General features: G+C 43.1%; 15 protein-coding genes across 36 annotated transcripts in view; 9 read left to right on the plus strand and 6 right to left on the minus strand.

Moving 5' to 3' along the window:
- LOC311025913 (dual specificity protein kinase CLK4-like) overlaps nt 1-6,861 on the plus strand; it is an 11,004-nt gene extending 4,143 nt beyond the window's left edge. For 2 of the 3 annotated variants that reach the window (XM_084029069.1, XM_084029068.1), the window contains exons 2-12: nt 2,426-2,537; nt 2,869-3,039; nt 3,545-3,611; nt 4,280-4,393; nt 4,495-4,661; nt 4,737-4,831; nt 4,996-5,125; nt 5,198-5,280; nt 5,899-5,978; nt 6,187-6,277; nt 6,562-6,861. In XM_084029069.1, coding sequence (XP_083885195.1) covers nt 2,456-2,537; nt 2,869-3,039; nt 3,545-3,611; nt 4,280-4,393; nt 4,495-4,661; nt 4,737-4,831; nt 4,996-5,125; nt 5,198-5,280; nt 5,899-5,978; nt 6,187-6,277; nt 6,562-6,714 — 1,233 coding nt within the window. In that variant the 5' untranslated portion in view covers nt 2,426-2,455 and the 3' untranslated portion in view covers nt 6,715-6,861. The remainder of the gene's footprint in view (nt 1-2,425; nt 2,538-2,868; nt 3,040-3,544; nt 3,612-4,279; nt 4,394-4,494; nt 4,662-4,736; nt 4,832-4,995; nt 5,126-5,197; nt 5,281-5,898; nt 5,979-6,186; nt 6,278-6,561) is intronic. The other variant, XM_084029070.1, reaches the window with a different exon arrangement.
- A 2,923-nt stretch (nt 6,862-9,784) lies between these two features.
- On the minus strand, nt 9,785-11,258 carry gpr119 (G protein-coupled receptor 119; the record flags this gene model as incomplete). Its single annotated transcript, XM_084028191.1, has 2 exons — nt 9,785-10,473; nt 10,817-11,258. 2 exons carry the CDS (start codon nt 11,256-11,258, stop codon nt 9,785-9,787), a joined length of 1,131 nt encoding a protein of 376 aa, XP_083884317.1.
- A 6,095-nt stretch (nt 11,259-17,353) lies between these two features.
- Nucleotides 17,354-28,698, plus strand: slc25a14 (solute carrier family 25 member 14). 3 transcript variants are annotated; one of them, XM_084029598.1, is made up of 9 exons: nt 17,354-17,491; nt 18,350-18,460; nt 19,415-19,553; nt 20,749-20,843; nt 22,021-22,106; nt 22,624-22,719; nt 23,161-23,285; nt 23,370-23,583; nt 24,419-28,698. In XM_084029598.1, the coding sequence occupies exons 2-9, from the start codon at nt 18,397-18,399 to the stop codon at nt 24,458-24,460; spliced, it is 861 nt and encodes a 286-aa protein (XP_083885724.1). In that variant the 5' UTR covers nt 17,354-17,491; nt 18,350-18,396; the 3' UTR covers nt 24,461-28,698. The 3 variants fall into 3 exon arrangements, with proteins under 3 accessions (XP_083885724.1, XP_083885725.1, XP_083885723.1); XM_084029599.1 differs by having other exon boundaries at nt 17,401-17,491; nt 18,307-18,460; XM_084029597.1 differs by lacking the exon at nt 17,354-17,491 and having other exon boundaries at nt 17,525-18,460.
- A 1,336-nt stretch (nt 28,699-30,034) lies between these two features.
- Nucleotides 30,035-32,811, plus strand: btg4 (B-cell translocation gene 4; the record flags this gene model as incomplete). Its single annotated transcript, XM_084029900.1, has 4 exons — nt 30,035-30,207; nt 31,504-31,641; nt 31,753-32,020; nt 32,602-32,811. The coding sequence occupies 4 exons, from the start codon at nt 30,035-30,037 to the stop codon at nt 32,809-32,811; spliced, it is 789 nt and encodes a 262-aa protein (XP_083886026.1).
- Nucleotides 32,812-34,411: 1,600 nt separating this feature from the next.
- LOC311026178 (heterogeneous nuclear ribonucleoprotein A/B-like) lies at nt 34,412-39,996 on the plus strand. Of its 2 annotated transcripts, none has more exons than XM_084029559.1 (9): nt 34,412-34,532; nt 35,491-35,765; nt 36,185-36,353; nt 36,587-36,745; nt 36,879-37,010; nt 37,633-37,753; nt 38,029-38,178; nt 38,738-38,830; nt 38,936-39,996. In XM_084029559.1, exons 2-8 carry the CDS (start codon nt 35,518-35,520, stop codon nt 38,806-38,808), a joined length of 1,050 nt encoding a protein of 349 aa, XP_083885685.1. In that variant the 5' UTR covers nt 34,412-34,532; nt 35,491-35,517; the 3' UTR covers nt 38,809-38,830; nt 38,936-39,996. The 2 variants fall into 2 exon arrangements, with proteins under 2 accessions (XP_083885685.1, XP_083885684.1); XM_084029558.1 differs by having other exon boundaries at nt 38,738-38,821.
- Nucleotides 39,997-44,048: 4,052 nt separating this feature from the next.
- On the minus strand, nt 44,049-47,629 carry timd4 (T cell immunoglobulin and mucin domain containing 4). The gene is made up of 8 exons (XM_084028771.1): nt 47,339-47,629; nt 46,524-46,705; nt 46,246-46,408; nt 45,973-46,053; nt 45,526-45,611; nt 45,199-45,310; nt 45,076-45,109; nt 44,049-44,725 (listed from the first exon to the last, which is right to left on the minus strand). Exons 1-8 carry the CDS (start codon nt 47,406-47,408, stop codon nt 44,641-44,643), a joined length of 813 nt encoding a protein of 270 aa, XP_083884897.1. The 5' UTR covers nt 47,409-47,629; the 3' UTR covers nt 44,049-44,640.
- A 1,148-nt stretch (nt 47,630-48,777) lies between these two features.
- Nucleotides 48,778-55,514, plus strand: pgap2 (post-GPI attachment to proteins 2). The gene is made up of 6 exons (XM_084028280.1): nt 48,778-49,210; nt 49,861-50,035; nt 50,876-51,125; nt 51,206-51,312; nt 52,849-52,957; nt 53,047-55,514. Exons 2-6 carry the CDS (start codon nt 49,862-49,864, stop codon nt 53,175-53,177), a joined length of 771 nt encoding a protein of 256 aa, XP_083884406.1. The 5' UTR covers nt 48,778-49,210; nt 49,861; the 3' UTR covers nt 53,178-55,514.
- Nucleotides 55,515-55,907: 393 nt separating this feature from the next.
- On the minus strand, nt 55,908-65,621 carry rhogb (ras homolog family member Gb). 2 transcript variants are annotated; one of them, XM_084028281.1, is made up of 5 exons: nt 65,463-65,621; nt 57,889-57,994; nt 57,626-57,785; nt 57,340-57,510; nt 55,908-57,037 (listed from the first exon to the last, which is right to left on the minus strand). In XM_084028281.1, exons 3-5 carry the CDS (start codon nt 57,752-57,754, stop codon nt 56,762-56,764), a joined length of 576 nt encoding a protein of 191 aa, XP_083884407.1. In that variant the 5' UTR covers nt 57,755-57,785; nt 57,889-57,994; nt 65,463-65,621; the 3' UTR covers nt 55,908-56,761. The 2 variants fall into 2 exon arrangements, with proteins under 2 accessions (XP_083884407.1, XP_083884408.1); XM_084028282.1 differs by having other exon boundaries at nt 65,416-65,538.
- A 2,102-nt stretch (nt 65,622-67,723) lies between these two features.
- stim1b (stromal interaction molecule 1b) lies at nt 67,724-88,344 on the plus strand. 7 transcript variants are annotated; one of them, XM_084028268.1, is made up of 14 exons: nt 67,724-67,879; nt 68,903-69,049; nt 73,133-73,263; nt 73,339-73,453; nt 74,661-74,772; nt 75,317-75,432; nt 75,515-75,692; nt 80,314-80,491; nt 80,573-80,740; nt 81,855-81,955; nt 82,037-82,272; nt 82,635-82,721; nt 84,635-84,698; nt 85,696-88,344. In XM_084028268.1, the coding sequence occupies exons 2-14, from the start codon at nt 68,905-68,907 to the stop codon at nt 86,111-86,113; spliced, it is 2,049 nt and encodes a 682-aa protein (XP_083884394.1). In that variant the 5' UTR covers nt 67,724-67,879; nt 68,903-68,904; the 3' UTR covers nt 86,114-88,344. The 7 variants fall into 7 exon arrangements, with proteins under 7 accessions (XP_083884394.1, XP_083884396.1, XP_083884398.1 ...); XM_084028270.1 differs by having other exon boundaries at nt 75,518-75,692; XM_084028272.1 differs by lacking the exon at nt 82,635-82,721.
- Nucleotides 88,345-91,904: 3,560 nt separating this feature from the next.
- dub (duboraya) lies at nt 91,905-98,030 on the plus strand. 5 transcript variants are annotated; one of them, XM_084028275.1, is made up of 7 exons: nt 91,905-92,101; nt 95,044-95,133; nt 95,941-96,009; nt 96,197-96,262; nt 96,456-96,695; nt 96,925-97,350; nt 97,443-98,030. In XM_084028275.1, exons 1-7 carry the CDS (start codon nt 92,096-92,098, stop codon nt 97,470-97,472), a joined length of 927 nt encoding a protein of 308 aa, XP_083884401.1. In that variant the 5' UTR covers nt 91,905-92,095; the 3' UTR covers nt 97,473-98,030. The 5 variants fall into 5 exon arrangements, with proteins under 5 accessions (XP_083884401.1, XP_083884404.1, XP_083884402.1 ...); XM_084028278.1 differs by having other exon boundaries at nt 91,909-92,101; nt 96,200-96,262; XM_084028276.1 differs by having other exon boundaries at nt 91,911-92,101; nt 95,944-96,009.
- A 1,440-nt stretch (nt 98,031-99,470) lies between these two features.
- guca1d (guanylate cyclase activator 1d) lies at nt 99,471-106,338 on the plus strand. Its single transcript, XM_084028283.1, has 4 exons — nt 99,471-99,906; nt 102,663-102,812; nt 104,682-104,769; nt 105,437-106,338. Exons 1-4 carry the CDS (start codon nt 99,712-99,714, stop codon nt 105,559-105,561), a joined length of 558 nt encoding a protein of 185 aa, XP_083884409.1. The 5' UTR covers nt 99,471-99,711; the 3' UTR covers nt 105,562-106,338.
- Nucleotides 106,339-109,397: 3,059 nt separating this feature from the next.
- alg8 (ALG8 alpha-1,3-glucosyltransferase) lies at nt 109,398-115,739 on the minus strand. Its single transcript, XM_084028274.1, has 13 exons — nt 115,614-115,739; nt 114,307-114,385; nt 114,004-114,197; nt 113,338-113,447; nt 112,627-112,694; nt 112,414-112,540; nt 112,208-112,311; nt 111,875-111,995; nt 111,587-111,726; nt 111,367-111,506; nt 111,165-111,262; nt 110,627-110,699; nt 109,398-110,503 (listed from the first exon to the last, which is right to left on the minus strand). Exons 1-13 carry the CDS (start codon nt 115,694-115,696, stop codon nt 110,284-110,286), a joined length of 1,557 nt encoding a protein of 518 aa, XP_083884400.1. The 5' UTR covers nt 115,697-115,739; the 3' UTR covers nt 109,398-110,283.
- Nucleotides 115,740-116,258: 519 nt separating this feature from the next.
- On the plus strand, nt 116,259-120,405 carry ccdc90b (coiled-coil domain containing 90B). Of its 3 annotated transcripts, XR_014598391.1 has the most exons (10): nt 116,259-116,453; nt 116,811-116,933; nt 117,150-117,253; nt 117,413-117,514; nt 117,604-117,645; nt 117,761-117,832; nt 118,684-118,737; nt 118,955-119,069; nt 119,576-120,026; nt 120,061-120,405. XR_014598391.1 is itself a non-coding variant. In XM_084028414.1 (9 exons), the coding sequence occupies exons 1-9, from the start codon at nt 116,417-116,419 to the stop codon at nt 119,629-119,631; spliced, it is 705 nt and encodes a 234-aa protein (XP_083884540.1). In that variant the 5' UTR covers nt 116,259-116,416; the 3' UTR covers nt 119,632-120,405. The 3 variants fall into 3 exon arrangements, 2 of the variants coding, with proteins under 2 accessions (XP_083884540.1, XP_083884541.1); XM_084028414.1 differs by having other exon boundaries at nt 119,576-120,405; XM_084028415.1 differs by having other exon boundaries at nt 116,814-116,933; nt 119,576-120,405.
- Nucleotides 120,406-121,869: 1,464 nt separating this feature from the next.
- On the minus strand, nt 121,870-134,416 carry pcf11 (PCF11 cleavage and polyadenylation factor subunit). Its single transcript, XM_084029397.1, has 17 exons — nt 134,021-134,416; nt 131,119-131,244; nt 130,622-130,804; nt 129,694-129,921; nt 128,381-129,357; nt 128,126-128,300; nt 127,179-127,590; nt 126,958-127,101; nt 125,264-126,543; nt 125,062-125,128; nt 124,295-124,414; nt 124,063-124,195; nt 123,433-123,616; nt 123,184-123,339; nt 122,625-122,717; nt 122,493-122,528; nt 121,870-122,408 (listed from the first exon to the last, which is right to left on the minus strand). The coding sequence occupies exons 1-17, from the start codon at nt 134,261-134,263 to the stop codon at nt 122,133-122,135; spliced, it is 4,833 nt and encodes a 1,610-aa protein (XP_083885523.1). The 5' UTR covers nt 134,264-134,416; the 3' UTR covers nt 121,870-122,132.
- Nucleotides 134,417-135,755: 1,339 nt separating this feature from the next.
- The window catches only part of ncbp3 (nuclear cap binding subunit 3), an 8,528-nt gene continuing 6,392 nt past the window's right edge, over nt 135,756-137,891 (minus strand). For all 4 annotated transcript variants that reach the window (XM_084029118.1, XM_084029117.1, XM_084029116.1 and 1 more), the window contains exon 13: nt 135,756-137,379. In XM_084029118.1, coding sequence (XP_083885244.1) covers nt 137,039-137,379 — 341 coding nt within the window. In that variant the 3' untranslated portion in view covers nt 135,756-137,038. The remainder of the gene's footprint in view (nt 137,380-137,891) is intronic.

The raw sequence follows: 137,891 nt of genomic DNA on the forward strand, positions 1-137,891 counted from the left end.
TCTCAAAATAATGACGTAGTGTGTCTCAAAAAACTTAACTCATAATGAGTAATTACTTGAAAATACTGTCGGTATCTTAAAATGTCTTAAAATTATGAGAATTCTCCAAGTAAGGATTTACTATCTCAAAATCATTATTTTGACAAGGCTAGGTTTTCATCGCATTTATTTTATTTTAGTGGAATAAATAAGCTTAATATCTCAAAAACAACAACAATTAACACATTTTTCAAAGCTGCTTTGGGTCAGGATGTAAAAAGCTCCATGGATTTGAAAGAGTCGTGTGTGGTCAGTAGACATAGTGCTCATTGTTAGAGCTGCGTGGCCGTTAGATTAGATTTCATCTAAGTGTATTTAAAGCTGTATCAGATGAACTGTTTACGTAAAATGATAGGAGAGAATAATCTGCTTCAATTAAAGGTTTAACTCACAGATCTTAAGCATCTGGATTCAATTAAATCATCTTCCATTCAAATTAGAAACCGAATGGTGCCAAACCTTCAAGAAATTGTAATTTCAGAAGTTCAGACCAACAGACAACCAAAGCCAAAGATGGTAACAACCAAAGACCAAGATGGTCCACAAACCAGTAGCTGACATCTACTGTTGTGTCTACATCCAGTCCTTATATCAAATCTAACTAGCATGATATGGACACATCAAGTCTTGGATGGGGCACCTGACCCCCCTGTTCTGCCTATCAAGCTGCATGCAGAGTGAAACCTTCTACACCCCCGACAGTGCTGGTGAGTAGTGAATGTTAGAGGATCTTTAAGTGAGTCACAACGGTCCTGTATGCTGTCAGCAGCAGTGAGTCGTCTTCAGCGCTGATTTACAGCCAATCAGAGACAGCTGAGATGGATCCATTCCTGCTCCGGGAGCCTCCAACACGCTGTCACGCCGGCGGCTATAAAAAGCGACGCCCCTCGGCTTTTACAAACAAGTCAACCAAGACACGTCAAAAAGTCTAAATACACCTGGTTAAAACACAAAAGTTGAACTTGTGGATTCTTCAAATCTGGCAACTTCTGCAGACTGTAGTTGGCATGTATTATCTGCTGTGAAGCAGCAATAGCAGGAAAGGAGGTTGAGGTGATGAAGATGAATCAGAACCAAGGTGGCGGGCTGAGAGAAGCCCCCCGCTGTGAACGGTATGTCTGCTATTTGTGGAGGAGGTTTTCATTACCCGGCGATGGAGTGGAAGCAAACTGTGAGCTTGTGGACGTGTTGTCAAGATGTCACTCACGTCCTCCGCGGCCACGAATGCGGTCACACTCATTTATTTTGAGCCCACGTTTGCTTCCCAGCCGGCAGAAAAAAACAGACCGGAGCTCTATTTGCTGAAAATAGTCCCCCGAAATCTGTGGCATACTCTTCTGTTTGAGTAACGTTAGTTAAACTCTACATCAGAGGTCTTCAAGGTTTTCAGGCCAAGGACCCCCAGGGCCTATAGTCCCAGACCCCAGGTTGAAGATCTCTGCTCTACATCATGATGTTTTTAAAGTGCATCTTCAGAAGGACCTGTTAATATTCTTTCTAGAGTTGTACATTAAAACCCAACACCTTTATCAAGCTCCAAACCTCTTCTGTACTCTTCTGATACCGCCGTATCCAGCGGCTGCTCTTCAAACCTCCACAGGGACCATTATGGTTTCACATTATCTCCTCGGCCCCTCTGGAAGCCGACCTGCCGGCTGTGGGGTCGTAACTAAGCCTTCTTCCAAAAGGCCGGGGAAAGATAGCGATAGAGACGCGACGGGGTTGTAGGTTGGACGGATGTATCACTATGTATAGCTTTGGAAACAGAAGAGGACTTCAGGCGGTGGAAATCTTTGTCCCTGTAGGGATCAAGGACTGTGGAGGACGGAGGGTTTGAATACCAGGCAGAGCACCGAGGATTAAAGGTTTTCCACATTTAGAGAGCAGAGAACAGAAACATACCAGAAGGAGGACACTGAAGAGGTTTTTGCACTTTTTACTCTACAGAACCAACTTCTTTCTTTCAGGTTTAGCAACACAGTGAGTTGTTTTCAGAAGCTATTTGCTTGGACCAGTCAGAGACGGCATGATGCTGATGGAGCTGCATGTTTGGATATTCATGGAAAGTGTTCAGAAAGGATCTCAATAATTATCAACCCAATCTCACAGCAGTTTGTCAAACAGTCGTAGAATGAGATCTATTAGTTTTTATGTGCAAACTGTTTCTCTGCTATAAGGATCCTTATTGGTGTTGGACACATGAAATAAACCATCCATAAATACTGAGAAAGACTACGTATGGGGGTCCAACAACACGGGACTAGCAACCATCGAACCGGTGTTAGACGCCAATCGTATTATTTGTATGTTTTCCGGAAATGTCTCTTTACTTGTGTGACTTTACTTTTGCCTCGTCCTCTTGTGTTTCTTCTTGTTGTCCATCCAGTACTCGCCAGACCTTCAGAGTCCGGTCCAGATGGGACACATCGGGGTTACAGAGCCCGGTGTGAGCAGCAGCACTATGGGCAAGAAGGACAACCAGTATGGGTCTTGGAGAGGTAATCTTATTTTCGACTTGTGTTTTTGATCCAGGTCGAAAAAATGAATGCATTTCAGGGGAATTGTTGATTTATTTTCTTATTATTAATATGACGTCGGATTCAGTTAGCCTTGTAAAAAAAAACAGCCAATAGAAATTTTCTTCATAGGAATACTTTTTTAGCCTGTACTTTTATTTTAGTAGAGAAGTTGAACCAGTAGTTTTACTTGAGTCTGTACTTTTGACACCTCTGGTAAAACCTAACGGTACATTTATGTTTTTTGTGATAATTTAACTTTCCCTTCGGTTGAACAAGTAATCTCATGTATGTCTTTCTTTAATGCTGGTAGATGAGTCCAGAAAAGACGTCCTCGCCAACAGGAAGACGGAAAGCTTCGACCAGAAGACCTTAGAAACCGCTAACTCAGTAGGAGAGAAGAGGGGTCCCATGGGAAAGAGCTGCAAGGACGACGAAGAGGGTCACCTGGTCTATCACGCCGGCCTCCTGATGAAAGACAGATGTACGCCAGCCTTTGTCTTCTTCTCTCTTCTGTCCTCGTCATAGCTTTAATGTTCTAGAAAGAGAGAATACCCCTCCCTTTCCAAGCGTATTGCAGAACTTTGTTTTGTCCGTTGTGGGCTACTGTAGAAACATGGCGGACTCCTTTAAGAGTTTTATTCTAATGAACATATTATATAATACATTAATATACTAAGCTGCAGTCACGTAGCACGTAGTGTCGATGCTTGTTAGTCACCACTCTTCTTCTTCATGCTTTTCTTTTTGGAAATAGAGTGTATTTGCAAATTAAAGTAAAATCCAAAAAGCATATTCTGAATACACTGTCATGCTCCCAAACGCCTGAATATCATCAGCATATCACACCAGCTGTTTGGAATAAGACCTAATTTGGAACATCCTGCTGTTGACCGGTTCCACATCAATGACCAACATTAGAATATGAGTGTAAATGAATAATGTGAATGAAAGAGTGGTTGTCGCTAACGGTACACTGTCCTTCCCAGACGAGGTGGTGTCCACATTGGGAGTCGGAGCCTTCGGGAAGGTGGTGGAGTGCATCGATAGAGACAAGTACGCATGCAGGTTTAACGGTGACGACATTCCCACATCGTGGTTTCCCTCCATCATGACGACATCCTGGTTTATGTTAACAAACTGCCAGAAATCGGGAATTAGCTAATTATAGGCTATAACGTGAAGCAAAGAGGAAATCCTCCGTAGACCCGACCGTCTCATTTCAGTGACCTACAAAAGGTCGTGGCCAATGCAGACCACGAAGGATGCATCCTCTACTCGACTAGCTAGCTAGCTAGCCGATTCCTCGTTGATTTCACGCTACAGTTACATAGAAAAGCACCGCATGAACTGCTGGGTTTGATCTACGTTACTTTAACGTAGATGCACTTTACTGTTTTTAATTTGCCGTCCATGATTGCCCTTTCAATAAGCAAATTACTAGCGCTAATGCTAATCGCTAATGCTAATCACTTGCACGCTGGTTGTAGTTAATGATTTGAGTTCGGATTATGGTCAAGTTAGTGCTGTAAAAAGTCAGTTGTAGCGACAGAATACAGTCTAAACCCTCAGAAACATTTTTGAATTTGAGTTTACACGCAATGTTTGTTTTATAATCCAGATTTGTGCCTGAATCAACCAACAACACTAGTCCACCTGAACAAGGTGGTTTGGGTTTTAAGCTGAATGAGTCCTGTTTACTTGTTTCCCTGATTGTTCAACAGGAAGGATCGCGTTGCCGTGAAGATCGTGAGGAACATTGAGTGTTTCCGTGAAGTTGCGAGGTCTGAGATCGCAGTGCTGCAGGAGATCAACAGCCTGGATGACGACAACACATTGTGAGTGTAAATCATCTTTTATCCTATTAGTTTTGCAATCTCTAAATGTCTCCCCGTTTCCCCTCTCCTTGCTCCCCTCCCCTGCCCCCAACTCCCCTCAGCGCCTGTGTGAGGATGCTAGACTGGTTTGAACACGAAGGTCACGTGTGCATCGTGTTCGAGCTGCTCGGCCTGAGCACCTTCGAGTTCCTCCGACAGAACGACTTCCTGCCGTTCGGCGTGGAGCAGATCAGACACATGGCCTTCCAGCTCTTCAGAGCCGTCTGCTGTGAGTTTCCCTTGTGACCTCTGACTCCCGAACCAGTTGTCATTGGGAACTGACGGGTGCGTTTGTGTTTCACAGTCCTGCATCGTAACAAGCTGACCCACACAGACCTAAAGCCTGAGAACATCCTGCTGGTCTGCTCCGACTACGATCTGGAGGTCAACCCCGACACGGTAAAGTGGCCGACAATGTCCCGCGCTCTCGCCTCGAGGTGACAGATGTTTAGCGTGATGTTTTAGTGTGTGTGTTTGTGTGTGTGTGCTTGTGTGTGTGTCTATGTATGTGTGTGTGTGTGTGTGTGTGTGTGTGTGTGCGCGCGTGTGTGTGTGTGTATTAGAAGTGCGAGCAGAAGAAACCGAGGAGTCTGGAGGTGAAGGTGGTGGATTTCGGCACCGCCACATTTGACCACGAACATCATGAATCTCTGGTGTCAACACGCCACTACCGAGCTCCAGAGGTCATACTGGGTACATGCACACACACACACACACACTTCTGTTAAGCTGCAGGTTCTAGTTCTAACGGTGTGTTTTTCACAGATCTGGGCTGGAACCAGTCTTGTGATGTTTGGAGTCTGGGCTGCGTCCTCATGGAGTTTTACCTGGGACGCACACTCTTCCCGGTACACACACACACACACACACACAGTTGTATGTTTTTCTACCCTTGGCGGCAACATCTGTTTCTGAAAAGTGAAGCTAAAGCTAAAGCTCCTCAAACTGTCATTCTCCCTGCTGGCCACCAGGGGGCGACTACTCTCTGGTTGTATAGAAGTCTATGAGAAAATAGTCCAACTTTTCTCTTGATGTATTATCTCAGTAAACATTGTAAACATGAGTTTATGGTCTCAATCTCTAGTTTCAAGTCTTCTTCAATCCAGCATGATGTTCATTTAGTACATTATGGTCCATTTAGAGTCCAACAGACCAGAAAGCAGGGGATGCTTTAGGGGCGGGGCTTACCTGCTGATTGACAGGTCTCTACCACGCTACCAATGCTAGTTAGCTGCTAAGATGATTTTAACACTTAGCTGTAAAGTTGTCCATGAATTATAGAATCTAACTTTGTTAGCAGCTTCACTCCAGAATCCAGATGGATCCAGATCCAGTAAGGGTGCCGCTTTGCTGGCTTGTGTTCATCAGATCCACCCATCACTCCTCCACAGTCCAAATATGGTCACTTCCTTCACTGGTCTCAACGACTCCTCATATTCAGTCTCCACCCTTGTCTCTCATTTCAGACCCACGACAGTAACGAACATCTTGCCATGATGGAGAAAGTCCTGGGTCCAATTCCCCCCCACCTGCTGAAACAGACCAGGTAACCACAGACCAGGTATCCACAGACCAGGTATCCACCCAGACGAGTAGCCTTAATGTATCGGCAATGCTACATTCTGGCAACTGGGCCGACACATCTGATCAGTTAACGCATCGTTCCTATTTTTCTGTCGGCGGCTGCAGGTGAGGAGGAAGTGGGCTTGTCTTACCTGCATCGTGACCGTGTCTTTGTGCTGTTTTGTGTGCAGAAAGCAGCATTTCGTGCACAACGAGCATCTGAACTGGGATGACGGGAGCTCCGGTGACGACTACGTCAGGAAACACTGCACACCTCTCAAGGTACGTACGCAAAAAGTCAGCATTCTTTCCAAATTCCTACACATTGAATCTTTGGTCTGTTAAACTGAAATTTATTCATCTCCATATTTATTTATTTTATTTTTCAATGTATTGTCAAAAGCCAATTGTATGTTGAGTACACTGATTTGCTGTATGTGAAATTGTTAAATAAAGTTAAAAAAGAAAAGAAAAAGGCACGTACGCACAAATTTCACGTCAGCCAATCAGCTGCGGCGGCAGCAGCGGCGGGAACTTGGGAGTTAACCTGTCTGTCTCTCTTGCAGCAGTTCATGCACAGGAAGAGCGAGGGCGACAGGCAGCTGCTCGACCTGCTTGGCTGCATGTTGGAGTATGACGTCATCAGACGCATCACGCTGGAGGAGGCGCTGTGGCACCCGTTCTTCAGCCCGCTGAGGACGCCGAAGCAGCGCAGCTAGCACGTTAGCACGCTATTCTACATGTAGCTCAGGCTGTTATTTAGAGTTTCTACGAGGAACATTTAATTTTGCAGTTGTGAGCTGGATGCTTTTCTACAACAGCATTTTAGAGCCAGAGAGAGCTGAGAGAGGGGGCAATATTCAGAGAAATAAGCGGCAAATTTGAGAGTTTTTACGATGCTAACAACGGCATTTATGCTGGCTAACTTTCTAATGAATCTATCCCAACGTGTAACAACGCCTCGTTAAGGTCTTTAGGGTGGTGATGTTGATGCTTATAGTTGGTTTTATTTAAATGAGGCCAAATTGTCATCTTATGGGTGTTTATTGATTGGTTGGACTAAGATGCTAGCGGTGGCTTTCACTTGTTGTCATAGCAACAATCGACTTTATAAACTTGCAACTTTTTTTTTTTTTTGCTGAATATCGCCCCCCTCTTTCGGCTACAGCGGCCTGAAATGCTGTCGTAGTTTTCCGTGTTGTTTATAGTCTCAGAGATCATTCCTGTCCAGACCCACCGGGACCGCATGTCCTTGTAAAAAGTCTAGAAGAGTATTCCCATGCTTTACTTCATGGATTTTTATTCATAAATGTTGTCTTTATTCTGTTTTACTACTTTTTACTTAAGAGTAGACGTACTTTTACTTCAATAAAAGTATTGTTGCCCTGACATGAAGTTGTTCTGTGTCAACTAATTACAATGAAGAAAATTGTACATTAGTATATGTACATAAAGTATGATTGTAGACCTTTACTGTCTTAAAGGTCTACACAGTATACATACTGTGTAGACCTTTAAGTTTAATTGGCAGCAGAATTTTAAAGACGCAGTATGATTGCCTTTGCATGCTACATATATTGCAGTATTTCTTTTAGTATAAAAGTATGTTGATTAGTTAATGCTACAATCAAAACTAGGATGCTATAAAGACAGATTTAGTAGGGACAGGGTCCCTAAACCTTTTCCAAAGTCAAATTCAAGCACTTTTCAAGCATTTCAAGGTGCATTTCCATGCTTTTCCAGCACCTTCCAGCTGTGGTAACTACATATTTGTATCATTCCAATGAAATGTTATTGTCCTATAAACAACCAACATGATGTTTGGAGACAGCTTTTTACAGAAGGACCACAAATGAAAGGAAAACTAATTCCACTAACAGATCCACAGAAATATAATCACCAACTATTTTCATCATCTGTTCATCATCAAAAGTCATTTTTCATAAAGAAATGTCAGAAAATGCTGTTTTCAGTCCCTCAAAAATGGAGATCTTCTTTTCTCTGTTATATCATATGTCATCACATAGAATAGACATTTCAAGCACTTTATTCTAAATCCAAGCACTTTTTAAACCTTGAAAACACCACACTAAAATTCAAGTGTTTTCAAGGATTTCCAGCACCCGTAACCCTGAAAGGAGTACGGAATTGGGACTTAATGCTGAGAATACTTCCATTATGTTCATGCATTATTCCAAGGTGGAAGGGTTACGTTCAAGAACACCAAACAGGCAAAGAAAGGGTTTATTTTAAGTTTGCCTAAACCTAAAGGTGTGTGTGTGTGTGTGTGTGTGTGTGTGTGTGTGTGTGTGTGTGTGTGTGTGTGTGTGTGTGTGTGTGTGTGTGTGTGTGTGTGTGCGTGCGTGCGTGCATAATGTTTGGCTTCCTGCATGCGGCCTGTCCGTCTAAAGTAAATGTTAGCTATCTGCTCATCACTGACTGGATCTGCTTTGTTGATACAGGCCGATATTTATCAAGACTCAAGCAGCCGGGAAGTTTCCATGAGCGAGTATCCAGCAGCTCTATGAAATATATCGAGCACGCTTCGACAAACAGAACCATATCTGACGACCGTTAAAGTTTTAAGCTAAATCACATGGACGTAATAAAGCCTCGTTTGCACCGAGTCACAGGTTCCAGTCTGTCTCGTGACCTTTGCTGCCTCAGTTCGAGATAACAAACGGCAAAATAAATGTATTTATTCTTCTGGTCGTTAGCGTTCTTAACTTCACCATTAGCTTTGGTATCTCTGAGGGTAAAACAATTATGTATGTTGAAGCTGGAGATTGTTCCATTTAATTAAGCATAAGTTTACAGTTTTGTTAGCAAACGCCTTTTCTTTTTGTCAAAGCTTCAAAATTCACAATTGTAATTTTAATTTTACTTAAATAAAATGATGTTGCCTTTGAAGAAAAACAAACAAAAAAAGAAGAAATAAAAAGCTAACATGAACTAGCTAGCTAGTCTAAGGTAACCGAGGCTGCAAACAAACTACACCAAGCAAAAATTCACCAGAGAGATATTTACTGCCGTATTTTTATATTGCAGGACGAAAAGTTAAATCTTTTTGTGTTAACCACAGAAATTTCCAACATTTCTGTCATCTAACCAAAAATGATTAAAAAAAAACAGTGTCCCAGTTTTAAATTTTCACTTTGGAGTCAAAACACCTTTTACCAACAAAGAACACAAGTAAAAACAAACACTGGCGTCGATTAGACACAAATTAATTTTATTTTTATAACATCACAGCCTACAGCGTCCTCGGTGAATCCCTGCAGACCAGCAGACTTGCAGTATAAAGGTTGCAAAGCGTCAGTGAGCCCCCCCCCCCACCCCCCCCCCCCCCGGTCCCGCAGCACGACTGGTCTGGATTCTTGTGGACTGATGAGGAACACACGTCAGAGTCTGTGAAACTGGACTGTTTCCTGTGACCCCTCTGGTTTCACTGGGAACGTTGGACCAAACCCTTTAGATGATACGAGTCTCCAACCAGCACACACTCTGCATTCTGTCTAATGACCATCAGGAGACCTGGATTTGCCGCCTGGCTGATTAAAACTGTTGTGGCATATTTAGGGAATCCATCCATCGATCGTCTACCGCTTATCCTGTATTCAGGATCGTGTTTGGGGCTGGAGCCGATCCCAGCTGACGTTGGGCGAAGGCAGGGTTCACCTGGACAGGTAACCAGTCTATCACAGGGCTATTTAATCCTTCTTTGCAAAATTGACAAACTCATCCAGTCCCACATCATAATATCCACAAGAACACTTTGTTCGCTGTCTTTCACACATTGGTCGTGGCGGATATCGGTGCAGCGTGAGCCTTGTGGTTGCTGGCAGTCGGCCCCAGCAGCGACGGGTCGAGGGTATCTCCGGCTCCGGACGGCCCAGGTGTCTGCGGGTCACACCTCCCCAGGACGCGTGGCGGTCCAGCCGCTGCCAGCGAGCAGCCTGTGAAGCAAGAGAACATGTCTGCCAACTGCAGCCGCACCTCCCTCTGCCAGAAGGCGTACACCAGAGGGTTGATCAGCGAGTTGGACAGTCCCAGCAGCCACAGATGATTCTCCAAGACGCCGGTGAGTTCGCAGCGTTTACACAGCAGGTGCACGATGCACACCACGAAGAAGGGGCACCAGAGGACCAGGAAGCACCCAACCAGGACCCCCACCGTCCTCAGGGCCTTGACGTTGCTCCAGTAGTGGTGGCCCCTCAGCTGCTGATGATGTGGGTGATGATGCTTGCAGCAGTGCCGGTGGTCCACCGCCAGCGTCCTGGAGCCGGCTTGCCTGTCTTGGCAGATCTGCTTCTGGTGGCTGCAGGCGATCTTCAGGATGTCCAGGTAGATGTAGACGAAGACGGAGAGCACTGGGAAGAAGCAGACACTGAACAAGATGATGATGCCCACCTGGTGGACCACGGAGAAGAAGGCACAGAAGCCAGCGTATCCCTCCGCCTGCAGCTGCCGCACCATGACTGGGGATCAGAGAACGGACGTTATTTACCATAAAACACCACTTTTAGACAAGAAAATGACATCAACCGTCTCTGTAAGTAGAGATGTCCTTCCTTCCCGTTCCAATACCTGAACTTGTTTATAATACATTTTAATAATAAATGTATTCATAAAGCGCTTTCCATCAAAGTGCAGTACAACAAGAGGAATATAAGAGTAAGTAATCAATCAGTAAGTAAGATCAATTAAAAACAATTTGAGTTATGCTTTGAGTCTCACATGTATCGGAGGCCTTTCTGATGGTCTACCTTTGAGTCTCACCTGTAACTGAGGCCTTTCTGATGGTCTACCTTTGAGTCTCACCTGGCAGGAATCCCATAGTGAGGGAGCTGATCCACAGAGCCAGCAGCGACCCGATCGCCGTCCCCTTCCCGGACCGCTGCGAGTACCGCAGGGGCATCTTGATGGCCGCATAGCGGTCCAGCGAGATCAGGAACATGGACACGATGGACGCCGTGCAGGGCGACATCACAAACGCCATTCGCATCAGGCAGCGGGCCTTGCCCTGAGCGGGACGCGTCGTGGCGTTCGCAGGAGTGTACCCGTGGCTCTGAGCGTCGCTGTCAAAGTCCTCCGCGGCGAGGCCCGTGATGGCCACGCCCACCAGGGCGTCGGCCAGCGCCAGGTTCAGGACGAAGCACCAGCTCTGGCTCCTCTTTCTGAGCAGCAGTTTGAGTAGAGTGGCGGCCACCAGCAAGTTGGTGGAGATGATGAGGCACGAGGCGATGCTCAGGATCAGGCCCATCACCCGGGGCCTCGGGTCGCTCTGGGCCATCGGCTCGCTGGAGCTCATGCTAACGGTGGGCTCGGTGCTCGCTTGCCCACTCAAATATGACATGTTGAAAACCCAACCACTTTAAGGTGAAAGCCGACTATTAGAGCCGATGATGCTCAAACACAAACTAGGTTACGATTAAGAACTTCAAGAGCTCAAACACGGGAAGAGGAAGAAGGCGAGATAACAAATCCACAATGTCCAAGTTTAGGAAAGGATCTGTCGCTGAGGCATCCATCCAATTGCGTCCTTAAAATCTCTTCAACTAATGCAGAAGCACAAAACACTTCCAGCGATATCAGCAGGCTGTCCCCTCCCCTCACACACACACACACACACACACATGCATGTCCTCCAGCTGCTCATGCATCGCCTCCCTGGGATCGACCCTTGTCCCGGTCGCCCGCCGAGCCAGAAAATCTCTCCATCATTAATTTACTGTACTTGTCATTTTTAAGCAAGAAAAATATATATTTGTCAAACTAATGCAAGAGAGTTTTTTTCTTTTGGCGCTTATTGCATAAAGTTAGCATAGCCTAGCACCCATCAACCAGACTCCATTCAGAAAACCAGCATTTTAAAAGTAGTTATCTTGTGGTCTTTCAGACGGACCTAACAAAGCATGACTCAGCACTTTTTTGCTGATCACCATCATTATGGAGTTATTTCAGCATCCTTTTCATCTGGTTATTGATCTTAAATCACAGATAAATGCTTAATTCTGGTTCCTCCAGCTGTGGTGAACCAGCCCACGTGGGTCTTGCTAGATCCAGTGAATCCAGCTTGGTGAAATCCACCGAGCACTTCTGATGATGTCATGAACCCAGTAGCAGCAAAAGTGGTTATTCCAGCCGTGATGGAGGAGACCTGGTTGGTGTCTACCTGAGTTTTTTTTCAGTTACATTAGTGGTGTTTATGATATTTTATCCTGTTATTATTTTCAATTAGATCACGTATTTGAAGCCTAACCATTTATTCCCTAAATAAGGTGTTTCATTACCTAAACCTGACTCTCAGTAACAACGTGGCTTTTAATGACTTGTTTGTGTGCAGATTCATTACAAAGAAGTAGATTGTGAACCTGGTGGTCTGCATGAACCTGGTCTCAGTTAAAGTGTAACCCTGCTGTCCTGCTGTGGCTCCCTCAGCAGAGACATCTGGTCTGACAGGACCTTTTTCCACTAAGATTCACACACAAATAGATTTGGCTAATGACGCTCCGTCATTAGCTGCAAACACTCAGAACAACACCTGGCATCCAAAAGCTTCAGTGAGCTTCAGCTGCAGTCTGTGTTTCATGATCAGCCTTAGTAGTGTGTTTTACCAACTGTTTGATGTCTGTTTATTGTTGTTAATAGTCATCTCATCAATACAACGGCGAGGGAGGATGACAATATTCTGAGAAAAACTGATATCTTAGCCATGATGTTAGCATTTAGCTTAAAGCACGGCTGTACCTGAATCCCTCACACCCACTAGCTATAGACTCTAATTCACACAAGGATTTGGTAGCCTTTTTAATCGTCTTTGTTTGTGTGACTAAACTCGCTTTTACACACCGGTGCATGTATAATAATTTCTTCCTTCCTCCCGCACTCGGCTGCAAAACCTTCCTGCCAAAAGATATTTGTGAATTTGTCACAATTCGTTCGGGCTGAAAACGTGCATTTATCGTGAAATCGAATCGGTATCTAACGAGCAGCTGCGAGTTAAACTGGATCGATCAAACTCAAACCTCAACACAACAAGCAGCAACCTGAGAGGAAACATCCTCTCTTTAATCCCCCCACCCCCCCCTCCCTCCCAACAAACCACAATATAGGAATGTTATTCACCCCTGCTAGACCTTTCAGGACCTTTCAAAACAAAAGCGTGGGTCAGCAGTTAATGTGCCCGGTGCCCAGCAGCACCCATGGGATCCTGTTTACACCTCTGCCAACGGCGTCCTCCCAGGATCTGCTCCAAAGAATCAGCGGACTGTTTCTTTTTTCTTCTTTTTTTAAAACCAAAGTGAGGATTTTTTGGAAGGAGAACGTTTCTTCTCTACGGGATTGTTGAGGTGATGATGGAGTGGGTTTGTGGCGTTCGATGGCAGTGGGGATTTAGATGATTTAGGTGCTGCTTCCCAACGCGTCAGCGTGGGTGAGGCCCCGTTTATTGACAACAACATTTACCATCTCGTACTTTAATCTGGTTCTCGTCACACGGAGGAAGGACAAATTTAGTTTATATTATATAAACGAACTGCAAATTACACTGAAATGTTTGTTCACACAAAACGCGTACATTTATTTTTGCCTCGTCTTACTCGGGATCATTTGTGTTTATTCACGGGATCGCCAAGGAAACCGAAACACCATCCCGTCTGGGTTCATGACATCATCATGACCGCATCCAGAGGTGCTCGGTTTGAATTCCACCAAGCTGGATCCACTGGACAGCAGCAGACACATCGGCTGGTTTACTAAAACCTCAGTCTGAGGTTCATTTCAAGACTTTGCTGAACCCAAACCTTTAAAAAGACAACAGAGTGTATAATATTACAAACTCATAGTCTGTCACAAAGAAAAATTTACATAATCAATTAATGTATAATTTTCAATAAGACAATATCTTCCAGTTAAGACTTCCCTTCATGATTACGCCAGTATTCACTTCCTCTTTGTGTTTCCCGTCAGACTGAAGATGTCCTTAAAGAGACGGCTGCTGTCCATGCTGTTGTGCTGTGTTTACTGCGTGGCGTCGCTCTTCTGCCTCCACCCAAACCGCAACAACTGCTTCTCCATCGGAGCTCGGTGAGTCTGCAGGTTGGTTTGTCTGTCTGTTTGTTTGTTTGTGTCGAGGAAAAGAGCTAAAGGAAAATGTGATTGGTGGTCAGTTTAGTTTGGAGCGATCGATGCTGAAATAACTCCATCATGATGGTGATCAATAAAAGGTGTGAAGTTATGCTTTGTTAGGTCTGTCTGCAAGACCACAAGATAACTACTTTTAAAACACTGGTTTTCTGAATGGAGTCTGGTTGATGGGTGCTAGGCTTTGCTAACATTGTAGCTGCTCTTTAAACACATAAGGTCGTCTAGACATAAATACGGCAGAGAGCTTGTTGTTTCTTACAAGATTTGACCAATAATGTCGTTTTGGAGCGTTTATTTTTGTTAAAAAACGTTTTAAAAGCAGACAGGTTTGTGTATTTTCTGTGTAGGTGCATAAATCTTCTCGGTTCATGTTTCACTCTCAGGAATGTGGCGTCGGTCGTCCAGCAGCTCTACCAGCGCGTCATCCGCCTGCTGCGGACCGCTCTCTGATCCACAGCGCCCCCCTGTGTTTGAACAGAGAACACACCACACAGAAGAAGAAGCGTTTGGACCGTCACCACGCCAGTTCCCTCTGGTTCTCTCTGGCTGTAGATTTCAGACGAAGAGCATCTGATTCTGAACATGTTTATTTTTTTACTGACGTAGATTTACGTCTGCTGTGTGAGGCCGAGTGAGGTAGAGGCGACGGAAATGGATTTCCAAGCCGTGTTTGCTGCATGGAGGTTAAAGTTGAAATTAAAGTATTTTACGCCCGTTTTGCACCTTTTTAACAACAATTAGTTTTCTTCCTGGAAAACGTTTACATCAGCTAGCACCGACTACTTGTCCCGCCTGCCGGTCCGGTTTTTACTCTGGAATACATCACGATACTCGGCGAGGTTGCGTTGTTGCTGGCAGCTTTATTACTTTTATGTTTATACAAACATAATATTAGATGTCTCCACGGGGTCGAAAGCGGTGAAAGCCAACGTTCACAAATTAACTCTAAAGTTAAGATGTGAAAGACAATGTAGCCTAACACGCAAAAAGTATGTTTACGTTCTGGCCGTCCGTTTCCACGACGATGGTGTTTCGGTGGGCAGCAAATGTAAACTTTTGGAAAATCGGTTCCAGAGTGGAATGTTTGGAAAATGCGGCTTTGAATCTTCGAATCTTCGAATCGACTTCGGAACTTTGAATGCGCGGCATAAACTAGCAAAACCTGGTCCCCGTGGAAACAGTGACATCACAGCTCGGTTTACGTTTGCAGTGAAACGGCCGTGAAGAAGATGATGCTAGCGACGTTTGTGTCGTTGTCTCCGATACGTTAACGATCCACTGCATCATCACTGTGATCAGCTGACGGATAATTTACCTGAACACCTGAAGGGCTCTCTGGTAGAAAGCTTCACCGCCACCTACTGGCCTGGCGTGCACACTGCAGTGTATTAGGTCCGAGATTTTTTTGCAGATCCGTGTGAATTGTTTTCAACACAATGTCGTCTAAACGCGGAACTTTTTGAAAAACGCAAAAGAAAAACGTCCATGTTTCTTACCGAGACCGTCGTCATAGAAACGTAGCCTGGAAGGGACGACAGGCAGCATGAAATCTAAAACCACTTAAACCAAACTTAAATGCAAAAAAAAAAAATTGTACTTAACTGTAATAAAAATATGTACGGGAGAGGATTAATGTCAAATGTGATTTATTAATATTTTTTAGTTCTAAATTCAAAGTCTTTAAAAGAAGTTTTATGTGACTCAAATATGCAAATAAAATAAAAATGATTAATTCATTATAAATCAGATGAAATTATAAGAAGAGCTCATTCAATCATTTTCAATATAATTTGAAAATGGAGGTATTAAGTTATATAACATATAGAACTTTGTTTTCTAAGTTCAGGCAACTAAATCTACTTTAAAAGCTTGATCCATCAAGTTTAATTGCTTGATCCATTTAACAAACAAACACGTTTCTCACTTAGTTGCTCATGCTGAGTAGACTCTTTAGTTTTGGTATCATTCATGCACTTATTTTGAGATATCTCTGAGATGTGTGCATCCACGTCGATGCGCTTTGAGGTGAATGGAATTCAGTTTGTGGTGCTGCTCACGGCAAAGAGAAATGTTTCTTTTTGTTTGTAGACTCGAAGAAGAGAAAAACAACAGCAAGGTGTCCTTATGTCGATGTTGGTTTGCATCGCACAGTAAATAAACATCACATGAGGTGACGTGATCCATGACTTCAACTCAAGCTCCTTTTTCTCACCATGAACAGTTTGTACGAATACTATCATCATTTAGATACTGTAGGCAGACCCACTGTGATATTTCCTCAAATAAAACAAAAATATTTTCTTTTTTTTAAAAGTCTGAGTGTCGTCTTTACATCATCTATCATTTCTTCTATCAATTAACTTCACTGGGACAGATGCATGAATATATTTTATTTATTTAAATATGCCTGCCCTCAAACATACGACTGGGATGGCCCAAATATTGGAAACACCTCTATTATTATCATTATTATTATTATTATTATTATTATTATTATTATTATTATTATTATTATTATTATTATTAACATAACTATGTGGTAGTTTTTATTATGCATCTTATGTTGTGCATTATGTTTTTATTGGATTTTATCAAGTGTGTTCTCTTTTCTTAATTTTAAATTAATAATGGAATTTTATCGCTGTTTTTTATTATTATTATTATTATTATTGTTATTATTATGATATTTGAATACCCCAAAAAGTGCTTTATAAGTCCAATGAATTATTTGTATTGTTATTTGTACATAAGTTATCAAATTCCCTGTTTTTATGTTCATTCTAAGTATATTTTTCTTTATTATGCTGCATTTTTTAAATGAAAGTTGCTATAGAAACTTTATTATAATTCGAATTATTTTTATTAGTCCATTTATTAGTGCGTTTTAGTGGCATTCACTGTTTTTATGTTTCTTCTATTTTCCTTTCTTATGCTGCATTTCTTTGATGAAATGTACTATATAATTGTTTAATTACTCAGTTTGTTTTATTTAGCTGTTTTTATATTCCTTTTAAGTATATTTCCCTTTATTACGAAGCACTTTGTGCTGCATTTCTTGTATGAAAAGGTATTGTTATTATTATTATGTATTGGCAGAGGCCGTTATGTCGGGGCTGAACAACAGGTAGACCAGTAGGTGGCAGTAAAGCAACACTGAAGATCGTCAGCTGCCGATAAACGTCCGAGAGAAGAAGAACGTGTTCGTTTAGCGTTTGACATTAGCTGAAATGAGAAGCTAACGGTGGCAAGCGAGAAGTTTTCCGGTGACACTTTTATTGAAGTCGGGCTAGAAGTCATGGGAAACCGAGTCAAGTAGCAGGTCGCGGATTTTATCGTTGACACCACCAGGTACGTGACACACATAGTTGCCGCATGTGACGGCAACTATAAGTTGTGATGATGGCTCGTAATCTCCACAAGTGTTAGCCGACTAGCCATTAGCCCAGCCCTTAGCCTAGCTTCGAGCTAACGTCAGAAACAGTTCAAAGCACGATTTTCAGCTTTTAAAATGTTGTCACTGTAATAAATAGAATGCTTTGTACATGTTTAATCAAGCAGCGTCTCATTTGATCATATGACTAACTATATTAATCAACTTAATGTAATTATCGTGACACTTGCTACCGCCGAACTGTCAACAGTGTGTTTCTTTGCTCTCCTGGTGCGCCAGCCAATGGAATCGCTTTAAAATGTGATTGACGGAACTCACAGCCAATAGAGCGACCCCGCAACAAATACGATATCTCTCTCGCTGCCTTCGCGTGGTATCGGAATTATGGTAAATACGTGTTGCTGACTCGGAATTTTGCACATATACATCGGAATTACGAATTACGAATGGAAACGTTATAGTTTTGATATCCGAGTTCCCGAGTCCGGGAGACCAGAACCCGTTTAAAAAGAGGACAGATTCAGTTCCCGGATGGAACGTAATCGTACGAAGTCGGAAGTAGGATGTTCCGAGTGGTGCATGAAGGCATCATCGCTCCGCGGCGTTTCGGCGTGCATTGCGCGTCTCTTTCCGGCGCATTTTTTTTCTCTCTCGCTGGGATGCTGATGCTGCGGCTGAGGCACGTCGTCGACCCGTAGCAGCAGCATCGCTTCGACTCTCCCCGATGTATCTCGCCATGTTGTCCCACTGCTGCTGTGTGCGGCTGCAGCAGACCTGCGTTGACCTCTGCCTGTTCGGCCTGCTGGTGTTTCTAGCCGGGCTGCAGCAGGCGGACGCGGCGGAGTCGGCTTCATCCGCGGAGATGGTCAGCCTCAACTGGAAGCCGTTCATCTACGGAGGGATGGCCTCGATCGTCGCAGAATTCGGTAGGATGCACCACGACACTGCATATTGGTTTTTGTGGGGGGTTATCAGTGACGTTGTTAGGCCCATTTTAGGGGTGCTGGAGCTACCCCAATATAATTTGGCTTTTTATTTATTTATTATTAGATTTTTGTTGTTGTCTTTATTTACAGAATAAGCTCATAGTGATGGGGTAAACATAGAGTTTTAGGATTATACCATAGTTTATAGAAAGAAGACACTGTATCCCCATTTAGATGTAATAAATACAGAATACATACATACACAATGTAGTTATTTTGGGTAAAGTTCATATTTATGTTTCATTTTGACCTTTAAAACCAGGCTTGGTTTATTCTACTGTATACTTTATGACAGAAACATGACTGAGCAGAATCACCCTCTGATTGAGCCAATCTACAGGACAGTAATCGGTGTAATTAAAGTACATTCTTTAGACCTGCAGCTTATCTAATGGAGAGAGGAATTAGCTACGGTATCACTTTAAGACACATTAACATAATCAGGATCTAAGCATGCAGCTTTAATGTGTCTTAAAGTCAACATGACAGTAACTCTTGTTACTAGCTGGACTTCACTGGTTGTTGTGTAGTTCTAATACAGCAGTAGTTCTAGTAGTACGGCACAGTCTGACAAATACGCTTTACAGAAATGCTTCTTTCTAAAAAGTATATCTTTCATCACTATGAGATTATTCTGAAAATAAAGACTATATATATGCACACACACACAGTGGTGTAGTGGAGGGTATACGCAGGTATACGGGGTATACCCACTTCTTTTTCTGGTGGTTTACAGTATACCCACTTATCAGCCAGAAAGCCATTGGCCGTATTAATTATACAGTTTATCAATGCATCCTCACTAACGAGTCGTTATCATCCATCAACATTTCTATGACTCCTGTCACCTTAATGTAATTTGTTCCAGTAAATTCTTATATTCTGAATCCTCAGGGACCTTCCCCATCGACCTGACGAAGACCCGGCTCCAAGTCCAGGGTCAGTCCCAGTACACGGAGGTCCGCTACCGAGGAATGTTCCACGCTCTCTTCAGGATCGGCAAGGAGGAGGGCGTCCGAGCGCTCTACTCCGGGTACGCAGCAGCTTCTTCTTCACCTCTTTAGACGCTTTACACAGAGAACCTGCAGGGACCAGGATCTAGATCAAGTCGCCATTGTACCCCCAAAACATGTCCCGGTCTCGTGTACAAACAGGAACCGGAAGATACAATCAGTTTATCGGGGTGAATTTTTATTATCGGGAAAAAATGGTCGGCTTGAAGAAGCAATCATGGAAGTACGACCGCGTATTAGGGCCACTGTAGAATGTTTACCGTTGCTATGACAACAAGTGGAGTCTCTTTTTGTTTTTTGCAAGAGCTACAAACAGCTAGCAAACCGTCTGTTTTTAATGAGTCCAGTGAGATCCTCCAGAGCTAGAGTATAGACGGGCTTCACCGCCGGGTCACAGACCGTCAAATTATGTTTGTTTGTTTTAAGAAACGTCTCATCAGACGTCAGAAGTCAAAAGAGTTTTCTTTTGTGGGGAATCAGACATTTTAGGCCGCGTCCACACGTACCAAAATTATCTTTTTCCCCCAGTTTTCCTTGGCGTCGTTTCCAAACGAATCCCCTGTAGACGAGCGCGCTGTAGTACATATCCCAGGTCTGTATGTGGCGCTGTTTCTGCTAGAAAATACACCAAAATGGAGAAGAAGAGACAGCCTGTGAATGAAGCTTGCTTGCTGTATAGAAACATAGACAGTAGAAGAAGAAACCAAATCCTTTTTAGTTCAGAGTAGCGGCAGAGGAGCAGAATATGTTGCCATAGTAACCCAAATAGGTTCAATATCTGCTGCAGCAGGATCACAAGCATGTAGGCCGCCGCCGCCGTTGTTGTTGTTATGAGACGTCCCAGGGGGCGGGGTGATGACATCATCGTATGCGTATTTGCCGTACACATGAAACGGAGGGGCGACATTTTGACCTTTCCACCCTGGACCTGGTTCCTCAAAAGTGCGTTTACACCAAGAACTCTGGATCCTTAACGATGTTGCTTCCAAACGGGTTTCCACCCGACACTATTTTGTTGCCGCACCACAGCGGCTACCGAAGCTTAGCACCGCCCACAACCGTTGTGATTGGTTGAAAGAAATACAAACCAGCCTGGGCTTCTGCGGTGCAGACGGGCCGGCAAAGCCAGACTATAGAGGCCTGATATCTCGCCGTAGAGGTGAAACGGTGACGATGAGACGACGTAGTGATCAGCATCCCTCTCTCTCTCCTCAGCATCTCTCCGGCGCTGCTGAGACAAGCCTCCTACGGGACCATCAAGATCGGGACATACAACTCTCTGAAGAGGCTGTTCGTCACGCACCCAGAAGGTGAGCGCTGAGCACTTCCTGCCTCACTTCCTGTCTCCACGGCTCCCGTGAGCTCGTTTATCATCCCAACGAGAAGAAGACTGTTATTCTTTCATTCACAGACTGGAGACTTTGAGATCAGCAGAAGGACGATCGATTAAATTACGGGATTATTCTGACTGAAGTACTGATTCTACTTCTCTACTCCAGTAAAAGTGCTGACATGTACTCAAAGTAGAAAGTAAAAGTACATTTCTAAGACTAACTGAATCTCTCGTCATATATAAAACAAAAAATCGATAATTCTCCTCAAATGCATTGAAACTGAAGTAACGAGCCTGTTTATGAAAATGTGAGGAGAAGAAAGTTCAGAGGTTTGTTTTAACTTGTCGGGAGGAAACGTACAGATACCTGATCATTGTACTTAAGTACAGTAACCAAGTATTTGTAAGGGTTGGCACGGTTGCTGGAAATCATTGAAAACGCTTGAATTTTTGTGTGGTGTTTTTAAGGTTTGAAAAGTGCTTGGATGTAGCATAAAGTTCTTGAAAGTGCTTGAAATAAGGTACTACTTTACTCAGATGAGGACCTAACACTTGTTCTATTTTTAGCTCTTACTTTATCAGCAATGATACGTTGTGGTTTCTTTGTTTCCTTCTTTTGACAAATGTACTTATTGTAAGTCTTTTTGGTCAAAAGCGTCTGCTAAATGACCTAAATGTAAATATCTGTTCTATGTAATGACATGATATATAAGAGAAAAGCAGATCTCCATATTTGAGGGACTGAAAACAGCATTTTCTGACATTTCTGCATGAAAAATGACTTTTGATGATGACTTGATGATGAAAATAGTTGGTGATTATATTTCTGTGGATCTGTTAGTGGAATTAGTTTTCCTTTCATTTGTGGTCCTTCTGTAAAAAGCTGTCTCCAAACATCATGTTGGTTGTTTAGAGGACAATAACATCTCATTTAATGTGATAATAATAAGTAGACTGTATACTGAGGATTGATACACATATGGAGTTTACCACAGCTGGAAGGTGCTGGAAGGGCATGGAAATGTACCTTGAAGTGCTTGACTTTGGAGAAGGCGGAGGAGCCTTTTATTGTACTTGTCTCGTATATAAAACAGCTGAATTATTTAATGCTATTGTTTGTGTTATTAATCAATAAATGTCGTCTCTCCTGCCAGATGAGACGATGGTCATCAACGTCTTCTGTGGCGTCGTGTCCGGCGTCCTGTCCTCGTCTCTGGCCAACCCCACCGACGTCCTCAAGGTGGCGCTCAACTTGCATATCTGTTCACCAGTAGATCAACACCCACATCAAGTTCCTGCTACCAAATACACCTTGTATTAATTTCCGTGGTTCTCATGTTCAGTGTCGCATGAAGTAAATGTGGTTTTATGACATAAAAGTCCATTGAAATGTTATTTGAAAAATATTTATTTATTTAAAAAATATTAATTATTCATATTTTTAAATATGTATTGCCTAATTTGTTTATTTCAGGATTTATTTTATAGCCGTAATTATTTATTGAACAATGTTGTTTCATTTATATATTTATATTTAAATCTATTAATATATTTATTGGCTTATGTATTTATTTCAGGATTTATATTTCATAACCTTATTTATCTATTTACTGAAAAACATTGACTCATTCATATATTTGTATTTAAATGTTAATATTTTGCCTGATTTCTTTATTTCGTTATATAAATATATATAAATGTTATTCCGATCGTTATGTGCTAACCTTGTTTGACCGTTGTTGTTGTCTGTGATCCAGATCCGGATGCAGGCTCAGGGCAGTTTGCTTCAAGGCAGCATGATGTCCAACTTCATGAACATCTACCAGACAGAAGGCACCAGAGGGCTGTGGAGAGTGAGTGCTGCACCTCTCCGGTTTGCTTTTAGTCTTTTCCTCATTTTATCTGATCTTGGTCAAAGAAAACCCAAATTATCATCGGGTGTGTTTCCGTTTTAGAAGCCTCTCGCCGTCTCCCTGCTGCAGTACCGCTCTCCACCTGAACCGGCGGAGGGGTGCTGTTTCACTGCAAATAAGTCTTATTAAAAGCTGTTTAATGTGAAATCAAATCACATAAACTAAAGTACGAGGGACATCACATTACTGCTTACCATGAGCATAATAGCAAAACTGATTTTAAGTTCCATTCCGTTACTTTTTCCAAGTCACAATGTTGTTACCGTGACAACATTAGGACAAGAGAAGCTGGAGGCGTGAGAGGAAGACGCAGCTTTCAGCAGCTCGATTATCGTTATCCTGTCACCTCGTCATGTGACGTGTTTTCCTCGCCATCCTCAGGGCGTCATCCCCACGGCACAGCGAGCGGCCATCGTCGTCGGGGTGGAGCTTCCTGTTTATGACATCACCAAGAAGCACCTCCTTCAATCTGGCGCCATGGGAGACACCATCCTGACACATTTTATGTAAGTCTCATAATTCTTGACCTCTCCGTTCGGGTGTGGTGGTCCTGCTCTCTGAGCTTCAGCCCGGTGACCCCGTGTGTTCAGTTCCAGTTTCACGTGTGGCCTGGCGGGGGCGCTGGCCTCCAACCCGGTAGACGTGGTCCGGACCCGTATGATGAACCAGCGGGTGCTGTCTGGGGCCCCCATGTATAAAGGAACCCTGGACGGACTGATGCAGACGTGGAAGAACGAGGGCTTCTTCGCTCTCTACAAGGGGTTCTGGCCCAACTGGCTGCGACTCGGTCCGTGGAACATCATCGTATCCTTTAACGCCCGCAGACCTCTGGTCGCCAAGGCAACCAGACACTCGCTCACACAGATCTGGTCTGTCCCGACTGTGAGGACCATGAAATTATTGGGTTGTACTGACTAGTCAACGCTCATATTTCTGTCTATTCTTTGTGTTTTAAACAGCGATTTCAAGATTATTATCAATGAATGTAATGATTATTTTGATCAATTATTTAATTATTTTTTAATTATTTTATATCGATTTGATTGCTTTTTATCAATTGTTCTTATCAACTTTTTTTTTTACCAATTTACCAATTTAAAATGTTTTAATCCATCTAATGATTATTTTTTCATCAATTCATCTCAAGATTATTTTTGTACTTTTTATTAATTCATTTAACAATTATTTTTAATATAAGTAATGATTGTTTTTTTTATAAATTAAATTACAATTAAAAAAATATTTTTAACAATGTATGTAAAAAAAAATTAATGCTTCCCTCAATAACCTCAAAATTACTTTTTTATCAACTAATTAAACATTATTTTTAGCAATGAAATCCAACTATCATTTATTCATAAATAATTATATATATATATAATTATTTTATCAATTAAATAAATATTTTTTGATTAACTATTCTAACAATTATTTTTTATTCCGGAGTAAATATAACAATTAAATTGTCAAAATTAAATATATAAAAATAAGGGAATATAACTTTTAAATCATTTCTAAAAGTTGCTGGTTTCTGGAGTCGTGATGCAAGCAGAGAGGTGATGTCATCTATTTTTTTTCAGTGTCCTCGTCTCATTCCGTCTCTGAAATGTCTGATTTTCTTCCTCAACACACTCTCCAGTTCTTCATCACCTTCGAGCAGCTGAAGAAGCTGCCGTTTTAACAGGAAACAGGAAGTAGCGGACTGTGTCAGCCGTTACCGGGGAAACGTTTATCACGCTCCCTTCAGATTCATACCAATGATACGATATTACGCATCCGCTCATCCAAATCGTATGTTGACTTCTCTCTGTTTTTTGGTTTTATTTATTGTCACCATGTTTGTGTTTTGGCACCGCTTTAAGGACTGTTGCTATGGTGATGGCTGTCACCGCCGACCTCCCTCGGCTCCGCCGGGCCGCTAAACGTTTGTTTGTAGCAGAAGGATTGAAAGTTTGGACATCCTCTTTTTTTTTTTTTACAGAGAAACAAAGACACTTGTGATTGTTGGGAGAAAAACACGTTTTTAATGTATAATTGTATTATTTTATGAATAAGGCTCAGACCTTGTGGCGTTAAAGAAGACAATAATGTGAAGTTTTGAAGTACTGAAATGTGAGATTTAACTGCTGAATGTGAGGAAGGAGTTCCACAGAGGTTTGACAAACTGACTGTGGCCGTTAGAGAACCGGAGAACATCTGGAGAACTGGAGAACATCTGGAGGTAGAAAGTAAACCCATGTTGGAGGCGGGGAGGGTGCAATGTATGGAGGAACAACGAATAATTCATTTCACAGCATCTTAATTTAAGACTAAACAAATCTCGCCATTATTGGCGACGCCACCAAAACAATGCTCCTTCCAAAAAAAACACAATTTATCCGAATTCTTTTCAATTTGGTAATCTCAGAGAGTATTCCAGGTTTTTCTCATAAATATGTGCATTTTTCCCCGTAGATTTAATCTCAGAATATTCAAGTTTCTTTTTTTTTTCTTGGGGAATTTGTGAAACTTCTGAGATTAAAGTCGTACATTTATGGAAAAAAAACATTCCCAAGATCATGAAATTGACGGACTGAAAGAGTTTTCTTCGTTCTGTTTTTGTGTTCTTTAATGAACATTCTGATATCTGATATCATTCAAAAATATTTAGCATTCGGTGGCTCACGTTACCACGGTGATTTACAATAATGTGGTTACTTGTTTTGTTGTTTTTTGCTTGTTTGTGTTTGTTTTGTTTTTGTTGTAAATTTATGAGTTTTTTCTCATGGATTTACCACTTTTATCTTAATTCTGGGACTAAAATCTCAGAATATGCTAATTTATGAGTTTATAATCTCATTGGATTCAAGTTTATTTAATACATTCAATATTTGTGTGTTTTACATGGAAAAAACTCATAAGTAGAATTTCGGAAAATAAACACGTTTTCTTGTACATGTACCACTTTAAATGTATTTAGAGAATATTCCAAGTTTTTTTTTTTTTTTTTAATTTGTAAATTTTTCTTTCATTTTTGTGACTAAAATCTCAGATTATCTGAGTTCTTTTCTTGCAAATGTCTTTATAATGTGAGAGGATTATATTTTTTTTACATGGAAAAAAACTTTAAGGCATGTTAGTTTCTCTCATACATGTACCATGTAAAATTGAGAGAATATTCAAGTTTTTCTGTTTGTTAACATCCAAACTTTAATCTCAGACAACATTGGGATTATAATCTGGGAGTATTTCCCCTCCGCCGGCTCCATTATTATATTTTTACCTACTTTATTGTTCGTAAGGTGCCGTTGAATGACCCTCGCTGTCAGAAGATGCTCTTTTTAGTCTTTAAATGGGTCCGATTTCTTCTGTTTATTTCCAGAACATCTTAAAGCAACCAATGACGTTTTACTTGAAACGAGCAGAAACGTGAACCAAAGCCTTTGAATGACCAAACGTTCTCTTGGACTTTTATTTTGAAGGAGACGTTCAGTTTGTGTTTCTTCCTGCTGTCGTGGCGTTCGCTGCAGCGTCCCGTTTTGTTACTAGACGAGCTGGTTTGTCCTGTCAATCTGACGTGTGACGCTTCTTCGTCATCGTCGTTGTCATGGTTACAAACGGGAAATGAGCAGCAGCCGGTTTCAAACAAACAAAAACAACTTTCGTGCCAAAAATGCGTCGGTACCACAAAGGTTATTTTCTTTTGTTTGAAGTCTTAAAGAGAGTTCTCAAGTTCTCTGACCCAAGTATGAAAAAAATTATTAATAACTTTTTTAGCTCTTTTTGCGACAAACGATAACCCTCGTATTTATCCGAACTCATGACCTCACGCTATGACCTCACGCTTTCATTCGCCAAAACGTCTCATGTTACATTTACCTCTTTTGATTTGTGGCATTTATTTTGAAATCCTCCTTCTCTTCGTCATAACGCCACAAACACGCCGGATCCTCAACGTGACGCATGTTGAACTTAAAGCTTCGCCATCACATGGCGGCGGGGTTGTTTCCTGTTTCCTGTTTCATGCTCTGAGCAGCAAACGCTCGGTCGTACTTTTGCTTTCAGGAGTTTTCTGGTGAACTAAAGTTACTTTTAATGGATTCCAGTTACAGCGCTGCGCCAAACGGCCAAAAAGCTGATTATTAAAGCCCCGCCTCCTGCTCCATCTGATTGGCTGGGCCGAGTAGGAGGAGAGGCATCGTAACATATTTAAATGAGCTAATGTTTAGATATTTGGAGCAAAGTCGTCCCGTTTCTATGCAAAACAGAAAATAACAGAATGAACTTCATCTGTCGTCAATCTTTGTGTTCATGAAAAAAAATGTGTGTGTGTGTTCACGGTGACATCATCATCTCCCTCTCGTGTGTTTGTGTTGTAAACCACATTTTGATGCTTTAAATTGAGTTTAATCTCTTTTTCTTATTGTTTTTCTGCTTCTTTGTTGTTGTTGTTGTTGATCTGTTTTGACCATTTTAAGAATGAGTTATTTATTTATTTGACCGAACTGTTTAGTCCTCTCCACTGGAAGGTTTTATTTTATTTTTCTGCTCACATATATTTTTTTTATCTGAGCGACTGCATTAAAAGGAATATTTCACCCATCAAACCATCTTGAACCTTCAAGTTTTCTTCTCAGGCAGCTAACGAAGAAACAAAAACACAGAAGTCTTGATGAATCTTACGTCATTTGGCGACCTTTTATTTTGATTGTTGAGAAGTTTTGATTGATGGATTAATTATTGGATTTCGCTGTAAAAATTATAATAAATTGACCAGATCTGAAAGGGTAAAAACATAATAATAATTCCAGTTCTGTTTTAACGGATTAAATGTTCCTCATGAGTTCAAGGTGAGGAGTTTCAATACAAATGTACATGTTGGGGGTGAAGTGTTTCTTTAACAACTCTTATGTAATTAATTCCGTGCATTTAACGGGACTAAACTGAAGGATACTGTAAAGCAGCGTTTAACTCTATTTAAAATACGTCGCTGTTACAGCTGGTTGGTCAGTGATTCGTTGCCGGGTAGGACGCCAGGATTCGCTAACGATGTGTTGTTATCACACTCCTCATTAGCATAAAGGAAACGTGTACGCTTGTTTTTTGTTTGTTTTTTTAACCGATTGTTCAGCACTTTATCCTCCCGAGACGATGGATCGATGGTTTATTCACCGTTTTCACAGCAACTTCCTCTTTTTGTGCCTCAATCAAGTCTGTTTGGGTTTTTTTTTTTTTTTTTAGCCACTAAGCAAAAACTCTGCGAAGACGTCGACATCATTCCTCCTTAATCGACTGTGCCGCATGTAGGTTTAAAAAACATCACCTCACACTTTGATCACGATGCTTCAGGCAAAATGTTTGTTTTTTTTAAGAGGCAAATCGTAATCCGACAGTCTACGACGGCATGTTAGGGTAAAAATAAGAAACCGGAGGGTAATTTTATGAGAAAAAAACTCACACATTTACGAGAAATAAACTTTGCCTGCAGTGGGCGACATAATCAAACTACACTCTGCAGTCGGATTTAGCGATCTCTATGCTGACGATGATCTGGTGATTCAGAGCTAAAACCTCCAGTATTTCCTCTTTTTCAAATATGTGAGTTTTTTCTCGGAAATAAACCCCTTAAATTTCAGAAATAAAATAACTTTACGACTTTAATCTAGAAAGTTCAGAGTTTTTTTTTTTTTTAACCTTAAATGGCCCCAACTCGCCATCATAGACGTTCTGACTGGACGATAAAAAAACAAATTGGACATTTTCTCTGATCTCTTTTGCACTTTGGTGTGTCATCGCTGTCTATAACATTTTAAGCTTCTTCACTCGATGATTTAATGGTGGTATGTTTTTCTAAGTGGGGAGTATTTTACGTCTTCGGGTTTGGCCTTTCTATCAATTCAATGTTCACTCAAATAAAATAAACTTGTGATTGTTTCTGTACCAGTTTGTGTCTTCTTGTCTCTGTCAACTTCCTGGATTTTAATTTTTAAAAACCGTAATCTTCGGTATTTTTCAACCAAGTGACTAATGTGGACACAGCGTCCGCTCTTCGGAGGCTGCGTCTGAGGACCTGAATGCATCACGGTGGGCTGAGACTCAGCCATCCAACATAAAAGATTCCTTCAAATGCAGCTCAGAAACGCGGCCTTCTTTTCTTTTTTTTTCTTTTTTTTTTATAACTCTTTTTATTGAAAAATCAGGGATCAGCATCCATAAATTGACAGTATGGTTACAAAAGATTTTTCTTTTTTAACACTTGAACACATTTAAACCCCCCCCCCCCCCCTCCAAACCCTCCCCCCACCCTGACTGGACCAAAACAATAAATAATGAAATAGATAATAAGAATAAAATGACAGAAACTGTACCAACAATGGACCTTAGCTTGTGTGTTTGGTAGACATAGTTAGATGTCAAAATAAACAAATTAAAACAGTAAATAAATTGCTCAACCTGCCTTCAGAGATCTTTATGGACAACAAAGTATACCTTTGTGTTGAGGTTATCGGCCTTCTTTTCTGAGGGATTCGCCACGGTGAAGATTGAATTTTAATAAATCTTGTGTTTATTATTACAGAATGATTGTTTTACATGAAAGTAAAGTTCGGCAGAACACGAAGTCCCCAAATGTAGTTTTCAAGCGTTCCAGTTCCGAGGATGTTGTTTTTGCATTCTGCTGAGTCAGCACTTTGAATTTATATTAAAGTGTCATATAAATACAACTTGATTGGTTGATTATTATGACAAATTCACAAACATCCAAAATGATCAAATAATAAAGTTTCTTGTTTCACCGTCCTGGTGTGAAACCGGTGGGTTCGCATAAAACTGTCATATTTCCACGTTCTGCACTTTAAAAAGTGCTTTTATTTGGTTTTCTAACTAATCAACAATTTCACACACACACACACACACACACTCATCAAGCCAACCAGCTTCAGGTGTGTAAACTCGTCAGGCAGCTGAACTTATTAAACTGCTGAGCAGCTCCGCAGGTTGTGACTCAGTGTCTGATGAATGTGAAGCTGCTGCTGCTTCACACAGACTCATGTAGATAAATATATATATATTTATGTATTTATATTAATGTTATTTTAAAAGCCTAAAGAATCAAAGCTGAGTTCTCTCGAGCTCAAACAGCAAATATGTTTGCTTGAGTCGTCTGACTTCCAGTTCGTCTCGTTGGTTTTATGTAGACTCGGCCTTCGCGTCTTTTAGTCCCTTTTCCTTCTTTTCTTTTTTTATTTCACGGCGCCGGGTTTTCAGGTCCGCAGCCATGAAGGAGGAGATTGCCGCCGCCGTTTTCTTCATGGCCCGGCTGGTGAAGAGATACGGTTGTCTGGACGCCGACGGCAGGGAGCGCTTCGCCGCCACCCTCACTGCCGTTCTGTTTGAGAGCTACAAGAACCACTGGCACCCCAACGCCCCCACCAAGGGTCAGGCCTACAGGTCGGTGAGCCGGCCCTTTGTTTGGGCCTGCTACTGGTGTCTTTAACTCCCTCAATCTGAATCCTTGTTCTGTTTCCAGACTCTTTGATCCAACAATTGAAGACCTGAATGTAGTTTTCAATTGTAACGCTACAAAAAAATCTGTTAAAACACCCTTTCTTCATGAATTAAGCAAACGTGCTTTGACTTCTAATTTGTATTGGAAGGTTCCAGTACTCAAGCTATATATTTCTTTTCTTTTTTTTTTAACTTGTCTTTTTGGTTCCGCCATTTCTCATGAACTTATAATCGGTGTCGGTTAAACAGTAGTTCATAATGTTAGTGATGCTTTTAAAACCACATAAGTAGAACAGGACATGAACCTCATGTCACTAGAAAATAAAATGGTGATTTGTTACGATAAGTGTTAATGGAGTGATGTCACAGCTCTACAGGTAGAGAGTGGATGCACCTTGGGAAATGGCTGTCTAGCTGGCTATCTAGTTGATTGGCTAGCTGGGCCTAGTTAGCTGGCTAGCTGGGCCAGTTTGCTGACTCTAGTTTGCTGGCTAGCATGGGCTTAGTTTGCTGGCTAGCATGGGCCTAGTTAGCTGGCTAGCATGGGCCTAGCTAGCTGGCTAGCATGGGCCTAGTTAGCTGGCTAGCATGGGCCAGTTTGCTGACTCTAGTTGGCTGGCTAGCATGGGCCTAGTTTGCTGGCTAGCATGGGCCTAATTTGCTGGCTAGCATGGGCCTAGTTTGCTGGCTAGCATGGGCCTAGTTTGCTGGCTAGCATGGGCCTAGTTGGCTGGCTAGCATGGGCCTAGTTAGCTGGCTAGCATGGGCCAGTTTGCTGACTCTAGTTGGCTGGCTAGCATGGGCCTAGTTGGCTGGCTAGCATGGGCCTAGTTGGCTGGCTAGCATGGGCCTAGTTGGCTGGCTAGCATGGGCCTAGTTAGCTGGCTAGCATGGGCCTAGTTAGCTGGCTAGCTGGGCCTAGTTAGCTGGCTAATAGTTAAGAAAGTTAAAGGCTTAAAGTTAATAAAGTCGCACATGGCCGTAATTCCCTTCCATATACAATTTTATAACGTAGAAGAAAATATTAAAATCTCCTTAACTTGTGTTTGAATCATTTCGGGCATCAGCTGAAAAACGCATCGACTTCTCGCAGAGGGGACAGGAAGTGACTAGTTTCTGGGTTTTTAGGACACTTTTAGTTCGTTAAAACGTCAACAGATGTTTGCCATGAGCTTCACAAACTAAATTTCATTAGAAGTCCTCGGCTCTGTTTTTCCCAAACTCTTTGTGCTCCTCCAGGTGTCTCCGTATGAACAGAGTGCGGCTGCAGGACCCGGTGCTGCAGCAGGCCTGCGAGCGGGGCTCGGTACACTACGAGGATCTGGGTCTCCCCCAGGAGCTGACGGTCTGGGTCGACCCTGGAGAGGTGTCCTGCAGGCAAGGACACCACTTCTAAATACTCGCACCACCAGAATGAGGTTTCCGAGGGTGGAACGGTGTTTTGACGCACCGCGATGCTTGATGGATTTAATGTTGTCCTCTCTGCAGATACGGTGAACAAAGCACGCCGTTCTGCGTCTTGGTGGTGGACGGTGGTCGCCGTGGAGATGGCGAATTTTCCCGCCGCATCCACGAGGCGGTGGAGCGTGCGGGCCTCGACGTCCAATCGGGGAGCTCGTCTGACGACGAGGATGACGGAGACAGCAGCGTGAGCGGTTGCAGCAGCCTATCGGCTCACTTCCCGGGTTTGGTCCAGCCAATCAGCACGGAGCCCAAAACCATCCCGACCGTCAGCAACCCCAACAGTGTCTACCGGGTAAACGTGTTGTCGTCCTTCAGAAGATATTTAGGACTGTTCCTCTGATGTTGTTGTGGAGAAGCCCGAGACCCCAGAGGTCTAGATAGTAGCTCACATTAGTCCAGAGACCAGACCAGATGATGTGGAGAAACCAGAGACTGTCTGTGGTCCAAACAACAAGGTCTCTGCTGTATTTACATCTAGAAGACCTTATTTGGAGTGTTGCTGGAGCAGCTACAATGTTAGCATAGCCTAGCACCGATCAACCAGACTCCATTCAGAAAACCAGCGTTTTAAAGTAGTTATCTTGTAGTCTTGCAGACAGACCTTACAAAGCATGATTTCACACTTTTTACTGATCACCATCATTATGACGTTATTTCAGCATCCTTTTCATCTGGTTATTGATATTAAATCACAGATAATAGCCTACTTTGTTCTGCAGTTCCTCCAGCTGTGATGAACCAATCCCACGTGGGTCTTGCTAGATCCAGTGAATCCAGCTTGGTGAAATCCACTGAGCATCTCTGATGTTATGAACATTATTATTATTATTATTTTTTTTTTAAACCTCCAGTCGTGTTTTTTTGTATTTTCAGTTCAGTGAGTTTTCTCCCGGCGCCCCCCAGATGTGGCTCAGGGAGAAGAGGAAGGCCTTCGCCCCGGACTCCTTCCCGCCTCATCCTCCCCCAGTTTTGGCTCCGCCCGCCCAGTTCTCCGGCCAGAAAGCCTTCAAGTCCCATCGAGCCACGTTCACCTTCAGTGGGCCTCGTATTGACAAGTACCACTGGGTCAGCAAGTCCCGGTAGCGCCGGCAAAGTCGTCAACCTAGAACCAGAATCGGGTTGTTCTGTTTGGGGGGGGTTCTGCATCTTTCAAGGATAAAGTTTATTATGGTTTAAAGTGTCAATGATTTAAAAGTAATGCTGTTTAAGCATGTTTTTTTAAACTTTGAAATATTCAATTTTTTAATGATTCTCTTCTAAATGTTTTTTTTAAACTAAAATAAATGTAAGTGTGAATAAAGTAACATTGAACATGTAATTGAAAAGAAATAAACACGTCCGTTTTCAGCTCTGCTGGCTGTTCAAGTGTTTCATGTTTTTAAAGTATCGGGGAGCTCGGGCACATGCACATTTATAAACGATGCAAAAGAGAACAATTCATAGTTTAATTGAGTGAAACTGGATGTGAGATAAAAGAACCTTGTTGAGGCTTCTCTCACAAAGATGCATGGTAGATCTGTCATTTTAGAGTAGCTGAATGAATAAGCTGCGTTTGTTTTTATGCATCGTGTGTGTGTGGGTGAAAAAATGGTGCAAAAATATTAAATGTTTGTGCAAAGTTCTGAAACGCAAGGTGTATTTTTACTTTGCAGTGGAGAAGTTTAAGATGGTTTTTCGTCAACTCCCGAGTTCATTCTCTCCATCCTCCACTTCTGTGATCGGATTAATAAAACATTCACACACTGAACAGTGTCTGAGGTGTGGAAGGTTGGGTGACGTCACCCTTCCTGCAGTCGCTGCTCACCACTGTTTACAAGCAACCATCTCCACACGTGTCAATAAGCTGTATACATTTATGTATATGGGTTCTTTTCATATTTCATGAATGAATACAAGGTGTTAAAATTATTTAAAATGACCCTATGAAACAAACGGCATGTCTATGGAAGCCCATTTCCACCATTACCAGAAAAAAGGGAGACATTCTCACAATATTGACTTGGTATCTCAAATAATGACTTAATGAGTTAGTAACATGTCATTATTTTGTATATATCAAGTCATTATTTTTTAGATACTTAATTTGAGAGATTTCGTCATTATTTTGAGATATTTCGTCATTATTTTGAGAAACATTAATATAGCCTACATTTGCATTTAGCAGACGCTTTTGTCCAAAGCGACTTAAAATAAGTACATTTGTCAAAATTATTTTTAGAAAGTTTCTCATCGTTTTGGGAAGTTTCTCGTGTGGCCTGACAGCGGCGGGCTTCCATACATGTGTGCGATATTTGAAATGTGACCAATAACATGCGGCCTGGTGAGCGCGTGCTGGGGTCTCTGTTATATCACCTTTGTTACTGAAACTGCGCAGACGGACGGACCCGCGCAGACGACAGCCTTTAGTCTTTCCTCTCATTCCGCGAGCAAAGAATAAACAACCGCACGCCCATGGGAAATAGATCCGCCGTTGCCATGGCATTAAAACGCCGCATAAACTTGCACATCGATTTAAATGTATTTAAATGTCAAACAACAGCGGCGCTGAGAGGAGGGGGGCGGGGGTTAAGAAATGGCTACTGTACTTCCTGTTCGTCATAGGCGCGTCCCTCCCATCAGCCAATCACATCACTCATTCATTAGTACAAGAGTGCCACGCGTCCAATCACACGCGTTCTCTTTGCGACGTCCCCCTGCGCGCCCTCACATCCGGTCGTATATATTTTGCCACGAGTTAGCGGCGAATTTGGAGAGTGTCCATTTTGAGCAGCGAGTCGGCGTCTCCGGTATTTTCACCCCTGAAAGTAAGCACCGATTGTTTCTACCTGCTTTTGATTTCCGAGTGAAATGTTAAAACACGAAGTCGACGGGTTCGCGGTTTGCAGCCGTGAGCGCGCGCGCTTGTTTTCTATTCATGGCTCGTGCGGTTGCACCGCTTTTTAATCGGCCATCTTTCTTCTTGTTGTCAGTGAAGCTAGCTAGTTAGCGCTGCGCGTTAGCCGTTAGCTGCTAAATACGTTAACGCGCTCATTGTGCCGATCGAGCGAGTTGTTCGTCGCTTCTTGTGTTAAAACGCCGCCGTGCTTAATGGTTGCCGTTGTTACGGGGGGGTGCGTTGCTCCGGGCGTTGTGCTTACCGGTGATATTCTTATTTATATATATTTTTTACCGGTGTTTTTTTGTTAAGCTGGCTGCTAGCCGGGCCTGCTCCCCGTCCCGAGCGAGCAGCCCAGCGGGCGAAGCGCGGTCCGCTTGAACCGAGCGTGGAGCTTCACGTTCCGTTGCACTCTTTCCCCTTTTGTGAGCTAACAAAGCCGTTAGTTGCTGTTAGCTGCAGCTAAACTCCCGCGTAGCGCGCAGCAACGTCACGGCGATGACGCCGAAAATGAGTTCTACGACCACAGAAACAAGAGATTAACGTTACCTTTTTACGTCAGAGGTGAACAATGCTGCCGAAACACGTCGAAGCTGCTATAGCTTTCTGTTAGCACCCGCGGCGTGAATCTGCACGTTGTATCGCATAAAGTCTCGAATACGTGAAACACTGTATTGGATTAATATTACGCTTCTCGTGTTATAGAAGGTTACAATGGCACTGAACATTTGGGAGGGAAATATCAGATTGCACAGAAGACAAAAGACGAGTTTAATTTGCTTTCACCTATTTTCCCACAACGCACTTCTTAGTCGGAGCATATATATTTGTTCATAATCCCTTTTTGTTTTAAGTGCGAGACCTGAATTGTCTTGTCCCTGTCCCAGTCTTTTTTGAAGAAGCCCACCGTCAGAATGGCAGACGCTGAGAATCTCCTCATGGAGACGTCGGACCAGAACGGCAACGAGGGAGAGGAGGACCAGAACGGAGCCGAGCAGGAACAGGAGCTGATGGCCGGAGAGGAGGAATGCCAGGACGGCCTGGACGGCCAAGAAGAACAAGAAGACCTGGACATCCAGGACGAGCAGGACATACAGGACATCCAAGACAACGGCGCAGATGGAGGCAAGATCGACGCCAGCAAAGGAGAGGAGGATGCTGGGTAAGGGTCTAGTTTCTCTCAGGCCAGGGCTGCGACCAAGATCTCATTTAATTTAAATGTAGTTGTAGAGGTCCGTTAACATGAACGGCCGGTGCTATGGTGACATTTCCGTGGAGGCATTGAGACAAACACACAGTCTGTGGACGAGGAATTACATGTAGCATTATAAAAGTGTTGGGAGGTGGGCGAACATGACCCACTCTTAATACCACAGGAGGCTTAATGACGGACAAATAAGTGCACAGGTAAAACTAGTCAGAATTTCCAGGTGATCTTGTGCAGAGACTTGTTAAGTGCAGAGTATATAAATGACCCCTATGTACCTATGAATAAATGGTGTGAGCTGTATTCTGTCTCGGTGAGGACCGTAATGGGTGGAAAGGATAAGAATTTCACCGCCGTGTCTTGTGTTTTTGCAGTAAAATGTTCGTGGGCGGCCTCAGCTGGGACACGAGTAAAAAAGACCTGAAGGATTACTTCAGTAAGTTTGGCGAGGTGTCGGACTGCACCATCAAGATGGACTCCAACACCGGCCGGTCCCGAGGGTTCGGCTTCGTTCTCTTCAAAGAGGCCGCCAGTGTGGAAAAAGTAAGTCTTTAAATGTACCGGTGCCTTTTCAATACAGTGGGTAAAGTGTAATTATGGGTGCTCCTTATCAAATATTCACTCTTTCAGTTAAGACACTCGACTACGGGCATGTCGTCGATAAGAACACACTTCGACCGGAGGCTTTGGTTCTCTGTCGTCTACACTAAAGCATTATCTATGAGGATGCATGTTAGCACTCGGTGCCATCTATTCTAACGATCGTGCATCTGCAGGTTCTGGAGCAGAAGGAACACAGACTGGACGGACGTCCGATAGACCCCAAGAAGGCGATGGCCATGAAGAAGGAGCCGGTCAAGAAGATCTTTGTTGGAGGTTTGAACCCAGAGGCGACCGAGGATGCCATCAGGGAATATTTCGGCGCCTTCGGAGAGGTCAGTTTTTTGACAGGAGACGAATAAATTATTACTACTGGTTGGTTCAGACTGGTTTTTCTCTGCCCAGAAGGAAACCAGTAAGAAACAGAGTTGCATAAATGTGTTCACCCGGAACTTCTTCTCCTTCTAGATCGAAACCATTGAGCTTCCCATCGACCCCAAATCAAAGAAGAGGAGGGGTTTCATCTTCATCACGTACAAAGATGAAGCCAGCGTCAAGAAGTGTCTGGAGAAGAAATACCACACCATCGAGGGCAGCAGGGTACGCTCACGCCTTTTTATCCCGCCAGCGTTTGCTGCGCTGGGAACGCTGTTGACCTTTAACCCCTGGGTGTCTTCAGCTGTGTCTCCACTTGTCGATTGTTAACAATCAATCGATTACATTTTTTCACAGTTTAGAAGGTTAAATTTTGCAGCGCCGTCATTGTCTTTTTCTACCACTCTGCCTTCTGAGCTCGATCTTGTGATCTGTCTTTTTAAAATAACGGGAATAACTTTGAAAACATGGGAAGCTGACGCCAATGTCCAACATGACTTTCTGATATAAATTAAACTAGAGAAACTCCACATATGAACTTATGAGTGTATTTGTCAGAACGGCATTCATTTGATCTATTTTACACCAGTTTGAGATGGCAACCTTATTTTTTAAATAAAGTCAACTAGAAGCAGCCAATGACGGCTGGATAAATGCTAAAAATACTTTCACTTCATGCGTATGATTCCTGTAGATGAACGAATATTTAATAAAAGTCTCAGCGAGGCTTTTCTGTAGAGTACGACTGCCACCTCCTACAACATTGGCACGATTAGACGTTTACGTTCTGAAGATTTTGACTGTTTCCTGGATTAGGTTTTAACGTGTGATGGTGTCTCCTCCACAGTGTGAGCTGAAGATCGCCCAGCCGAAGGAGGTGTACCAGCAGCAGCAGTACGGAGGGGGACGCGGTGGCGGTGGCGGAGGAGGTGGCGGTTATGGAGGCAGGGGAGGCAGAGGACGTGGAGGTATGGGAGTTGGCTTTTCTTGGTTGATCAGCCAGGAGTGCGTGGCTCCAGATCTGAATAACTTTCACTATTCAATTGAATCATTTTGACATATTTTCTATCAGTTCGCTGATCCCTGACTCCGGGAGCATTTGACACCCGGGGTTAAAAATAACCACTTGGCATTAAAACAGAAGCCTGACTCGTTAATGTTGACACTGACTATTTATTCATCGGAGTCCACAGTGACCTGAACGTAACGCTCAGAAACATGAAATGCTGAAACTGTGTCTCAGGTCAAGGCCAGGGCTGGAACCAGGGCTATGGAAACTACTGGAACCAGGGCTACGGTAACCAAGGCTATGGCTATGGCAGTGGATACAGCGGCTATGGCAACTACGACTACTCTTCTGGTTACTATGGATATGGTCCCGGATATGATTACAGTAAGTTAATGCACAAACCATCGCATACAGTTCAGGGATGTCCATGCTTTAAGTCCGTCTGCAAGACCACTAGATAATTACTTTTAAAACACTTTGTAAACGTATTGTAACACATTCACACGGCGGAGTCAACAACAGCTAATTGGGGTGAGGTGTCTTGCTCAGGGACACCAGGCACTCGGCTAGGAGGAGCCGGGGATCGAACTGGCAATCTTGCGGTTACCATCCAAACGCTCTACCTCCTGAGCTAAACCCCCCCCTTATTGTAGCATTGTAGCTGCTCCGTCAACACTCCAAATAAGGTCATCTAGACATAAATACAGCAGAGACCTTGTTGTTTGGACCACGGACAGTCTCTGGTTTCTCCATAGTCTGGTCTCGTCTCTGGACTAATGCTAGCTGCTACTGTAGACCTCTGGGATTCAGCAACGTCAGCAGGGCAATCTCAACTTTGGCTGTAGAAACGGTCGAGTGGAAATGCTATGACTTTACATGTAATTAGTTTGGTGTGACCACGACACGCGTTTCTAACCCGTCTCTCCTCTCAACTCCCTTACAGACCAGGGCAACGGCAGCTATGGGAAAACACCAAGACGGGGGGCACACCAGACCGGCTACAAGCCATACTGATGATCACATGGAGGTACGCAAGGTATTCCATGGCTACCCCCCCCCCCTCCATGCTGACAGTATTCCCATAAGCCCACTGAAGGTTTTGTGTGCCATGCTTGTGACACAGCTGTGTGTCTTCCTTTAGGACTCCCGTGAGACCGACGGCTGGATGGACGCACCGGCGTGACTCCACCTCTTTTATGACAGAAGACCATTTGTACAGAAAACATCTGAAATGTAACCTTTTTTTTTTTTTTTTTTTTTTTTTTAATCCTTTCATTTTTAGGTTTTACTTTTCCCTTTGGTGTTTTTTTTTTTTCCTTCCCCCTTCCACATTTCCACATCGATGGAAGTGTAATTTTTACTGTACTTTTTGGTACCTGTTTTGATTCTAATGTATTGTAAGGCTTGTATTTTACATGTTTGCTGGCTTTACAGCTTTAAAAAAATCTTGGCGCTGTAAAGGAGCTTTTTTTGACAAATAAAACAGTTTTCAGTATTTTTTTTCTTTTTCCCCTTTTTTCTTTTTCTCCTGGTTCTGATACTTCTGGGTTTTGGGGGTGGAAGATGAAGTTGTTGAATGGGTTTAGGATTTCAGATTCACTTGTCAACATTGATTTCTCTTGGTCCTTTTGAAGCCACATAATCCAATAATCTGTGTTGAAGGGATGTTGAGCGTCGCTCAGAATGGTTTCACATCCCCTCAGGTGACACATTTGGTGTTTTCCTTCCCTCTTCAGTGTATCAGCATCATTTAAACTAGTTAAAATTCCTTCATTCTGAAACTACTACCTGCACACTTTCTTCCAGGAGGTTTTTCTGAGGTGACCAGGGAATTTAACATCTGAAGCACCCAGATGTGTGGGATGAAATGGGGGGGGGGGCGCGGGGGGGGGCGCTGTAAACAATATTTGACCACACAAATGTGGCATCTCTTCCTGTTAAATCTACATACATTTTCTTTTTCTTTTTTAAAACCAAACAAGCAAATTGTTTTAAGTTTCTATGCTGGTTTAGTTTGTTTGTCAAGTGTCACTTTTTTTCTTTTTTTTGTTTCTTTTTTTTTTTTTTTTTTAGAAGTAACTGCTTTGAAGTTAAATGTCTGCTTAGTTTTCTTTTTGTTTTTCTGGTCAGACTTCAGGCTACTGGAGTCTTCTCAGCTAGTGTCTCTGGCAATTTATTAGTAATAAACATTCTCGTTTGTAACATTCTGTCTATTTCTAATGTTTAATGTTACCGTTAATTATCGTAGTCGGTGTCACTTTTTTTTTTTCCCCGTGTGCAAATGGGCCCTCAGGACTTTGACGTGTACAAGAGCGGGGGGGCAAACACACCTTAAGCCCCTGGGGGTTACGTCAGGTTTTAAAGTCAATTCTTGTGAAAGTGTAACATTTTGGGTCGCGGTCAAGGTGGTTCTGTTCCCTGGGACGACTACAGATACCGGGGAAATCGCCGAGCTACTGCTTACTGCAGCACCATTCATTCTCTGGTAGTTCTCAGCACAACCTGTCATATATTTTTGGCCACAAGCTGGATGTTGGCGGTGCTTTTTGACCTGGAACTCGGCGTTCGAGTGACATATGTCAACAAATATAACGTAACATAATTCTAGACTGCGTAGTTTTTGTATTTGTGTCGTCGGACGATGTGAAGAAGAAAATGTGTTTCCGCCCGGTTTCGAACCGGGGACCTTTCGCGTGTGAGGCGAACGTGATAACCACTACACTACGGAAACGTGAAATCTGAGGGTGCAGAATCTGTAGATATGATGTACTGTTCTCGTATAAACACTAATTTGATTATATATGCCATTGTCGGCTTCAAAGAGCTACGTAAAACCTTTCATCGGTGTCAATCAGAATCGGAATTACTTTATTGTCCCTCAACGGGGAAATTTGTTTTCCACAGCAGCCAAAGGACAGTATGTTACAAAAAACAATAGTAATAATAATAGCAAAAATTAACAATATAAATTTAAAAAATAGAATAGAAATAGAGTAGACTTGTTATATACATATAAACATGATATTATACAAAAAATTACCAGCAGTGAATTTTATTTACAATAAAGTATACAGTGCAGAATGAGGTCTATTGGGAGCATAAACATGATATTGTACAAAAAATTACCAGCAGTGAATTTAGTTTTTATTTACAATTTACAATAAAGTATAGAGTGCAGAATGAGGTCTATTGGGAGCAGTGTAAAATCGGAGACTTTGACATTTCCGCGAGAACAGTGGAGTTTAAGTTTTAGACGGTCCAAACAGCGCCACCAAAATCCCGCTTCTGGCACAAAATATATGACATCGGTAGTGTTGAGAACTACCATAGAGAATTAATGGGAAAAGTTAAGAGAGTTAAGACTCACCGTACGACAGCTCCATTCTCTACGGTAGTTCTTATCACTACGGATGTCATATATTTTTGGCCACCAGTGGGATTTTGGGGGCGCTGTTTACAATGATTGATGTTTGTCTTATCACAAGCTATCTTTTAGAAGTAAACTAAACGGATGGTTCTTAGTTGTAAGTTATGTTAATTAGTAGCTTACGTTCCTACCGAGCAATCTGATGCCTAAAATAGACGTTGGCTCTGTAGACGTCTATTTTTAAATCTCGTCTAATCACTACACACGTTTATTAGTCACTGCAACATTTAACAAACGGCGCCCCCCAAATCCCGCTGGTGGCCAAACATTTATGACAGTCGTAATGATAAGATTACCACAGAGATTGAATGGAAACTGTTTATGTGGAATATACCACAAAAGTATAGTATAATGAGTGACTATATCTAAATCTAATGAAAGTTCGTTTTACAGGCAGTTTCCGTAGTGTAGTGGTTATCACGTTCGCCTAACACGCGAAAGGTCCCCGGTTCGAGACCGGGCGGAAACATGTTTTCGTCTTTCACTGACGCTTGGTTTATGCTTAATATTATTTTATACACAACTTATTTTACACGCAGCTTACGGATGCTTTGTTTAAGATAACGGATAGTTATCTGTTATTGTGTCTTTTTGTAATATTTAGTTCATTTAAAACGGCCGAAATACAGCTGTAGAAAGACACATTTCAATGGCTCAATAACATTCACATTCCCTTATTTATTTATTTGTGAATTGTAAATTTGGCATTGAAAAATGGAAATGGAATGTGGAAAAGTTTTTGCTTTGCTGCTGAAGGTGGGCGTGACCTGATGTGTGAGACACGTTCCTATTGGCCGGTGTTGATCGGAGTGACCGCAGCTTGGCTGACATCCAGTGTTCGCAGCGTTTGAAGGCCACACGGAGACGGCGGAGCGGGAGCGGTGAGGACGCAGTAGGTTTACGCGATACAAACGGCCATCTTTGTAACAGACACAATCGTGGGTGAATGTAAATGACCATAGCTATACATTTTGTTTACCGATATATGAACGTTGTAACGTATTAAAAAGGCGTTGCTAACATTGTCAGCCTGTAGCTGCTAGCGTCACTAAATTAGCTCAAAGTATGTGTTAGCCTGCTAGCGCCGTTAGCTTCTAGTGATTCACTCGTAGCTACAAGTTAACGATATCACAGTTCGTTTATGTTGTATTTGTGATGTGCTGTGTAATGTTATTTATTATCCAGCGTATTTAAGGGGAGGCCATTTCTCGTTAGCCCGGGGCTGCTAGCTTAGCCCAATTTGCTTAGTCACCCGCTAGTGGGTGTGTTGCTACGTTACGTGCCCACAGTTAACGTTCAACGCTCCACCTAGTATTTCTCACGCAGAGAAATTACCATGATCATTTTTTTTATGCATATTCGTTGCAAAAAATTACAAAATTAAAATAAACGGAGTCATCCAGCACGGAGGGATATTCCGTGACGTCTCACTTCTTAAAAAAATAAACAGCCAACAGGTGTAATATTTTTCCGTCTTTCAATGAGACGATCAGGTGGAGTTCAGGACAGGTTTGCAGCACATCCGGGATCCCACATCTGCGCGATCCACCAGAACCTGAACAGGCTGCGGTACGTCCCCGATCCCGAACTGCTCGGCGATCGCTCGCCACAATCCGTCCTTAAATCCGCTGTTTTGTATTTACATACTGTTCATTTATCTATATGCCATCAGCGCCACCTGCTGGTCATCTCAGTGAGGCACCGCAGCTTGTGCTTGACAGTGTGTTTAAGCCTTGCTCTCTGTGTGATCATATTGCAATGTTATGTTCATTATCACATTGCGATTGTTTGCAAGTGAAGTCTGGAAGGACGATGAATGTAATACTTGTACATGTATGTTCTTGTTCATGCTGCAGTGATGCCCCTTGGGGGAGGATTAAAAAGGCCTCGACTAGCCGACCTCATGAGATCAGGTGAGTGATTTATTTTTTCATAAATGAAACTCTAAAATAAAATATAATGAAGCCTCTCGCCTGTTGGAGCTGATACTGGTCCTCTTGCCTTCCTTCTACTTAATATCAATGTTTTCTTCTGGCAGCTTCACATTTTTAGCTCCCTTTATAACGTTTGATTCTCACGGCAAATGTCTGTCTGTGCTTTTGGAGATCAAAGATAGTATAGGTAAAAGTGCGTTTGGATTTGTTTAATGTGTAATCCAGCAAAACTACAAAACGGTGTCCGTATCTCATACATAGATACATGTGTTGTGGATAAATGGTAGTACTGCACCACCAGCGCCATGCCTATCCTCGTTAGTATAGTGGTCAGTATCCCCGCCTGTCACGCGGGAGACCGGGGTTCAATTCCCCGACGGGGAGGCTGTGATTCTTTTTTTCTGAGCAATTTTACTGCAGAAGTAACAGTAGACCTTTACAGGGTTGGACTAACGTTATACATCGTTTATGTTTATTTCTGAAATGCACATATAGGCCAGTGTTTTTTGGTGTGAAGTGCCCAATCAGATGAGCTCACGTACCTCTTTATTGACACCCCCCTTCATCCAATAGTGTTCATTTTTGTTTATTTGACTTTAAAAAAAAAAAATCAGTTTTAGATCCCATCCTCGGTGATATAGTGCACTGATTTAATAATATATGGCGAAATAAATAGAAAAAAAAAATGTCTGTATATTTCTAAATCCAATTAATCCAATGAGAATATACTTAATGATAAATTCTCCTTCATGAAGGTTTTACTGTTTTCAGTTTGTGTTGTAGGAAGAAGTACTCTGATCTTTTACTTGAGTAAAAGTACTAACACCACAGTGTAGAAACACCCTGTTACAAGAAAAAGTACTGCATTCAAAATCTTACTCAAGTACAAAAGGTATTGTATTGTGTTTTAATAATTTGAATCAGCAGAGTAACTTAAGTTATCAAGTAACTCATTGACCACTGAGATGTAGTGGAGTAGAAGTACAAAGTTAATCATAGAAATGGAAATACTCAAGTTAAGTACAAGTACCTCAGTGTACTTAGATACAGCATTTGAGTAAATGTATAAAACATCCAGTTTTATAAAATAAATGCAAAAACATATCGTTAAAACCACCTAAACTCGGCAGTACGTTTTCTTCTCATTGTCACATGACCACAGATGGACGTTGTGATTGGTTTTTATTCAGCTTGTCGTCAGGCGGGTTAATAATCACAGGAAACGCTAATAAAAGACGAACTACAGCAGCAGCGTCACAGTCAGCTGACAGAGAAGCATTTCAACACAGAATTAAATCAGTGTGTGAAATGCAGGGAGGCTCAAAATGAACATCTTCAGCGTTTTTTTAATTTCACCTCTGTCGTCGTACCGTATTTCACACACTGAACGTGCTGTTAACCAGCTGCCGCTCAGCCAAACGCAGGATCGGAGCGTTGCGTTGGATTAATTTAGCTCTATTTAAGTCCAGCTGTGAAGGAGGTTCTCTAGTCCAGAGTGTAGATGTTCTCCTGGACCGGCCTCCTCATCCGGATCTCGTAGATGATGTGAGGAGGTTCTTCAGAAGAGAAACTGGAAGAGAAAGTAAAAGATCATCAGTGTTCTCTGTAACTTCGTAGTGAGCAAAGTGAAACCAGCTTCTGTTCCAGCAGGAAGGAAACCTCGTTCAAAATCACATTGATATTTTTAACAATAATTCATAACTAAATCTTTATTTAAACCTCATGCCCGTTATACTCGTCCACTACATTAATCTAATAATTTTCCAGCTGAAACGTCGATTCAACACTGTAATTCTTTAACTGTCATCTCCTCTCCGTTCAGGTCACTGTTCCCATGCTCCCCCAAATTTCCCACAATGCATCCTTCATACTTGGCTCGTCAGAATCCAAGATTCATCAAAAGGCCTTTACTGTACTCACCAGCCGGTCTTCAAGGCTCTCCTGTACATCCCACCTGGAGACGGAAATAAGATTTGAAGAAATCTTTATTTTGATAATATTACGAGTATTCTGCGTCTGTGGTGTGAAGGAGAGAAAACGTACGTTTGAATGCCAGAAAGAGAAAAACCGCCACCAAGATCAACAACAGGCTGAGGGAGAGAGAGAGGACGGGAACGTTGATCTGAAGGGAGAGAGACGACAGAGAGTCCTCCACCTAACATGAGAGAGAGAGAAAAAACGTTATGATCCATAAAATGGCCTCAACTATCAAAAAAATCACACAAACGCAAGTGTGCACCATTTATTTATCACATTTTAAAAAAATTAAGAGGGAAACAAATTTTGAGTTCCATGTTCTTACGTCGACTATTCCATTACTTTTCCTGACGTTTTTTTTGGGGGGGGGGGGGGGGCAATGCGGTTACTCACGGTGTCGGTGTCGGTGTTGGAGCGCAGCAGGGTGGAGTTCCTCCTCAGAAGGTCCAGCTGAGACGACAGCAGCGATTTCCAGTTTACTACATGGAGACAGAAAGAAAAACACGGGGAAGTAGAACAGTATTTATAGAGATCAGCTGGATTTTATACTGAGCTTCTAACCAACCGAGGGACAGTTTCTGATAAATACATCAATTATAACTGTGTTTTTTTTTTAACTGTGCAAAGGTTATTTAACTCCAGATAAGGAGTCCTGACAAGGCAAAGCACGATAATAATAATGATTCACAGTGTGTCATTGTGATAATTAAAATTAAGAATTAAAAACATCATGTTTTGCCGTCGCTATAACCAACGTTTGTTGGGCTCAGTGGCTCAGAGCCAGACTGACGTGGACTTCGGGCCCCCAACCCCGGACCAGCAGGTGGATCGGTGGCTCACCTGTAGAGGCCGACGGCTCCGTGACTTGGCTGGTCGTCGCTGCTGAGGTGGTTGTCGGAGGAGGAGAGCTGGCAAACGCCCCTGAGGAGGAACAGAGCAGATCAGAGCTGAGGTCGAGGTCTCGCCTACACGTGTTGGTACTTTCCTTTTGTAGATGATGGTTTTATGATAAGGGGACGTGAATATTAGAACATGGCGGCGACTCGCCTTCCTAATAACCTTCCACGTATGTAACGGAGGACCGAAGCCCCAGTGGGCCGCGTCTCGTCTCACCTTTGACCACTCTGAGGTTCATGATCACCTTCTTGTCGTTGAAGAGCCCGTCGACGTCGACCCTGCAGCAGTACGGCCCGCTGTCCGTCCGCCTCACATTCAGGATGTCCAGGTCCATCTGTCCGTCCAGGATGTCCCCCGTCAGCCGGTACCGGTCCTCCACCTGCAGCAGAGATCACCTTGATGACACAGCGGGTCACCGAAAACAGTCGCCAACTTGTGGGTGCGAACATGTGGGTGCGAACACTGAATCCATGAGAAGACTTCTGGAGAATCACCTTGGAGACGACGCCGTGCTCGTCGGTCTGCACCAGGATGTTGTTGCACCAGAAGGTCCCGCAGCCGCGGCCCCAGCAGACCCGGCTCAGACCGAATCGCTTCACAGAGTACTGACAGGACAGAGAGGCCACGCCCCCCTCCGCCACTTTAAAACAGGAAACGGATGAGAACTGTCCACCTGCTGCACAGACGCACACACAGAGGGTTCCATTCACTACATCTTAATTAGTACACAGCAAATATACATTAACTACATCTTTAGTACAAAGAAAATATACATTCACTACATCTGTATAAGTACACAGAAAATATACATTTACTCCATATTTATAAGTACACAGAAAATATATATTCACTACATATTTATAAGTGGACAGAAAATGTAAACTACATATTTATAAGTGCACAAAAAATGTAAACTACATATTTATAACTACACTAAAAATACAAAAATATCCAGTATAATCAATAATCAGTAAAGTATTTAACTGTGACTGTTGTAGTATATGTTCTATCATGACTCAGTATTAATGTAAAAGCAGGATTTTACTGTTGTAGTTGTTGTTTTTTTTTCAGAAAAACATACAACAGTAAAAATAGTTTGAACTGTACAAAATCCTAATTTGTAATATAATTTTACATCCTGCAGTAAAAAGTACAAAACTTCCCTGTGAAGACGTGGTGGAGTAGAAGTAGCTTGAAAAGAAAAGTACAAGTACCTCAACTGTCTAATGAAGTCCAGTACTTCAGTGAACGTACTTTGTCACATTCCAACACTGTTGCGTTGTGATGTCAGATGTCAGGTTAGTCTCACCTGACAGGACGAAGAGGAAGGTGATGAAGGTCCGAGGCGTCCGACAGCGGCGAAACGAGACAACGGCCATCCTCCGAGTGTGTGTGTGTGTGTGTGTGTGTTCATTGTCCAGTCAGACGACAACAGTGTGTCTCTGTGACGCCGCTGAGGGACGGACCAGAGACACACAGCGTGTTTGTGTGACGTCTCAATGATGAATTCCTCATCTTTCAATAACTGAGTCTTCGTCGTCTCGAAGACTCAAATGGCTGTTTGATATATCTCACATCTCTTGCAAAAGCAAATACTTCCATTTCCATTCCACTGTCCAGTTTTGGCCATCGGCATCTTGTTTTTCATCTTGGTTTTTGTCTGTTAACATCTTGTTTTCTTTCTGTTAACATCTTGGTTTTTGTCTGTTAACATCTTGTTTTCTTTCTGTTAACATCTTGTTCTTTTGGCCACCAACATCTTTGTTTTTGCCTGTAGCTATCTTGGTTTTAAGGTCAGGTCCTCATCTTGATTTGTGTCCGTTAACGTTCGGGTTGTCGCCCGTTAACATCTTTGTTTTTGTCTGTTAACGTCTTGGTTCTCACCCGTTAACATCTTAGTTTTGTAGCCATCAAATGTTTCTTAATTTGCATTTGACTACCATAAATGAAACCATTAAATGACTCTAATATTCATATGTAAAGTTGTAGGTGTTTCAATGTTTAAAATGAAGTGCTTCTGCCTCCTGATGAAGGAAAAGCAAAAACATAAATAAAACCCCTTTGAGAGAATGATCAGCTTGATGGAAGGAAACACAGAACCACAAAAGCACTTTGTCTCTGAAACGCCACACTGATGCTGCTGCGTGGAGACGTCGCAGACACACAGAGGACTCATTATTCACATCAAATATTTCTGTTTTTACTTCCCTGCGTCTCTGCTTCTTTGCAAATTGACACACTGACAGCCTTTTCATTTGGGGGAAAAAGCAAAATAATAAGTAAGTAAAAAAAAAAAAAAAAAATGTCCTGCTGTGGACGTATTTTAGACATCTAAAAAAAAATCCATATGTTAAAATGTTTCACTATATATTTAGCATATTTTCCAACAGGGAGCTGAACTGCAAATGAAAATACTCCAATAAATGTACAAATACTTCCCTGTAAAAGTACAAATACCACAGTGAACATACTCTGTTCCGATAAAAGTACAAATACCACACATTAAAAATGCTCCGTTCCAATAAGAGTACAAATAACACAGTAAAAATACTCTGTTCCAATAAGAGATATTAAAAAATTGGATATCCCTCAAGGTTAACGACATTCCATTCCATTTCTCATATTTTTTTTTATATCGACAATCGTAATTCATCTACTTATGATATTAACATAATCATCCTCATGGTTAAATATCACATTCACTATAGCAAATAGAGAAACCCTCCTTTATTTGGTTTATAAATTATTTAAAATTATTTCTTTACATCACTTAAAAAGAAAATACATTCTAGCAAAATAGCGACAAGGATGGCAGCCTTTTATTTTGAAAGTAGCCGGAAGTTGTTCGCCTCATCGTAGCTGCTTGCCTGATACCGGCGATTCGCAGCAAAGTCCACTAGGAAGTCATTAAACTTAGTGGAATAAAGACGGAAGAATAAAGTACGTCAGTGACGTGAAACTGTCCGCGGCTGCGTTTAGAAGAGTCACGCGTTTGATTAAGAAACTGTTTTAACAGATTCGAGGCCACAGAAGTAAACGGCTAACGTTAGCTAACTACTTTTCGCCCTAATAGCTAATCTGGGCTAACTAGTATCCGCTGCTCTCTGCGCGTGGGGGGCTGGAGGGTGATTAGATGGCCGTGAGGCGGAGCACCTGGGCCCGGTCCGGAGAGCTGTGAAAGGTGGGTGTTTCGTGTTTGTATCTGCTGCTCCTTTAAAGCTAACCGTTAGCCAAGAAAACTGGAGAGCGACGACAAACACGACGTGTATCTAACGTCACTCGACCGCGTCACCTGGAAAGGTGACAACGTTGGTTTACTCGAGTACTTGTACTTTACTTGTGTATTTCCACGCTGCTGGCCACTTCTCCACTACATTTCACCTGACAGCTTTAATTATTATTATTATTCTATTTTTTTTAGCTTGTCTCTTCCAGTACAGGTGAAACCTCGTATCTCCAGGTGTGTTGATGTTTGTGTTGAACTGAAGGATGACGTTTTCCTGCTTTTTCAGCTAAATAACTTATTCAAATGCTTCTGGAGCTTTAGAGATACGAGGTTCTCTAACTACTTACAGGGTCGTATTCGGGTGATGGAAATCCTTGAAAACACTTGAATATTATTGTGGTGTTTTCAAGGTTTGAAAGGTGCTTGGCTTTAGAATAAAGTGCTTGAGACACGCAATGCAAAATCCAATAAATAAAATGAATGGACAAAAAATAAACTACTCCATCTAGAAGTCTTGAGAAAAGTGTTTCCACTACCGTAAACAACCAAAAATATTGTAATATCACTTTGAAGTTGTTTCACCCGTCTCTTGTGTTTGTGTGCAGGATGCTGCAGGGGCCGTACGGCAGCCTGGACCGGGACCGGGACCGGCCCCTCATCCGCCTCCCTTTCACCAGCTTTGCCGTGGGGACGGTGCTGCTCCCTCTGACCGGCCTCATCGCCTGCCTCTTCATCTCACTCATCTACCACTTTGAGGATGCAACGTTCACACACTGCCGTGTAAGTCAACAATCTTCTGCTTCTAGTGTGAAGTTTGAAGGAGAGCAGTTGCTGTTCGTTTCAGCTTGTGAAACCCTGAAACAGGAAGCTGTTCGTTTTAAAGAAAAAAATGTTCACTTCAAGAAATTTGCATTAGGGTGCGGTGTAAAGTTATATAAAGACTTTTTTGTTTTTTATTCGTACGTATACGAAAAACAAAAAATAAAAGCAGTATTTGAGTAATGTTGTTCTCTTACATTGTATGTTTTAAATGTTCTTCTTCTTCATTCCCTGTAATAAATAGCAAGGAAACAAACTAACTGTCATTAATGGATGTCATACTCTGAAAAATACGTCTCAATACATTTATATTTTTTTATTAAATTAAATAAATATGCAGGAAACTATCATTTATATCTGATAAGAGTAAACAAGAAAAAGTTTGAGTAAAGTTTAAAAAAAAAGAGAGAGAGAGAAAGATTTTGGTTTAGTTTAAAAAAACAAATCTAATGATAAAGAATTAACCAAAAACATACAATCTATGTAAAAGAGAGGATATGAATTATGGAAGTGGTGGGATTAAATAAGTGTATACTTCTTTCCACTCCTTCACAGACATGTGAAAAAAAACTGTATTCATTTTGCCATGTTTGAAATAAAAATCTAGATCTAAAAAAAATGTTTTTAATAAAATCGTGTTTTCCACGAAGACCCCCGTCCAAGTTTTGTGGCGAGTTGGAAGGCGGGAAGGAAGCAGCGTCTTTCGTGATTCGTGTCGATTTTGTGTCGTTCAAGCTGTTAATTCTTCACCAAACTTTCATATGAGATGATTTTATTTTGTTTTGTCTTCTCGCCAACCAGGTTTCAAACTACCTCCCGTCCATCAGCGCCGCCATCAGCCGTGTGCCGGAGCGCTACATCTGGCGCTGCTGCATCGGGCTGCACTCGGCGCCGCGCTTCCTGGTGTCCATCGCCTACTTCGGCTTCTACCGCAGACGCTTCGCCAAGAGGCTGCCGGAGCTCCTGCTGAGCGGCTTGGCTCTGCTCTGCAGCCTCGCCGAGAACACCGGCCTGCTGCTGCTCACATACGTGGCGTCCACCGAGACCTACAGTGAGTAAAGCGTTCGACGTGGACGGCGGATGCGGCTCGTCTCGAATGAAGTTGTTAAAATAACCCGTCTTTGTCTGCAGGTGTTCATAAAAACGGTTTCATCGTGTTCATCGGGAGCTCGCTGCTGCACATGCTCATCACCTGCAGACTGTGGCAGGTGATCAGGAGACACTATGTGAACCCGGAGGTAAACGAAGCTTCATCCTTTCTCTAAGCCTATAATCAACCAACAGGGAGGAATCAGAACAAATATAATAATTATATATTTTTTACACTGATATTGAAGGGAATTTATCATATTTAAAATTAAATACATTATTTTTTTATTGCAAAATAACGTATGAAAATGATTAAGTTGCGAGTACAAAATGAAAAATATTTTCTTAAGTGGAATATGATTTGTTGGTCGGGGAAATTCTGCAGCAATGCAATATTTAAACACACTTCTGCAGATTTAATGAAAAAAAAAACTGATTAAATTCATGATTCTGCCCAACGATCTGATTTTATTTATTATTTTATTTATTTTTATTTTTAGTTATATCAGAGTGTTGCGTTTTCACCCTAGGTGGCGCCAAAGAGCTGAAACGAGACAGAGTGTTACTGGTACTAGAAGTTAGTGTCCTCAAGTGGACCTTCTAGTCATGAAAGATGATTGATGACTGAATGATTTATGGATCCTTGAGGAGAGTTTCTGGTATTTGAAGTGATCAATGAGGCGTTGGGATCCTCGTGGTGGTTTTGGGAAGGTTTTTACTGGTTTTATGTCTTAAGGAATGTTTAAAGATGAAGATATTAATTGAGTGTCCAAGGGGTCCTCAGGAGATTTAATGTATATTTTCGGAGGCTTCTTGTGGTCCTTAAAGAGTTTTTGTGATGCTTGGAGACATTCAACAAGGGCTTTGTGAAGACCGTGAGGTCCTTGAGGAGGTCTTTTCGGCCCCTCATACGGCCACAGACTCACGACTTCCACGAAACCGATCGGGAACCTGACGCCGTTTTCAGGATCGGATATTAAACTGCACGTTGCAGCTGGAAACGGACGAGAACGTTCCACATTTAACTTCTGTCTCAAGGTTATTTCTGTGCTTCCCTGTTCCACGCAAAGCTCGGAGATTCGCTGCACGCCGACGCCGAGCTTCCAGGAAACCTTCCACAGCTGATTCAAAGGGAACCGCCTCTTAGTTTTTAATATTTAATGCTGCACATCCTGGAAAACCTTTTGATTATTTTTCCCTGTGAGCCCTCAAAGGTTTCTTTCTGTCCAGTTAGTTAAAGGTTTCTAATCACATGTACCTTCTCACTACCCGTAGTTTATTTTTTTTATAATTAAGGACATTTAAAAGTACCCTGAATTATCTGTTAGCATTAAAGAAAAATGCTCAATCAGGCAATACTTGTTGCTACTCCGTTGTCCTCATTGCTGCTTTGTTTATTCATATTTATGTTTATAATCTTATTTATTTATATTTAAAGTTGAGTTTATTTGGGTGTTATTTGGACAAAACAAGACTTGTTTCGAGACATTAATTGAGAAAATAATCGGCATATTAATTGATCATGTAAATCCTTACTTGCAGCTCTGAAACTTGAAATCAATTGTTTATCAAAAGAATGGTTGCCATGATCACCAGAAACCAGTTTCTCACCAAACAACTGGACGTCTGCACTTCTCCTCTTCTATAAATGAAACACAGTGAGATTCTCTCTCTCTCCGTCTCAGGAAATGACATCATACCGCTGGAAGGTGCGTCTCTTCCTGTTTAACGTCAGCTGTTGTCTGGCCGCCGCCTACTTCTTCAGACGCCACAACAAGCACTGTGAGACGGGAGGTGAGCAAGCCCCGCCCCTGACCTACAAGCCCCGCCCCCCTCATTTGTCTGTTCGTCGGCTCACTGTTGTGCTCTTCTGTTCCCTCCAGTCTACACGCTGTTTGCCGCCTTCGAGTACCTGGTGGTCTTCTCCAACATGGCCTTCCACATGACGGCCTTCTGGGACTTTGGGAGCCAAGAGGTGATCGTGGCGACGACGCCCGAAGACAAGCGATACTGAGCGGCGGCCTTCGACCCCGCGGGATTTTTCTGTTTTTTTAAAAGAAAAGGTGAAAACAAACACCAGTTTAAAAACTCTGTTTGAGGTCTCTGAACACATGAAGGTTATGTGGGGACTCGAACCTGTGACGTTATCATTCCAGCAGCACCCGCGTGCTCAAAACCGCTCCAAGCAGCGTCGTCGTGTTTGTGGATATGTTTCTTTTTAAAAAAAAAAAAAACATCAGCAGCCGCGCCGACATTTTTCACCCTGTAGCTGCTGAGTACGTGTTTGTCTACGAAAATGTTTTAAAAGATTATTTTAAAAAAATCCTTCATTGTTTAATGTCGTCTGCAACATCCGCATAAAACTCACGAAATTATGCTTCAAAGAAGATTAAATGAATTGATAAGTTTGGTGCCTTTTGATTCTACACGCAAACTTCAGTCATTTCAAGTTAGCGAGCTAGCAAGAGAAGCTAACGGCGGTGTTGGTGAAGTATCTAGTGTGTGTGTTTTACGTATTATAGCTTTAAAGTTGTACTCCATAAGATTTGAGATGCGTTGCTTCTAGCGGCCTCTCTGGCAGTAGATGGAACTGCAGGCAAGCCTCTGGAACTCATCTTCACCCAACGGTGTCAGCTGTCTCTCATCTGTGTGATGCCTTCAAATGCTCCACACACGTCTTCTTTCTCTGCCTGTTGATCCTCCATTGTGAGTCAGCAGTAATGAAATGTACCTCAAACACTTTAGACTAGAGGGAGCATGACTCAGCAGTTGGAAGCTACCGATATCCGATTACAAGTAAATGCAGCATACTTCCGTGAGTAGCTCCACCTGAGAGACCAACCGCTGCTGACTGATGGAAAAAGCTAAAACTCATTTAGAATTTTTAATGTCACCACAGACGAGGAGATCCTATTTCTGAGCAAAGCAGCAAGTACAAGCACTTTCATTAGCGGGTCACATGATCAATCACCATTATTTTAACTCACTCGTTGATGGATAGGAACTTAAACGACTAAATAGATGAAAATGTTATGGACTGTAACTTCAAATCTGACAAATGAAGAGTCGGGTTTTGGAAGACACCGTCTTGCTGGAACACGTCAATCAAACGGCGGTGAAACTTTTTAATAGTGTGTGTTAATGTTTTAATAGTTTTGACCAACACGTGTTCATATGAAAACCAGGAAGTAAAGACTTTCACTTCCTCCTGGAGAGAGAGAGAGAGACTAAATGTGTTCATTTATAGAAGAGGAGGTGGCATTTTAACGTCGTTAGCGTGTTTATTTACACTAATTTAATCAACAGCCTTTTTCTCTCTCTCCATGACGTTAAGCAACAAAATAGAAAACGTAAAAAAAAAAGTAGTAAGAGTATTAGTGCCAACTAAACTTCAATCTGCAATTATTCTCTGATTTCTTCTTTCTTATTTATGGCACTAATACTGAAAGTCCGATCTTGTTCTCCACATTTTTCTTTATACTTGAATAGAAAAATAAGAAAAAATCAAACTTTTTCAAAAGTTTTACATTATTTTCAAATTTAAAAAAAAATGAAAAATGAAAACCGATTTATTATTGTCTCTTAAACGGAAAGTTTGACCTCATTCGCAAAATGCAAATGAAACAATTATCAGCGCACAACAAAAACGCGAAATCTACGTGAGAGTATTAAAGGAGTCATAACCTGGTTTTATACGTATCCAGCCCCCCTTGGATCGCTTTGGATCAATTCGTAAAACTTATTAGAAAAAAAAAAAAAAAATTTAATCAAACATTGAGCTTGTTCTGACCCTTTTTCGTACCGCGATTTTATCACGCGAGATTACGCGCGAGGTTTTGACTGGTCCGGATGTGCATTGTATAATATGTAATGAGGCGCGCGTTGATTCGCCGCAGGAAGGACAGAGCCGGGGGGGCTTGCCTGCATGCAGACTCCAAAACATAAACAGCCCCCTGTCATGGCGCACACACTAAATGACGAACCTTACGGAATTCAGGCATTTATGTACAACCACCGCGCACTTTACATGTGAACGACGTTTTGACATCTTGCTGTTCTCTAATGGCGGCGCTTCGGCGATTTCAGGTAGCGGACGGGGCGGGGTTGGGTGGTGAAAGAGGGGTGGGCTTATGCAAGTAGCCTCCACGGTGACGTCACCGTAGGCGCAGAATCAAAATCTCGTGCTTTAGGAATGCACACCCTTGTGTGCTATTCCTGTTCGGAAAAAGAGCAGAAGCGAAAAAACGGCGCCACTTTCAAACTCCAGCCTTTCAGGCAAGTTTCAACTGAGGTCAAACACAGATATGCATGTTTTAACAAGAGAAATTGCGATTTCCTGGTGATGACTCCTTTAAAGGTCGGGCATGAGGGAAAAAACGAGGAGCAAGAATGAACTTTTATTTTGCATGTCAGTAAAGTCTAAATTTAGTACCTGCACTGCTGATTGGTTGATTCATTCTCAAAAGTTCTATGTTCATCAACAATCCAACTTAATTCTCAAAATTAAATTATTAACTCTCGTTTCTTTTCTCCTCTTAATACTCTTCTGTAAAAATCAAAGGACTGAAATTTGACTGAAACGAATCTTCGTTTCCTCCAAAGATTAAAACCAAATCAACATGAACATGGAAACTAAATAAATGCTAACAAGACGCTTCCCTGCACACGTTTCATAATGAATGCATTTGAATATAAAGTACTCTTTTATTGTGAAACAACTGCAGGAAATGATAATGAATGCATCTGAATTTAAAATGGTCCTTTATTGTGAAACAACAGCAGGAAACGACAAAGAAAACATTGAAATTTAAGAATAGATTTAGACATTTTTCAACTCTTTTTGTATGGAAGACGGGTTTGAAATCAGCTCCTTGACTACCAAAATGTAAACGTAGTAGTACTAGCAGTAGTACTAGTACCTGGAAATATACCGTTTGTTGTGAGGGTGACACCAAAGGAAAGCAAGAGTTCATCTTGTACGGTGGCCTTTAGAGGACACCTCTGACTCGTCTTCACTGCGGATGCGTTTACATATTTTTACCATAATAATAAAAATGAGAACTACATTTACAATCCTTGTTGCTTTCCTGTCTTTCTCCTCTGCTAGATTTTAGTTTCTGTGGACAAAGAAGAAAATACTTTACTGGGGTAAAAGTACAAACACTTCGCTGTGAAGTACTGCAAGTAGAAGTACAGCGTGAGAAATAGTATGTGTCAGCTGATAAAATAGTCCTCGCGTCGTTTTTCAGTGCAGGGAGGATCAAAGGGGTGTTTCATGCGAAGGCATTTAAGACAACAGACGGGTGAACGGTGTTTTTATTTGATTTTAATTATTTCTCAAAGCCTATAGTTCATTACAGCATTAAAAATGCTTTAAATTAATGCCCCCCCCAACTCAAACGAAGCCCCGTAACTTCCCCGTAATGCTGAACCCCAAATCGACTTTTTCTAACCGTTCAAAGATAAAATTCTAACTAAACAATACAAAAAACACATTTGTAGCAAAGATGTTTCCAAACAGTCTCTCAGGCAGAATCTGCGACCCAGAAACTGGAGGCTCGGCGGTCCAGGTCCAGGCTAGGCGGTCCAGGCTCTGGCCTACAGCAGGACGCAGGGCCTCTTGCTGACGGTGGGCTGCGGGTTCAGGTAGGCCCTCACCCCCTCGGCGAACACGTCCTTGATGCCGTCCTGGTTGAGGGCCGAGCACTCCAGGTAACGCACGGCGTGGATCAGGCGGGCGAGGGCGGCGCCCTGCTGGTGGCTGACGGGCGCCTGGTTCTGCTCCTTCAGCTTCCTCTGAGTCTCGCCGTCGTTCCGGAGGTCGCTCTTCGTGCCGACCAGGAGGATGGGAACGCTGGGACAATGGTGAGAAACCTGACAACGATGATCAAGTTAAATACGATGCATGGAAAAAAAAGAGCTGTACCCCTTTTTTATTATTTATTTATGTATTTTTTTTCTCAGGTCCAATATTAATGGATGCCAATGCTCTGTTATAAAATAAAAACATCGTAACGCGCATCAGATTTATTTCTTTTAAAGCTGCTGTGAAATCAAGACATCCGGCTCTCGTTCTAATCGACCAACGAATATAAACCGTAAACGAGAAGTTCATTCAGACGAGCTCGTTCTGCTTCTTTTAATCAGTACGAGCTGGGTAGACTGTGACCTCTGACCTCTGGATGCCACTTGTGTTTGACGTTCTCGTAGGAGGCGGGGCTTGAGATGGAGAAGCAGATGACGAAGACGTTGGTCTGCGGGTACGACAGCGTCCTCAGCCGGTCGTACTCCTCCTGACCCGCCGTGTCCCACAGGTTCAGACTGATGATCCTGCCGTCCACGGTCACCTGAACGCACCACACACACACACACACACACACGGTCAGTTATTTGTGTAACTATGGCGGTAAAATCAACGTATTCATCAATATGATTTTATTTAACAAACACAGACACACACACCTGGCTGCTGTAGTTGTCGAACACGGTGGGGATGTACTCTTTGGGGAAAGCTCCCGTCGTGTAGGAGATGAGGAGGCAGGTCTTCCCCACGGCGCCGTCGCCCACGACAACACACTTTATATTCTGCATGATGACCTCCGACCTCCGAGCCGTCTGCAACCTGCAACACAGTTTCATTTTTTTACATGTGGCCAAGCGAACGCAACGCGGCGGGCAATGTAGGCGGTGATGCGCGTCGTCATGGCGATATGGAACCCGTTTACCTTCGGTGAGTCTGATTGGTCCACTCTTCTCGCTCCGGTTAGAGGCACTTTGGATTCCCTCGGTTAACGGTGTCTGCTCAGAAACACGTGATGTCCCATCGTCTGACTGTGGAGGGGGGGAGGAAGAGGATGAGGGGGAAGGGGAGGGGGGAGGAAGAGGAGGAGGGGAGGAAGAGGATGAGGGGGGAGGAGGGGGGAGGAAGAGGAGGAGGGGAGGAGGGGGGAGTTTGTCCTCTGTCAGTATTTGTGTTTATGGAAATGATCGCTGCAGAAGGAAACAGTCTCCAAACAAAACAGAGATGTTATCCTGCACACACACACACACACACACACACACTTACACACACACTTACACACACACACACACCGTCAGTTTATTTAAACTTTATTTACAAACAACTGACAACTTGATAGACTCTCAACGCACTGGTAGTACTAGTACTACTACTAGTAGTAGTAGTAGTAGAACTGTTAGTAATAGTACTAGTACTGTACATGAGGCCATGTTTAGGACTCCAGTTCATGTACGAGTCCGAGGCGACGTTCCAGTCACCAAGTCATGGATCTGGATCCACCAGGACCACGTCCAAGTCCCCCGGGTCAATCCCAGGTCACAAAAGGTCGAGTCTAAATCACCTACAACCTCTCCAAGTCATGCAGGTCGTCATCCGAGTCACCAAGACCGCGTCCAAGTGTTTAGACGTCATTTCAATGACGTCCCGACCCACAAAGACCGAGTCCAGGTCCGAGTCCCTGAGGAAATGATGTCACTGACTTATATCTGAGTCTTTGGAAAGCAACGACCAACTCGAGTCTTGTTGAGGGCCAACGGGTCTCTGACGGGTTCGTTTCACAGTCCTGGTCTCAGTTTCACTGTTTCAGTGTCTCTTGTGCTGCAGAAGAGGAAACTGGGACATAAAGGACAAAGAAGGATTTGAATATGAAAAGTGAGGGGATGAATGCGACCGTGTGGACTGTGCTGAACAATAACACGTGACTGTGCAGCGTCTCCAGATGTCTGGATAGAGGACGTGGATCAGCCCAGACTCTGGGGACCAGGACCCCACCCTCCCCTCCCCGTCTCTGGGCGGAGGGTGGCTGATCTCAGCCCCGCTGGAAGCTTTTTGCTCGTAGTAATACTTTGGTAGTAGTAATACTTTATAAAGAACACCCATCAAGAGAAGACCCACAGTAGTAGTTGTAGTAGAGGTAGTAGTAATACTAGTACTATTACCACCAGTACTACTACTACTGCTAACAGTACGAGTGATCTCATACTCTCTCCTCTTCTCTACTTCGTGTGGTTAAGAGGCTCGAGTGTGAGGAGGCCTGTGACCTCTGAGGAAATACTCAGATCCTAGATGACGTTGAAGTTCTAACCCCGTATCTCAGATGGATAACGTTGTTTTGTTTTAGTTAAACAAACCTCAAAGAAAGAATTACTGTTTGGGACTACTTTCAGCAGCGGATTAATACACGTTTGGTGCTCTAGAAGTAATAGTACTGGCAGTAGCTAGTAGTGGTAGTGCTAGAAGCTAGAAGTAGTAGCTAGTAGCTATTAGTAGAAGTAATATCTTATATAGTAATATTAATATAATATATAATATACTAATAATATTAATAACCACATGAAAAGGATGCTGAATTAACTCCATAATGATGGTGATCAGTAAAACGTGCTGAGTCATGCTTTGTTAGGTCTGTCTGCAAGACCACAAGCTAACCACTATTAAAACGCTGGTTTTCTGAATGGAGTCTGGTTGATGGGTGCTATGCTAACATTGTAGCTTTGTAGCACAGACTCTCTGTCTCTCAGTCTCTGGTTTCTCCAGATAGTCCGGTCTGGTCTCTGGACTAATGTGAGCTACTATCTAGACCTCTGGGGGACCAGAGACAGTCTCTCGTTTCTCCACATAGTCTGGTCTGGTCTCTGGACTAATGTGGGCTACTATCTAGACCTCTGGGGGACCACAGACAGTCTCTCGTTTCTCCACATGGTCTGGTCTGGTCTCTGGACCAGTAATATGAAGCTGCTGAGTCACTGAAAGAAACGTTTCAAGTGTCGTAACGACGTCGTTTTGTAATTGCATGGAAGAAACGGGAAGCGTTCAGCCGAGTTTCGTGTCATTGTGGTTTAAAGTTGAAACGAACGACTTCAGTGAAGAAAAACAGCCGTAGTTCAAATGTGATGAGTCACCGTCTGGTCTCATCCAGTCTAATTACATCCACTCATTCATAATAATGAATATGTTACTCAATACTGGACCGTTTAACCTCAACATAACTTTGTATTTATCTCCTCGCTGCAGTTCCTCTCACGTCCACTGGCGCAGAACAGAGCAATGTGATGCTGTAGGTGTGAAAACAAGGAAGAAAGAACCAAACACGTTGAGGAAAAATGAGGAAGAAGAATAGAGATCAGTAACCTGTAACACGTTCATTGTGTAAAAGAAACCTTCCTCACAGTGAGAGAGAGAGATGTGTGCCCTAAAGGGGGGGGGGGGGGGCGGGGGGGGGGCATCTAGACCAGACAACAGGAACTAAAGCTCTCTTCCTGGACTTAGCTGTTAGGTTAGCATCGTAGCTAACTTAGCATTTGGCTCGGCTGCTGCCGTTCACCAATTAATTCAATTTATTCAAATTGAATGTGTTGAGCAACTAAATAAAAGCACTGACTGAAACCAGGACACCAAACACAATACTGGACCAGACCAGGACTAGAACACTGGAGAATACTGGACCAAACCAGGACTAAACCACTGGAGAATACTGGACCAAACCAGGACTAAACAAATGGAGAATACTGGACCAAACCAGGACTAGAACACTGGAGAATACTGGACCAAACCAGGACTAAACCACTGGAGAATACTGGACCAAACCAGGACTAAACAAATGGAGAATACTGGACCAAACCAGGACTAAACCACTGGAGAATACTGGACCAAACCAGGACTAAACAAATGGAGAATACTGGGCCAAACCAGCACTAGAACACTGGAGAATACTGGACCAAACTGGGGCTAAACCACCACGGGTTGGCTTAAAATGACTATGAAGTTGAAACCAAAACAAACAAAAATGTAACGAAAGTACACTAGGGACACTAACATCGGCCTCCTGGGTGAAAGTCCTGTGTTTCGTGACCCGTCCACCACCCAGGCCTCCTCCCTACGTGGACTTTTATGGTGACTGACATCCAATAAGGCATCTTCAGGGAGACGCTGAAAAGACCGGCCTCGTATGTTTCAGGAACCACCAGCCAGCGTTGGTTTCGTCTCGTCAGCTGTGTCCCTTCTTGGTATTTTTATTCTACGCTGCTGGTTTAGGACGAGTCTCCTGACCCGCAGAGGAACCGAGTCATCCTGCTGCTGAAGCTCTGACGGGAAAAGCTCTAAAATTAGAGCTGTGAGGTTCACAGAATGGGTTCACATCTTTCAATAATGTGAAAATAAATCTCCATTTGAGAGAAGAGACACCTGCTCTGCAAAAACGTATTATTAAAAGACTAAAATTGGCAATATACATGTACGAGACTTGAACCAGGTGGTGAAAACAACAGGAACAAATAAACGAGAGTGAACTTGTGAATGCTGTCTGTGCTTCTATAGTCCTCGTTAACAAACATGTTAAACATTAACAAGCAGAGCAACACATTCGACCCAAATTCACAAAAGAATTTGGGTCAAACCGAGACAGAAATACCAGAGAATGTTGGATCGAGCCGGTGCTGAAACACTGGAGAATAATGGATCAGACTAGGACTAAAACACCAGACAGAACTGGACCAAACCAGGACTAAAACACTGGAGAATAATGGATCAGACCAGGACTAAAATACTGGAGAATAGTGGATCAGACCAGGACTAAAACACCAGAGAGAACTGGACCAAACCAGGACTAAAACACTGGAGAATAATGGACCAAACCAGGACTAAAACACTGGAGAATAATGGACCAAACCAGGACTAAAACACTGGAGAATAGTGGATCAGACCAGGACTAAAATACTGGAAATAGTGGACCAAATCAGGACTAAAACACTGGAGAATAGTGGACCAAACCAGGACTTAAACAATGGAGAATAGTGGACCAAACGAGGACTTAAACACTAGAGAATACTGGATCAGACCAGGACTAGAACACCATAGAAGACTGGATCGAACTTGTAGTGGGTTAGTGTTGCATACCAAGCATGTCAGGGTTTTAAGGGGGGGCAGGTCTGACAGATGAGCAGTCAGACAGGTTGGAAACAAACCTCCAGTGAACATTTAACCCACTCTGGTTGAAGGTCACGCTGACCAGTAATAATATCGTTATAGCAACACAATAACTGAACTGTGGGTCAAAGCAGGAAGTGGGTCCCTACGCTGATATGGATGTTTGCAACAGACAGTTTATTGTTTAATGTTCAGTTTCTCTTCCACATGAATCTGGCGACTTGAGTTTCTTCTTCTTCAGCGATGCCCCCCGTGTTCTCGGGTGACGTCCCCCCAACGTTTACCTTCCGCATGCAGCGTTTCCTGACCCCCCCCCCCCCCCCCCCACAGTCAGACGCCTCGGCCAAAGAGGAACTGCTCTGTGTTGAAACCGAAACAGGAAGGGTTAGTCCACGGCCGTGTTCATCCAGCAGCTGAGACCACTTATACCAGAGCCTCAGAAAACCTGGTCTTCAGTTCACTGGCAGGTGCAGTTCTGGTCTTTAACCCCAGTGATTATTAGACCAAACCAGGACAGACAATACTGGACTAAACCAGGACTAAAACACCAGATAATACTGGACTAAACCAGGACTAAAACACCAGATAATACTGGACTAAACCAGGGCTAAAACACTAGATAATACTGGACTAAACCAGGACTAAAACACCAGATAATACTGGACTAAACCAGGACTAATACACCAGATAATACTGGACTAAACCAGGACTAAAACACCAGATAATACTGGACTAAACCAGGACTAAAACACCAGATAATACTGGACCGAACCAGGACTAACACACCACATAATACTGGACCAAACCAGGACTAAAACACCAGATAATACTGGACTAAACCAGGACTAACACACCAGATAATACTGGACTAAACCAGGACTAAAACACCAGATAATACTGGACTAAACCAGGACTAAAACCAGATAATACTGGACTAAACCAGGACTAAAACACCAGATAATACTGGACTAAACCAGGACTAAAACACCAGATAATACTGGACCAAACCAAGACAAAAAGACCAGATAATACTGGACTAAACCAGGACTAAAACACCAGATAATACTGGACCGAACCAGGACTAAGACACCAGATAATACTGGACCGAACCAGGACTAAGACACCAGATAATACTGGACTAAACCAGGACTAAAACACAAGATAATACTGGACCAAACCAAGACAAAAAGACCAGATAATACTGGACTAAACCAGGACTAAAACACAAGATAATACTGGACCAAACCAAGACAAAAAGACCAGATAATACTGGACCGAACCAGGACTAAGACACCAGATAATACTGGACCAAACCAGGACTAAGACACCAGATAATACTGGACCAAACCAGGACTAAGACACCACATAATACTGGACCAAACCAGGACTAAGACACCACATAATACTGGACCAAACCAGGACTAAAACAGTCTAATGCTGGATACAAAATGAGTCATAATTTGGTATTTCCAGTTTTTGACGGCGGTATGATTCACCACGTTACTCGGTGCTCACGAACACATCTCATTCTCACTTCCTGTTTCATTCTGGGAACCCTGAAAATGCCCAACTTGACCTCCATATTTCCGATTCACATCTGAGCATGTGCGACTGTGTGATGTCATCTCGATTAATCAGCGTTTTATTTGTACCTATCACCACAGTTCATTAAGATATAATTTATATTTTTACTGATCGGTTTAGAGTTTATTATATCTTCCTGTACTATACCTGTGTATTTGACCTTTTGTTGCTTTATGATTATATTCACCACACTCATCCACTATTAATATTTATTATTGTGATTATTATTAATTTTATTTTTATTGTCATTACTTTTTTAATTAATCCCTTTATTTAGTCAATAAAAATAAAAAATAACACTAAATGTGCGATGTGACAGAAAGCTCCGGAACAGCTACTAAATGGACCCAATGTTGAGATTGTTCCTCAACTCTCGTTTCCAACATCAATATTAAACGATAATTAAGGGTAAATCTCATCTTTTAAGGAGAAATCCTCAAGATGGAAAGTTTCAGCTCCAGCTGAACGCCGATAAAGGTCATGTGATGCGATAGAAAGCTCCGTAAAAAGCTACCAAATGGTCCTTACCATGAGCTTGTTTTATAAAAATAGACACTTTTACTGGAGTAATGATAATACTACACTCTACTATAATACATCTAGTATTTATATAGTATTCTTAAAATATGTTCCTTTAATATTTTTCTTTATTATTCTTGTATTTTCTCAGACTTTTTTTTTTTTTAAGACATTGCAGAATTTTTTTCACACAGCCTGGAAAACTAAAAATGATTCTTATTAGTGACTTTTAATTTCTAAAATCTTACTAAATTATTTATAACCACAAATTGGACTTCATAGTCATTTTAAGGTCAATTAGTGTAGCTAATTGTTTTTCTAATTGCTATTTTTTTAATTCAGTATTCAACTAAAATATACAAGAATTTAACAACACGTGGCATAAGTTTTTTTTAATGAAGATGCATATTATGCTAAATGTATTTATCATAACATCTATTACAGCACTGTTAATGTGCAAATAATGTTATGACGGTTTTCAAAATAAATATTGTGTAGTTATCAGAGTAATTCTCCTCTGATGTACCTGGAAGTAGAAGTTTATATCTAGTAGAGTACTACTGTGATGTTTTTACAGTAATCCCATACTATTGTAGTACTTCCTCAGTACCTAGTTGTACTTCTGTAGTATTAACCTAGATGCTACTTCACTTCATGTTTCTCCACTACAGTTTTTCTGTGATATTCTAATATTTACTTTGACATAAAAACTATAATACTCCTGTAATATTTCAGATATTACCTCGCTCTTTACCCAGTAAGTACTTCTATTGAACGTAAAAGTATTTATGTGATATTCTAATATTTCCTCAGACCTATTGGCTATGATTTTTTAGTAGTACTACTCATAGTATTTCTGTGTATACCCTCCACTGTTACGTCATTGTATTGATGAGATATTGATTTATGAACCGTTATGTGATGATGTACCTGGAGCTGTTACTTTCTCACACGCACACACGCACACACACACAGACACACACACACACTGGGAGTGGTCGCGCTTCATCCCCAGTTTCCCGCAACAGCGTCAGCAAACACACAAACAAGCTTATCGATCCGCCGGAGAACCGATCGATCAGCTGACGGGAATTAAAGCCCGGATCAATAAGGAAAAGTTTGGACATAGTGAGAAGACACACACACACACACACACACACACACACACACACACACACACACACACACACACACACACACACACCGTTGCTCGGTTGATCCCGCAGCACCGGGGCGGATGAACAGACTCACCGGTCATCAGTCCTCCTCTCCGGCCTCGCAGCTACGCTCAATCCCGCTGCCCCGCTGTGGATGCGTGTGTGTCAGTGTGCGTGCGTGTGTGCGTGCGTGTGCGGGAGTGGACGGGCGGGTCTAACGAAGAGGAGGAAGTCCGAGAGGAGAGAGAGAGAGAGAGAGGAAGTGGTGGAGCGAGTTTGAGGAAGTTTACTGAGCGTGCGCGCGCGCGCGCGCGTGTGTGTGTGTGTGTGGAAATAACTGGGTCTTTTCTGTTTGTTCAGTGCAAAGTTGAGAAATGCGCACGTCAACCAGAAGCCCCGCCCACAGCAGATTGATTGACGGGTCTGTAGACACTAAAGTGTTAAAGGACCAGTTCCACTTTTAGTGAACTCGACTGAAGGGGTTCAGACCGGGACGCGGCCCACGACACTCTTCTTGTGGTCATGTTGGATGTCAGTGATCATTTGGTGTCCCTTTGTGTTCATTTTTTGATCACTTTGTGCCCATTTGTGATCATTTTGCATCCCGTTGTGATCATGTTTTAAATCATTTTGCATCCCGTTGAGGACGTTTTGCTTCTGTCTGTTTTCTCTGAGCTCAAGTTTGTGTCTCATGGATGTCTCGCATATCGTTGTGGTCATTTTGCTTCTGTGTCTTTTTTATGTTGTTGTGATCATTTTATGCCTTTGTGATCATTTTGCATCCCGTTGTGTTTCTGACTGTCTATTTTTTGTCTCTTTGTCTTTAGTCTCTCTCTGTTTGTGTCCCTTTGTGGTTGATTTGTGTCCTTTTTATGGTCATATTGAGCACCTTTGTGATAATTTAGTGTCCATTTGATTTTTTTTTGCCTCTTCGTGGGTGTCTCTCCTTCCTTTGTGATCATTTTGTGTCCCTTCATGGTAATTCTGTGTCCCATGTTGTCATTGTTGGTCTCATTGTGATCTTTTAGTGTCCTGTCATGATCATTTTGTCTCCGGTTATTATAATTTTGTGTCTCATTGTGATCATTTTGTGTCCCTTTCTGATAATTTCTCTTTGTGATCATTTGGTGTCCCTTTGTGATTATTTCAGCTGGCCGGCTGGTACCACCATCGCTGAAATCAAACAGATGATATGTTGTAGTTTCTTTCTTTCCTCAAATGTACTTATTGTAAGTTGCTTTGGACAAAAGTGTCTGTTAAATGTCCTAAATGTAAATAAATGTAAATGTCTGGACCCGGTAGACCCGTTGACCCAGCACCTCCAGACTCTGGTCTTCATGGACTGGGACAGTGTTGTTTTGTATCTCAGTGTTCAGGGAGTGTTCTGCCTGCTTGCACCGCCTCTCTCTGGCCGCTGGGTGGCGCCATCACACTGCTGCATCAGACGGATGCTGCCTTACAGCGCCGTCGGAAATCAGACAACCAGGAAAGTCAATGGTGCATTCAGAGAAGGAACTAAACACATTCTTCCGTATCGTGTTAAATGTATTTATATCTTCTCGTGTATTTATTATTCTGGAATTCCATCGATTTATTTATTCAAATTAGAGCTGAAACTATTGTTTATTATAGCCTTAAAGTAGCTAATAGAAAACACATTATTTAAGTCTGTATTTTTAAATTCAGCATTAAACTAAAATCTACGAGAAGATGTGGCAATAGTTTTTTAGTTTTTTTTTTTGTAAATGAAGATGCATATTATGCAATATATATTTGCCGTTGTGCAAATAATGTTATGACGGTTTTCAAAATAAGGGTTTTTGCAGAGTGATATAATTAGAGAAAATATAATTAATCATTCACATGCTTTATTTTAATTTTTTGTATCAGGTTTAGTTTTCATCGGGGTCGTATTTAGTGATATATTTTACATTCTCTCTTTTACAGTACTTTTATATACTGTATATATATATATATATATATATATATATATATATATATATATATATATATATATAAAGTACTATAAAGGAGAAATGTTTTATTTATATGTATCTACATATAAATAAAATAGTACAGTTAAAGAGAAAATATATCAATATATTCAAGTATTATTTTCTTTATCAGTTAATCGGTGTTTTGTCTAAAATGTATTTAATGTACTGAAACAGAAACACAGCAATTGTACAGATTCACTTTAATCTGCAAAATCTATTAATCTGACGGATTAATATCAATATAAGGCTAATATTAATAATAAAATATAAAGATGAATTGTTTCGCTTCTGAATCCGGGTCGTGTCGCGTGTCCCTGAACGCATCGCAGGCGGAACTCCTCGTGTGCGTTTTCTTCCTCAGCAGCATTTTGGTGAGTTTGAGTCTCGGCCGGAGAGCCGACGAGCAAAACCCCGTTCTATCATCTCGCCCGAGACTTTGCTCGGATCAGTTCGTGTCCGGATCGATCATCGGAGCCGACCAGATCGATGGATTAGAGGAGCGGCGGCCGCAGAGGTGAGTGATGACGACTTTAAGAAACAAATAATAAAAAAAAAAACCGCGCGTCGCAGTTTTCAGCAGAGAAACCTGTTTATTGGGTGTGAACGTGAACAGCTGGTTGACCTCTGACCTCCGGAGATTCTTCAGAAAGATTGAAGCGGAGGAGAAGCGCGCGAGTGTTGGTGACGTGCGCGTGGCGTTTATCGATCCAGTCTCATTTACACTTTAAAACACACGTACTAGTTTATTGTCTTGTTCCGGTTTTTCCGCGTCAACAGGAGACCATGAACGCGTCACACATGTCGGTTCTGCATCAGAATGTATTATTATTATTATTATGATTATTATTATTATTATTTGTATTGTACAATAAAACAGAATCCGGTTCGAGGGCAAAACTATCGACACCACAACTTTTTTTTAATTAAAAAAAAGAAGAAGCTTTTCAGCTGTTATTTAAATTAATTTACTGCCAGAAATCAAATGATTAAGAAAATGATTTTCTACGGAGCAAATCATTTTTACAAAGCAGCATCTTTACAACCAAAGAGAAGTCAGGTATCAGGTCCATGGACCAGGACCCCTACCACAGATGGATCACTGGAAGGGTCTACTGGTCCAGACCCGGGGTCCTGGACCAGAACCTCAGTATGACGGGACTCTTAACAACCTTGTTGGAAATGCAGAGTCCAGACGTTAATACTAGTAGAAGAACTGATCGTACTTCTTTACTCAAGTAAAAGTGTAAAAGTACTGAAATGTAGAAAGTAAAAGCATCACTATGAAGGAACTAAATAGTGATACTTTAGTTTACTAAAGTAACGAATGTTTAGAAAATGTGAGGAGTAGAAAGTACAGATATAATACACAAGTACACGAAAATACACAATTACACAAAACAACTACTAAAGTACACAAAACAACCACAAAAATACACAAAATAGTGGTAATAGAAGAAATTTGAAGTAATATGAGCGTTTATTTTGTAAACTGAAATTGTGAACCGGTGATTGAAGCCCCGCCCCTTTCTGTCTGCAGACATGGAGGGTGTGTGTGCGTGGCTGGTGTGTGTGCTGGCCGTGTGTGTCGGCGCTCACGGGTCACTGGACCGGAGTGACCACGCCCACCCGGACCCCCATCATCATCATCGTCATCATCCGGTTACCAACGGCAACGCAGCCTCAGGTAGGAAACCACTCTCCCTGCTGTGTGTGTGTCGTTTCCCATCGTTGGTATTGATGATCCCCAGAGGATTAACCTCCATCACTCAGGAGACCCAGAACCCGAGGCAGGTTTCAGGTTCAGGAGCCAGGTAACGGTTGTTATGGTTACGCTGAAAACAGCAGCCGCTAACGGCTAAACTTAACTTTAATGATGCTAACATCGATGTACATGAACCAAAAACAGTACTTTTACTGGTAGTGGAGTTTTTTCAGTATATATTAATACTTTTACCAATAGTGGAGTATTCTCAGTGAATATTAGTACTTTTACTAGTAGTGGAGTATTCTCACTGTGTATTAGTACTTTTACTAGTAGTGGAGAATTCTCACTGTGTATTAGTACATTTACTAGTAGTGGAGTATTCGCACTGTGTATTAGTACTTTTACTAGTAGTGGAGTATTCTCAGTGTATATTAGTACTTTTACTAGATGTGGATTATTATCTATGTGTATTAGTACTTTTACTAGTAGTGGAGTATTCTCACTGTGTATTAGTAATTTTACTAGTAGTGGAGTACTCTCAGTGTATATTAGAACTTTTACTAGTAGTGGAGTATTATTACTGTGTATTAGTACTTTAACTGTAGAAGGTTTGAATACGTCTTCTACATCCTGTCTTCTGAAAACCAGTTGGATCTGTTCTTTTGTGTAAAAGTGTTCAATTAAAACGTTATCTGCAGTCGTGTGTGTGTGTGTGTGTGTGTGAGTGTGTGCGTGTGAGTGTGTGTGTGTGTGTGAGTGTGTGTGAGTGTGTGTTTGAGTGTGTGTGTGTGTGTGTGTGTGTGTGTGTGAGTGTGTGTGAGTGTGTGTGTGTGTGAGTGTGTGTGAGTGTGTGTGTGTGTGTGTCTGTGTGTGTGTGTGTGAGTGTGTGTGAGTGTGTGTGCAGCAGAGATAGCTCACCACAGTTTCCTGGGTGAGACAGAAAAAGACTTCTCTGCTCCGTTGACACAAGACGAAGACGTCACTTCTCAGAGTGAAACTATTGTATTCTATTTATGTCTTTATATGTATATTTACTTGTAATTACGCCTATTTACGTCTATATATATGTGTGTGTGTGTTTCTATAGAGTCTCTGGTCCAGACTGATGTTCAGTGTGTGACTTTGACTTTGACCTTCGTCCTGTTTTAATTCCATTATGTCAGTATTTTTATCCTCACAGCTGCTGAACTTAATCCTCCGACTAAACTCCTCACCTGTCGCTCTCCGTACCTCTCTTGTTCTTCTTCTGTGGTGCTGCAGCCACCGCCGTGGATGGGGGGATGGGAGGACTTAAACTGCCTTTATACTGGGATCAAGGCGTTAACTGCGGCTGGGTGAAGCCATGCTATGGATCTATGGACATTAATTTGTGGTTCTGTATCATATGTCGCAGGATGAACATGGCTTTGTTGGTGTGAACGCAACACACACACACACACACACACACACACACACACACACACACACACACAGACGGACTGGAGACATCGGAGCCCCCACCCCCGCCAGCCACAATTTAAAATAGTTGGAGATTTGATGTCTGTGTTTACAGGACGCAGGTTGTCCCTTTAGACCGGCGCCGGGTCGCGCTGCAAGCCGCGCCTCTGGGTTTATAGCCGCTATCAGCCGAGGTGGCACCGTGAAAAGTACGCAGAATTAGCTGTTAGCATCTACATTTACATTTAGGGCAAGTACATTTGTCAAAAGAAAGAAACCACAACATATTGCCGATAAAGTAAGAGCGAAAAAAAAGTGTTAGGTCCTCGTCTAGTCGTAGTAGCTGTTCAGCAAACATACCTTAAGAACAACAGTGCTGTGATCAGAGTGCTATAGGTAAGAACATAGAAGGTTTTTTTGTTTTGTTTTGTTTGGGGGGGGGGGGTTGTTAGTGGGTCATGCTAGTCGAGGTGAAGTCTGAACAGGTGAGTCTTGAGCCTTCTATGGAAGATGGCAAATGACTCAGCTGTCCTGACATTAGTCGGGAGTTCGTTCCACCACTGAGGCGCCAGAACAGAGAAGAGTCTGGACTTTGCTGAGCGACATTTGTTTGATTTCAGCGATGGTGGTACCAGCCGGCCAGCTGAAGTAGAGGAGCGAAGTGCTCGCTTTGGGGCATGAGGTTTGACCAGTGTTTGAAGGTAGATGGGTGCCGTTCCATTGATGGCCCTGAAGGCCAGTGTCATCGTCTTGAATTGGATGCGTGCTGCAACAGGGAGCCAGTGGAGGTCACGGAGGAGGGGGGTCACATGGGAGAATTTGGGTAGATTGAAGATAAGACGTGCTGCAGCGTTCTGGATACGCTGCAATGGTTTAATCGCAGAGGCCGGGAGTCCGGCCAGGAGAGAGTTGCAGTAGTCAAGGCGGGAGATGACCAGTGCTTGGACCAGGAGTTGCGTTGCATCCTTTGTGAGGAGGGTCCGAATCCTGCGGATATTGTAGAGGGCAAATCTGCAGGATCGGGCCACAGCAGTGATGTTGGGGGTGCAGGATAGTTGGTCATCGAGGATTACACCCAGGTTCCTCGCAGCATCTCCTGTTAGCAGCGGACCCACCGATATGCGGTCTACTGTTACAGGGTGGCTTTGATGCCGAAGAGAACCTAAAAACGTGATAATAGTTCTGCAATTTTAAGGAGCTCCAATGATTTTTAAAATTTTTTGTCAAAGTGGCGCTATGAAAAAAAAAATGCAGAATTAGCAATTAGCAGCTCCTGTCTACTACGCACTAATTGATGTACGAACAACTATCACTGAATTACTTTGATGCGGAAGAAAACTTAAAAACGTGTTATTCTCAGGCAAGTTCTGCATTTATGAGTTTATTTACTTTCTAAACGGATTAAAGCAGGTTTCACACTCCAGGCTGAAACAGAACCAACCAGTCAGCTCTTCTGAAGCATGTTAACCTGCCTGATCTCTAATCTGTCCTTATGTTTACACACGCACACACACACACACACACACACACACACACACACACACACACACACACACACACACACACACACACTCACTGCTGCAGGTTTACCATGATGTCACTCTTATCAGCTGATATTTACACTCCGGTATGAATGATCCGCTCGACCGAAGGGCGGGTAGAGACTTTACTGTCACCTACACACACACACACACACACACACACACACACACTTTCTCTCTCTCACTGGGCGATCATGCAGACTCTCGGCCGTTCTGCAGGCTGAAATGACCAAATGTAGTCATGAATGAAGTTCTCACTCGGATCTGTTTCAAATCTGCTCAGTTGTCATGGCGACGGCAGCCCCAGGGTCGAAAGTGTTGTCTTGAGGGATGGATGATGCTAGCAGCTAACAGCGGCTAACGGGAGTCGGTGTGTTCAGTGTCAGGCGACCTGTGATTCCTTGATTTTAAAAGTGTTTTAACTGATTTCACGTCAGATTCCACCGTTGTTTTTCAGATAGCGCCCTCTAGTGTTGGAGATCCCACCGATGTGACCTCAGTTCTTCTATTTTTTATGTTGTGAACTTTTCCTCCCGCCGCCGCAGCAGAGCTGTGATTTGTCTCCGTTCTTTGACCCAAACAAAGATGGCAGCTAGAAAAGATGGATGTTTCCTCGTCCCGTTGCTGTTTTTAGCTCCAGTAACTGAAAGCGACTCGAACCTGCTGGACGGCAGAATAAAACACTCTGTTTGCTCCGGGTCTCTGTGGAGTTCTGATCTGGGTTGGACAGGAAATAATAATTATTATTATGAGTCATTATTATCGACCAAACAATCATTTAAACTGAGCAAACAAAATGAATTCATTATCATGTTTTCTATTCAATAATAATGTTGAATTTGTTTGTTTGTCCTGCTCCGTTTAAAAACATCATCACAACGTGAAGTTTTAAGAGATAATATCGTGAATCTCAGTTATTTTGGCGGATACAAACAGGACACCATAATAATCTCTCTACAAAAAATGTTCTTGCAAAAACTTTTATTTTGTTCCTCAGACCATCGTGTTGCAGAAGAGGAAGCGACGGCGCTCCACGTGTTTAATATGATCGCAGTTTTAACGTGAATGTCCTCCCGCGGTCTAGATCTGTGTACGATAGACCAGCAGCTCTGTCGGGATGAGGTTGCCCTGCTGAGCTTCGAGGCGATCTGCAGCATCCACAAGCTGATGGACGACGACGCCGATGGCTCGGTGGACACGACGGAGACGGACGAGGTGAGACAAGTCTTTTATCGTCCAGCCTTTAGCATATCCCTCCTCAGTGTCTCAATCCGCCTTGTCTGCCCTTAGTTTCTCCGCGAGGACCTGAAGTATCACGACCCCAAAGCCAAACACAGCAGCTTCCACCGCGCTGACCTCCACATCAGTGTGGAGGACATGTGGACGACCTGGAAGAGCTCCGACGGTGAGGCCTCCGCGACGGGAGACGTTTTACACGAGATCCCGCCGCGATCGCAGAAAGTAGACCCTCGATATGCCGAGGACGCAGAAACTAGACCCTTGCTATGCCGAGAACGCAGAAAGTAGACCCTGGATATGCCGAGAACGCAGAAAGTAGACCCTCGATATGCCGAGAACGCAGAAAGTAGACCCTCGATATGCCGAGAATGCAGAAAGTAGACCCTCAATACGCCTGAGATTGCAGAAAGTAGACCCTTGATATGCCGAGATCGCAGTTGGTTAAAGTTGATTAAAGTAGATTACAGTTGATTAAAGTAGATTAAAGTTGATTAAAGTAGATTAAAGTTGATTAGAGTAGATTCAAGTAAACACAAAGACTTTCGTCTCGTTTCCATCGATCAGATTAGCACAAAAAGTTTTGACTTCCTCCACTTTTTCACACAAACATCCGCAGGAATCCGTTTCCTCTCTGTAAACACAAAGTACTTCATCTTCCACTCGGAGGTTTATTTACTCTGTAAACAAAAACGAGACGTTCAACATTGCCCGAAACAAACTCACAACTTTAATGGTCACGTCGTTTTAAAAAGAGGGAAGGAAAGAAAACGAGTGGTTCATAGAGAAGAAGAAAGAAAGATAGAAAGAAAGAAGTAGGACACAAGGAGGAATGGAAGGAAACACAATGGAATGAGAGATAAATAAACGAGGGAAGAGAAAAGACGGAAGTGAGAAGTAATGAAAGAAATAATGAAGGCAGAAAAGAAAGAAAGATGGATGAAGAGGAGAAACAGGGGAAGGAAAGATGGAAGGAAGGAAGGGAGGAAGGAAGGAAGGAAGAGAGGAATCACGGGAAGGAAGGAGAAAGAAAAAGGGAAGAAGAAAAGATGGATAAAGGGAGGGAAAGTAGAAAGGAAAGGTGGAAGAGAGGTAGGAGAAATAGGAAAGAAAGAAAAAGACGGGTGAAATAATGAAGGGAAAGATGGAAAGTGAGAGAGAGAGACGAGGGAGTGTGTTCAAGTGTAAAAATAAATTCCTGTTTCTGGTTTCAGCTCCATTTTCCAGCTCACTTTGTCACAATTATGACGTCGAATCCAAACGACACGTGAAGAGGTGTATTTTTAGTTGCGGAGGAAACCCGAGTGGAGCAGCTGTGTTCACTTACGAGCTTATTAAAGGACGTTGAATAAATAATGTCCATGTGTGTCCATCAGTGTATAACTGGACGGTGCAGCAGGTGGAGGACTGGCTGCTGACCAACGTGGAGCTTCCTCAGTACACAGACACCTTCAGGAAACACCAGCTGGATGGAAAGTCCTTACCCAGGTACAGCACTACAAGTCCCATCATGCTTTGCCCCCCCGAGCAAATTGGCACCGTATGATGCCGAATGATCTATTAGCAGCTCCCGTTGTCACTCTGCCCACTGAGGTGCCAACGACTCACTGGTTTTACCTGTCCGACTGAGGAAAACCTTAAAACGATGTGATATTTCTCAGGCAAGTTCTGAACCGTCTCTTTCCTGTGTCTTCTGAGTGGATTCATGAGCTTTTATTTGTGACGCACATCAGATGTGATGATATTGTTTTTGAGATTTGACCGAGTTACGACTCTGAGAAGGAGGAGCTTAAAGGGGCCACGCCAGAGTCGGTTTGATATGTCCACTCTCTCTCTTGTGTGTGCGTCCTTGAACGCACCGCCGTCTTAGATTTCTGTGGCCATGGCGGTGCCTGTGGAGGTCTGACCCCCCATTCAGACCCCGTTATTTGTCTCTCTGACCCTCCATCCAGACCCCGTCTCTCTGACCCCCCATCCAGACCCCATCTCTCTGACCCTCCATCAAGACCCTGTTTCTCTGACCCCCATGCAGACTGGCGGTGAAGAACTCCACCCTGACTGTGACGGTGCTGAAGGTTCTGGACAGAAGTCATGCTAAGAAGCTGCAGCTCAAAGCGCTGGACATCGTGCTGTTCGGACCGCCGCCAGGTGAGAAGGAGACACACACACACACACACATGTTCATATCGGTAGTGTGTGTGTGTGTGTTGAGTGTGTGTGTGTGTGTCAGCAGGGCGACACAACCACTGGAAGGATCTGGTTCTGGGCGTGTCCATCCTGATGGCGCTGGGCGGCTGCTGGTTCGCCTACGTGCAGAACAGGAAGTCCAGAGACGACCTGGGTCAGCTGATGAAGGACCTGGAGGGTCTGCAGCGGGCCGAGCAGAGTCTGCTAGACCTGCAGGAGAAGTGAGTCCAGGAGACCAGGACCGGGTTCAGATTCCCTCACACTAACATATATACTACTGCAGGTAGTACTTCTACAGGTACTCCTTCTACAGGTAGTCCTTCGACAGGTAGTCCTTCTACAGGTAGTACTTCTACAGGTAGTACTTCTACAGGTACTCCTTCGACAGGTAGTACTTCTACAGGTAGTACTTCTACAGGTACTCCTTCTACAGGTAGTACTTCGACAGGTAGTCCTTCTACAGGTAGTATACAGGTAGTCCTTTTACTGGTCGTACTTCTACAGGTAGTCCTACTACAGGTAGTCCTTCTACAGGTAGTACTTCTACAGGTACTCCTTCTACAGGTAGTCCTTCGACAGGTACTCCTTCGACAGGTAGTACTTCTACAGGTAGTACTTCTACAGGTACTCCTTCTACAGGTAGTACTTCGACAGGTAGTCCTTCTACAGGTAGTATACAGGTAGTCCTTTTACTGGTCGTACTTCTACAGGTAGTCCTACTACAGGTAGTCCTTCTACAGGTAGTACTTCTACAGGTAGTACTTCTACAGGTAGTCCTACTACAGGTAGTCCTTCTACAGGTAGTCCTTCTACAGGTAGTACTACTACAGGTAGTACTTCTACAATTAGTACTTCTACAGGTAGTTCTTCTACAGTTAGTACTACTACTGATAGTACTTCTACAGTTAGTACTACAACTTTTAGTACTTCTACAGTTAGTACTTCTACTGTTGGTACTTCTACAGTAGAATTACTAACAGTAGAAGTACCACCACAGTTAGTACTTCTACAGTTAGTACTTCTACAGTAAGCTGCTGCAGCGACCAGGAAATAACGTGTGTGTGTGTGTGTGTGTCTTGCAGATGCTTTCTAGCTAGTGTCCTTATATGGTCAAAGAATGGCCAGCAGCTCAGTGTGAATGCTCACACAGACACACACACACACACACACACACACACACACACACACACACACACACACACACCTGCATGTACACACTAACATACACAAAGACTGTGTGTCGTGTTGTAACGTGTTTCACAGCTCTTCTGTTTTTTCTTCTTCTGCTCTTTTCTACTTCCACAATACTGCTACTACACACCAAGTACTCCTGCTACTACATACCTAGTACTCCTGCTACTACACATATAGTACTCCTGCTACCACACATGTAGTACTCCTGCTGTAGTACTACCTCCACTGTGACTTCTACTACTAAAATCGCTGTTTTTGCAGCAGCTTGGTTCCACTAGTACTACTTATTAAAATGATGCATATTGAATATTTCCTCCCATACGTCACTCAGCAGTAATACTACTTGTAGTGCTATAGTAGAGCTGTACTGTGAGTACTGCTGTACTGTGTTCAGAGCAGTTGGACTGGATCAGTGTCAGTCAATTAGAAACAAACAGGTGGGGCTGTATTGAGGACAGGTCACATGCAGTATACTGTTACACAAACACAGAGTATAAAAACACACTCAGATAGCACAGTTCTTCACAGACTGAGGCACAGCGCCTCCTGCTGGCACCAGCAGTTATTAAAAACAATAGGAATTGAGATGAAAGGTACATTTTATAAGAAAAAATCATTGTTTTCTGTTGTAACGGTAGATAACAGACAGCAGTGTTGTTGAAGTAGTAGTTATAACAGTAGTAGAAGTATCAGTAGTCATGGTAGTGACACTAACAGTAGTACAACTAACAGCAGTATATCGACATACTAAACTATGACTTTATTATGACTATTTTCATGACTTCTTTCGTGACTTTTTTCGACAAACTCTACTATGACTTTTTTCGACAAACTATACTACAACTTTTCGTGACTTATTTCGTTACTTTGTTCGACAAACTATACTATGACTTTTTTCATGACTTTTTTCGTGACTTTTTCGACAAACTATACTATGACTTTTCGTGACTTATTTCGTGACTTTTTTCAACAAACTATACTATCACTTTTTTCATGACTTATTTCTGGACTTTTTTCGACAAACTATACTACAACTTTTCGTGACTTATTTCTTTACTTTGTTCGACAAACTATACTATGACTTTTTTCATGACTTTTTTCGTGACTTTTTCGACAAACTATACTACGACTTTTCGGGACTTATTTCGTGACTTTTTTCAACAAACTATACATCACTTTTTTCATGACTTATTTCGTGACTTTTTTCGACAAACTATACTTTGACTTTTTTCGTGACTTTTTCGACAAACTATACTACGACTTTTTTCGTGACTTTTTTCGACAAACTATACTATGACTTTTTTCGTGACTTTTTCGACAAACTATACTACAACTTTTTTCGTGACTTTTTCGACAAACTATACTATGATTTTTTTCGACAAACTATACTATGACTTTTTTCGACAAACTATACTGACTTTTTTCGACAAACTATACTATAACTTTTTTCGTGACTTTTTCCGACAAACTCTACTATGACTTTTTTCGACAAACTATACTATGACTTTTTTCGACAAACTATACTGACTTTTTTCGACAAACTATACTATAACTTTTTTCGTGACTTTTTCCGACAAACTGACTTTTTTCGACAAACTATACTACAACTTTTCGTGACTTATTTCGTTACTTTGTTCGACAAACTATACTATGACTTTTTTCATGACTTTTTTCGTGACTTTTTCGACAAACTATACTACGACTTTTCGTGACTTATTTCGTGACTTTTTTCAACAAACTATACTATCACTTTTTTCATGACTTATTTCGGGACTTTTTTCGACAAACTATACTATGACTTTTTTCTGGACTTTTTTCTGGACTTTTTCAACAAACTATACTATGACTTTTTTTGTGACTTTGTTCGACAAACTATACTACGACTTTTTTCGACAAACTATACTACGACTATTTCATGAATTTTTCGACATACTGTAACTATACTATGACTTTTTTTCATTCATTTTTTCGACGAACTATACTGACTTTTTTTGTGACTTTTTCGACAAAGTATACTACGACTATTTCATGACTTTTTTCGACATAACTATAATATGACTTTTTTTCATTCAATTTTTCGACGAACTATACTGACTTTTTTTGTGACTTTTTCAACAAACTATACTAAGACTTTTTTTGTGACTTTTTCAACAAACTATACTACGACTTTTTTCGACAAACTATACTACGACTATTTCATGAATTTTTCGACATAACTATACTATGACTTTTTTTCATTCATTTTTGCAACGCACTATACTACGACTTTTTTCGTGACTTCTTTCGTGACTTTTTTCGACAAACTATACTATGACTTTTTTCGACAAACTATACTATGACTTTTTTCGTGACTTTTTCGACAAACTATACTACAACTTTTTTCGTGACTTTTTCGACAAACTATACTATGATTTTTTTCGACAAACTATACTATGACTTTTTTCGACAAACTATACTGACTTTTTTCGACAAACTGTACTATAACTTTTTTCGCGACTTTTTCCGACAAACTATACTATGACTTTTTTTGTGATTTTTTCGACAAACTATACTACGACTATTTCATTACAATATCAAATTATGTCAAAGTAGTTGAAGTAGTAGTTATAACAGTAGTAGAAGTATCAGTAGTCATGGTAGTGACACTAACAGTAGTACAACTAACAGTAGTATATCAACATACTAAACTATGACTTTATTATGACTATTTTCATGAGTTCTTTCGTGACTTTTTTCGACAAACTCTACTATGACTTTTTTCGACAAACTATACTACAACTTTTCGTGACTTATTTCCTTACTTTGTTCGACAAACTATTCTATGACTTTTTTCATGACTTTTTTCGTGACCTTTTCAACAAACTATACTACAACTTTTCGTGACTTTTTTCAACAAACTATACTATCACTTTTTTCATGATTTATTTCGTGACTTTTTTCGAGAAACTATACTATGACTTTTTTCAACAAACTATACTATCACTTTTTTCCTGAATTTTTTCGTGACTTTTTCAACAAACTATACTATGACTTTTTTTGTGACTTTGTTCGACAAACTATACTACGACTATTTCATGAATTTTTCGACATAACTATACTATGACTTTTTTTCATTCATTTTTTCGACGAACTATACTGACCTTTTTTGTGACTTTGTTTCGACAAACTATACTACGACTATTTCATGAATTTTTCGACATAACTATACTATGACTTTTTTTCATTAATTTTTTCGACGAACTACACTGACTTTTTTTGTGACTTTTTCGACAAAGTATACTACGACTTTTTTCGTGACTTTTTCGATAAACTATACTACGACTATTTCATTACAATATCAAATTATGTCAAAAAATGTCAAGAAGAAAGGAATAGTATGTCGGAAAACGTTGTGGTCATTGGATTATACGTCTTTCTGTATATTGGATTGCATGGTGGTGTAGTGGTTAGCACTGTCAACTCAAGAACTCACAGCAGATGGGTCAAGGGTTCAATTCCCAGGTTGGGTACTTTGACGATAAAAGTCATACTTTATTGTGTTTCTTCTCTCTGCTATAAATGAATGGTGAGACTAACACTAACATACAGAAAGTTGAAGTTTCATTGGTGGTTGAACAGCCAATCAAAACCGCTTGTTGTTCCCGTCAGGCTGCAGAAGGCTCAGGAGGAGCAGCATTATGTTCAGGTGGAGAAAGTGAAGGTGGAGGAAGAGCTGAGGACCGAGATCAACTCAGCCAAACAGGAAGCTCAGCGGCTGCAAGAGCTTCGGGAGGGAACTGAGAACGAGAGGAGTCGGCAGAAATACGCAGAGGAGGAACTGGACCAGGTACGCCACAGTCCACCAGCCAGGTTTCAGCATGGCGGGGTCGTACATCAACGATCCAAGCGTCTGTGTGTGTCATCGTAGGTACGCATGGCCCTCAGGAAGGCAGAGAGGGAGCTGGAGTCCCGGGCTCGCTGGGCGCCGCCGGACTCTCTGCAGAAGTGGCTGCAGCTGACGCACGAGGTCGAAGTTCAGTACTACAACATCAAGAAGCAGAGCGCCGAGAGACAGCTGCTGCAGGCCAGAGAGGGGGTGAGAACAACAACAACAACAATACACTGATGATAATGATGATAATGATGGTGATGAGGGTGATGATGATGTGAGATGATGATGATGTGATGATGATGGTGATGATGATGTGATGATGATGATGGTGGTGATGATGATGATGATCATGGTGATGATGGTGAGATGATGATGATGGTGGTGATGATGATGATGATCATGGTGATGATGGTGAGATGATGATGATGGTGGTGGTGATGATGATGATGATGATGATCATGGTGATGATGGTGAGATGATGATGATGGTGGTGATGATGATGATGATGATAGTGATGATGGTGATGATGGTGTTGATGATGGTTATGATGATGATGGTGTTGATGATGATGGTGATGGTGTTGATGATGATGATGGATGATGGTGTTGATGATGATGATGGTGATAATGATGGTGATGATGATGGTGGTGATGATGATGGTGGTGATGATGGTGGTGATGATGATGATAATGATGATGATGGTGATGATGATGGTGGTGATGATGGTGGTGATGATGATGGTGTTGATGATGATGATGATGGTGATGGTGATGATGATGATGATGGCGATGGTGAGATGATGATGATGGTGATGATGATGATGGCGATGGTGAGATGATGATGATGATGGTGAGATGATGATGATGGTGATGATTCTGATGGTGATGGTGATGATGTTGGTGTTGATGATGATGGTGAGATGATGATGGTGATGATGGTGGTGTTGATGATGGTGTTGATGATGATGGTGGTGGTGATGATGATGGTGATGATGGTGGTGATGATGATGGTGATGATGTTGTTGGTGTTGATGATGATGGTGAGATGATGGTGATGATGTTGGTGTTGATGATGATGGTGAGATGATGGTGATGATGGTGTTGATGATGATGATGATGGTGGTGGTGATGATGATGATGATGACGGTGAGATGATGATGGTGATGATGGTGTTGATGATAATGATGATGTTGGTGGTGATGATGATGATGGCAGTGAGGATGATGGTGTTGATGATGATGGTGGTGATGATGATGATGATGATGATGATGGTGTTGATGATGATGATGATGATGATGATGATGATGACAACGTTTCAGGCCGAGAAGATAAAGAAGAAGAGGAGTTCTCTGTTTGGGACGTTTCATGTGGCTCACAGTTCTTCTCTTGACGACGTCGACCACAAGATCCTCTCCGCCAAGTGAGTGACCAAAACCACCGCTTGAATGTTTTAACGGTTGTAAAACCAAGACTTGACTTCGCCGCCGCTCCTCCTCCTCAGACAGGCTCTGGCCGACGTGACGGCGGCGCTGAGGGAGAAGCTCCACCGCTGGCAGCAGATCGAGTGTATGACAGGTTTCTGTCTGGTCAACAACCCGGGTCTGGGAGCCCTGGCCACCGCCCTCAACCTGGACCCGTCCTTCCTGGGCCTGCGACCTCCAACCCCTCAGCACCTCCTCCTCTCCGATGACCTCGACGACATGGACGAGGACATCCTGTCTCCTGGGACGCTGCAGTGTAAGTCAGAGTTAATGACAAGTTTGTTATTTAAGGTCCCAAATAGTAAAAAGTGAGATATTCATGTAATTTTTTTTTATATTTCTTTGCTATAAAAATACTGTGAAAATATCAAAACGCTCAACGGAGAAACACACGGTTACAGATACTGTGCCTTTAAACGAGCCGGTTGTGATGTCACAACTACACGGTGTACCGACGATTCACAGTATTAAACATAAACACCGTGAATGTGTCCCGCACGTCTTTAACCTGACCTCGTCTTCTCTCGACTCACCTGTGGTCCGCCCACTGTCTCCATCCCCTCCTCTGATTGGTTCCTCTGTTCTTGGCATCTCTCTCTCTCGATTGGCTCCCTCCAGACGCAGCGTGGCAGATGGACCGACGAGTGAGCGACCTCTGGCCCCTGAGTGGCATCGCAGACACCCAGTCACCATGGAAACACTCTGGTTGGCCCCTCCCTCCTTCAGCCCACCCTCCCTCTCCCTCTCCCCATTCTGATTGGTTCATACCACTGTACGGTTGACGAGCACCTCCAAACTGAATCAAATCAGGATTCCCACAGTTAAATACAACAGAAATGTTTTCAGACCGAAGAACTCATTATTTTCTTTCCACTACTTAAAATTCGGAGAAACTCAAAAATATCTGAAAATGATTACTAAAATGTGCAAAAAATTAAAAAATACCCTTTAAGTGTGGGAGAAATATCTATACATTTTAGTAAAATGTAAAAAAAAAAAAAAAAAAATCTGAAAATTATTAAAATAATATTTAAAAAAATTAAAAAGTGAAAAAAATGTTAAAAATATTTGTATGCAATTTTATTGTAAAATATATTCAATTAATTTGTGTTTCACAGTGTCTTTGCGTTTGTATGTTTTTTCTATTTCTCAACCGTGGAAATGGAAAACTTAGCTTTGACAGTTTTTAAATCATTTACATGTTTCTTATTTAAAAATAATAAATGGAAAACAATCTGTTGGTTAATGACTGTGGAAACCCTGACTTCACCTCCCAGGGATTAAAAAGAGCTTTACACTTTGCAACAGAGGTATAAATCAACCAGAAGGTGGCGTTCATGTGAGCACTTGTGATAAAGTCAAAATGCAGACAACGTATGTAAAAATATCACAATATCTGACATCAGGAGGAGAGAGATTTGAGATTAAAATTTGTACGTTTTCCCAATATGAATTATGAAATTCAATGAAAAATTGCAGAACAACAATCTGTGAACTTTTTAGCTACAGATGTTTGCTGGCAGGCAACAACTGGCTCAGGTTAGCCATCGAGCTAACGTGAGGTTCTCAAAGATAACGTTTCCTCAGGTTCACTTTCAGGAACAAACGTTACTGAACCAGCAGAGAAAATGTAAAATGAAACGTGTTCCAGCCCTGAGGTTTCCCCCGAGCCTCGTCTGGAAACTAAAGTTAATCAAACGTCTGTGAAAACGGCCGACAGCAGGTTTCCGTGTGAACGTCTCCTCGCCTGACCCTCACGTGTTCCTCACCTGTTCACCCTCCTCTTCCTCCCTCCGTCTGCTCAGATCAAACAAAGTGGTTTTCCAGAAGGATTTCTTCTCCTCCTCTTCTTCTTCCTCCTTCCCTTTTTTCACCTCTGAAGACCTGAAAGCCAACAAACACTATTTTAACGACCTGCTTTGGCTCCTTCCACTAACATCCACTTACAGGTCTGCAGCAGTTTAAAGCACAAAGTCATGTTTTATTTAATACATAAATATATTTTTATTTCAGCTTTGGCACAGGTCGATTCCAAACCAGATCTATTCTTGTGTTTGAAGCTTTTATCACCTTCTTGATTGTAAAATTGTATTTTATTTCTGTGTTTCTTTCATAATATTTTGCAGCTGTTGTCATTTATTTTTATTTATTTATTTTGTATCATGGTTGTCTTATTTTTTTCACATTAATTTGCACAAACTCTTTGATTCAGTCTGTTTGGATATGTTTTAAAAAGGTGATTTCATGTAAATCATTCTTACTATCTGACATAAAGTAGATGATTAGTCATTTTGATGACTTAACACATTTAAGATTTTTATCTAATCGGCGTTGGCCAACAAACAATAATTCATCAACAGTGAATTTAGACTTTTATATATAAAAGTCAACTCCGTCTGCATCGACACGGAGAAAGAAAACTAAACAACGGGCTGATGTTGATACACACATTGTCTGAAGCTTGTTTCGTTGCAGCAGATAAAATTTCACTTTTGCACCTTCTCTCTTATTTTCTTTTGCACTTATAACGCAAATTTTTATATATATATTTATTATCTTCTTGACTTCCTGTGGTTCTGGTTTTCAAAATAAAACCCCTCCTCCCTCCTCTCCCGCAGCTCAGAGTCTGATGCCCCTGCGACAGAGGATGGGAGACCCCGCTCTGGCGTTCAGCTCTCAGAGGTTGGTTGAAGGGCGGGGCTTACCTCCACCAGAAGGGTGTGGCTCGTTCTCTTCGTCCCGCCCTCCCAGCGGCCGGCAGAATCGCAGCCGCTCCATTGGCCAGCTGGAGTGCCTCCCCGTGCCCTCCCCGTCTCTCTCCTCCTCCCTGTCTCACCCCTCCCTGTCTCACCCCTCCTCTCCTCTTCATCCCCCCGTCCTCTCATTCTGTCCTCCCCCCACAAACTCCTCCTCGTCCTCTTCTTCCTACACCGAAGGCGCTGCTCATTTTTCTGCCCTGCTCTTCCGGTCTTCTTTCTTCCATTCTATGGAGGCGGCTTCCAGCCTCCCGCCTGCAGGGGGCGCCACCACTGCGGTGGCCCAGAAGCAGCGCTGTCGCTCCGGCAGCTTCGGGTATCTTCTTCTGCACGGCCGACGCCCATAGATACTGACGTACTAACGAGACAGGAAACAGAAAATCCTCATTACTAAAACATTCGTACACACATTTGAACCAAACTCTAGAAATATTACGTTATTGTTTGTACGAGTCATCATTGCTTTATTTTTTTACTTTATTAGTAGCTAACTAGTTAACCTACTAACTAACTAGCTGGGTAGATAAGTAGTTACTAACTAACTGACGTATTAACAAACTAACTAACCAGCTAACCTACTAACTAACAGTCCAATAACTATAATAACAATCCTGATTCACAATCTTATTTTGTAAGATAAAAAAAGGAGTTATCGGTCTGGACATAAATCTCGTATTTGGTTTTAAAACTATTTTAAAGAGATAAAACAAACAAACTAATGTTCACGACATCACAGCTTCCTCTCCTTTCTTCTTGCTCGCTGTTTTCCCTCCTAACTTTATTCTATTCTTCCTTAATATGAGTTTTAATTAAAACTACTACTTTTCATTGTTTGGTATCTTCATATTGCAGTTATGCTAACATTAGCACATTAGCAACGCCGTGCTGTCGTTAACCTGTCTCTCTCTCTCTCTCTCCTTCAGGGACATCATGAACCGCTCAGACTCTGACTCCGCCCTCCCTCTCTCTCACAGCGAATCACCGAGCCTGTACGGCTCCAAGCCCTTCCTCCTTTCGTCGAGGCTCCACCCCCTGCAGGGTCAGGGCTCCGGCGGTGGCCTGGAGAAGAGCTCCAGCCTTGGGGAGCTGAGGGGCAGCCCCGCCCTCCTCGCGTCCTCCGGATCCACGCGCTCCCTCTGCGTCACGTCCGACACCAACGAAGGCCCGGCCTCCTCCTCATCCACCTCCGCCTCACCGGGCAGCGGTCGGGGGGCGGGGCTCCAGCTCCCGACCAGGCGGAGCCCCGTGGAGGAGGACGGAGGAGACGAAGGCGAGTCGTCCAGCAGCCGGCGGAGAAACGCTTTCAATAAGATCTTTAAGAAGAAGCAGGGACGCCACTGATCCTTCCACCCGCTGCCGTCAACGCTTTTCAGTCCATTTTTCCTCCTTGAAAATAAGAAGCAGAGCCGTTTCTTGCTATAAGCGGACTTGGGGGGCTCCCGCAGCCTGCAAGTTTTTTTTTTTTGGTATGATGGGATGACTGTTGATATGTTGGTATGAAAATGATGCATCTGTTGCATTTATTGACACAAAGGTTCCTCATTGTTTCTACCTTTTATTAGTATCTTCTGCAGGTTTAAATTGTTCGGGTCAATTCAGATGTTTAATCTGAATTTGAGAGGTTTTCTCAAATATAGGCTGTTTAACAGATTGATGTGTCTCCACAGATCATCTAAAAGGTTTGGATGATCTGGATGATCCCCATCCCCCCCACCCCACATCGTAGTTTGACAAAATAGGGGCCCAAACAGAATCTTGCGTAGGGCCCCTCAAAAGACAAGAAACTGCTCTGCTAAGAGGACGTGGAGACGAACGAGTCCAACGAAACCAAAAAAGAAGAAAAAGATCTTCTAGCTTCAGAGAAAAACACCGGAGGGAGAAACATCTTTAGATACGACCGCCGAGTCTCACCGTTCCCTGTTTCCTGTCGACTCGTCTTCTTCAGGACAGAAAATTCAATGCAAACCATCAGAAAACCACTAAGTTCGATGCCGACACCAGAATCAGAAATGTCTCTGATGCTGAGTGTTTGGTGTGGGCACCGAGCCGAGATCACGTGACCGGTTGTAGCGCCATTCATCCGCCATCCTGCTATTAGCATGCTAGCTGCTGTTAGCATGCCGGCTGCTGTTAGTGTGCAGGTTGCTGTTAGCATGATAGTTTCTGCAGTTTTTGTTTACAACCTTCCAAAGCTACTTCCTATCTGCTCTTTGGTCTCATACAGACCCTGAAAGGTCCTGAAGGTTCTGGAAGGTCCTGAAAGGTCCTGAAGGTCCTTAAAGGCCCTGAAGGTCCTGGAAGGGCTGATGCTGCGTTCATGTCACATGGGAGTTATTGTTACAACGGGGACTTTTCTGAGACTTTTTAGATATTTTTGAGTCAGATAACTGAAGTTAAAGTGACTCACATTTACATGTAAAGGACCGTTAAGCGACAGCGTCTGGGGCCAGAGGACAACATAAACGCTCAAACGTTACAAACATGGGAATCGTTTCATCCCGAACACCTGAATGCAGCAGCAAGCCTCCAAACTGAGACCAAAGCTCACGGTGCTTCGGGTGCTCATTGTTCACACGTCAAGTCCAAGTTTCCTGTCAGACAGAAATCAATTGGGACCACTTTGAAGGATGGACAGGAGGTCACATGACGTCGACCTCAGGCCGAGAACAAACTAGAAGCTACGTTTGGAAACATGATCAGTTTACGCTCCGTTACACATGTGACCGGTGTGCAGTGCATCGTGGGACATTGAGGACCAATTCATACAGAGGGTTTTGGACACAATCAGGCTGCGAACATTACTTCTCTTATGCACATCACATGATGGGAACTCACATGGTTTTCTGTAAATGCCTTTTATGTGTCAGAGTGGAGTTAAGGATTTTATCGACTTTCAGCAGTTGAAAGGCTTTTATTTTGTTGAATGGTGGCAGTTTTACTGTGAAAATCCAAATGTCTCGTCAGATTCTTGACTTTTATCACATACTTTCATCATGTTCTCTATTTTTTTTTCTTTTATCTGTTTTTATTGCACATTTTTGGTTTTGTGGATTGTTGCTTGAAAAAAAAAAGATTTATTGGCAAAACAATAGGATTTATAAATAATGTTCAGACGGATTTCTATTTAGACAAAGTTTTAGTCGACAGCTGACGTTTGGTTTCTCTTGTTGGTGTCAAAACTAAACCCGTATTTGTACTTAAATATTTAGAATGAACTCACCAAAATATCAAACTGTGTCCACGTGATGAAGACGCCACTCTGCCGTCCCTCGTCGTCACATCACCATCATCATCATCATCATCATTGCCATCATCGTCATCATCATCATCGTCGAGGTCGGTTCGCTTCACATAGTTTCACCGTTTGATCTTCACATGTAGAGGAAACGTAACATTTAAGTTGGAGAAATAAAACTGCCACACACACACACACACACACACTCACACACACAGCTCATTAGCGTGTTTCCTCCGAAGCTGGATGTCACTTGTACGTGTCACAGTTCTAACCCTAAATCAGGATGGACATAGGTTTTTATTTATGAATCTAAAATAAACGACTACTGAAGCCAGTTGTGGGTTTTGTTTTTGAGCAGCGACGGTCGTCAAGGCAACAAAACATGAAACACCTGAATTAATAAATCATACGTTGGAAATTATGTAATTAATACTAATAACTTGAAGTAAATTGTGCTCTTTAGTGCCTTACCCTTTAATGTTATATTTACTTCATCCCTCATTTTTTAATCACTAAGTTGTGTTCTGGAATTAATATCCAGTTATTTACTTTCTTACTTTCAGTTCAGAAATACTTTTATTTATTTCCTTTAAAACCAAATTAGACAACTGCACAAGCATATTTGTCTCTTTAGTACTTTAGTAATAACCTCACATGTCAGACCTGGACTGGAGGACTGGAGGCGGTGCCTTCACTGACCTGGCAGCTGCTCAGGACAGAACTAGGCCAACAGTTAACCACCAGGTGGCAGCAGAGAGCCACTGGCAGACAACAGCAGACTGAGCAGCAGTTTCAGGGCTTCCTTTGGGTCCCTTAAAACTCATCCATCCATGGTCTACCACTTATCCTGTACTCAGGGTCTCAGGGGGGGCTGGAGCCAATCCCAGCCGTCATTGGGCGAAGGCAGGGTACAACTGGACAGGTGACCAGTCTATCACATGGCTGACATGTAAATAAAATAAAAATATGCAAGAGGTTGTGTGTCCCTTCAAAATAAAAGGTCACAGTGACGCGTCTCCAGATAAAACCTCCAAATAAAACAACTCAGTTTTACATCAACAAGATCAATTGTTTGGCAAGTCACAATTCCCAATTTAAGACAATGAGTCCCAAGTGAAGCTCAACAAGTCCCAAGTTCAGACTAACAAGTCCCTAATTCAGACTAACAAATCCCAAGTCAAGCTCAACAAGTCCCAAGTTCAGACTAACAAGTCCCAAGTCAAGCTCAACAAGTCCCAAGTTTAGACTAACAAGTCCCTAATTCAGACTAACAAGTCCCAAGTCAAGCTCAACAAGTCCCAAGTTCAGACTAACAAGTCCCTAATTCAGACTAACAAGTCCCAAGTTCAGACTTACAAGTCCCAAGTTAAGCTCAACAAGTCCCAAATTCAGACTAACAAGTCCCAAGTTCAGACTAACAAGTCCCAAGTCAAGCTCAACAAGTCCCAAGTTTAGACTAACAAGTCCCTAATTCAGACTAACAAATCCCAAATCAAGCTCAACAAGTCCCAAGTTCAGACTAACAAGTCCCAAGTTCAGACTAACAAGTCCCAAGTCAAGCTTAACAAGTCCCAAGTTTAGACTAACAAGTCCCTAATTCAGACTAACAAGTCCCAAGTCAAGCTCAACAAGTCCCAAGTTCAGACTAACAAGTCCCTAATTCAGACTAACAAGTCCCAAGTTCAGACTTACAAGTCCCAAGTTAAGCTCAACAAGTCCCAAATTCAGACTAACAAGTCCCTAATTCAGACTAACAAATCCCAAGTGAAGCTCAATACGTCCCAAATTCAGACTAACAAGTCCCAAGTTCAGACTAACAAGTCCCTAATTCAGACTAACAAGTCCCAAGTTCAGACTAACAAGTCCCAAGTCAAGCTCAACAAGTCCCAAGTTTAGACTAACAAGTCCCTAATTCAGACTAACAAGTCCCAAGTCAAGCTCAACAAGTCCCAAGTTCAGACTAACAAGTCCCTAATTCAGACTAACAAGTCCCAAGTTCAGACTTACAAGTCCCAAGTTAAGCTCAACAAGTCCCAAGTTCAGACTAACAAATCCCTAATTCAGACTAACAAATCCCAAGTGAAGCTCAATAAGTCCCAAATTCAGACTAACAAGTCCCAAGTTCAGACTAACAAGTCCCTAATTCAGACTAACAAGTCCCAAGTTCAGACTAACAAGTCCCAAGTCAAGCTCAACAAGTCCCAAGTTCAGACTAACAAGTCCCAAGTCAAGCTCAACAAGTCCCAAGTTCAGACTAACAAGTCCCAAGTGAAGCTCAATAAGTCCCAAATTCAGACTAACAAGTCCTAAATTCAGACTAACAAGTCCCAAGTCAAGCTCAACGAGTCCCAAGTTCAGACTAACATGTCCCAAGTCAAATCCCAAGTTAATATCACAAGTCAAGTCCCAAGTCCATACCAGTGAAGTCTCAAAATCAAGTCTCAAGTGTCACAATAATAATAAGAAACGTGTGTGAGATCTTCATGTTTCAGTGACTCGTTTCAGCAACATGTCGTTGTGTAACGACGTCTCACATTTCTCGTATCTTTCCTTTTGACCTTATAAGGTTTCACAACGCAGCGGACATCTGCGTGGCCCCTCCCTTCCGATTCTTACGATATCTGTAAGAATCTGTAAGAAGCGGTTTCACATCCCAGAATGCAACAGGAAATGCCCGAACGCTCAAAACCTCCGGCAGAAATCTCGTTTCTGCGGCCGAGTGTTTTTTCGGGGCAGAAGTGAAGAAACACGAAAAGGAGAAATGAAAACATCCGGCAGCAGCTTCCTCTTCGTTCTGATCGTCACAGACAGGCGGGGTGGACAAAATAACACCTGGAGAGTGTGATCAAAACTGTTGCTTTTCATTTTGTACGTCAGAAGTTTGAATTTAACTTTAATTCTAAATTTGAAGGTTGAAACTGCAGTTCAGTGCAAACAAACGGTAGAAACATTCCTGAAGATGGTTTTAAAAACTCTTTACCAGGTTTAGATTTCCACTTTACTTGTTAATATACTTAAGTTAAGTATTTATTTTCCTGACATTTTTGTACTTTTCCTTCCTACATTTTAAAACTACTATCTGTACTTTATCGATGGGATTTATCGATTATTTGTTTTCTTCAGTTAGTCTTGTAAAAACAGCTAGTAGAAATGTCCTTCATAGGGATACTTTTACATTATTACTGAAGTACTTCTACACTTTTACTTTTAGTATTTTTACACTTTTACTTTTAGTATTTTTACACTTTTACTTGAGTACAGAAGTAGAATGAGTACTTCTATTTTTACCAGAGTAGAAGTAGTTCTACTTGAGTACAGAAGTAGAATCAGTACTTCTACTTATCAGAGTATTTGTACTTCTACTTGAGTACAGAACGTCTGATGACAATAAAGTTTTACAGTAATGAGATCATGTGATTTGTAGTAAATGAAGTCCTTCAGTAAAGTGATGATGTCACCAAGTACCTCATTAGCATAAGACCCACCCAGCCACTAGAGTCAGAGACAAACGTGAACATCCTTCATCTGGACGTCTAGAGGAAGAGGAGCTGAACAACAAGTCCTGGTATCTGGTTCTGGCGGGGGGTGGGGAATTTCCAATCAGATCAGACAAGGCTTTTTGGGAGGGAGGGGCACGCCCTAAAGCATTCTGACTCTAAATGGACCATAATGTCCGAAATGAACATGATGCCAGAGGTGTTGCCCCCTGGTGAACAGCAGAGAGAATCCCACCTGCTTTAAAGTTCGCCAACTCGTTCCAGGAACTGTGGTTCTTTACCTCGTTGTGCTCTCTAACGTGTGGCGTTTTCTCTCCGTACGCACGCCGAGCGGTTCTGTGTTGGCGTTGATGCAAAGCAACTGTTTTGTTAACTGACAAGAAGAAGAAGAGATCAACATGTGACAGAACATGAGCTGATCTCTCTCTCCCCCCTCTCTCTCTCTATCCCTCTCTCTCTCCCTCTCTCTCACTATGTGTGTGTAGTGACTCTGCTTCTATATTTAACCTGCATGCTCGCTCGCTCGCCCTCTCTCTCTGTCACACACACCCTCGACATAAAGGAGGCAGCTGAGCGCCACCGAGCAGGATGGAGGTAAAACTTCTTCTAATGTTTCTCTGCTGCTGCTGCTAATGTTGTTGTGTTGTTGTTGTTGTTGTTGTTGTTGTTGTGTTGTTGTTGGTGAACAAACAAACAAACAAACCGAACACTCACCAGACTTAATTTAATTTCTGTTCATTTCTCACTTGACTTAAATCTGCAGGTCTGAATAATTCATTTTATTTAATAAAATGTTAAATCGGAATATTAATATTAATATTACACAAAAATGAATGAGTTTGACATTTAAATGTGCGACACGCGTTCAGCTCTTTTAAATTACACCGAAACCTTGGCGGAAGCCGGACGTCGAAGCTTTGCAGAGGCACTTTAAACGCACCACATGTTTGTGGATCAGCAGACGATTGTGATGCAAAAACGATCCGAACATGAAGACAAGTCGCTGAACTCACTGATGTTACATTCTACTGATTCATTTAAAAAGTGTCTTTAAAGACACTTTTATAAAATCGTGTGAGATCACTTAATTTAGAGTTTTAACTTGTATTATAATGACGGAAATATATTTAAAACAGGAATTTGAATTCCAGTGAAATTATCACAAATAAGTCAACGTGGCATCATGACTTTTCGTAAATATACACGCCACTGCCTGTGGCGTGTTATCTGTACGCAATTCGAGCTATCCGCGTGTATGTGTACGTTTTGAGCGAAACGACCCAACACATCCGCTTTTTTGTCAGCGCCCTCTAGCGAAACGACCCATCACATCCGCTTGTTTGTCAGCGCCCTCTAGCGAAACGACCCATCACATCCGCTTGTTTGTCAGCGCCCTCTAGCGAAACGACCCATCACATCCGCTTGTTTGTCAGCGCCCTCTAGCGAAACGACCCATCACATCCGCGTGTATATAAACGCCCTTTAAGGTTAGGGTTAGAGTTCGGCGTTGAAAAACACGCGAAAAGACGATTGTGCGTAGCGATAACACGCCATAGTGGCATACGAGTTGGCGTGTCATACATACGCCACTTCATGAGATCAGTCTGAATAAGTGGATTCACCAACGAGAGTGAAGTGCAACTCTGGTGACCTTTGACCCACAAACGTGCACAGTTGATCAAAATAGTGAGAAGTTTTCACAACATTAGACTACACAGGTGGCAGAAGTATTCAGGTCCTTTACTGGAGTAAAAGTACTAATACTCACTGAATGTTCTCCACCACAAGTAAAGGTTCTAATACACACTGTGAACGTTCTCCATTACAAGTAAAGGTACTACTACACACTGAACGTTCTCCTCTACAACTAAAGGTACTAATACACACTGAACGTTCTCCACTACAAGTAAAGGTACTAATACACACTGAACGTTCTCCACTACAAGTAAAGGTACTAATACACACTGAACGTTCTCCACTACAAGTAAAGGTACTAATACACAATGTGAACGTTCTCCATTACAAGTTAAGGTACTAATACACACTGAACGTTCTCCACTACAAGTAAAGGTACTAATACACACTGAACGTTCTCCACTACAAGTAAAGGTACTAATACACACTGAACGTTCTCCACTACAAGTAAAGGTACTAATACACAATGTGAACGTTCTCCATTACAAGTTAAGGTACTAATACAATCTGTGAACGTTCTCCATTACAAGTAAAGGTACTAATACACACTGAACGTTCTCCATTACAAGTAAAGGTACTAATACACACTGAACGTTCTCCACTACAAGTAAAGGTACTAATACACACTGAACGTTCTCCATTACAAGTAAAGGTACTAATACACACTGAACGTTCTCCAGTACAAGTAAAGGTACTAATACACATTGAACGTTCTCCACTACAAGTTAAGGTACTAGTACACACTGAACGTTCTCCACTACAAGTAAAGGTACTAATACACACTGAACGTTCTCCATTACAAGTAAAGGTACTAATACACACTGAACGTTCTCCAGTACAAGTAAAGGTACTAATACACACTGAACGTACTCTGTCCTTGTGTAAAACATTATTTGAAGGAAGACAACAGGCTTACCTGGAGATGGGGATGGACTTTATCTGTGTCATCATCATCATCATTATCATCATCATCATCATCATCATCATCATCATCATCATCATCATCATCAGCCTCACGACTGTGCCAAAGCCTCATGAAAGCTGTAGTTTTTGAAGAGAAAAAAACATATTCATTGATAATAAAAAATCTAAAAACTTGAAACTATAGACACTAAAACTGTCAGAAATATGATTAAGTTAATAAACAACAGCTGTTAAAAAAATAACTGCAACGAACACACACACACACACACACACACACAGAAAGAGGAAGTGGTTTAACGGTTGTTCTTTCATCAGTTTCTGTCTCCAGTTTGTAGGCCGACTAAACTGTGGAAAGAATGAGTACGACCACGTGCGCGCGCGCTTGTGCTTGTGCTTGTGTGTGTGTATGTGCGTGTCCGTCCTCCATGCAATGTGATTTCATTATCTGTTGAATGTCAGCTATGTGAGACCTTCAGCTGAAATGGACGTGGATCAACCCCACGTCAACAGCTGAGTGTGTGAGAGTGTGTGTGTGTGTGTGATCTTTGAATAGACTTGTATGTCCTCATGTTCGGACTGATACGACAGCTTTGGACTTCTGTCTGATAACGTTTTCTCTGGTGGGAAGCCAGTGAGGGAGGTCAGTTGGTGGCTGTAGGATCAGGAGTAGTAATAGCACTGGTAGTAATAGTAGTAGTAGTAGGAGTAGTACTAGTAGTAGAAATATTAGTATGAGTAATAGTAGTAATATTTCCTCATATCCATATATAATGATTCTAGTAGTTGACTGATCTGTAAAACATTTAGGAGAATTCTTTCCTCCTGATTGTTATTAATTGTGATTACTGTACGAAGGATGATGTGCAACACAACACTCGTTGGTATTTAACCTGCGGTGTCCTTCCTCCCGTCACCAGGAGGGGGCGTCATCACGGCCTTCTGTGGCCGAACTCGCAGGCAAATTCAAAGACTCGGCTCATCCACCGGACGCTGCTGGGAAAGAAACGGTGAGTTCAACGTCCCAATGTCAGACACACCAGAGCATAGACACGTCCCACCGAGGCTGATGGATGGGAGCGTTTCTCAACTGGGCTACTGGGAACGGACCAGTGGTGGTCGGGGATGAAGTCTAACAGGAAAGTGACCTTCACCTTACAGCTACAATTCAACCTTCACCGATGCATTCAGGCTCCGATGACGAGCTCTTGTTTGGCACTTTATGATTGGACTCTGTTGATATATGTGCTCTTATTTGACCAATCACAGCACAGCATGATGGAAAAGGGATTACATTAAATTTAGAGAGGGGGTCCCGCCTGCTACTCTCTGTCAGAGAGACTCAGAACTATCACCAAGGGAATCCAAATCACCATAGTGGGATCCAAAACGACCAGTCAGACAAGAAACCACAACATACACAGAACGATCAACAAGCATCCAAATGTCCCTAAATCCAGGTCCTCCTGCTGAGACGTGTTACATGGGTCTAAAAACTGAGGTGTTGGAGGGTCCTTGAATGCACCATGGTCTAAAGTGAACTAACACCGTTACAAAGATTTGAAAACACAGAAGGGTCCTTTAAATTACTCAGTGGAGTCACTTGAAGTGAATCAGACGATTCATTTATCTCTACCATCTAGCTGCAGCGTTTCAACAGAAGAAAAACAGGAAATGCAGTCAGGAAGAGTGTGTGTGTGTATGTTTGAACACTACTGTTGTCATGACAACTATTTCAGAATCAAGTGTCTGTCTGGTATATGTATTGGTTTGAGCGAGTGTGACCGTTGATCTGCTGTGACTGTGGTTTGTTTAAGCAGAAGCCGGTCAGACGACGACCTCCTCGCTCGTTACAGCTGACCAAAACCCCCGGAGACGACCCGGAGGTGAGGCGGACACAGGAACTACTGCCCACTTTAATGACCATATATGGAGTTCATCTAAAGAAGTCTTCAATTTAACAATACCAGTAATACAGCGGGTCTCACCTGTGTGTGTATCTGTCTGTATGTGTGTGTGTGTGTGTGTGTGTGTCTGTATGTGTGTGTGTCTGTGTGTGTGTGTATGTGTCAGCAGCCTCCAGGTGTCACCTCTCCTGCCAAAGCCAAGAGGAACTCCGCTCTGATCGAGAAGCTGCAGGTGAGCTCAGGTGGTTTCTGCTGCTCCCTGCTGGCGGGGATGGAGAGCTGGACTCTGACATCTCTCTCTCTCTCTCTCTCTCTCTCTCTCTCTCTCTCTCTCTCTCTCTCTCTCTCTCTCTCTCTCTCTCTCTCTCTCTCTCTCTCTCTCTCTCTCTCTCTCTCTCTCTCTCTCTCTCTCTCTCTGAGAGCAGGCCAACCTCGTTCTCTCTCCCACGGCCCTGCTGCCGTCTCCTAAGAGCCCCGGCTTCAGGCTGCTGCCTCCCGCCTTCACCCCGCCCGTTCCCAGCTCCGCCCCGGATTCCACGGCAACCACGCCGCCGCCCGCCAGCCCCGTTGGCGTGTCACCGTGCACTGAGGAGGAGGGCCCCGTCTCCTTTGATGCCCCTCCCACGGCAGTGGAGGGATCCATCCTGTCAAACACCAACATCAAGGTTGTCAGAGTTAAAGGGCCTCTGCTTGAAGTTTCTAAACCCCCAAAACAATGAGACCTAATGTTTCTGGTCTTTAGTCCCGATGGATTCATGTGCAGATCTTACCTGTGTAACACTTATGCTACTTGCTAATGCTAACAGTTAGCATACAGAAAATGATTAGGTTTATGAGGAAAAGTGACTGACGATGACCTCACCTGTCTGTCTCTGCTCCCATTGGTCCATGCAGGGACGAGCTCGCCACTCCCTCCGGCGACGCCCTCCGTCCCGCCGCAACAGGAAGTCCAGCAGTGGAGAGGAGATCGGCAATGGCGTGGACGAGGCGTCTCTGAGCTCCCCTACCGAACCAGAAGACAAGACAAAAGGAGGTGGGGGAGACGGAGGAGGAGATGAAGGAGGAGGAGGAGACGGAGGAGGAGATGAAGGAGGAGAGAATTCCAAGAAGGAAGGTGAAACTATCGAGGACAAAACAGACACTTTGGCAAAGATCAGCGTCGAGACCAGAGGAGGAGACGAAGAGAAGACGGAGGGAGGAGAGGACAGACACGGACCTTCATCAGAAAGAAAGGAGGAGGAGGCAGCAGCAGCTCAGAAAGGAGATCTGGATGAAGGAGCGACAAACACAAACAGCAAAGAAGAAGAAAAGAAGAGCGAGGTGATTCTTCAATTCTACAACCTGGTGGATAAAAATAATTCATAATGAACAAAGACGGAAAATAGAGAATACTCATTTTCTTTGTTCCACAGGAGACGACGAGTCAGAGTTCAGCTGGATGAGCGAGCAGACGCCCGGCGGAGTCGGAGACCTGCAGCCACGGTGAGCCCCTGGGGGGCTGGGAGGGAGACCCTGCAGCAGCGAGGCCTGACACCGGTGTCCTTCGTCAGCGATGAAGACGAAGGACAGGTTGAATCACTGACGTGTTGCTGCTTTCGAGGAAAACTCCTGAAAACTCTGATGTGAACTTCGAACCCTAGGAACCCTAGACTCAAAGCCTCTTTTTTACACCGCAATGGCAGATTTGTTACTTTTTCTATCATGTGATTTTATTGTTTTCTCGATGTTCCAGAGCGGAGGTGGCTGACGATGGCGAGTCTTTAGCTTTTCAACATTTAAAGACACGAGCTGGTCCTTCTAACCTGGAAATAACCTGAAGCCTCATTACAAACATTCATAAAATACTACTTTTTATCAGCAAACTGTGGAGGTTTTTATAATTTTGAAACTGTACAAAGACACATCGTCTGCATACAATTAAAAAATATTTTGTAAAGTTTTATCACATTGTGCCTTTAAGTTTGAAAGTGAGATTAAAATGCATATTTTTGCTAATATCACGTTTGTCTGCCCGTTAATGTTCTGTACCTGAATGTTTCCTTTCAGCTTTGGCCGTTGTGGAAGAAAAATTAAAATAATTCACGTCTGAGAAAACAGCAGGTTTTGTTTGTAAAATCTTAATCTGCAAAGAGACAGATAAAAGCTTCAATCTGAAAAGTAGTGAGGAAGACGTAAAAGTAGCATAAAATAGAAATAGTCATTTAAAAACGACCAAAGAGAGACTAGAACAGACCAGATCACCACAAAAATAAATGAACAAGATGTAAAATGACCAAAAATTCTTAAAAAAAAGACTTACAAATATGACAGAGACTCAAAACTAATACAAAGAGATTTAAAACGAACACAAAGAAATTTAAAACAAACACAAAGATTTGAAATCTTTAAATTTGTATGTTTATAGCTGCAGACCCACAATGTTAACTCATCAGGTTATTTCTATTAAACATTTTTATAGGAGGGTTTACATTCCTGGAAAACTAAAAGGAGAGCGCATGTTGTACCTCACAGCTCAGCGATGACGAGAGGATTTTTTTTTAGAAGACTGGACGAGGAGAACCGGTGATGGGACGAAACCTGTAAACCGTATCAGATAATCTGATTGATCCTCTGATACGCAGATCAGTTTCCCCGTAAAGCTGATGAAGCTGCATTCTGGCTCCGATTTCAGGTGTCAAGTCCGTCGCCGAGGTCAAACTGGCCACAAGCAAACGTTTCTGTACGAAGTGAAGGATTAATGTGGTTTTAGAAAAAAAGCAAAATAGTACAAAAAACAGTGTTTAAGCTCCGGTTCTAGACAAAACTAAACTGTACACGATTAAAGTTTTATGGCGATAACGAAGGATGGATTTTCTTCTTTTCTTTAGCCGTTCAGGATGGTTTTTTTAGGTTGAGATTCAGTTGCCATAACGACGAGTTCATTGGTTTGTTGTCCCTCAGTGGACAAGAGCGCCATTATTTTGAAAATAATGACGTAATTTTCCAGAAAAGTACTTCAACATTGTACTCAAGCAGAGAACTTGTATTAGTTTTGTTCCACCGTTTGATGCAACATCACATTATATCACGGATATTTTGTGTCTCATTTAGTAATTTTGCGTTTGTTTATGGATATTTTGTATCTCATTTTGATATTTTGTGTCTCCTGACCTGTCCGTCTCCTTGCCGGGTGGGAAAGTCCTGTGTGGCATTGACAGTGGGGAACCTCCCAGTCTGGACCTCCAGATGAGTCCGTTATATAACCCCCAGGCCCAGCCCTGCTCCCTCACCTGAACTCGCCAGGTAAAGCCTCTTGACTCGGTCTCTGGCAGCAGAACCTTGTGCCCTGATCTCATTAGGGAGTTATTTTGGGTGCATCCTTGATTTCTTTTTGCAGGATCTAAGAGGGTTAGAGAGTCCTGAGGTTTTCTCTGCAGAGTCACTGCAGCCTGGATGTCGGCCGGCTCGACCTTCCTGCCGCCGACGCCACGGCTTTCTAACCCTTTGGTCTCTTTTTGTTTTTTTCTTCTGTATAAAACTACTTCAGGCCTTTTATCGCCTTCATCGTTGTTCCTCAAACATCGGTCAGACCTGCAGGTCTAGTCCGAGTTTGTCTGGTTTCCTCTCTTCGTCTAAAATCCTCTCCTCGTTCCTCCGTGTCTTGAGGTTTTTCCTTTTCCTCGGTGCCGTTGGAGCGCACCAATGGGGAACCACGGCTCGAACCTGGATGACATCCTGGCGGAAGACATGCACCACTGGTACAACAAGTTCATGCGGGAGTCTCCGTCGGGCCTCATCACGCTGTTCGAGCTGAAGGCAATCCTGGGTCTGAAGGGCATGACGGAGAACGCCAGCAGCTACGTGGACCAGGTCTTCCTCACCTTCGACATGGACGGGGTGCGTTACGCACAGACACATTTACACGGCGAGGGGTTTTCACTTTAAAGCGTCGACTGGTTTCACTGGACCAGAACCAGTGTAGACCCAGAAGGTAGTGGAGGATAAAAGTTTTTGTGAAGGGAGTCTGGTATTGATGTTGATTGTTTAAGGTGCTAAAATGCGTCCAAAGCAGTACGATGTTTCTACAATCTCCAGTGTGGAAGAATATTAGTGGTGTGAGTTTCAGACTTTGGGGGACAATTTTGGAAAGGGGGACGTTTTTGGTGGGTCCCCACTTTGGCACCTAAAGATGTTTGAGGCTTTGAGGCGACTCGTCCTCCAATGGGAAAGTCAGAGTACAGGGTGGGTTGGATCAGGTTGGTGGACTTCTTTGAGACATGCGGTTTCAGTAGTGCTAGCAGCGTAGAAACTGGACCACCGATATCCTGAAGTCCACCCGGAGCCGATCCGGAGCATTTGAAAATGGTGCTTTACAGTACATTCAGTCTATTTAACCCTTCACACACATCTATTCACCAGCCGACCGATCAGGCTCATTGTCTTTAACTAATGTAGCTCTAAAGCATGGTGCGAGCTAACTAGCCAGCTAGTGAGCCAGTGGGCTACGAGCTACGAGTTAGCTAGTATGCTAGCTAACTCCTTTAGTCTGTCTCTGTTTCCTAACATGGAACATAACATCCATGTCCATGTCAACATAACTGCAAAACCTCCTTCTACTGTCCATCTACTGTCCTTCTACTGTCCAACTGTCCATCTACTGTCCTTCTACTGTCAATCTACTGTCCTTCTACTGTCCATCTACTGTCCTACTGTCCATCTACTGTCCTTTTACTGTCCAACTGTCCATCTACTGTCCTTCTACTGTCCTTTTACTGTCCATCTACTGTCCTTTTACTGTCCAACTGTCCATCTACTGTCCTTCTACTGTCAATCTACTGTCCTTTTACTGTCCATCTACTGTCCTACTGTTCATCTACTGTCCTTCTACTGTCCATCTACTGTCCTTTTACTGTCCAACTGTCCATCTACTGTCCTTCTACTGTCAATCTACTGTCCTTTTACTGTCCATCTACTGTCCTTCTACTGTCCATCTACTGGCCTTTTACTGTCCAACTGTCCATCTACTGTCCTTCTACTGTCCTACTGTTCATCTACTGTCCTTCTACTGTCCATCTACTGTCCTTTTACTGTCCAACTGTCCATCTACTGTCCTTCTACTGTCCATCTACTGTCCTACTGTCCATCTACTGTCCCTCCCCTGCAGCTAAACAGGAAGACATTTGTCCAGGGGATCACTAAGCATGTTTAATAGTAAAGAAATCCACTTGATCTCACTCAGATGGCTGAAGCCTCATATTAACTTCACATAAACGGTGAAATATATTTAAAATATATAAATGTTTTGGTGTCTTGTAAGGCATGTGCACTAAACACTTAATAACTTATACATACATTATTCATCCAAAATTTAAATAATGTCTTAAACAAAACTATGTGGAGCTTCTACAGAGGAATCTGCCTTCATTGGCATCGTTTTCATAAATATAAGGTTTACGGTTAAATATGAGATTTCACTTCAGGAATGTGGACACTAGTCAATAAATCATCAGACTTATTAATAAGGCATCACTTGCTTGGGTAGTTTTTAACAAACATTACAAAAACTTGCTGGTTCCAGTTTTCTTCTTAAATTGACAATTATTAAAAATCCAGAAACTGGATTTTTGGGATCTGAGAGTCATTTTAGGCACAAAACGGCTGATTGATTAATGGAGAAAGTAACCGTAAAATTAATAGATTTAAATCATTACTTGTTGCTGCTTTAATCAAGGTCCACTTACTATGATTTTAAGGCGCTTTTGACTGCATCTTGTGGTTTTCATCGGTGAATGGAGTTTGCACAAAAGTTAACTTAAGTGATAAAGAGATTATTTTTCCACCAAGTCCAGAATAAACTTTTATGGTAAAACATGCTTTTATTCAGAAGGCTCACCAGAAGTCTCAGATTATTTTACTCTCACGATGAATTTCTAACGTATATTTGCGTTATCTTCGCCGTTGCGTGTCGTGATGAAAGCAGCCGGTTTCAGAGATCAAAGTGTTTAAAGTCGTCTATGAGAATCAGGACAAAGATGACGGCAGCACAACTTTCATTGGCTCTCCGTCTAATTGGCTTCTACAGGCGCACGCAGGGCCGTGACCCGCCGAGAGCCTTTGTACTGAGCTAAGTGGATTCGGGTGGTGGTGTGACCTCATCAGTGGTGTGACCTCATCAGAGGAAGGGCAAGGAGATCACAGCGCCGTGGAAACCTTCTTCTGTTAAACTTTCTTCAGTTTAACATTCTTCTGTTAAACCTTCTGTTAAATGACGAAGCTTTAACAAACACTTAACATTAGATAGAATTATGTTCTTTGTATGTAAAATGTATTTTAATGACTTTCTGTCATTTCTATACCAACAAAATATACGTTTAATCAGTGGAGGAATTACATGTATTATGTAGATTTTAAAGTACAATGTAAATATACTGGGTAAAAGTATTAATAATACAATGTAAAAATACTGTTAAGAGCAAAATGTTAAAATACTGTGTTACAGTAAATATACTAAAAGTGTGCGTAACTTCAGTGTCACACCCAGCGTGGGAACTTTGAGCGACAAGTTTCACGCAGTTTCGAGTTCAGTTTTAGTTTTTTTGTCTTTTGGAAATTAAATTTGATGATGTCGGGTTGAATCTCCTCTGTGCCTGCAGGACGGCTACATCGACTTCGTGGAGTACATCGCCGCCATCAGCCTGCTGCTGAAAGGAGAAATCAACCAGAAGCTGAAGTGGTACTTCAAACTGTTCGACCAGGACGGCAACGGGAAGATCGACAAGGAGGAGCTGGAGACCATATTCTCGGTAAGCATCACGCAAACAGGCGACAGGGTGGCCGGTGCACGAGAACGACTGCAGCCGGAGAGTACAAAGGAAATAACATACAAACATAAAGCCCCTTAGAAACAGTCGGAAACAAAAGTCGCTACAGAACAGTAAAGGTGGTGAAAAAAAAGAATTAAAAGAAAAACTCTCACTATAAACCGGTAATGTTGAAATCACTAAAACCTCCATGAAAGACAGAAATCCAGCCTGAAAGGAGCCAAAGCAACCCACAATATATATACACATATATATCTGAAATCACCACTGCTGCTTTGTACATGTTGAAGTCCCAGATCCACCAGAAACCCAGACCCCGTCCTGTCTGGGTTCATGACATCATCAGAGGTGCTCGGTGGATTTCACCAAGCTGGATTCACTGGATCAGCTGGAGGAACCAGAATAAAGTAAATCGGTGATTTAATATCAATAACCAGATGAGATAAAGGATGCTGAAATAACTCCTTAATGATGGTGATCAGTAAAAAGTGTGAAGTCATGCTTTGTTAGGTCTGTCTGCAAGACCACAAGATAACTACTGTTAAAATGCTGGTTTTCTGAATGGAGTCTGGTTGATGGGTGCTAGGCTAGGCTAACATTGTAGCTGCTCCATCAGCACTCCAAATAAGGTCATCTAGACTCTAGACATAAATACGGCAGAGATCTTTACCTCCACCGCTCGGTGTTATTAGTCGACAGATATTAAGGAGGAAACAGATCAGTTTCATATAAAACAATTAATGTTCCATGAAATTAATCAACAGACGTTGTCTGTCTTTTTCTTCCCGCATTGTTTGATCCGTTTTCTTAGAAATTACAAACTGAATCGTTTTCCCAAATCACGTTGAGCTGTTAATGCAAAGTCTTTCGTTTATACACCATAAAACATTTTGGTTCATGAAATAGTTAAATATAATTTTCCGTAGTAAAACTGAAGAGACAAAAACCCAAAACACAATAAAGCTGTAGTGGATACTGAGCTGTAAGTAAAACAAATTCCAATGTCAACATTTTGCAACCTACCAGATCTGTTAATTATATTAAGAATATTTCCTTCATTATATTAGCGAAAACTGTTATCTGTGAATCATTAGCATATTAAATTATGCTAATTAGCTGCATATAAAAGGTTATTTCTAGGAGACGGCTTTCAGGAAATGTGTAATCAATTCTCAAACAGACTAAACCCGTCAATACAAAACGGATGTAGAAGACATTTCCGTGTTAATAGAAGCAGATACTTTCATCACCCAACACACTCCCTGCTAAATGACCTTTAAACGATGTGAAGTGAACCAGCAGAGCCGGAGCTGCTGCTCCCCTCACACCGGCACAAACCCGCTGGATTAACTCCCGACGCAGCATTTCATTAGTGTTAATCTGCCGAATGAGCTCAGTCCATCAGCCGACAGGAAGCCGCTGGAAGTGGAACGAATGACTCGCAAAACCAGTTAGTCAGGAGGTCAGACCAGTCTGCCGTGGACCACTTCACTCAGGATCATGTGACCCGGCATTAAACGGAAAACTAAAAAGGGATAATTAGTGAAATAATGGATTGCTTTCATTAAATCAGAAAGGAAAAGGAAATCACATCGAACTTAAAGTGGCATTAAAATCATGAAATGAAAAATAGAAAAACTTGAATGCAAAAATGTGTACTAGATAAAGAAAATATCAAATAACACTTATTTTTTTGCTTCTTAATTTTGTGCAAAATTATCCTATATTCCCAACATTTGATCACAGATTATTCATATTATCTAAATCTCCATTATCTAGAAATAAATAAAACAAAAAAAATCTTTAGTAGAAAGTAGAAACTGTTTTCAGACTGTGTGTCTCCCCCTGCAGGCCATACAGGACATTACGCGGAACAGAGACACCAACCCCGAGGACATCGTCGCAATCATATTTGAGAAGATCGATGTGAAGGGAGAAGGTAACTGTCGATATCACATTGTTAACACCAATAATGCATATTTATTTAAAGTTGAATCATAATGAAGAGACGAGCTGAGATGTCCTTAAAAGGCCAACGTACAAACAAAAAACTATGACTTCAGCAGGTGGTAACATCCGTTTCTGAATAGTGAAGCCGATGCTGAAGGTCCTTAAAGCTGCATTCTGTCTGCTGGCCACCAGTTAGTACATTATGGTCCATTTTGAGTCCAACAGACCAGAAAGCAGGGGATGCTTTAGGGGGCGGGGCTTACCTGCTGATTGACAGGTTCATTTAGAGTCCAACAGACCAGAAATTAAATTAGTACTTTTTTGAAAATTCGGGGTGCAGAGCAGCAACGAATTGAAAAATGGATGTAATGGATGTAACAAAACCCTAATGTAATAACTTTGCACCACGCAAGCAGACTTTAACCTTCGTGTTATGGATAGAACGATAAACAGCGTTGGTTTATATTAAATGTACCTATACTACACATTAAGATTATGTACACATGCCGATACTTGTTGCACTATTAAGGTGTTGAAAGGTTCTGGTCACCTGACTCAGGAACTCGGGAATCAAAGTGATTGTGAGGCAGCTATCGAGTAAACATTTATCCCAATAAAAGCCCTCAACTTTCTGTTGACCTTTGACCCCTCCTCAGGTGAGCTGACCCTGGAAGAGTTCATCGAGGGTGCCAAAGACCACGAGGACATCATGGACATGCTGAAGAGCCTGATGGACCTGACGCCGGTGTTAGTCATCATCGTGGAGGGCCGGACGGGCTGAGAGTCGGCGGTGGACCGAGACCACAAAGACTGGAGAAATCCTCCAATCCCCCAAATCACCTGGCGTTTTGTGGGCAGAGCGAGGCGACGGGAAACAACAGACGCTGAAGCGTTGGACTGTGATTGGCCGCTCGTCTCCGGATGTAAAACTAACTCATTTTGGACAAAAGACGTCTTTGAAGAAGAAGTTTTTCCAGCAGCCGCCTTGATCGCTCAACAAAAAGCCACCGTATGTCACCTTTTGTCGTAGACACCACGTTGTTCATCTCCAATGTTCAAACCCGTAAATCTTTATTTTGGATTATAGCGATGATTACAGTTTCCAAAGATATGACGTACATGTCTCCGGGCTGCATGTCAAACCAACCACAGCAGCAAACTAACAAAAGAACAGCCGTCTTTGAATGTTCCGATCAGACGGGACCAGATTTCATTCACTAATATGCCAATTTTAAGACTTTGTTATGTTTAGACAAGGTTTGTGTAAAGAATCTTTAAGAATCTTTGTTAAACCAAACTAAGGTTTTACAGCTCGGCAGGATAAAGAAATGAACAATCAACTTAGCTAAATCTTATAGTGATGGAGTTTTACATGAGGGCTGCAACTAACAGTTATTTTCACCGATTTATCTGCCGAATATTCATGAGTTCGAGGTGACGTCTTCAAAGATCTTCCTTATTCTGACTCAAAAGTCCAAAACTTTAAAACCTTCAGGGCACTGCTCATGTTTTGCAATTTCCTGCGTTTAAATCATCTGTTTTTTTCTGTTTCGGTTAATTAATCTCTACATTTTGAGGGGAGAGAAAGGCCAACAGACACGCCGAAGTGACTTAAATCTCCAGCTGGGAGATCGTCAAGTGGCGAGTTTGCGATGTTTGTATGTTTGGCACTAGCGCTCTTAGCCGTTTTTAGTAATTTAAGAACAAATAAACAAGTCTGCTATGTGGCACCATCACATAAACGGAAGAAAAAGAAGCTTTCACCGAGGCTCCGGTTGGGATTTCTGTTTGAATTGGCTACTTGGGCTCAGTGGGAGTTAGCCGTGGTGCTACAGGATGTCTGAACACCTTTTCATGAACACTGTGAAAGTGTTGGAGGACGTTGTGTCTCAGAGCATTGCCTGCTGGGTAGCCCGTCTTTGCCGTTAATCCTCTTAATGCCGTTTAAAGGGTCAGCGTCCTGAGTTGTAATGAAGCAGATTTACAGACAGCTTCACCGCCACAAAGGTTCATTTCCTAAAGAAACCGGCAGGCTGGAGGAGGAAACATCAACTCAAGGCTTTAAAAAACAAACTCTCTAACTGCAGTTAACTAAAAAAGGCCAATAATAAAAACTACTTTCCATTTCTTCCACCACAGAACAGAGCGGTGTGTTCAAGGACATACTAATCCTCAACAATCTGATCTATCAGCTCCTCAAGGCCAAGGTGTGATTAACATCTAAATAAAGACCACGGATGAAAAAAAGACAAACGAACATACGAGGAACAAAGTTTACTCCACTGCATCAGAGCTGCAACGATTCATCTATTATCTGTAATTATTAAGTTCATAATATGGTTGACAATAAAGAAAAAAGCTGGTTTAAATAGGTTGGTAGACCCACGTGGACCAATCAGGTCGATCCGGCTCTGCAGTTCTACAATACAAGCATGAAGACATAAACAGAATCTCATAATGGAAAAGGACTTTGAAAGTAGCTCAAAAAGCACAGTCATAAAAATAAAAGTTGCCATAGCAACGTAAATGTCCTGTTAAATGGATCAGCCCGACTATCTAAATTCCCGTCTTTAAAGTTTCCTGATGGTCTACGATCCCAAACGTTGTCACTAAATCACCACGGTAACACTTTCTATGACGCTCATGTATATAATGCATCATAAGCACATTTATAACACATTATAATGCATTTATAAAGGCTTTATAAAAGTAAATGTTTAGGATCATGCATGACACCTTATGACCAGGTTTGGTGGACGTATTATAAATTCAGCTCCTCCGTGCCCAAGTGAGCTCAGTGTTCTGATCCGAGTCCTGGACGTCAACTTTTATAAAGCCTTATAAATTCATTATAATGTGTTATAAATGTGCTTATGATGCATTACAGACATGAGCTTCATAGAAAGCGTTACCAATATCTCTGATTGCAGCTTCTTAAATATGAAGCTTCCTGCTTTCTTTGCTCCTCGGCGACAGTAAATTAAATATATTTGCAGACGTCATCTTGGTACATCGACAGTGAAAACGGTTAGTTGAAGCCCAATCTGACAGTTTTAGTTCTATATTACAGATTAAAGCTGCATCCCCTTCCTACCCAGAGAAACCACGTATCTCTCCGGATGTGATCGACTGAAGGATGAAGTTGATCCTTCAGATAAATGAACTCCATCTCAGGAGATACGTGGTTTTCCCACAGCTTCAACTCATCCAGACATTTAATCCCTGACAGATTAGGATGAAGGAGGTTTTCTCAGAGTCACATCTCTGGAAACATTTAAAAACTGATTCATTTAGTTTTTATTTCACAGCTTTAGTAGTCGTTAAGTTTTCGTGTGACTGTGTCTCTTTATTTTCTGGAGTTAAAGAAGGAGTGTCCCGAGTGGTTTGCGGGTTATTAACATTTTTATTTTTATACGATGATGAGTGAGACAAGATCACGACGGGAGAGGGGACCGTTCGAGGGCATGAGGCCGTTCTGTCCACGAAGCTGCTAACTGGTAGTCGTACAGTCAGATCAGTGCTACAGGTTAGCATCAACGCTAATGCTGCTTATTGTGCAATAGAGTGAAAAAGCGTAAAAATGTTCCTGTTGTGTGTTGCCTTATCAATAAAGTTTTTAAACAAAAAAAACGTGTCATTTCAATTCAAATTGTCAACTTTTTTTCAAGTTTGAATCCGGTTGGATGAAGACGTCGACACTAAACATCATAACAAACACCACATGACATCATAAATTAAAGGTCCCATATTATGGACAAACTGGTTTTCTCTGGTCTCTACACCTATAAACTGGTCCTCCCTGAGCCTGTCAACTCCTAGAATGAGGAAAACAAGTGACTCCTGCATGGTCTCTGCAGCGCCCCCACTGGTACAACGGCACTCCTACGAGCTGTTCAGATTCAGCTCACATCGTTACGTAACAAAGGGATGCATTTGCATAGGCCGACCTCTTCTGTGCGATGATAGGAGATATCTGAGAGGGGCGTTCATCACGAGGTGAAGTTCAGTGTGTCCTGCGGTGAGATAGCGGTGTTTCACAATGTCGTCGCTCACAGCTAGACACGCAAATTGCTCTGTTGTTGGTTGTACAAATCAGCATAAGTGCTTGTATTCTGTCCCAGCTACAGAAGAACAGAAGAGACAGTGGTTGCTTTTCATTTTTAATTTCACATACAAGCTAACGGTTTGTGTTAGCTTGTATGTGTGTGCTTACCACTTCACATTGGACTGAATCAGTAACGAGGGTCAGTACAAAGCTGGCTTTGCCTCGACACTGACCCTCGTAAAAGGATCTCTCCCAACCATACGGGACCAGCAACTTCACCTGAGCCACATAGGTGAGCTATAGCGATACATCCACGTAAACATTGGCACATGCTACCGCTAGCGTAAGCAGCATCGTCTCCATCTCTCTCCAAGTAGGCGATGACAGACGGACCTCATTAGCATTTAAAGGTACAGGCACAGAAACAGTCTGTTCTCAGCAGAGCTCATTTGAGCAACTTTTAGACAGCTGAAATTCAGGACCATGGATGGGTTTGGAGCAATGCATATCTAATCCAGTGTTGTTGGACCTCTGACAGCTGTGTGGAATTGATGAAAATCAGTATAATTGGGGACCTTTAAGTCTTTATTGTTATCTGAAAACATAAAACAACATCGGAACCCTCAGGAAGTAGTTCTTCATCCCAGGGTCAGTTTGTTTGATCCACCTGGAGGTTTCAGATGAGACGGATCTGGATTCTGGTTTATATGAAGTCTGCCATTAAAGGGAGCCTCTATCCCAGCATGCATTGCTTTAGAGGTGGGGCGTCCCTGGACAGGTAACAACCTTTTTACATTCGAAGCTTCGATTGTCTGTCATCACATTCTATGACATCATCGCTCAGAGAAACTTTCTTTTTCAATTTGGAAATTTAAATAAAGTGAAGAATAAATTATTTTTTTCCCTTCCAAATTCAACCTTCTTTACTGAATCTAACTCGTGTTTCTTCACTGAAGTGAAAATCCATCAAATATGGATCAAAGTAGAATATATTTAAAAATTAAAAACATGTTGTAATTATCAAAATATTTTATATTTTTTTCATCAAATGCTGACTTTTCATTTACTGATTAAACACAACACAAGTAAATATCTCCGACAAGTCAACATGAACTCCTGTTGAAATCTACATTGATGAAATAAAACCTCTGGTTTGTGGCTTTAAGTTTGTAACTTTCTGTTACAGATCTAAAGATCCGGACTCGTCTCACACTGATGATATCGGAGTCCGAGAGGTCAGCGGGGGTCGACTAGCGTAACATCGGAGTCTTCAGACTGACGACATTGTCTGTGTTTGGTCATTAATCCAGCAGAAGAAGGAAATACGCTCAGATGGAGCCAGGAAGTCATTTGAAACCGGACAGTCACTTGCCGATTGGTCAGTCAGCGTCTGAGTGCCTTGCTCGTGGGCAGAGCGTGGGTGTTGCTGCTGTTGGTGGAAATCTAACCTGCAACCTCTCACAGCTGTTTGGGCTTCTGGTCCGGCCTCAGCAGGCTGACGTACAGACGCAGGAAGGAGTGGCAGACGCCCACGGAGCAGTACACCGACGTCGCCAGCAGGGGGAGGAAAGGCAGCTTCTGTTGCCACGGCGACAGGGGGAAGATGACCTCACAGCCGATTGCCACGACGACCAGTCCCAGCAGGTAGACGGACTCCAGAGGACGCAGCAGAGATCCACTGAGGAGGAGAGAGAGTCAGCGATCCGATTACTAAAAGGAGGGGGTCGCCACAAAGCACTCTGGGTGATGGAGTCTTTGATAGAGCCAAACGTTGAGTTTTAGATGAAATATTCAACTTCACCTGTGGAGTTTCCTCAGAGCAGAGAAAGAGAAGATGGTGAACATCAGCATCAGACCCACTTTGATGGGCAGCTCTGCAACACATAGTATAAATATACAAATACACATTTATGTCTTTATAGTGCATTTAAATACTCCGATCATTAAGACAGTGAAGTCAGAGGTCAGAGGTCACAGACGCTGATAGGAAAACGAGTTCAGGATTTCTCATTGGAACTTTTTAGTTGCAGTTGTGACAGAAGTACTCTGATGCAAATACCACACAGTAAAAATACTCGAACAGTATATAGTACTAATCCCAAAGTAAAAATAATAGAGGAAGTACGAATAATAATAATACCACACTGTAAAAATGCTATTACTTTAAAAAATATGAATTCAACCTTTTAAAAATACTCTAACAGTATAATGAATAATCCCGAAATACTCTTATAGTGGAAGTACTAATACCAAACAGTGAAAATACTCTGTTCCAGTAAAAGTACCAAAGATGGTAAAAACAGAAAACAGTAATATTCTACACGTGGTGATATTTTTACCTGTCGGGGTGAAGAGCAGCGGGAACAGCGAGTAATGACCTGTGGTGGTCAGAACCAGAAAGATCCCAGCATCCTCTCTGCTCTCGACCGCCAGGATGCTGCAGGAAGCAAAACCAGACAAAGCAGCATTCAGTCTCTGGGATGTTGAAGTACAGAGGAAGTAAATGTACTTCTCCCCGGGTGTCAAAAGCTGTGCGTGTACCTGAGCGGCAGGATGGCGAGGAGGATGGCCTTCTCATGGACGTGCCAGCCGAACATGAAGGAGCCGAGAGCGCAGAGCAGCAGGCAGCGCAGGAAACCCCGAGCACCGCGAGGACGCCGCCAGGTGGACGCCACGGCCGGCTTTAGAGACAGAGGACAGGAAACGGTTAGACTGCAACGCCGTGAAGGTGAATCATCGCCATCAGTCTGCTGTGACTCACCAGGATGGAGAGCAGCGTGAGGACGAGGGTGACGGACGGGCTGATGGACGGGAGGACGGAGTGCTGGAACTCCTGGACCAGGCCGCCCGTCATGGACGCTCGAGGAAGCTCCGCCTCCTGCAGCAGGTTCAGACCAACACCTGGACAGGAAGACGGGTCCGTTACGGGACATGAAGTGGTTCAAGGAGACCAAAGTCTTCCTTTTATAAAAAACAAAAAAAGGAAGCTCTACACATTGTGAGAAAGCAGTAAATTACTGGGTTAAAGGAAACGCTCCATCAGACTCACCGAGCGCCGCCAGGCCTTTGTCCAGCATGTTGTAGAGGGCCCAGATGTTGGGGGCCCAGTAGGCATGGCACAGACCACGTTTAAAGGGGAAGAGGCGGGACAGGACCTGGGGGAGCTGACCCTGGAACAGAAACCTCAACCATCAGGTCTCAGAAACAAAGCACACAAACTGACACTAAATTATGTGTATTATTTTTATTAGTAGTAGTAGTATTATTATTAGTAGTAGTAGTATTATTAGTATAATCCGTATTATTAGTAGTTTTATCATTATTATTATTAGTAGTAGTATTATTATGTATTCTTCAATGTTTGGTCCGTGTGTCTGATCACCATGGCGATGAAGGGGCCGAAGGACAGAGCGCAGACGGAGACCACGATGCTCCCGAGAGCCAGCAGACGCAGCGGACTGAAGCTCCTCCACCGGACTGAACCATCTACACAACAACAACACACACAACAACAACACTTAACACACAAACGATGTTGACCCTCTGGACCACATAAACATTCAGAGTAGAGAAACCGGAGAGTGGGACCTTTGTGGTCCTGGGTGAAGCAGTAGACCCTCAGCAGGTAAACCCCGTAGGCCGGAGCCACGTACAGGTAGATGTGCTTCAGGTTGAGCAGCACGGCGAACAGCAGCGCCCCCTGCAGGTGCTTAGACTGCAACACAGACAGCAAACACAGAAACTGACCGACTGAAGCGGTTGGCTGAAAGTGAAATCACTGTTGCGTCCGTTTAGAGGAACCTGCAGGTGTTTGGCCAGCGACAGCAGCAGGAAACCAAACAGGAAGCCGTTGTACTGGAAATGAATATCTGAGAAAACGTGAAGGAAGAGTCGGAGCAGAGTCACTGAGACCAGACAGGAATATATTAATCACATGGAATCGCCTTTACGAACTGATGGAAAAGTCAACCAGCGTTTTAGCTTTCTTACATTTTGTTCACAGTTCAAAATATAGAAATTATCTAAATTTAAAAAGAAATACACAGTGACAGAATATTATGAGCTCTCTGTGCAACACTTCATGGGAAAATGATCAACATGATTATTGAAAAACTCAGCAGCAATTATGATTTAGATCCATAATTTAGAAGTTTACTTTTAAACAAATGAGAGTTTTGAGTGTTTTTTCCTTCTTCATAAAACATTTGCTATCTTTTTTTTTTTTTTAACCATTTAAAATCCAAAACATCGATGTCTGGAAACCAGCGTCAATCAAAGCAGCTTTAAGACGTATCAGCTGCCTTTTATTCATTTATTTGCAAACACACGACTTCAGAAATCTAGAAATCTAGAAGAATACAGAATACGACAGAAAAACTAACAAACAACAAAAAAAAAGTGAAGAAAAAGGAAAAGTAAACATAAGTTAGAAAAACAAAATCCAGAATGAACCCGAACGTCTACTTTAAGAAGCACTTTAAAGAAGAAAGGAGTGAAACCGCTGAAGGATACGGTCAACGACGAGGAGGCCGAAGTTCCAGAGCAGCAGAACGGCCAGGACGAAGGACGGGCGGCTCAGAACGTCCCGCGGGCCTTTCTGCTCCTGAACGCACCTGCAGCACCTGGAGAGGGGTGGAGCCAATCAGGATCAAGCTACGTTTTTTTGGTGTTTGAAAGTCGCGGAGCGTTACAGCCTGTCGTCTTTTAATGTGATGTAAGTTTGTTGTCTTTACTTTGGCTTTAAAACCAAGAAACAACACAATAAAAGTTTGATAAATACATTCAGGTTGGTAGAGGTGGAGAAAACCAACACAGCATAGTATCGATACACTATTTATATTGAAAATACAAGTTAAACCGTTTGGTAATAAATGCTCTTTCAGTCCACTAGGTGGTGCTGAGTTGTTGCTAGTGTGGAATTCAGCTGACAGGAAGTTGGTCAAAACAAACTATGATGAAGTGTTGGTCTGCTTGACTGACAAACACATTTAGCTGCAATTAGTGAGATAAAACGTTCTTATTTGGGAACTAAATGTAAGTCAGATTCATTTCATTCTTTACATAAATTAAACATAATTTTACTGTTTTTAAATCCCACAGCAGCTGATTACAAATAAAAGCTGCTCTCTGTGTGTGTGTGTGTGTGTGTGCGTGTGTGTGTGTGTGTATAGGACTCACTCTCTGGTACCAAAGATAAAGACCACATCAGTGAAGACGACGGAGAGCCTCTGGAAGAGCACGGTGGCCGGGCTGGCGTAGTTCAGGTTCTCCACCACCAGCATGTTGCTGTCAAAGCGCCGAGCCACGTGGGACAGGCCGAACTCGAACCAGGCGAACAGCGGCGGATAGTCCAGAGTCCACTCTGACGTGTTCTGTGGGGACAAAGACCTTGTTGTAGTGGACCGGTTTACCGTTCTCCTGCTGCTCGAGAACTCTGAGGCAGTGGACCAGTGAAAGGAAATTACCATATATGGTACTGACCTCATGGTACCACCTGGACACCGGCAGACTGTGTGTGATGGCCAACCAGTTCCTGTGCACCTCGAAGTCTGTGGAATGACTGACGGACGGACACAACAGCAGATTGACAGCAGGTCAGTCTGCTGGGCAGTCGCACCAAACTCCATACAGAAAACTGTCCGTTGTAACTGGACTCACTTAGTTAGCAAATGTACAAGTCTGGTTTAAAGTGACAGAGAAATACACAAAATGTGGAAAAAATATTTTGGTGGTGGACATGACTTGATATGAAATACATTCAAACAAAAACACAATTCCCATAACCCCCAATTAATTTTTTTGCAGATTTTGGTTATGGTTGTATCACTGGTTAGGTCTCTTTATGATGCCTCAATAAAGCCACAAATAGAGTCAAAACAATTGAAGGTAGAGGTTTACATACTGCTGCTTCTTGGATTATATCAATGCCGAAATTACCGATTATTAATACTGACTCTACTGATACACTCAGTTATGTTTTATGACGTGTGTGCATAAGCAATGAGCAAGAAATCCTTAAATTGCGAGATTTCCCTGTGATGTCTGGTTTACATAAATACAACATTGCATAACGGGTTTATTATACATTTCTGATGATGCAAGCAACAATGTGGGGTATACATGTAAGCAACAACGACGTAAAATAATGAACATTTGACAGGAAGCCACAGAACGCATCGCTGGCGATCGATTCTTCGCAGGCCTGGCTCTAAACAAGCCTAATGTAAGCGAACCCAGGCTGTCTCACAGGTTACAGAAATAAACCAAAACACTAAAAATACGTTAGTTCTGGTTGTATTGTAATAAAGCCGAAATTAGCGGTGATTAAGCTCGACTCTAATGGTAAACTCGTCTATGTCCAACACACCGTTTAGGCGATAAAATCTTAAATTGTGACAATTTTCTGAGAGATTTGGCTTCACAACCCATGTTTCTAATGAAAAACGGCGCCATCTTGAGGCCGTTCGGCTATACTTACAGCTAAGTTAACAACACGTCGAGTTAAGGTCGCACCAACTATTTTAACTCCATGTCAGGAGTTAAATGTCCCTCACGGATGCATACGAATCTCCCGCCACCATTCTCCCGAAAAACACGACGCACGAACAACGAACTGAACGTTACTATTCAATTTAAAATCGTATTTTCTTGCTTGTGGCTAACGTGTGCTACTCTGTTTGTTAGCCGGATGCTAACAGACGCCGCGACAACGTTTACATTTTATATGTATCAAAATAAAAACAGTCGCTCAGAGTGTAACTGGTTCATGTTTAAGTGTTCCCACTCACTATGCGTTGATAAACAGACACTTCAGGAAAGAAACTCCCAGTGCTAACGCTGGAAACCAGCTCCAGCCGTCCACCGCCGCCATGACAGTGACGTCATTAAGCTGCTGCTGCTTCTGGTGGTGGTTCTTCTTCTTCGTAAAGGTGCATTATCGCCTACTATGATGGAGTGTGAGCCCTAAATAAAAAAGAAAATTAAATAAACATATATTATATGCACCAACATAAAATGAAAAATACATTTGAAATAATATAGGAATAAATGATATTCTCTTCATTAAACCAGTTTCCCGTAAACATTCAAGTAAGGCTTCACCGTTTTCTTATTTGCTTAATAAATCCTCAGATTTATTGTCCTCCCAGCTCTTTGACCAAGTTTCTTCCTTAACCGTTCCCTGTTTGACAGTGACGTCACTGACTGTATGCAAACGTTTTATTGACCCGCTCCGTGCGGGACAATGTGTTCTTCTGATTAAAAAAAATTAGCAGTAAATAAATATATAATAATCAGATGAAACACAGCAGCTGCTACGTGAAAACGTTATAGTTTAATTTCAATTATCATTCATTATTATCGTGTTTTCACAGCGAACAGCGGTGAAGGTTCCGACAGTCCATGAACGCAGCATCAGTACGGATTTGTCTTTCAACTTTCCGTCTAACTTCCTCGTGCCGTCGGTCTGTATCCGGTCTGTAGCCGGTCTGTAGCCTGTCTAACCATCGTGTGTTGTCTCGTGTCAGTAGTTTTAGGAGTTTTTGTTGAGTAATAATCTTTATTAAAACTTGTAACTACAATAACCTCCAGGATGAACGCGCTGCTGCGGCGTGTCGGAACATTGAGAGGTGAGTCTGCCGTTTTAAAAGGAGGCGAAGAAGAAGATCCATTCAGACGCTTTACTAGACTACGTAAAGAACTACAACTAGAGCTACTGTTACAGTAAAGAACTACAACTACTATAACTACTCTGTTACAGTAAATAACTATAACAAATACTCAGCTACAGTAAAAGTACAAATACCACACAGTACAAATACTCAGCTGCAGTAAAGTTACAAATACCGCACAGTACAAACACTCAGCTACAGTAAAGGTACTAATACTACACAGTAGAAATACTCTGTTAAAGTAAAGTACTCTGTTACAGTAATAGTATTTCAGTAGAACATAGTAAAAGTATTAAAACTGTGTTTTGTGTGCAGCAGGTTTCCACACGACGGCACCTGCATTGACCTTTGACCTCAGGAAGGTCGAGTTGACGCCTCTGGAGCAACGTAAGCTCACCTTTGACTCACACGCGATGGTGACGCAGCTGGAGAGCAGCGGTGAGAAGGCAATGCTGTCAACATCACGGAGACCACTTCCTGTCCCACCACTTCCTGTCCCACCGCTTTCTGTCCCATGACTTCCTGTCCCATGACTTCCGGTCCCATGATTTCTTGTCCCATGACTTCTTATTCCATGACTTCCTGTAGTCTCTGCAGGTTTAATCAGCGGCGTGAGGTTGAGGTTCTAAAGGGCGGCGTGTCGTTTGTATTCAGGTTTCGAGAAGCGTCAGGCGGAGCTGATCGTTGACGCTCTGGTAACCTTGACGACGGCCAACATGGACATCGTCTACAAAGACATGGTGACCAAAGCCCACCAGGTAGGACACCAGTCCACAGGAAGGGATTACTCCGACTCCGCGTATTAGTACTCTGATTCTGCGTATTATTCCTTCAATCTTCAGCGTATTATTACTCTGATCTTCTGCGTATAGTACTCTGATCTTCTGTGTATTGGTACTACGATCTTCTGCCAACAGGAGATCGCCATGCAGCAGATGATGGCTCACCTGGACTCCATCAGGAAGGACATGGTGATCCTGGAGAAGAGCGACTTCGCAAACCTGCGATCCGAGAACACGGTGCGACGATGACACGCTAACATTTCAGTTCTTTTATTTCACCGTGAAATCCGATCTTTACCGGGTATTCTTGATTTTTTTTGTCGTAGAAAATGAAGCGGGAGTTGGAGCAGCTACAGAACCGACTGAAGGTCAGAATTCGTTTTTTTCTATTTGTAACAAGTTTATTCATCTGACCTTTTCTGAATACGAATCATCTTCCGATGTTTGTTTGTTTTTTACATGTTTGTGGATGTTTTTGTTCAGGAGGAGAGTCTGAAAGTCCGAGCCGAAACCAAACTGGACATCAACCTGGAGAGCAGCAGGACGTCGGACGTGGTGAGACACTGGGCGCGTTTCGGATCGCATGCATTTGCGCCGATGCATGCACGAGACTTGATAGTTTCCGGCGGAACTCGTCATAAACACGCCAAGTTCCCACTACGTCAAGTCGGACACAGGTGCACTTCACAGACTTTTTTTATATATTTTTTTATTTAAACTTTATTAATAATTCCATACATAACAAAAACTGTTGAGCCAGGGGAAACTTTACGGACTTTGCACAAAGAATATGGCCTGCTCAGTGACGCTGGCTTTCTTCGTCGCTGACGAACTCGAGCCGAGGCATTTGAAGTCCCGTTGTTGACGGAGGCTGAGGAATTTTCTCACGTGGGAAATACCACGTGATAATTCTAACCAACTAGGGCAACGTTGAGGGGAGTGTCTTATGTCCGCACTTATTTCAGACCATCTGCAGAGAAAAGCATTCGGAGGGAGGTACCCTGGAGATACCGCAAGTTTTTAAAGTCATGTGACATGTCGCAAAGGGAAGTTATCACCAACATTTGTGACGTTTTTTTCCCAGAATGCCTTGTTTTGCGAGGCAAATGCATGCGCATGCTTGATTCGAAACAAGCCTACTGCCAACAAGAGTTAGCCAACAGGAAGTTAGCCAACAGGAAGTAAGCCAACAGGAAGTTAGCCAACAGGAAGTAAGTTGGCGTACATCTTCGAGGACGACGTTCCAAATCATTTCAGCCGCTCAAGTCGCTTGAAAGATTTGAATGCACTCGATGACCGCGTTCTCTTATTCACTTGCTTTTAAAAGCACTTCAGCAACTACAGTACACCTGAATTTAATTAATTATTTAAATTAAATCAAATGTAACAATCCTTTTTTGTGGCAGTTCACTGAACAGGAGAAGAAGCTGATGGAGGCCAGTTCAGAGTTCCATCAGAAGGTAAATGCTACAACACTATATAATACTACTACTATAATAATGATACTATAATAATAGTATTAGTATAACAATAATAATACCACTATATAATAGTATAAGTATAACAACACTACTATAAGACTACTACTATAATAACGTTAGGTGGTAATTTAGCGGTGTGGGCTGTGATTGGTCGTTGGCGTGGCTGGTTGATGACATCACCGTCTCCTGTGGTCAGAAATCCGACCTGGAACACGACAACATGGAGATCAACAGGAAGATCGACCTGCAGGTGGCGTCGCTGAAAACGGTCCTGGAGTCTCTGAAGCTGGAGACGGTCCGCTACCTGGCAGGTACGCGGTTCACGTGACCCGCGACCATTGTAGCTAGCGGGACACTTCTGTATAAAGTAAACCGACGTGGTAATGTTACGAAGTAGAGAGACTTAAGGCTTCGCCCACGCAACAACATAGGAAATGTACGTTCTTATTGCCAGGCTAGTTAGCTAACATGCTAATTCTTTAATGCTACACTGGTTACAGCCGCAGAGCCGAGGCTAATGGTCACTCTGCCAGACTAGCGAGCTAGCTAACTAGTGGCCAGTTGGCTAGTTAGCTAACGTGCTAAAACTCTCTTCCCGCCATTAATGCAACAAGACTCTCAAGTTTGTTCCGATACATTGTAGCTGGCTAAATTTGGTACCATCAGACGTCAGATATGTTCACGGTAAAAGCGAAGCTAATTTTCTGTAGGAATAATCAGCATAGCGTTAAAGAAAGGTGGATGCTAACCAGCTATCTAGCAGCTCTGTAGTTTTTATCATGTCTTGAAGCCTCTCTCTCTCCGTGTTCCTTCCCAGCGACCGTCTTCTCCTGCCTCGCCATCACGCTTGTCGTCTACCGACTGTGGAGGTGAAGGAGCCAAGGTTGGCTCGTCTTCCTCCGCCACACAAAGTAGTTCCCTCGGAGACTCGACGCCGCTGCCACGAAGACGAACATTTTAATGTTTGAAGTGAAGTTTTACTCAAGTACTGTAAGTACAGTGTTGATGTATTTATACATTACTGTTTATATCCATGTAATGCAATTTGATATTCAACATCACTACTATACATATATACTATTACACTTAAGTACAACAATGTAAAATTACTCCAAGTAAACATCCTGCATCCAGAATCCTACTTCTGTAAAAGTATAATCAGCTTCTGATACTTTAATTTTAAACCTGTAACAGTACTTTTAAATAGTAATACCTAATTATCCAAAATACCAAACACTGAATATTTAAATCTGAGTGTAGCACATAAAGTATTTAAAAAATGTAATACTTGAACAATGACAGCATGAAGTAGTGGAACTATTTGGGGTGATTTGACCCTTTTAACATTTTAATATTTCATGGTTTTAAGTCACTTTTGTTGCCTTGGAAACAAGTTTTGAAGAAGTTGATCATTAATCAGCTTGTTTGTTAATGTTATGATTGTGTTGAAATATTGATTATTGATTTAAAAGTAAAAACTTGCAGTGTTTGACAAAAAATAAATAAATGTTGAGCTTCCTGAACTTTTTACTGAAACTAAAAAAGGTAATTTATGCAAAATATTAACATTTGTTTCTCTGTTGGATTGCTCAAAGAAAAAACGAATAGACTTTAAATAAAAGGGAACATGTCTGTCTATGTTTTTTATATTTCATTTAAAAAATAAAGATGTGACCAGCACGGTGGTGTAGTGGGTAGCACTCTCACCTCACAGCAAGAGGGTCCCGGGTTCGATTCCTGGGTCGGCCCCGGGTTCCTTCTGTGTGGAGTTTGCATGTTCTCCCCGTGTAAGCGTGGGTTCTCTCCGGGTTCTCCGGCTTCCTCCCACAGTTCAAAGACATGCAGGATGGGGATAGGTTCATTGATGACTCTTAATGTCCCGTAGGTGTGAATGTGAGTGTGAATGGTTGTCTGTCTCTACATGTCGGCCCTGCGATAGGCTGGCGTCCTGTCCAGGTGTACCCTGCCTTCGCCTAATGACAGCTGGGATCGGCTCCAGCCCCCCCGCTTATCCTGTATTCAGGGTCGCGACCCTGAATACAGGATAAGCGGTAGACAATGGATGGATGGATGGATGGAAGATGTGACCAAAGCTGAGAAAGTGAAGATTCACTGCTGACAGGGAAGGAAATAAAGTAAAAAAAAGAAAAGTAAAATTGAAAAAAAAAAGAAAAATAACTATGAAAATAGAAATAAATAAATGAATAAAAACAGAAAAATGGAAGAAGATAAAAAATCAAATAAAAGCAAGAAAATAAAGTTAAGAAAAAAAAGAATGGGACAGAAAAAAAAAAAAAAAAAACTGGTTAAAAATGACAACCAGGGGCGCGCAGGTGGAAAAGTGGTTAGAGCGCATGCCATGTACGCACGTACATACGCAGCCGACCCCGGTTCGAATCCCGACCCGAGGTCCTTTGCTGCATGCCACACCCCCTTCTCTCTCTCATCTGTCCACTGCTAATAAAAGGTGTCTGTGCCTCAAAAAATCTTTAAAAAAAGACAACCAGGGAGGAAACTCACTTCCTGTGCAGCCGTCAGAAACACCACAGAAGAAGAGCCTCACGTGTTCCATGAATAAATGTTTAGTTATATTAACAGCAGTCGACAGGGTTGAAGACCACGCTCGTGACTTATGTCCCGTTGTTTCCCATGAACGCAGCGCGGGAAAGCAGACGAGTAAAAACATTTAACAGTCGGAGGTTTGATCAGATACGTTTGTTTTAAGGAGAAAAATAGAGTCGCCAACGTAAAATAAAAACACTGAACAGAATCTTTGAATCCACTAAACCTTTATTTTGACGTTTGGAACCTAAATGACAATAAAACTGATCATACAATCACTGTCGACACAAACGAGTTTCAGACGCTTTTATTGAAGAACAAAGAAAAAAAGATAAGATGGCACGGATCCTCTGGAAAAACGCTTCCTGGAGAGCGGCCGAGTCTTCCGTCGTCCAATCAGATGATTCTTACCTTCAACGCAGCCAGAAACAACTCAACGCCAGCAGGCAGCCGCCAATCAACCAACCAATCACCAATCAATCAACTATTTACAGACTATAACAGGCAGCAGACCGCAGCCGGCAGATTCAATCACCGTTACACCAGAGATACCAAAAAATACTTTAATTTATAAATTAAATCATTTACATCTCGTAGCCAAAGGAAACAAAACATCTCTTCAGTTTTTAAATAAAGTTTCACTTGATGTCAGAGAAACGGAGACCCGTTGTCGGGTCGCGAGGAATCCAAATACAAGAATGTATTCAAGTTTATGTGGCGGAGGAGGAGGACGACACCGTCGCCTCCGCCGCTAAAAAATACTTGTTCTGCTGCAAAACACAGAACAAGCGGAGTGGAGAGCCGCCACTGCGCTACGCCTCTTTTCCATCACATGACACCGCTTCAGTCAAAACTTCCTCCTTCACGTCAGGAAGCTCGCACGCCACCGACTCCACTTCCTGTTTGATTGAGGCGGTAGCGGTAACAGCAGCAACAGCAGCAACAGCAGCGGCGGCAGCGGCGGCAATAGCACAGGAAGTGACCTCCTCATCCTCGCTGCCGTCGTGTTCGGTCTTCACGAAGGCGCTCAGCGGGTGATCGGTGAGCAGCTTGTTGGGCGACGGCGTGACGTCGAGGTACGACGATGTCTGAGGAGAAACAGCAGAGGGTCAAACATCTGGAGGGTTAATTAATAATCTAGATTACCTCGGGGAGTCCATCGTCTCACTTACGTTTTTATAATCCTCGAAGCAGGCGGGATGGAAGTTCTGAGGGGGGAAGGACACGAACACGAGAGGAGTCATCAGAAACATAAAACTACTACTGATATTACTAATAAACAGTGATTGGCTGATTATTGACACCTTGTCGTCGACCCGGAGGGCGTTCTTCAGGAACCAGTCCTCCTCCTCCTCCACCCAGTACGTCTCAAACGGCTCCTGGCAGATTTCACACAGCTGCAGGACGACAACAACATGATGATGCCACTCATGTTTTCTGCATCACTTTATATTGATATACAGTTGTGAACACATTCAAGTCATCAGTAATTATAATTACATGCATCATTCTGTATAAAGAGTACTTCTACTTGTGGTACTTCAAGTAGCAGTTTGAGGAAAATACTTTACTACAAAAAGGAGTATTTTTTCCCCCACTAACTGCCGTATAAAAATAGTATTTAATGAAATTACAAATACGTCAACACAAAGTTTGTGTATTTAGATACTAGTGGAAGCTTTCCAGTACTTTGTGTAAAAAGTTCTATTTTTGTGGTACATTTTACTTCTTCCACCTCAGAATGTTTTTATTTGAATCAGAGTATTTCGGACCTTGTAGTACTACATTAATGAATACATTTCCTGGCCTGTGTGTTCCCCTTTTCTCTACGAGTCTCCTGATTGGCTGATTCGTCGGCCTCACCTCTCCCACTTGGTCCTTGGTGGCCTTAACGCTCTGGAACTCTTTCTCCTTCGCCGCTGCCTGGCTCTTCTGCACCTCCTCTTCATTCTCCTTCTCAAAGAAGTGACTCTTAGCTCGCTCCTCCAGGTCGGCGATCTCCTCGAACTCCACCCAGTCCTGCCGGGACGCCAACACACAGACGGGTGAGCTTTAACGTTTAGATGACTACCTGCGGGCATAGCGGCTAAGTGTTGAGTGTAATGTTCTCACCCGGAGGCCGTAGTACCAGCGGCGGTGCGTGATCTTCTTGCTCGCCACCTTGCCGGCGTGGTTCTGTCTGAAGTGCCAGTCTAGGTGGTCGGCGTACATGTCGGTCTGGGTGGCGGTGAACCTCATGCTGCACAGGCAGCACTGGTTCCCCGAGTACAGCTTGGTCACCACGCTCTCATAGCGCCTGAGGGGAGGAGGAGGGCATGGGTGACTCAGGGTACGGAATGTACCACAACACCCAACCATCAAACAGCAAAACCAGACTCTGAGTTCCTCCACCTTTTCCAAAGTCAAATTCAAGCATTTTCCAAGCATTTTAAGGTGCATTTCCATGCTTTTCCAGCACCTCCCAGCTGTGGCAAACTACATATTTGTATCAATACAATTGCACTTGTTCATCACATTTAATGAGATGTTGCGAGTCGTTATGCGACAGCAGTGATGTCACAGCTTGACAGGAAGAGAGCGGACGCAGTGCCGGGGACGGATGGCGAGCTAGTTGGCTAGGTAGCGTGTCTGCAGAGCATGCTATGGTCCGTGGTTCCGCTTACTTCCCGTTACTGGGGTGGTTATGTACCGTCGCTTCAGCATCAAGATTAAGGGAGAAAAGCTGAAGCAGAGAACACTCACAGTTTCATGTCGTCGACGGTGAAGCTGGTGAGGTCCGGGAGGTCATCGTCGTCGTCCTCCACCTCCTCCGCCTCCTCTTCCTCCTCCTCCACGGCGGCCGGAGCTGCAGGTGGCGTGGACGTCGCTGCCGGCTCTGGATGAGAGAATGTATATTAACAACCAAACACTGGAGATCTAATAACAGCAGCTCTATTGAACTCAATTATAAATTAAAAGATGGGGGTCCACTGACCGGTGGTGGGCGCGGCGGCGTCGGGCTGCGAGGCTTTGATGATGCCGTTGGAGATGAGTTTGGACAGCAGGTCGTTGACGTCAACCTGACCGAAGTGGTTCTCTGGTGGAGCAACGGGGTCTGCAGGAACACAAACCCACGTCAGAAAAACAAACCCGCGCCGGAAACACCCAACGAGGTTATCACTGGAAACGTTTCATTCACATTCAGACACCTGGAGTCCATTCTTTGTGCCTCGTTAACCAGGGCTCCTACACCTTTTCCAAAGACAAATTCAACCACTTTTCAAGCATTTCAAGGTGCAGTCTATGCTTTTCCAGCCCCTTCCAGCTGTGGTAAACTACATATTTGTATCAATCCTCAGTATTCAGTCTACTTATTATGTCACTTGTTCATCACATTAAATGAGATGTTATTGTCCTCTAAACAACCAACATGCTGTTTGGAGACAGCTTTTTACAGAAGGACCACAAATGAAAGGAAAACTAATTCCACTAACAGATCCACAGAAATATAATCATCATTATTTTCATCATCTGTTCATCATCAAGTCATTTTTCATGCAGAAAATGCTGTTTTCAGTCCCTCAAATATGGAGATCTTCTTTCCTATCATATGTCATCACATCGAACAGACATTTCAAGCACGTTTCAAACCTTGAAAACACCACACTAAAACTCAAAGGGTTTTCAAGGATTTCCAGCACCCGTACCAACCCTGGTTATCACACTGACTGTGTTTGTGTAGACGGAGGAGGATCAACTTACTCTGCTGTCCGAAAGGCACGGCGTTCTGAGGCAGGAAGGGCTGGTTGAGCGTCGCCAACATGTTCACCTGCAAACAACCAGAAATAAAACTTCATGATGTTGTTTGTTATTTTCATCTTTGAGGTTTTCTGAGATATCTTTGCATTTATATCTTTGAACGATGTAAACAGCTGTTCGATCAGCTGATCAGGGTGTGACTCACCGGCTGTTGCATGCCGACGGCGGGGGCGGCGGGGTTGTAGAAGGGGGCGGGGCCCGGCTGGCTGAAGGGCGTCGGCTGCATGTTGAAGCTTCCTGCCGTCTGCAGGTTGGTCTGTGCCGGGAACGCCATCGGCCCTGCGGGGAACTGAGGGTTCATGGGGTCCGGAAAGTGCTGGGGGGCCATGTTGAAGTTCTGCTGGGGGGCGATGGGACTGTCGTAGATGGGCGGAGCCATCTGCCTCATGGGGGGCTGCAGGCCGTGTTGGGGAGTGAACCTCATGGGGCCCTGCTGGCCTGGGGGGCACTCGTAGAGCGAGGGCCCGCCCTGATGGGGCACGTTCGGAATGTCAAACCTGGGTCCTGACTGACCAGGCGCCTCAAACCGCATCGGACCCATCTGGTTTGGAGGGCCGTCGAAGCGCATGGGCCTCTGCTGCTGGAAGCCCCCCATTGGTCCAGATCCAGGAGCCATGTTCTCAAAGCACCGTGGTGCGTCAAAGCGCTGCATGGTGCCCTCGAAGTGACCCGGTCCGGGCCCCGGCCCCTCAAACCTCACTAGGGGCTGTTGACCAATAGGACCATCGAACCTCCCGGGCCCCTGGAGGTGAGGCGGGCCATCAAACCGGCCCATGCCATCTCCGCTCCTCATTGGCCCGTGAGACATGTGGGCTCCGTCGAACCTCTCTGCCATGTTGTGATGAGGAGGAGCACCGCCATCGAACCGGCCAGCGCCCGGGTGGTGGGGCCCTTCAAACCGGGACGGATCCTCATAGCGTCCGGGGCCAGCGCCTTCGTACCACCCTGGAGGCTGTGGTCTGGAGGGGCCCATGTGGGCGGGCCCTTCGTAGCGTGGCGGTGGGTGTCCACCATCGTGAGGTGGAGTGTGACCCGGGGAGTCGCTGTGAGGGCGGACGGAGGCCGGCAACCCGATGCAGGGCACCGCCTTGAGGATGGATTTGGGGGCAGGGGTGGCGTCCAGATTGAGGGGCCCGTCGTCCGAGTGCTCGCTGTTGGGGCTCTCGAAGCGAGGGATCGGACTCATCTCAGCCGAGTCCTTCTGGTGCAGCGGCGAGAGGCGCTCGCGCTCGAACCTGGGGGCCGCCGTCGCCGCATCCGGTTCCAGTGGGCTGGGGCAGTTCCTGTGGACCACGGTCCCGGTGTGGGGGGGTCCCTCCGGCCTCCTGCATTCGGCGGCAGGGCCGTACCTCCGAGGAGCGTCGTAGCCGCTCTTCTGCTCGTCGCGCTGGCGCTCCGTCAGCGGCGAGTTCCACTCCCTCTCACCTGGAAGCAGCAGACGGTAACCATGACGACGCTTTCTGACCGTCGGAGAACCACAGAACATTTTACTGTGTTTCTTTATGAGTAACATTAAGAGAAACATCTCATTAACTTCAGATATAAAACTACAAAAATCTAAAACAGGCTTTCACTTTCCTAAACTCTAATTATGGACTACAACTCCCAGCATCTCCTGATGGATGTAGTTCTACTGAAATGTGTAAACTCTTTAGAAGAGTCTAACCCTGCTGAAGTGTCACTGATCGAGACCCTGACACCCCGCAGCTCCAGAACCTGACCTCTGACCTCTCTGTGGATAAAGACGACAGGTGACAGATAATATCGGGCTTCATTGGCGAGTTTCAGACATGTAAGATAACTCATGGTGAATGTGTTGTGGGGGGGCAATGGACTCACTGGGCTCTCTGGGGTCGGCTCTCCTCCTGAAGCGGAGGCCCGGCAGAGACTTGAGGGTGGGGAACTCTTTGCCGTGGTTGTACTCCTCGATCATGGGGCCGAGTGGCGGTCGCCCATCCTCGCGCTCTTTGCTCCTCCTCTCACCTGGAAGAGTCAGAGTTCATGTTCTCAATATCACAAAGACCAGAACCAGATCACAAACCAGATCTCCCTCCGCTCACCTTGCCTCTCCCGCGGTGCCCGGCTGTATTTATGTGATGGTGGGTGTCCGGCGCTCCGACCGCCACCCGTCTTCTCCCCCTGCTCTGCGTCCTCGCTCTGCTCCGGGCTCTCGTCGCCCCCCTCCCACTCCTCCCCGGGGGAGCGGTGGGTGACCTGCGTCTTCCTCAGCTTGGACTTGTGCTCGTAGTACGACAGCTCGGCAGCGTCCATGCCATCGCGGACGCGAGGCTGAGCCGAGGGCGGCGAGCTCAGGAGCTGGGATTTCTTGGCGGCGGCGAAGTCTCCAGTGGGGTCCCAGCTGTCGGAGCGCTGCTGCTTCTCCTCCTGGTACTGGAAGAAGTGTTTGATCTGGTGGGCCATGTTCAGGAAGTCCTCCTGGGAGATCTCACCACTCTCCAGACGCTTGCTGGCCTGAACACGGAAACACGACGCCGTAGTTTTAGAGTTTGACACTGGAAGAACGTTAAACCTTAAAATCTGCATTTCCATGCTTCTCCAGCACCTTCCATCTGTGGTAAACTACATATTTGTATACAATCCTCATATTCAGTCTACTTATTATGTCACTTGTTCATCACATTAAATGAGATGTTATTACAAACAACCAACATGATGTATGGAGACAGCTTTTTACAGAAGGACCACAAATGATAGGAAAACTAATTCCACTAACAGATCCACAGAAATATAATCACTAACTATTTTCATCATCTGTTCATCATCAAAAGTCAGTTTTCATGCAGAAATGTCAGAAAATGCTGCTTTCAGTCCCTCAAATATGGAGATCTGCTTTTCTGTGTTATATCATAGATGTCATCACATAGAACAGACATTTCAAGCACTTTATTCTAAATCCAAGCACTTTTCAAACCTTGAAAACACCACACTAAAATTCAAGGATTACAAGCACCAATAGTATTTCCCGTATAAATAATGGTGGCCTTACCCGGCGGAGCAGGTCCTTCTTGGAGGCGGAGTTAAGGGCCTCGGGTATCTGCATGTTGGCGTCCACGCTGAGGCGATGCTTCAGGGTCCGGGGGGTCGTGGGCCGGGTAGGGGTGCCGTACTGTTTGTGTCTCGGAGGTCCCGGCTTGGCGTGAGACTCCTCTGGCAGCTTCGGACTGGGGAGGAACCACAGACCTGGTTTAGAACTGACGGATAGAATCAAGTGTGAACATGATTGAATGGGATGAGGACTCACTGCTTGTTTTCCTCCCAGCCGCTCCTCCAGCGGTGAGGAGCCTCCTTGCCGCCTCCCTCGTGGCTCCGGGGGGAATGAGAGTCCCTGGACTCGGAGTGCCGATCCTCCGCCGGCCTCTTTGACCTCCTGCTCTCCGATTGGATCTTCTTGGGCGGGGGGCGGTCCCCGCGGCTGGGCTTGCAGTGCTCCGGCTCATCTGGGCGAACCCTCCTGGGTTTGCCCGGTTTGTGGGAGGGCGACGGGGACAGGGAGCTGCTCCTGGCTCTGCTCTTGGGGGACCGCCTGTCCTTCCTCTTCGGGGAGGACGCGGGGGAGCGAGACCTGGACCGCGAGCGGGTGCGTTTCCTGGCGTGTGTTCGGGCGTTGCCGCCGGTCTTGAACTCGAGTTTCTCAGCGGATTCGGCACGGTCATGTTTGGTCACTGAGCCATTGACCAGCTTCCCCTTGTTGGCCCTCAGATGGTCGCCGCCCCGCGGCACCTCCTCACGCTCCTTCTTCTCTGGACGGGGCTTCTTCTCCTTTAGGTCCTCGTCTTTGGCCTCTCCAGTCTTGTCCTGCGGGCGTTTCTTCAGTCGGGGATCTTTCTTGGGGCCGTCAGACTTCTGAATCTCAGCCTCCAGCTGTTTGGTTTTACTCAGGACCCCTTTGGCCATCGGGGATGGAGGCTTGGACTTGGGTTTCTCCTCCAGTGCTTCTTTCCTCGGGGGCCGGACCCTGTCGGGCCGCATGGGCTTTTCGGGAGTCGGAATTGTGGCAGAGCTGTCTTTCTTCCCAGCAGGGTGTTCTTTGGACTGAGAGGCGGCTGAGGGGCCACAGCGGTTCAGACGGGGGTCTCTGGTGGCCGGCTTGGCCTCTGTCGGAGTCTGAGGAGGGATCCATGGTCGGACCACAGGAGCAGGCTGGCTGTTGTTCGTCACTGCGCTCTGAGCCGTTGCCGTGGAGACGGGGGTCTGCGTCGGCATCACAAATCCACCGGCCTGCAGACACAACAGACTGTTTACACCTGAACATGTGAAGTTCTGATAAATAATTCATTAATTAATTAAAGTTAAAATGTGATGATATAGGATTTGATTGCAGATTGCAATAAAAACACATTAAGTTGATGTCGTGGATTTCCATTATTATTTTAAAAAGCTGTTTAGCTCGATGTCATGGTAGAGAAGAGAAAAATAGAGCCTGAATCAATCAATCAATCAATCAATCAATCAATATATATATATATATATATATATATATATATATATATATATATATATATATATATAAAAAATGTTTTCAACACGATGTAGCTGGAGGCCTAGTCTTCCTACCATCTGTGCTTTGGTCTGCTCCAGTTCCAGCTCTATCTTCTTCTGCTGAAGCTCCAGAAGCTGCTTCTGTTTGGCCAGCAGCTGCTGCCGGATCAGCTGCTCCTGGGTCAGGCTGGTCTGGCTGACTGCGGAGGCCGGGACGGGGACGGGCTTGGGGGCGGCGGGTGCTGCCGGTGGTGCCGCCGGCGGCTGAGCGGGGGCGGCCTTCGGAGAGGGCGCCTCGTCAGACTGGAGACACAGCGAGGTTATAGGTCATCAGCGGGGGGGAGAGAGAAAGAGGAAGTCTAAACATTACATTTTGGTTGTTGGTCCGATGAAATGAGTCATCTAAACGACGACACCTTTGGGGAAAATTACAGCCGCAATTTCTCAGATTTTACAAATATTAGCCTGCAATAAAAATAGCTCCCAGAGATGAATCCGGTTATTTTCTAGATAAATTGTTTAGTTGGGTCCGTTTGTTGGGGTGATGTCTAAATGTTAACACATCTATAATATGTCATTTTTAAATCAAAGGACACATTTCTAGACAAATATATACAATTTGTGTTAAAAAGCTTGAAGTCTCGCTGCCATGGAAGGTTATTGATATCGTGATTTTAGCATCTTTGAACATTACACTAATTACAAGTGAACAAGCTACACAGAGGGGCCACACTTCACTGGATCCGAGCGTCAGAGTCCTGCACCGCACTCACCAGGTATCGAGCCGGCGAAAGGCTGGAACCCCGTTTGAAACGGGGAGTGGGTTTTAGCGTGGGTCAAGAAGGACTTACATCAACAGGGCAGGCCCAGACCTGACTCGGAGATAATTGTGGGTTTTCTCCGGGTGCAGGACTCTGCTGAAATCTACAAATCTACCAAGCTCAAGAAAACACAAGCCAAAAGGTGCCGGTGGTCTGACGCGGTGTTTGCGGCACATACACACCTGCTTTAAAAACTTTGGGTTGACGTGAATGCTGGCGTTGACGGTGGGCGGCAGCGGCTTGATGGGCCAGGCCGGGTCCACGGAGTTGACCCGCACGTCCAGCGCGTACAGCTTCTTGAGTGGAAAGACATCGTCCCACGTCGATCGTAACTTGAACAGACTCTTTCTAGTGTTTTCATCCACCTACAAACAGAGGACATGACTTGGTCCACAGCTTGCAAAACGACTGCAACAGCATCAAAAATACACTTTCAAGCACTTTGAGTTAAAAAGAATTATTTAGGAATATTTCTTTTAAAAAGCATGTAATGAAGCCACCCTCCCCCTTTTATTAGCAGGACTATGTTATGGCGTTAAGTACACAGGAGCAGAGTGCAGGAGACCACATATAAAAAGCAAGCAACACAACAAACAGAAGGGAAGTGAAGTGAGCTGCTAAGATTTTCAGTGCTTAAAATATTTGTGACAAAGATTAACGGCAGGAGAGAGAACTGTACCTTGTCAAAGACACATATAAATGAAGTGATTAGGTTTTTAGCAAACACTGCAACGTATTCTCCTCCAACATTCTTCACTATGGAATCCACTAAGTACAAAACTGGAAGCTTCTCGGAAGATGGGGCCTGGAGCAATAGAGAACTCGACAAGTTTAGAAAACAACAGGGGTTAAAAAAATCAACATTTCAGAACAAATGATCATTTACAATTTGACAGGATTAACAGGGGTGGGCTGCCCCTCCCCCATCTGTGGAAAAAACAACTTTAGTATCAAAAATGTGGAAAAGACAAAAAAATGTTTTTAAAAAGCTGGTACCAGGTGAGGAGGGAAAAAAAAAATCAGCCCAGTCCAAACGTTTTTTTCCTTCCGTCTGGAATCAATAAAAATCGAGGAAAAACACTCCCGATAAACTCCTTGCAAAATCGAGGATCAATCAATCTGCAGGACAGAATCGGTCATCTTCAATCCGAGTCAGTCAGTTCTGTCTGTAAAGACATCTCAGGGAGATAATGAACCGTCCCAAATCAAGGGAGGAAAAAAAAAAAAAGTCCACGGTGCACTATGGGTAAAAAACAGGCGGCTGCGTCCAGTCCTCAGGAACCATTTTACCTCCAAAGAGGGTTTCTTCCTTGAACCACTCTTTGTACTTTACCCAGACGACACGCCGGCAAGTTTTACTTTAACTTCACACCCAGCGAGTTTTATTCACTCACTCTTTCAAAGTTTTACCCCTTGAGGTTTTTCCTTTGGTTGTTAAAAAAACAAACAAAACAAACAAAAAACATTGATAACTCATTGGGAGACAAGTGATCTGTTGGCATTTAGATAGTGAAGCTGCATTTAAACTCTAGAAGTCTACCGTTACTTAACCGTGCAGCATCAGCTGCAGTAAACTGTCTGAAACCAGCAGCCAGTAGATGTAAACCAGTCATACCAATAAATTACACTGGGAAATAAAAAATGACAAAAAGCACATTTCACATTTTTTATTATAGCATTTTAACCATTCAATGACATTTCAGTAATTCAAGATTCACTAGTGAGTTAATGCAGAGAAACGTTTTGTTTTCTCCCTGATCTGACGACAGAGGTGACCGACGGAGGCATTTCTATAGAAGGTGAATGGACTTCCTCTCCTTCATTCACCAACAGCTAACCGAACATATTTATTAACAATAAACGACTGCAAAACATCAATGTGGTCCGGCCTCCGTCAGCGGATTAAAGGTAAATAATTGTGATGGGCGCTAAAAATACTTTAAGTGTCTGCAAAAGTCAAAATCCACCATAAACAAAACCTGCTTATTGATTAAATAATTTGTTAAAGATCGCTGGGATCTACTAGACCAATAAACGGTCACTTTATCCACGTGGTCAAACTATTCATAAATGGACCAGAGTCCAGCGGTTATCATTTGATGACTCTGGAGTTAAAGCTGCTCTTTGTACTGAATGAGTATCAATAAAAAGTTTTGTTTTGCTTAAAGGCTCTAGCTCAGTATGTTTTAGACATGTCAAAAAGTTTAGACTCTTGAATTTCTCAGTGCCAGGTTGCTCTGCCATAGGCTACAATAAGCAGACATAGTCGTGGCTGCGTCACCAGTTACTTTGTAGATGTAGAGAAATATTATTAGACGACCAGATCTTGCAAATTAGCTTACATTCAATGTGAGGGTTAAGTTTGTACGACGAAAAAACCCAGACATTGTGTCAATCACACTGTAGCCCCCAAGCTATCACTACTTAACTGACTAATGTACTAAATGATCATGCTGGATTGAAGAAGACTTGAAACTAGAGATTGTGACCATAAACTCATGTTTACTGAGATAATACATCGAGAAAAGTAGGACCGTTTTCTCATAGACTTCTATACAACCAGAGAGGAGTCGCCTCTGGTGGCCAGCAGAGAGGATGACAGTTTAAGACACCCTTACTTTGACTGGATTGCTCAAAAGTATCACATGGCCCGGGGTTTCAATTGAGTCAAACAAAAGGCGGGCGTTAGTACTTGTTACATCGCAGCTAGATGCGTTACTGCGAGAGATCTCGCTTTAGTTTTACGTTAGCTTCTGTATTTACGAGAAAAAACACTAAAATCACAATGTATAAATCACAATCGATTGCAGGTTGTGAACGCAGCCTTGCTCAACGGCGGACGCGCTGTTCTGCCTGGCGACGCTGCGTGTACCAACACGGCAGTTATACAAACTATAACTAACGCACAACCAGTAGACATACGACTGTGAAACCGTTTTCTTGATTATCGCGTGTGTTGTTCTCAGTTATGGGCTCTCTTGTTTTTGTTCACACACGCACGAAATAAAGTAAAGTAAAAAATATATCTAGACACCAGTTAAAAACACTTCCTTGTTCACGCAGTTTGCCAATAAACGCGGATTCTTAAATGTGACGCAATACTTGACACAAAAAGTACATACACAATTTGCGTCTAAAACACATTCAAGATATTAATAAAAATGCTACGGAACTATTATAAAGCTACTTCATGGTGGATGTTCACTTCGGTTGCACACAGCTAACGTCACATGAGCGCGTCGAGTAACGTTGACCGTTAAAACTACTTCTCGTTTTGCGTTTAAATAGATTCAAGAAGAACCAAAGAATAAGATACTTTTCATTTTAATCACACAAACGGGGGCTACGGACGAATGGCCCCCGGGACGTGTTTGCTAACCCAGAACAACAACAGGTCGGAATGTGGGCTAACGTGGGCTAATGTAGCCAGGGTGACATGTCGCGTAGAACAAACCGCCGGCCGCCATGTTTTTTAGCTTTTAGCTTAAACGGCAACATCGTCAACTCGGGCCTACGGCTACAAACATCCGACAACAAAAAGCAAAATCTTGAAATTGAGAATGCTATATATTTATAAAAACCTTGCTTATTTGCGCTTCAATAATTGCGACGATATCCTTGGCGAAGTTGAGGTTTTCCTCGGCCAGAATGGTCAGCATGTTGATGTGCGGCTTGCTGTTGAATGTCAGGTCTTCCAGCGAGGACTGATACTCTCGGCAGGCATCTTCCCTCGCCGCTTTGTCGTCCATCTTTGAGCTGAGCGACCCGGGAAAACCTACACCGGCTCTATCTATACCACGACCATTGATCAGCAGGCAGTCCATCAACTCATGCGGGCTAACTTGTTCCGCTTTGATTCGATGAGAAATAACGGCCGGTTGCTTTTTGCGGTTTATTTCTGCCTTCGCCCCGCGTCGCGGTTACTCTCAGCACCCCCGTTTTCGACGTCGACAAGATGGCGACTGGAACTGGAGCCCGCGTACGTCACACGGACGATTTAGTATGGCGTGACGTTTCTCAAGCCCCATTGGCTTGTTTTCCGGGGGGGGCGTGTGGACCGGGCTCTTGGGTTTTCATTGGTTCGGGGGAATAACAGCCACACAAACGAGCAAATCGGGCTGAAGCACCGTGAACTTATTACTACAGTTAGCAGCTAGCTGTAGCAAATCGGGCTGAAGCACCGTGAACTTATTACTACAGTTAGCAGCTAGCTGTAGCAAATCGGGCTGAAGCACCGTGGACTTATTACTACAGTTAGCAGCTAGCTGTAGCAAATCGGGCTGAAGCACCGTGAACTTATTACTACAGTTAGCAGCTAGCAACACAGCGGCGGCATGAGGCCGGAGCAGCATGGCGTCCAAGCTCAGCGTGGCCTAGCAGGGTTTTCTGGGTTTTTACTAGTTCACGATGAAATAGACGTCTCCTTTGAGTCTTTTGACCCTTTTTGCCAGAAGATTCGCCTTCTTTATTTCTTAACTGTAGTTCGGGGGAGTTTAAATGTTTGTTTTCAAAACTTATATGGCAATATTATGAAATCTATTTTTATGAAAAATAAAAAATCACCACACCATACAGAATGTGTACGGAAATATGCACTAAAGTGAGCTCATTTTGAACTATTAATTAATTATTACTTTCATTATGGGTTAACCTGCGGGTCATTTTTCACCCAAGTATTTGGTGAGTTGAAATAGTGAAGTCACAATGACCCAGAACTCAAAGTGACACCGTCACAATGTTTTCATCTAAACTTTAATATTAATGTCAACATTATTACTAATATATTAAGATTACTAATATATTCAATAAAAAAAGACAATTTGTGTGAGAGAAGAAGTTTTGAAAAGGGCCGGTGACAAAGATAGGAATATAAAAGAAAAATGGTATTACTTTTCCTCCAATGGTAACATTGAAATGAGGAATATTAACATGTACTTGTGGACGTGTCAAAGGCCACATGAAGACAGAATCATGTGTTCATGACAGCAGGGACTCCAGAAATAGCTGGTTGATATCATTAGACCCAGTAACCAAACACTAGACGGACCATGGAAACATTACAGGCTTTTCACAGCCAGCTAGCAGTGTTCATGCTCCCCACAGGATGAATCTGGCGCGACATTTGGTTCAGGTCCAGGAGACGACCTCCAGTTCTGAAAGCCGAAGCCGACACGGTCAAAAATAAAATATTCTCACTGTGAAGTGGAAGAAAAGCTGCAAATGTGTACATTTAATTCCACCGTGTGTTTTTATGACATTACGGTTTCAATTCTTGCTTTTGTTTTATTATGTGTCACGACAATAAAGATAAAGATGTGAATTGATTGACTGAGTTTATTTTTTTCCATAATTCCCTCCAGATGACACACATTTTTTCTGGTAAAATTTCTGGGAAATGAATGCAGACATGTAGAATAAAAAATATTAGCCAACATTTCAATCTTGATCTAAGTTCATGAGCAGCAGTGATATCACCTGTGATGTCATAGCGTGGCCCCTTAAGGATTAGAAGAAAAAAATGAAAAAAGGATGTAGGTGGACTCTGCAGGAAGTACAACAATGTTCGTGTCCACACTCAGACAGGAAGTCGTCCTGCAGCGGCGGAGGATTTTAAAGAAACAGTAAATATAAATGTGGGACATTTTCTTGTGTCTTTGTGTCTTCTCTCTCAGTCTGTCCCATCAGTTATTTCAGAGGAAACACAAAGTGAAAGAAGGTGGAGCTTTGTAGGCGGAGTTACGCGTCAGTGATGCCGCCTGAACATCACAGCCCAATAAAACCTAAAAACACACTTTTTCTGAATGAAGTCTGACAATGGAGTGGACCGTCGAGGCCGAGGAATGTCATCGCTGGGGGGACGAAGGTTCTCATCGAACACCACCTGGTTTCCCATGATGCATTTGTCAGAAAACAACCGAGCTGTTTTGATGCGTGTTTGGTGAACCGGAGCTCTCGGGTGTTTCTGGGGATTAGAGCTACTTGTACGAATAATACGTCAAATTTAGGAATCTGTGGGTGGACAACAGTTATCATCTCTCAGTGAAAACCAAACGATCTGAATGTTAGTATTTATTTGACATTGACTTCATACGGGCTCGTGTCCACGTGGCGTCTTTTTCTGGCAGGAAAGCATCCGCAGGCTGCTGGAGGAGACGCTTGTTTCTATGACAACAACATCTTGATGACGAATCGCCCTCGTACGACAGACCACTCTCCGTTTCACCAACGGGTCGACGTTTGCTTCAAACTGATGAATATGTCGCCTCGATCTTGAAGCCGAAACGCCACAGCGGAGAGGACAATCCGTCAAGAGACAACGCGGACGCCGAACAAAAAAACAAGCTCCTCCTCCCTTCTCTCCGGTGACATCACCAACGCCGGAGGCAGCAACCGACGGGGTCTCCTCGGCGAGAGCTCCTGAGAAAGAGACGTCACGTGGACGCAGAGTTGAACTTCTACACGAGATGTAGTTACCATGACGCTCACCACACTGGCCTCAGATCTGTATTTAGATCGTCCTATTATTGTACTGAGAGACGTGAAGGAGAACCACTCCAGCCGACTTCTTCCTCTTCCTCCGCCTCCTCCTCCTCCTCCTCTCAGGCGTCGGAGTCGTCGCTGCTGTCCCGGCTGATCTCGATCTGCAGCGACGGCAGGTTGTCCAGCCGGCTCTTCTTGATCTTGCCGGTCTGGCGCTCCTGCTTCTGTTTGATCATGGCGCCCCACATCTTCTGCAGCGTGGAGTCGTCCTCCTCCTCCCCCCCTCCCTCCTTCTCTTCCTTGCCGTCGCTCCGTTTCTTGCCGCCGCCCTCGCTGCCGTTGTTCCTACCCGTGGAGGAGGAGCAGAGGCCCGACGTCCGGCTGCTGGATGCGTGATTGTGGCGCCCGGTGGTGGCGGCGCTGCTGTCGTCACTGGAGCCGAGTCTGCTCCACAGCGCGCCTGCAGGACAACAAACAAACAACAGGCAAAACTTTTATTTCTGTCCGGATGTCAATACGTTTCATTTGAACGTCCAACATGAAAAATGATCCTGATTAACTTTCAGGGCTCCTCCACCTTCTCCAAAGTCAAATTCAAGCACTTTCCAATCATTTCAAGGTGCATTTCCATGCTTTTCCAGCACCTTCCAGCTGGGGTAAACTCCATATTTGTATCAATCCAATCCTCAGTATTCAGTCTACTTATTATGTCACTTGTTCATCACATTAAATGAGATGTTATTGTCCTCTAAACAACCAACATGATGTTTGGAGACAGCTTTTTACAGAAGGACCACAAATGAAAGGAAAACTAATTCCACTAACAGATCCACAGAAATATAATCACCAACTATTTTCATCATCCGTTCATCATCAAAAGTAATTTTTCATGCAGAAATGTCAGAAAATGCTGTTTTCAGTCCCTCAAATATGAAGAGATGCTTTTCTCTGTGTTCTATCATAGATGTCATC

Source organism: Eutrigla gurnardus (assembly GCF_963514095.1).
Source record: "Eutrigla gurnardus genome assembly, chromosome: 15".
NCBI classification, from domain to species: Eukaryota; Metazoa; Chordata; class Actinopteri; order Perciformes; family Triglidae; genus Eutrigla; species Eutrigla gurnardus.

Excerpts from the sequence above, each read along its gene's own strand:
- slc25a14 (XM_084029597.1), top strand. The coding sequence starts at position 18,259 with ATGTATCTCGCCATGTTGTCCCACTGCTGCTGTGTGCGGCTGCAGCAG. Across the intron at positions 18,461-19,414 it reads CTCGATCGTCGCAGAATTCG|GGACCTTCCCCATCGACCTG; the intron begins GTAGGATGCACC and ends CTGAATCCTCAG. Across the intron at positions 22,107-22,623 it reads ACCCCACCGACGTCCTCAAG|ATCCGGATGCAGGCTCAGGG; the intron begins GTGGCGCTCAAC and ends TCTGTGATCCAG.
- LOC311026178 (XM_084029559.1), top strand. The coding sequence starts at position 35,518 with ATGGCAGACGCTGAGAATCTCCTCATGGAGACGTCGGACCAGAACGGC. Across the intron at positions 35,766-36,184 it reads AAAGGAGAGGAGGATGCTGG|TAAAATGTTCGTGGGCGGCC; the intron begins GTAAGGGTCTAG and ends GTGTTTTTGCAG. Across the intron at positions 37,754-38,028 it reads GGGAGGCAGAGGACGTGGAG|GTCAAGGCCAGGGCTGGAAC; the intron begins GTATGGGAGTTG and ends ACTGTGTCTCAG.
- timd4 (XM_084028771.1), bottom strand. The coding sequence starts at position 47,408 with ATGGCCGTTGTCTCGTTTCGCCGCTGTCGGACGCCTCGGACCTTCATC. Across the intron at positions 46,706-47,338 it reads CTTCCTCTTCGTCCTGTCAG|CAGGTGGACAGTTCTCATCC; the intron begins GTGAGACTAACC and ends GCGTCTGTGCAG. Across the intron at positions 44,726-45,075 it reads AGAGCCTTGAAGACCGGCTG|TTTCTCTTCTGAAGAACCTC; the intron begins GTGAGTACAGTA and ends TTTCTCTTCCAG.
- pgap2 (XM_084028280.1), top strand. The coding sequence starts at position 49,862 with ATGCTGCAGGGGCCGTACGGCAGCCTGGACCGGGACCGGGACCGGCCC. Across the intron at positions 51,126-51,205 it reads GGCGTCCACCGAGACCTACA|GTGTTCATAAAAACGGTTTC; the intron begins GTGAGTAAAGCG and ends CTTTGTCTGCAG. Across the intron at positions 52,958-53,046 it reads CAAGCACTGTGAGACGGGAG|TCTACACGCTGTTTGCCGCC; the intron begins GTGAGCAAGCCC and ends TGTTCCCTCCAG.
- rhogb (XM_084028281.1), bottom strand. The coding sequence starts at position 57,754 with ATGCAGAATATAAAGTGTGTTGTCGTGGGCGACGGCGCCGTGGGGAAG. Across the intron at positions 57,511-57,625 it reads TCGACAACTACAGCAGCCAG|GTGACCGTGGACGGCAGGAT; the intron begins GTGTGTGTGTCT and ends TGGTGCGTTCAG. Across the intron at positions 57,038-57,339 it reads AACACAAGTGGCATCCAGAG|GTTTCTCACCATTGTCCCAG; the intron begins GTCAGAGGTCAC and ends CATCGTTGTCAG.
- stim1b (XM_084028267.1), top strand. The coding sequence starts at position 68,905 with ATGGAGGGTGTGTGTGCGTGGCTGGTGTGTGTGCTGGCCGTGTGTGTC. Across the intron at positions 74,773-75,316 it reads GATGGAAAGTCCTTACCCAG|ACTGGCGGTGAAGAACTCCA; the intron begins GTACAGCACTAC and ends ACCCCCATGCAG. Across the intron at positions 82,273-82,634 it reads GTCTCCTGGGACGCTGCAGT|ACGCAGCGTGGCAGATGGAC; the intron begins GTAAGTCAGAGT and ends GGCTCCCTCCAG.
- dub (XM_084028275.1), top strand. Across the intron at positions 95,134-95,940 it reads ACGCTGCTGGGAAAGAAACG|CAGAAGCCGGTCAGACGACG; the intron begins GTGAGTTCAACG and ends GGTTTGTTTAAG. Across the intron at positions 96,696-96,924 it reads TGTCAAACACCAACATCAAG|GGACGAGCTCGCCACTCCCT; the intron begins GTTGTCAGAGTT and ends TGGTCCATGCAG.
- guca1d (XM_084028283.1), top strand. The coding sequence starts at position 99,712 with ATGGGGAACCACGGCTCGAACCTGGATGACATCCTGGCGGAAGACATG. Across the intron at positions 99,907-102,662 it reads TCACCTTCGACATGGACGGG|GACGGCTACATCGACTTCGT; the intron begins GTGCGTTACGCA and ends CTGTGCCTGCAG. Across the intron at positions 102,813-104,681 it reads AGCTGGAGACCATATTCTCG|GCCATACAGGACATTACGCG; the intron begins GTAAGCATCACG and ends CTCCCCCTGCAG.
- alg8 (XM_084028274.1), bottom strand. The coding sequence starts at position 115,696 with ATGGCGGCGGTGGACGGCTGGAGCTGGTTTCCAGCGTTAGCACTGGGA. Across the intron at positions 112,312-112,413 it reads CTTCACCCAGGACCACAAAG|ATGGTTCAGTCCGGTGGAGG; the intron begins GTCCCACTCTCC and ends GTTGTTGTGTAG. Across the intron at positions 111,996-112,207 it reads TCGGCCCCTTCATCGCCATG|GGTCAGCTCCCCCAGGTCCT; the intron begins GTGATCAGACAC and ends TTTCTGTTCCAG.
- ccdc90b (XM_084028414.1), top strand. The coding sequence starts at position 116,417 with ATGAACGCGCTGCTGCGGCGTGTCGGAACATTGAGAG. Across the intron at positions 117,515-117,603 it reads ACCTGCGATCCGAGAACACG|AAAATGAAGCGGGAGTTGGA; the intron begins GTGCGACGATGA and ends TTTTTGTCGTAG. Across the intron at positions 119,070-119,575 it reads GACGGTCCGCTACCTGGCAG|CGACCGTCTTCTCCTGCCTC; the intron begins GTACGCGGTTCA and ends GTTCCTTCCCAG.
- pcf11 (XM_084029397.1), bottom strand. The coding sequence starts at position 134,263 with ATGGACTGCCTGCTGATCAATGGTCGTGGTATAGATAGAGCCGGTGTA. Across the intron at positions 123,617-124,062 it reads ACCGTCGACGACATGAAACT|GCGCTATGAGAGCGTGGTGA; the intron begins GTGAGTGTTCTC and ends TCCTCCCCTCAG. Across the intron at positions 122,529-122,624 it reads CCCTCCGGGTCGACGACAAG|AACTTCCATCCCGCCTGCTT; the intron begins GTGTCAATAATC and ends TTCCCCCCTCAG.